The 144179-nt window shown below is 43.3% G+C and overlaps 10 protein-coding genes, 2 long non-coding RNA genes, 1 other non-coding gene and 1 pseudogene across 15 annotated transcripts; 5 read left to right on the top strand and 9 right to left on the bottom strand.

The window, feature by feature from the left end:
- Positions 1-6639: 6639 nt before the first annotated feature.
- TRNAW-CCA lies at positions 6640-6711 on the top strand. Its single transcript has one exon. It is a non-coding gene; the product is annotated as a tRNA-Trp (tRNA).
- Positions 6712-6809: 98 nt separating this feature from the next.
- LOC123408949 (phosphopantothenate--cysteine ligase 2-like) lies at positions 6810-10942 on the top strand. 2 transcript variants are annotated; one of them, XM_045101973.1, is made up of 9 exons: positions 6810-7002; positions 7112-7262; positions 7351-7395; positions 7557-7642; positions 7880-7932; positions 8054-8113; positions 8733-8834; positions 10131-10250; positions 10396-10942. In XM_045101973.1, exons 1-9 carry the CDS (start codon positions 6867-6869, stop codon positions 10639-10641), a joined length of 999 nt encoding a protein of 332 aa, XP_044957908.1. In that variant the 5' UTR covers positions 6810-6866; the 3' UTR covers positions 10642-10942. The 2 variants fall into 2 exon arrangements, with proteins under 2 accessions (XP_044957908.1, XP_044957909.1); XM_045101974.1 differs by lacking the exon at positions 8733-8834 and having other exon boundaries at positions 6822-7002.
- Positions 10943-26783: 15841 nt separating this feature from the next.
- On the bottom strand, positions 26784-31945 carry LOC123412540 (zealexin A1 synthase-like). The gene is made up of 2 exons (XM_045105487.1): positions 30949-31945; positions 26784-27778 (listed from the first exon to the last, which is right to left on the bottom strand). The coding sequence occupies exons 1-2, from the start codon at positions 31858-31860 to the stop codon at positions 27146-27148; spliced, it is 1545 nt and encodes a 514-aa protein (XP_044961422.1). The 5' UTR covers positions 31861-31945; the 3' UTR covers positions 26784-27145.
- Positions 31946-34370: 2425 nt separating this feature from the next.
- On the bottom strand, positions 34371-43136 carry LOC123410193 (endoplasmic reticulum metallopeptidase 1-like). Its single transcript, XM_045103091.1, has 14 exons — positions 43077-43136; positions 42502-42837; positions 41767-42005; positions 40983-41139; positions 40809-40886; positions 40469-40540; positions 39960-40079; positions 38695-38859; positions 37377-37902; positions 37144-37300; positions 36864-36973; positions 36260-36372; positions 34924-35287; positions 34371-34830 (listed from the first exon to the last, which is right to left on the bottom strand). Exons 2-14 carry the CDS (start codon positions 42808-42810, stop codon positions 34511-34513), a joined length of 2730 nt encoding a protein of 909 aa, XP_044959026.1. The 5' UTR covers positions 42811-42837; positions 43077-43136; the 3' UTR covers positions 34371-34510.
- A 15392-nt stretch (positions 43137-58528) lies between these two features.
- Positions 58529-59575, top strand: LOC123413383. Its single transcript, XM_045106317.1, has one exon. It carries the CDS (start codon positions 58529-58531, stop codon positions 59573-59575), a length of 1047 nt encoding a protein of 348 aa, XP_044962252.1.
- Positions 59576-60292: 717 nt separating this feature from the next.
- LOC123410657 lies at positions 60293-62086 on the bottom strand. Its single transcript, XR_006613066.1, has 2 exons — positions 61228-62086; positions 60293-60657 (listed from the first exon to the last, which is right to left on the bottom strand). It is a non-coding gene; the product is annotated as an uncharacterized LOC123410657 (long non-coding RNA).
- Positions 62087-62182: 96 nt separating this feature from the next.
- LOC123410961 lies at positions 62183-64859 on the bottom strand. 2 transcript variants are annotated; one of them, XR_006613146.1, is made up of 4 exons: positions 64775-64859; positions 63945-64068; positions 63278-63344; positions 62183-63002 (listed from the first exon to the last, which is right to left on the bottom strand). It is a non-coding gene; the product is annotated as an uncharacterized LOC123410961 (long non-coding RNA). The 2 variants fall into 2 exon arrangements; XR_006613145.1 differs by having other exon boundaries at positions 62183-63344.
- A 9703-nt stretch (positions 64860-74562) lies between these two features.
- Positions 74563-76017, bottom strand: LOC123409541 (annotated as a pseudogene).
- A 20966-nt stretch (positions 76018-96983) lies between these two features.
- On the bottom strand, positions 96984-97544 carry LOC123409540 (the record flags this gene model as incomplete). The annotated part of the gene is made up of 1 exon (XM_045102409.1): positions 96984-97544. A coding segment is annotated over one exon (504 nt), but the record flags the coding sequence as incomplete, so codon positions are not given.
- An 833-nt stretch (positions 97545-98377) lies between these two features.
- On the bottom strand, positions 98378-101538 carry LOC123411078 (proteasome subunit beta type-3-like). Its single transcript, XM_045103998.1, has 7 exons — positions 101396-101538; positions 101131-101312; positions 100917-101024; positions 99910-99999; positions 99199-99283; positions 98867-98961; positions 98378-98659 (listed from the first exon to the last, which is right to left on the bottom strand). The coding sequence occupies exons 1-7, from the start codon at positions 101399-101401 to the stop codon at positions 98611-98613; spliced, it is 615 nt and encodes a 204-aa protein (XP_044959933.1). The 5' UTR covers positions 101402-101538; the 3' UTR covers positions 98378-98610.
- A 6669-nt stretch (positions 101539-108207) lies between these two features.
- LOC123413235 (disease resistance protein RGA4-like) lies at positions 108208-112459 on the bottom strand. The gene is made up of 2 exons (XM_045106178.1): positions 111437-112459; positions 108208-110348 (listed from the first exon to the last, which is right to left on the bottom strand). The coding sequence occupies exons 1-2, from the start codon at positions 112198-112200 to the stop codon at positions 108425-108427; spliced, it is 2688 nt and encodes an 895-aa protein (XP_044962113.1). The 5' UTR covers positions 112201-112459; the 3' UTR covers positions 108208-108424.
- A 977-nt stretch (positions 112460-113436) lies between these two features.
- LOC123413234 (disease resistance protein RGA5-like) lies at positions 113437-117047 on the top strand. Its single transcript, XM_045106177.1, has 3 exons — positions 113437-114366; positions 114530-116561; positions 116636-117047. The coding sequence occupies exons 1-3, from the start codon at positions 113564-113566 to the stop codon at positions 116930-116932; spliced, it is 3132 nt and encodes a 1043-aa protein (XP_044962112.1). The 5' UTR covers positions 113437-113563; the 3' UTR covers positions 116933-117047.
- Positions 117048-129488: 12441 nt separating this feature from the next.
- LOC123409539 (disease resistance protein RGA4-like) lies at positions 129489-132669 on the bottom strand. The gene is made up of 2 exons (XM_045102407.1): positions 131906-132669; positions 129489-131433 (listed from the first exon to the last, which is right to left on the bottom strand). The coding sequence occupies exons 1-2, from the start codon at positions 132667-132669 to the stop codon at positions 129489-129491; spliced, it is 2709 nt and encodes a 902-aa protein (XP_044958342.1).
- Positions 132670-137675: 5006 nt separating this feature from the next.
- LOC123409538 (putative receptor-like protein kinase At4g00960) lies at positions 137676-140658 on the top strand. Its single transcript, XM_045102406.1, has 7 exons — positions 137676-137819; positions 137908-138172; positions 138365-138620; positions 138720-138870; positions 138977-139168; positions 140082-140115; positions 140507-140658. The coding sequence occupies exons 1-7, from the start codon at positions 137676-137678 to the stop codon at positions 140656-140658; spliced, it is 1194 nt and encodes a 397-aa protein (XP_044958341.1).
- Positions 140659-144179: the final 3521 nt, after the last annotated feature.

Here is a 144179-nt window from a genome sequence, read left to right as displayed (position 1 = left end):
GTGTAGAATTTTGTGTCAATTCAAACTTACATATTTTTTAAACGGTAGTAATTCTAAACTTCATACACCATCTAATATTTTTCAAGAGAAGAGTGTTTCTTAACATATGGTTATATATGATTTGAGATGGGATGTAAATACTGATTATCACGGTGGTTATTTTTCTTCTATAAGCTAGACAACATGTATTGTATGTAGTGTGTTTTTGAATAAAAAATAAACTAATTATCATGCATATATATTTCTTTTGTTACCTGGCATTACGCAACACTTCTTATATCCAACTAGTAGGCGGAGGCGCGGCGGCACACCACGCCCGTCATGAAGCCCGGGTGGGTATCCGTGTCGTTTTTCTTATAAAAGAAAACCAGACAAGGGAACCAAGCTGACAGTTGGTATTATACAAACCAATTTAATTTATACATTCGTGCAGGAAGGTTCTAAGCAAACGGTTTTTGACCCCTTTTAGTGACGTAGTTTTAAACCGTCAACTTGCTAATGTGGGCGATAGGGGGGGTGTCCATCGCACACGTTACCCAAACTGGTTGTGATTGGGGTTACATCCCACACAGTTTAAAACAAAAACTGTTTGCAATTTGCATTAGCATCACAACGATTATTGCACGAAAATTATATGTGATGTATTATTAATAGCACACGATTAAAATAGAAAAAAAATGTTTGTGATGTAAATGCCATCACATAGGATTGGATCCAAAAATGTGTGCAATGTGTGATATTAAGGACGTGTTAATTAGTCCTAAAATCATAGACATAATCAATTTACTATGATCATCTTTTGACAATTCAAACATAACGTAAAAATGCACATTCAAAATCCACTATATATTTTATTTTCGAGCTTTGTTATACAACATACAAAAGTACACATGAACTATCTCACGTCACATGACAACCAACACATACAACTAGCAATCACATCTAATTATGTCGTAAAGCTTCACCAATCTCTTGTTCATTGATAACATCAACTCTCAAACCTTTCCAGATTTCTTATTGTATCTCATCCTCAAAACCAAGAGAAAAGTGTGACAAGGTCAAAAAAATAAATCCTTACACACAAAAGCGATTCAGTGATCAGACGCATCTACACCTTTGATCATAAAAAAACAATACAAATACTAGAAAAAATAATATATATTTTTGCATGGTAGAAAAGTTGGTGCGTGAGGTTCACTCCAAATTTCAGATCATTTGGACATTTGAATATCCCTTGGCAAAAAAGACAAATTTGGAGTCTATAAAATGTTTAATGTTCATGTATTGTTCGAACCTAATTTGTCTTTTTTGCTGACAACGACTCAAATGTCTAAATGAGCTGAAACTTGGAGCATACCTCACGCATTAAATTATCTATCATGCAAAACAAATCGATTTTTTTGAATTTAATTTCTATCTTAATGTTTTTTTTACATTACATACTCAAGTAGCTTATTTGAAATTTGTTCTTATACTATTTATGCACAATTTTTTTTATCAAAAAGTATTGCAAGAGAAAGTTCAGGACTTCACAAGAGAGATTTTGTGATTAGTTTGATGTCTTGAAGAATCTTCATGGATGAGAAGAATCAAGAATCGATTAGATGGCTAGAGATATCATACTTAGACATACAAAAAATAAGATTAGATTAGTACTATCCGGCAAGCTAGCTAGTAACCAGCTGATAGATGGATTCTTGAAAAGAGATGCACGGAAAGCTAGCTTACATGGCCACGAACCGCACCATGACGTTGCCTCTCATGGTGCAGAATTTTTAAAGCAGTTATGCCACCGGATAGAGATCTCGGAGTTGTACGGACGCTTCGTGCTCGTGCTCGCATCTATGCACTAGTAGAAAACAAACCTTTCGTCCGGAGCTTTAGTCCGAGTCGAATTTGGTCCCGGGACAATTATGAGCATTAATCCCGGTTTCAACGGCTAGGAGCGAACGGGGGCACGCCCAGGATTAATCCCGGTTCAAATGGGACCACTAGTCCCGGTTGGTGATACCAACCGAGACTAAAGGGGTTGCGATGGGCTGGGGGCCCAGCGAGCCCCTTTAGTCCCGGTTGGTATCACCAATCGGGACTAAAGATTGACCTTTAGTACCGGTTGGTATATCCAACTAGGACTAAAGTCATCCCTATATAAAGCTGCTTCGTCCAGTCCGAGTCCAAGCTTTATCTTCTCTCTGTTTCCTTCCCCAAGCTTGAGTTGATCCTTCATTTTTGTCAAGATTGCGGCACCCCATCTATACAAGGGTTCTAAAACGTTAGCAACTTCATCCTTTTATCTCTCATTGCTAGTTTAGCTCGTTTCATGCTCTATAAGTATAGTGATTTGTACGTTTTAGTTTGGGAGTAATTATGTAGGAGTTTTATTTGATATGTATGCAATTTGAGAAACCGAGAACTGGAATCATCTGAGTATGCAAGGTACATCATGAAGAGGGAAGTATCTCGAAACTGGAATTCTGGACTGAGAAACCGAGAAAATTGCAGAAAAATCAAGTTGCTCCAAATGACCTGAAATTTCACAAAGATTTTTTTTGGAATATATAAGAATTATTAGGCCAAAAATACACCTGAGAGGGACAGACAACTGGGCACAAGCCAACAGGGCGCGACGCCCCCCCCCCCCCCAAGTCGCGCCGTGATGGCTTGTGGGGCCCCTGCTGGCCTTCCGACGCCCCTCTTCTCCTATATGACGTGTTTTACCCTAAAAAAATCAAGGATAAAATTCGGGACAAAGTGCCGCCGTCTCAAGGCGGAAACCTGGGCAGAGGCCCTTTTGCTCTCCGGCAGAGCAATTCTACCGAAGGAATTCCTCTCCGGGAGGGGGAAATCGAAGCCATTGTCATCACCAACACTTCCTTCTTCGCGGGAGGACCAATCTTCATCAACATATTCACCAGCACCATCTCATCTCCAACCCTAGTTCATCTCGTGTATTCATTCTTTGTCTCAAAACCTCATATTGGTACCCGTGGGTTGCTAGTTGTGTTAATTACATTGTATAGTTGATGCTAGTTGGATTACTTGGTGGAAGACATTATGTTCAGATCCTTAATCATTATTATCATACCTCTGCTATTGAACATGTTGATGAGGTGTGAGTAGTTACTATTGTTCCTGAAGACATGAGAGAAGTCTTGTTATAAGTAATCATATAAAGTTGGTATTCGTTCGATATTTTGATGATATGTATGTTGTTACTTCCTTTAGTGGTGTCATGTGAACATCGACTACATGACACTTCACCATGTTATGGGCCTAAGGGAAGTCATTGTGAAGTAACAAGTAGATGATGGGTTGCGAGAGTGATAGAAGCTTAAACCACAGTTTATGTGTTGCTTCATAAGAGGCTGATTTGGATCCTCATCACTACTGGAATCAGGGAATTTGGCATCAGCCAATTCTTTGCCATCTACTGGCTGATGGCAAAGAGCCTCTTTGCCATCAGTCGCGGGCAAACAGACGACAAAGAGGAGGCTGATGGCAAAGACAGGGTTTGCCACCAGCCAATTCTTTGTCGTCTGCCAGTAGACGGCAAAGAAGCTACACGCAGACGACAAAGAGCCCATGCGCCCCTCACTTTGCCGTCTTCTAGTAGACGGCAAAGTGGATGGACCCATAACGGCCGACGCCACCCCTCACACCCTCTTCGCCATCTGCCGCCACCTCTTTGGTGTCTCCTAGCACACGTCAAAGGGGATGGCCCCATAACGGCCGGTGCCACCCCACCCCGCCTCTCTATCTCTCTCTCTCTCGCCCCCAGCCCCCAAGCGTTGCCCCGCCCCACCGCCCCTACCCCCCGTCGCACCGCCGCCACCGCCGCAGGGGCCTCCCTGCGCCACTGCCCGCCCATCGCACCGACGTCTCCTGCGCCTGTGCCCCCCGTTGCCCTGTCGCCACCGCCGCCCCTGCCCCCTGCCGCCCGATGCCCCTGCGCCCCTGCCCACACCTCCCCCAGCGCCCCTACCCCCCGCCACCCGACCGCCACCTCAGCTGCAATGACCCCGGCCTCCCTGCGTCGTCCCTGTTGCCAGCCCCCCCGGTGAGTCCCCTCTTCCCTTTTTTCGTTTAGGTTAGTTAGTTAGTTAGGTATTGTTAATTAGGTTAGTTAGTTAATTGTTAATTAGTTTAGCTATTGTTAATTAGGTACTATTAGGTTAGTTATGTTAATTAGGTTAATTAGATTAATTAGTTTTGGCAGTGCACAACGAAGCTCTGCCGGATCAGTTCCATCACCATCTCCACCACACCGTTGTGCTGTCGAAGAACTCAGCTACCTCTCCGACCCGTCTTGCTGGATCAAGAAGGTGGATATTGTCATCAAGTTGTACGTGTGCTGAACGCGGAGGTGTCGTCCGTTCGACACTAGATCGGGATGGGATCGCGAGACGATTCGTGATGGGATCGCGGGATGGACTGCGATTTGGATCGCGAAGATGTTCGACTACATCAACCACGTTATATATGCTTCCGTTTAGCGATCTACAAGGGTATGTGTATCCAATCTCTCCCCTCGTAGATGCTCATCACCATGGATAGATCTTGTATGTGCGTAGGAAAATTTTGTTTTTCATGCAACGTTCCCCAACACATATATCAAGTGAATCACTTGAATACCCCAATGTCACTACGTGTATCCGCATGCAAGACATATATTATGTGCTCTCAAACCTGAATATTCAATCCAATCATAATGAGATCTTAAAGTGAAAGATTCAATTCGTCACAATAATAGCATGGGACAAACACCATATGATCCAACTCTATTAACAAGGGCCGTGATATATATATATATATCAAGATCATGACATCTCAATAACACGAGAGAGAGATTAAACACATAGCTACTGGTACAAACCCTCAACCCCGAGGGTGGACTACTCCCTCGTCGTCATGGCCTTTGTCGGGATGACGTAGATGGCCACCGGAGATGATTTCCCCTCTCCGACAGGGTACTGGAATGTCTCCAAATTGGTTTTTCGTTGCTACAGAGGCTTGCGATGGCGTAACTTCTCGTATAGGGTTATTTCTATAGGTTTCTATATTTATAGGATTTTTGGGCTTTGGAATCACGTCAAGATGGGCCACGAGGTGCCCACTAGACAGCAGCCCACACGAGGGGGGGGGGCTGGCGCGTCGTGGTGTCTAGTGGGCACCAACCCCCCTCTGGTGGTTCTTTGCTCCAGTATTTCTCCTTTCTTCCAAAAAAACGTCGAAAAGTTTCGTCCAATTTTCAAGAACTTCTATTTATGCACAAAAAACAACACCACGGTAGTTCTGTTGAAAACAACGTCTGTCCGGGTTAGTTCTAAATAAATCATATAAAGTGCAGTAAAACCGTATAAATGTATTGTAAACATAGGCAAACATGGCATGAATAGTTCATACATTATTGATACGTTCGAGACGTATCAGCGGCCAGGGCGCATGGTCGTATATCACCATCAAGGCTGCCCTAGTTGGCCGTCGATGACGTGTTGGTGGTGAGCCTCCTCGTTGCTAGCCTGCTTCGCTTCCAAGAAGTGGAGGCGGCGGCTGTACCTCCTACTGATTGCTGAGGAGCAGCGGCTGCCAAGGTCCAGCTACGAGACGATGAACGAAGACATGCATCGCACATCATCTAGAGCAAGAGGAAAGACACCTGACCAATGACGGCGTGCAAATCACGGAAATGACGACATCCAGATCGAGAGAACAAGCGACCGAACTAAGTGAGGACTGGGAAGAGGTGAGGACGGCATCGACAACAGTGTAGGAGGTCCTCGTGCTCACCGAGCTCGTCGATGCAATCAGACGGGTGGCAGCAGCATAGAGGAGCTAGGGTTAGAGGAGAGTGAAGTGAGGAGAGTGAAGTGAGGAGAGAAAGGGAGAGAGGCCGACACGATGTGACCCATGTCCACCCAGCCCCACCTCGTTGAAGCACGGGCCAACAAGGAACCAACACACCACAGGTCAACACGTGAAAAACCAACCTCGGCGGGACGGGAATTTCGGTGATGGCATGAGATCTTTTACCTCTCGAGAGCGCCGACGGGTTGCACGGGACGCGCCCCAGCCACAACCAATGACATAGGAGGCCACCAATAGAAGACCACACACACCAGCGACGAGCGAACGAAAATAGCGAAGTGTGTGTGTGTGAGAGAGAGAGAGAGAGAGAGAGAGTGGGCTAAGTCGGGTGTATTTCAACTGTTCATGGGATAGCGGTCCGACAGACCATATCTCCCAACATCTTCATCCAACGGTCGAGATTACATCAAGCAGCTCGATCCAACGACCGAAAAGCTCAAATCACCGAGAGTGTGCGGGTTTGCCCATGAATGTTGTTTTAGAATGGTGTTGTCGGTTGTAAACAAGTAACGCGAACCAACCTCTGATTGAATGGTTAAGATGACAGTGGTATTCCTAACCCACGAGGGTTTTAATTCGGATGTTTACATTTATTTCAAGATTTTCGAGTAAACGGAAGGAGATGTTCCCGACGAATATGGTAACTTTGTAACATCTCAAGATGATATATCGGTTTAGCCTTTCGGAGGTGCTCATATGCGGAGAGTTGGAACCAATAAAAGTTCGGCGCAGTACAACCTATTTTAACACGTATTGTTATGTGAGGGCATCACCGGATCCGTGGCGCAATGGTAGCGCGTCTGACTCCAGATCAGAAGGTTGCGTGTTCGATTCACGTCGGGTTCAATTCCCCGAACAAAAAATCCGGTTCCTTTTTTTTCCCCTCTCCATCGTTTTTCCTTTTTCTTTTTCCTTTTCTTTTCCATCCATCCTCTCTGAGATTCGCGCCGCGTCACTGGTGTCACTCTCCTCCATCCCCACCAGCGCGGCAGCCGCCAGCCATGGATCCACCGACCAGCGAGGCGCACCGGAGCTCCGACGACGAGGCGGCGGGCTTCTTCCGCGCGGCCCCGCCCCTCCGCGGCCGCGACGCCGTCGCCGCCAGCCTCGCCGCCTTCGTCGCCCGCCACCACGCCGGCAAGTCGCCCCCCGCCTCCCTCCCGGCCTCTTGGAACCAACCCCCCAGTTTTAGGTTCGCCTCGACGGGGCTGAAAGACAGTTCCTTTTGCGTGCGCGCGCGCTGCAGGCACCGGGGGAGGAGGAGGAGGTGGAAGCCCCCCGGCGGTGGCCGGGGTGGTCTGCGTCACCTCCGGCGGCACCACGGTGCCCCTGGAGCAGCGCTGCGTGCGCTACATCGACAACTTCAGCTCCGGCCAGCGCGGGGCCGCGTCCACCGAGTACGTACCACTGCCGGCGGCAGCCGCTTCCCCTCTCAGCCGCGTTTCTGCTTCTTCAGACTACGGACTGACTGACGATGCAACGCAGGTATTTCCTCAAGGCCGGTTACGCCGTCGTCTTCGTCCATCGCCGGTGAGTCTTTCTCGCTCAACGAGGCTACCTCAACCAGTCAACCAATTTTTTTCATTCAGACGCTTCTAGCCTAGTTAGCTTCAACGAGCACCAATTTTTTATTCAGTCGTGCGTGCCAACGGCGATTCGAGAGTTGAGACTCACTCTGCCCCTCTTTGCAGCGGGAGCAAGCAGCCTTACTGCAGGTTTCTTCCGGAGGACTCGTTTCTCGACCTTTTCGAGCTCGGCGAAGGATCAGAGATCCAAGGTCTGGTGATTGCGGTCCTGAGTTATCCATGTCATGCAAACTGTACCAGAATTGCAGTTCTCACTCTGGTCACAAAACCATGCTGTTTCATGTTCTTTGCTTCCTGTATTCTTCTTTCTCATTTATTTATCCGGTCTTCAAACCGTCTCACCTGAGCGCTTTGCAGTAGTTTAAGTAAATGACTCTCTATCCTGCTTTGGAACTTATGTGCTCATTTGAGCTACTTGTTTGTCTCAGTCCCAGAGTCTCACACAGCAGTGGTCAAGACAGCGATTAGCAGTTATCGCAAGGTATATTGATGATTTACAAACACCCCTATTTATTTATGCCGAATTCAATGGTGATGCATCGGCTGCCAGTCAGATTGATGACATGATACCATGATCACTGGCTTGTACTCTTTGATTACAGGCAATTGACGAAGGTCTACTTCTGAAACTTCCTTTCACTACGATTTTTGAGTACCTTCAGGTATTGCACGCCTATTTCCTACCATCACATCTTTAAATACCGTGCATAAAGCATTTTTGTAGTATGTTGGATCAGAGATAGTATATTGTCATTTGTGGTTTCTCACGAATTCATCATAGCTTTGGTTCAGTGGCTTACCGGGTTATACTGAGGATAATGTTGGAAGAGAACTACTCCCTCTGGTCACAAATATAAGATGTTCTAACATTTTTCTGAATCGGATGCATAATAGACACGTTTTAGTCTGTTTGTTCACTCATTTCAGTCCCTATGTAGCCCATATTGAAATATCCAAATCATCTTATATTTGTGAATGGAGGGAGTAGGATATAATATACTCCCTCCGTCCGAAAATTCTTGTCGTAGGTTTGTCTAAAAATGGATGTAACAAAATACTAAAATGTGACTAGATACATTCGTATCTAGAAAAATCTAAGACAAGAATTTTGGGACAGAGGGAGTATTTTTTAGCACTCAGTCTTTGAAATAGAATGTAATACTTGTGGCAATTAGTAATTTATTTATTTATCCAGTAAAAGCTTAGCTACAGCTTCATGATGCATTCACCCTGTGAATGAGATACTGATGCAATAACTGTTTCTGTTTGTATTGCAAACAGTTACTGCAGCTTGTATCCACTGCTATGAATTGCTTGGAGCGCCATGGAATGTTTTATTTTGCTGCTGCAGTGTCTGACTTCTATGTTCCATGGGAGAGTATGGTAGGATCTATCTTCATTTACTTTTTGTATGCTCACTATTTATATTTAAACAAACCAATCCGTTAGTGCATAGCGCCATAGCGGCAGTGTACTTGGTTTATATATTTGCTTTGTTGTTGTGTAGAGGGCATAGCAAGGTTTAACAAGTCACTTGGCCCGACGAAAATCAGTTTGTTGAAAGAAAAATTTATGCGAAAAAAATGTTCAAACTGCCTTGATGCTTAATGTTTATTGTCCTCTTATGCTGCGGTGTTGCCTGATACTTCAATATATTAGTGTGCATCATGTTAGGGTTACCTGAAAACACAAAATTCTTGAAATCCCCCCTCCCTCCCAAGATTCGCATTTGCAGGCGGAGGGGAGTGACAGAAGTGACATGCACAACTTGTTGCAGCCTTGCAAGCATTATGGCACACATACTTGTGATATTGCACTAGTGTCTGGAGGTTAATATTTGTCGATAGCACTCAGAGCACTGGTCTGTGAAACGCCTGCTAAGATACATAATGGTTTGGCACCATTTCTTATTCCTTCTGACACAATCGTTATCGCAGGCTAAACACAAAATTGAATCAGCAGGTGGCCCTTTGAGCATGGTTTATCAACAAAACGATTATATTTAAACAAACCAATCAGTTAGTGCCTAGCGGATGATCATGATGATAGGATTCTAGATTGCCATCATCAGTGTACGTGGTTTATAAATTTGCTTTGTTCGTTGTGTAGAGGGTGTAGCAAGGTTTAATAAGTCACTTGGTCCACGAAAATCAGTTTGTTGATAGAAAAACATACAACAACAACAACAACAACCAAGCCTTTCAGTCCCAAACAAGTTGGGGTAGGCTAGAGTTGAAACCCATAAGATCTTGAAGCCAAGTCATGGCTCTGGAACGTTGATAGAAAAACATATGTGAGGAAAATGTTCAAACTGCTTCGATACTTAGTGTTCATTTTCCTCTTATGTTGCCATGTTGCCTGATACTTCTTTAATAGATTACTGTCCATCGTCCAGCATCATGTTAGGCTTACAGGACGACAGATAAATCTTGAAATGCTCCTCCCTCCCGAGGTTTGCATTTGCAGGAGGGGAGTGACATAAGTGATACGCACAAGTAGCTGCAGCCTTGCAAGCATTATGGTACACATACTTGTGGCGTTGCACTAGTATCTGGAGGTTAATATTTGTTGATAGCTGTCAGAGAACTTGTCCGTGGAGCTTCCGCTAACATACATAATAGTTTGGCACCATTACAAAGTCTCAGTTGTTATTCATCCCTGACACAATCGTTATCGCAGGCTAAACATAAAATCCAGTCAGCAGGTGGCCCTTTAAACATGCAGCTCAATCAAGTTCCTAAGATGCTTTTCATCCTCAGAAACCATTGGGCTCCTTCTGCTTTTTGTGTATCCTTCAAGGTTAGGTTATTCGTTCTGTCTTTTTCCCACACTTGTAAATACTGATGTACACTTGTAAACTCAGTACTTACAGCAAGTATTTCCAGCCTATGGTCTAGATCCAGCGTACTGATTCTGATTGTCCGCAATGCCTGCAAAACTGCAGCTCGAGACGGATCCAGACATCCTTATACAGAAGGCAGAGGCGGCTTTGAGAAAGTATGGTATGAATGTGGTGGTGGCGAACGAGCTAGCGAACTACAAGGACGTAGTTGTCATGGTCACAAGCAGCGGGAAGACAACCGTGAGCAGGCGGAGCAAGGAAGACGACCTAGAAGAGCAGCTCATCGGTCTCCTGGTTAAGATGCATTCAGATCACGCTAAGCAGTCCAATCCAGACCAGGAAACTTGAGCTGTTGTCTTAATGATGACGAATAAGGAGCTGCTACAAGTTATTGAGCTCATTGGTCTCCTGGTTTAGTTAACGTACCGGCAAGCAGAGTAGCATTTCCTTTTGAGAATCGCACGTGCGATCACCTCCCTTATCACTTATGTTATGCTACGCCAGATGAGATGCCTGCCTTTATCGGCGTGGGCGGTGGTTTGGATTGGACAAGTCTCGCCAATTCAAACTCCAAATCTGAAATGTACTATTGTGAGTGAGTGAACCAAATTCGACCAACGAAATCCAAGGCTCCTTTGCCTGGACTGCATACAGCACCTTCAAATGCACACAGGGATCATCACCATTGATGGTCCAACCAATTCTATAGTGAATGTTACATTTTATAGTTTTGAATGGGATGAAGCTCCATTTTCTGTTGCATATGTATACTAGTACAGAACTGGACCCACAAACAAAACACAACCATGCATAGGTGTGTAAATGTGCACAAGAAGGGCAAAACAGCAGAGATGAAGAATGCTGAGGGTTAATTACGAAGCATGTTAAGCTCTATCCGAATGAATCTTGTGTTGCTTACTCACAGTAAATAAAAAGGGTACCAAGCAGAAAACTGAAGTATTCTGCTGAATCTTGCCAAGGATGAAAGCTTATTTGTGGTGGGGCGCAGGGGTGGGTTATTTGTGCTACAGTCAACAAAGGAAAACATCACCATGCCCCAGGCCACACGTTGGCCCTTTTTGTTGAACGTTGTTGTTTACAGTTTGGAACTCAGAGAAGCTAGTTTGTCAGGTGAGGTTGCCAACTCATTTGGGTCATCAATGGTTTTGTGCCGACATATGAAAAACCAGATCATGTGCTTATGGATACGGAATGGGAACTAAAGTCCCAACCTGAGAACACTGCACACTTTTTTTAGATGGAAATTCGGAACTGGGAGTGGCACCGAGGAATCACTCACTAGCTAATCGGAAAGCGAAGCAGGGGAGGATAGCTAGGGGACTGACCGGTGGAGTGAGGCTGCGGTGTGAATTTTGTGTTCTGTTTATATATAGGAGGAGGACGGGGCGTCCGGTGATGTGACCGCGTGTCAGTCGTTCGTGTTCGGAGGGCTTGGAATGTGTGATTCTGAAGCGGCGGGCGTGTCACGTCGACGTGTCCGGCGACCGATGCCGGCGACGAGGACCTGGTTTTCATCTCGGGTCCGCAGCCGTGGCGCGCGGTGTACTCGTTTTGCAGTTGGGGTGTTCGGATCCAGGCTACTAGCAAACTGAACGGGATTCTTTAACGTCAGAATGACTTTGAAATGATTTGGACCTTTGATGCATAGTGATGACTGACATTCGAATTCCTACACAAACAAACATGTCTTACAAATTGAGGACATACTTGAGGATGATCACCAAAAACATAGTCCCTCCGTCCACTTTTGTAAGGCACACTTCTTGGTAGAAGTGTGCCTTACAAAAGTGAACGGAGGGAGTAACTTAATTAGAGGCTAACAAACTTGCTCAAACCCTTTATTACAGCGTAATGATTGAGGTCAGAAACAACTTCAACCGTAAGGTTTCAAAAGCACAAGAGTAACAAATACTCGAAACCTTCACTTCCTTGAGCTACCCTAAAGAACTCAAATCGGTTCAACAAAAGCAACGACAAGAACATATTTTTTTTTCAAGTTCTTCACTCCTTAATCTCATCACAATAACAAATGTCATGGAGTATTATCAGAGGAAGAAAGAAGAAGGGGATCAACAGATTACTCCAAAATCTAGATCAAAATGGTTCCCTTCATACATAGAAGCACACATAGAAGAGATTGATGAGATAATAGATCTCTCTCTCTCTCTCCCTCTCTCTCTCCCTCCCTCCCTCCCTCCCTCCCTAAATCGAAGTAAAAAGCCATTGCAATGATTGAGAGATGGCAAGCTTCAAAAGGTAAACAATCTAGAAATAATTTGATCAAACGGTTAGAAACCATTGGGGGAAAAAGTCCCTTCAATAGTTACAAACGGTTAGGGACCTTCCCGGGATCTGATATAAGGAGGGACCTACTATTAATGTGTATTAGTATTCATCGTATTTTTATGAATTGAGTAGAAGATGTCTAAATATGAAAATGACTCAATTTTTAGGATCAAGCCAACATGGATTAATAGCTTGTACCACATATGGAGAAATAAATCAGTCTAATTAATGGCGGTAGGATTATAGGCTTCTGTTCTGCTCCAATAGAAGTCCTACAGATTTGTAATAAAAAAAATTAACCAGATTTCCATGGTTAATTCTGACGATGGAATTTTATTCCAGGAACTACTAGGAGAACTTGTTTGTGGAAGATTATGTTAGCGCACTGCATGGGAACATATCAAATAATCAAATCAGGTTTATGCAGAATTTGTCAAATGCATTACAAACTTCAATTAGTCGATGGTTACTATTAAAAATGATATGTTAATAGAAAGTATGTAGCATATACATCTGTGTACTTATATTGAACACACTATAATTGGAAAGACACATTTGATCTTGGAAGAACCAATGAAGAATCTTACCAGAAAGTCTACTTATACTCATGAATTTTGATCTATACTCTCGATATTTACAAAAATAGTTTCCTGCTAATATACTAAAACACTACTGAGATATTTTCAGACCATATGATTTAGATATTTCTCCCATAAATATTCTACTATAAATATGTATAATTTATAGTTTATCCAATTGCAAATAATTTATGAAGGAAATAATGTTACACAATATGTTTAAATTACACAATGTAAGTGTATTTTTCATCAAAAAATATTACAATTGCATAGAAAATGATTTCTAACTAATATTTAAAAAACAGTTCCATGTGATTAACTATATGTCAAATATCTAACAGAAAATAATACTCGCTAAGACCATAGCTTGCTAAAAATATAAGTTCAAAGTATAAAATTTTAATATAAAACTATATTTTTATAATTTCCATGTATCCAAATTATGATTGGATAGACCCTAGTTAATCTAACAGGCCACTATGCTACACGGTATGGTGAAGCGAAGAAAATAAATACAACATGGAAAGGGCATAGAAGAAAAATTATAAGTGATTCAATATTTTGTTTCAAAAGAATAAAGTCGATATGGTAATAAGAAAACTGCTCATCAGCATTGTAACTGTAATTAGGTAATAATAAATAGAAAAATGCATTACACACTCGATTGTTCTTAAAAGACCTTTTTCCTAAAATACTTTATGATAATAAATGATAACAACTAATAGTGAATAGTTTTTAAAATGATAATCAGTGACACCTCATGTCTAGTATGCAATGGTGTGAGAATTAACCGGGATTCACTCCGACCGCAACATGATCTTTACTACTAATTCAACGTGCGCATGTCATTGTAATAAGGTTTATTAAAGAGAAAATAATTATTTTCGATAAATAATATTTATTTTGAGTAAGATTTAGGCCTTATGGAGTAGACGCATATTTGGATTAATAATTCCAATTACACTGGAATATGTATATTATTTGTTTCGTATTTGGTTTTCTTTGTTTTTGGTGACTTTTTTTTAGCAAACAACAAAAGTTTTAAATTTTTGAGATTTTTAAATTTTTCCAAAAATCAGGATTGTTTTAGCAAGTAAGAATATTCAATCAAGAATATGCTAGAAGGGAATGCAAATTTTAGTTATCCATTCATGGAACTAAAATAATGCATTAATGAGTTGGGATCTTCACCTACATGAAATCATCAAAGTGTTTGACATCATCAAGGATGGTGAAGAGGCTTGAGAAAGTCAATGGGAGCGCTAAAGAATATTTTTTATACTCTGTGTGAACAACGTATTGTTAGTTGGAAATATTGTTGACATAGTGTAAGGTTTCATTGAAATTAAATTTCATTGAAAAGATTAAAGGAAATGCAATATAAGTATTGCCACTTTGGAAGTGGGTCAATGATAACGTTTGAGTGGAAAGTTCATGATAGAACTTGCCTACATGGACAGAGTATGGTTCATGTTTTCCATTACTTGTCTGTGTTTGATCAAATGTGCTAAAATCATGGAGCTAAATTGTTGGAAACAACAATTAGCATCCTTTTGCAAACGAAGGGAATGATTTCTTTTGAAATCTAATACTTATACAAAGTATGTATATTCATAGTGAAAGTATGTATACTCATAGTGCATAGCAAAAGAGACATATGGTAGGCGATACGAATGAATGATTAGATCAACCATGTACACCATAATATGCACACAAACCAGATATGAATTATGTTCTAAGTGTTATGAACATGAATATGATCATGTTAATGATCAAGGAGAAGATACTCTTATGAGGAATATAAGATACACTTCACAATTGTGATAAATGCATAAAAAACTTAGTGTACATTAATGCACTAATAAACTTTTTTTGCATAGGCACAAAGTCAATCAACTTAGTGTTAATAAGTGACATAGTGAGATGGAAGAAATTCCAAGATTAAACTTGGAAGAAAATTCCGAAGTTTAACACTATGATAGAATCTATAACAATAGCGGTAGGATGAGACACATTTTGGAAGTGTAAATATTAAATGTTTTGATCTAAATTCTTCATAGAATTGGATAGGGTACTTTACAAAAGAAACATCAATGTTGTGAACAACAAACTGTCTTCTTAGTCAAAGCACCGAACATTTAAAGTGCAAGGATCATTTGAGATCAAAGGGAGGAGTGATTCTCTATGATATGAAAATACATGGACCTGAAGTTTCATATCCAAGGACAGAGTCTACACCACAACGAACACCGCAATGCCATTGGGTGCTGAATTAAGAAACTAGATTATTGTTTCTTGTGCAAGTGCGAGGTTGTTGGATGGGTGCCCAAGAGACAATAATATACATCAATTTTCATGATTAATGTATTGTGTTTTTATTCTATAACTGCTATGGTCACTGAATATGAGATTTAGAGGGAAACCCATACGCACGTGTAGAAACATAAACACACTGTTATATCCCTTTGTCATGTCTCACAGACAAACTCATTAATATTAGATGACCATGTTTTCCTGGTCATGGACATTTGTTACGTCAATATTAATGGGAGCACATTGTTGTTTCAACATTGTGGCTGAGCAGGACCAAGTAGTTGAGATACCACGAGATTAGTTTTTCTAAATAGTATCGTCACAAGATGGTTATTTTGTTTGCCTCCTTACACCATGACAATATATGATTATGTTCATAGTAAAGATCATTTTGGTATAGTCAAGTATCACATCGTAAACCGGGTGATCGAAAAGTCTAACATTGAGTGGTCTTAAAATTATTCTTATCTAGTTCAAGATTGGGAATTACTCCTCTAGATAATAGAGAGATACATTAAGGATCCACTCGGTGAAATATTATTGATAAATATGTCTGCATAGACAAAGACATTACACTAGTCATGGGGATACTATTACTGTTGCTTACTCACACGAAATAAAAAGGGTACCAAGTAGGAAACTGAAGTATTCTGCTGAATCTTGCCAAGGATGAAAGCTTATTTGTGATGGGGCGCAGGGTTGGGTTACACTAGTAGAAAAAGGGTCTTTCGGCCGAGGGACGAAAGACCATTAGTCCCAGTTCAAATGAAAACCGGGACCAATGCCTGGCATTGGTCCCGGTTCGGTTCACCACATTAGTCCAGGTTTGGGGCAAAAACCGGGACTAAAGATCCAGTGACTGCCACGTGGCATGCCGCGGAGCATTAGTCCCGGTTTGTGACAAGAACCGGGAGTAAAGGGTAGGCTATTAGTCCCGGTTTTAGACAAAAACTGGGACTAAAGGGTTGCCTATATAAACCCTCACCCCTGTCCACCCTCTTCGCTATTTTTTGGGTGTTGAGGTGTCAACATGCCATGCTCTTGCCACTCTAGTTCATGCACATGAAGTGTTCGATGAAATGCCCGAGCCACACTACTTAAGCTTTGTCCTCTCCAAGCTCGACCCCCAAGCTCCATTTTCCTCAATATTTGTCTAGGTTTGGCCGTGCAGCAACTACACAAGTGTTTTAAAAGGTTAGCTACTTCATACTTTCATCTGTCACTGCTAGTTTAGCTCATTTCAAATGCTCTAGAAGTAGAGTGATTTGTGAGGGGAGTCTCCACCATATATGAGAGAAGAAGAATGCCGACTATTGTTGTGGGGGTCGCTTCTCCTTCTTCTCCTTGTGCTAGATATTCGTTATGCACAAGGGGAAGTAGGAGTAGCGACCATCATCGACGGTCGAAAAATCAGTGAGGGAGTGTCCACCATATATGAGAGAAGAAGAATGTCGACTGTTGTTGCGGGGGTTGTTTCTCCTTCTTCTCCTTGTGCTAGATATTTGTTATGCACTAGGGGAAGTAGGAGTAGCGACCATCATCGACGGTCAAAAAATCGGTGAGGGAGTGTCCACCATATATGAGAGAAGAAGAATGCCGACTATTGTTGTGGGGGTCGTTTCTCCTTCTTCTCCTTGTGCTAGATATTTGTTATGCACTAGGGGAAGTAGGAGTAGCGACCATCATCGACGGTCGAAAAATCAGGTGAGGGAGTTTCCACCATATATGAGAGAAGAAGAATGCCGACTGTTGTTGTGGGGGTCGTTTCTCCTTCTTCTCCTTGTGCTAGATATTTGTTATGCACTAGGAGAAGTAGGAGTAGCGACCATCACCGACGATCGAAAAATCAGGTGAGGGAGTGTCCACCATATATGAGAGAAGAAGAATGTCGACTGTTGTTGTGGGGGTCGTTTCTCCTTCTTCTCCTTGTGCTAGATATTTGTTATGCACTAGGGGAAGTACGAGTAGAGACCGTCACCGACGGTCGAAAAATAAGGTGATGGAGTGTCCACCATATATGAGAGAAGAAGAATGCCGACTGTTGTTGTGGGGGTCGTTTCTCCTTCTTCTCCTTGTGGTAGATATTTGTTATGCACTAGGGGAAGTAGGAGTAGCGACCATCATTGACGGTCGAAAAATCAGGTGAGGGAGTGTCCACCATATATGAGAGAAGAAGAATGCCGACTATTGTTGTGGGGGTCGCTTCTCCTTCTTCTCCTTGTGCTAGATATTTGTTATGCACTAGGAGAAGTAGGAGTAGCGACCATCACCGACGATCGAAAAATCAGGTGAGGGAGTGTCCACCATATATGAGAGAAGAAGAATGTCGACTGTTGTTGTGGGGGTCGTTTCTCCTTCTTCTCCTTGTGCTAGATATTTGTTATGCACTAGGGGAAGTACGAGTAGAGACCGTCACCGACGGTCGAAAAATAAGGTGATGGAGTGTCCACCATATATGAGAGAAGAAGAATGCCGACTGTTGTTGTGGGGGTCGTTTCTCCTTCTTCTCCTTGTGGTAGATATTTGTTATGCACTAGGGGAAGTAGGAGTAGCGACCATCATTGACGGTCGAAAAATCAGGTGAGGGAGTGTCCATCATATATGAGAGAAGAAGAATGCCGACTATTGTTGTGGGGGTCGCTTCTCCTTCTTCTCCTTGTGCTAGATATTTGTTATGCACTAGGGGAAGTAGGAGTAGCGACCATCATCGACGGTCGAAAAATCAGGTGAGGCAGTGTCCATCATATATGAGAGAAGAAGAATGCCGACTGTTGTTGTGGGGGTCGTTTCTCCTTCTTCTCCTTGTGCTAGATATTTGTTATGCACTAGGGGAAGTAGGAGTAGCGACTATCATCGACGATCGAAAAATCAGGTGAGGGAGTGTCCACCATATATGAGAGAAGAAGAATGCCGACTGTTGTTGTGGGGGTCGTTTCTCCTTCTTCTCCTTGTGCTATATATTTGTTATGCACTAGGGGAAGTACGAGTAGCGACCATCATCGACGGTCAAAAAATCAGGTGAGGGAGTGTCCACCATATATGAGAGAAGAAGAATGCCGACTCTTGTTGTGGGGGTCGCTTCTCCTTCTTCTCCTTGTGCTAGATATTTGTTATGTACTAGGGAAAGTAGGAGTAGCGACCATCATCGACGGTCGAAAAATCAGGTGAGGGAGTGTCCACCATATATGAGATAAGAAGAATGCCGACTGTTGTTGTGGGGTCGCTTCTCCTTCTTCTCCTTGTGCTATATATTTGTTATGCACTAGGGGAAGTAGGAGTAGCGACCATCATGGATGGTCGAAAAATCGATGAGGGAGTGTCCACCATATATGAGAGAAGAAGAATGTCGACTGTTGTTGTGGGGGTCGCTTCTCCTTCTTCTTGTTGTGCTAGATATTTGTTATGCACTAGGGGAAGTAGGAGTAGCGACCATCATCGATGGTCAAAAAATCGGTGAGGGGAGTGTCCACCATATATGAGAGAAGAAGAGTGCGGACTCTTGTTGTGGGGGTCGTTTCTCCTTCTTCTCCTTGTGCTAGATATTTTTTATGCACTAGGGGAAGTAGGAGCAGCGACCATCATCGACGGTCGAAAAATCAGGTGAGGCAGTGTCCACCATATATGAGAGAAAAAGAATGCCGACTGTTGTTGTGGAGGTCGCTTCTCCTTCTCCTTGTGCTAGATATATGAGAGAAGAATAATGCCGACTGTTGTTGAAAATTTGTGATGTGCCTTTGAATGGTGCATTTTGAACACACAAAAAGTATGGAGTTCAAATAAATATAAAAAATGAAATCCCTTTGTAACAAATGAGTTCTTGTTCGAAACCCTGATACTTCGAGAGAGATTGTCCATTTTGTACACGAAGTGCATCCAGTTTTTGTCGTAACCCTCTCAACTTTTTAGCACATGTTATGTGGCTGAAATGATGATACCATGCCAACTTTCAACATTTTCAGAGTTCATTTATAGTGTTTTTCAATTTCAGGGTCAACTAGCTCAAAAATAAATAAATAAGTAAATGTACAAAAAATACCAAATGAAGTCATAATTTATTGAAAATTTGTGATGTGCCTTTAAATGGTGCATTTTGAACACACAAAAAGTATGGAGTTCAAATAAGTTCAAAAAATGAAATCCCTTTTTAACATATGAGTTCTTTTTCGAAACCGTGATATTTTGAGAGAGAGTGTCCGTTTTGTACACGAAGTGCATCCAGTTTTTGTCGTAACCCTCTCAACTTTTTAGCACATGCTATGTGGGTGGAATTATGATACCATGCGAACTGTCAATATTTTCAGAGTTCATTTGTAGTGCTTTTCAATTTCAGGGTCAACTAGCTTAAAAAAATAAGTAAATGCACGAAAAATACCAAATAAAGTTAGAAATTGTTAAAAATTTGTTAAAATATTTAATAGAAAACAAAAAAAGAGTCAACTAAAAAGAATCAACTAAAATATTAACTAAAATGAACGAATTAAAAATAATCAACTAAAATTATCAAAGTGCTTATTTGTTAAAAAGAATCAAGTAAAACATTAACTAGAAAGAAACAAAAAAAAGATCAACTCAAAAGAATTTTCATAAAGTTTTTTGATTAAAATCTTTAGTAGAAAACTAAAATAGAAGAGAAAAAAAATTCAACCCAAAAAATTCAAATTTGAAAACTAAATATTTAGGTGTAAGTAGAAAAAAACAAAATAAATAAAGCAAAGAACAAAACAAAAATAATGGAAAATTTTTGAAACTATATGAGAATTTATAGAGAAAATTCAACCCAAATTCAAAGTGATTCATTTTGAATTTATGTTGAATTTTGTCTTTAATTTCACATATATTTTCAATTTTTAAATTTTGAGTGCGTTTAGGCCGTAAGCGTGCTTTAGAGAGGAGCTCGAAAGAGCACGCGAGCGGTGCTTATAAAGCACTGCCGGCGCTCCTCGCTAGGCGAGGTGGGACTAAAGGTTTGCACTGCGTCTCGGCAGAGCCAGACCAGGACTTTAGTCCCGGTTCAAGTCACGATCCGGGACCAAAGCTCCGCCTATATAAGTGGGAGTTGGAATTTTGTGATGTCCAAATCGCGGTTTCGATCTCTTCTTCCTCCTCGCGACGCGGATGAACCCTTGACGCCGCGAGGCTGCACAACTCTTCCCCGACGCCGTCGTCGTATCCGCGCTCCTCCCACCGCCGCCTCCCTCGCCGTCGTCGCCGCCTCCCTCGCCGCCGTCGTCGCCGCCGTCGCCCTCCTGCCCTCCTGGTAAGCCCCCTTACCCTCTCCAGCCCGCCCCGGTAAGCCCCCTCCCCATCCCGCTCCGGTAAGCCCACCGCCCTCCAGACGCCGCTGCCCCCCTCCCCTCCCGCTCTAGGCACCCGGCTGATGTCATTTTGATTTTAGGGCCATCGATCGGTTCAAGATGTCATCTTGAGATGGCGTTAATAAGAAAATCAAGATATGTTTGTTGAAGATCTTTTGATGGGCTAACTAGAAAAAATAAATCATGTTTGTAAATTTCATGTAAGTAGGCACATTAGGTTTGAAATAGACAACCAATGGTTTCAAACAACTTATTTAAACTTTGGAGAGGAAAAAAAGGCGCATACGTATTTCACCAACCTAAAAATATCATCCTTTTGTTGGTGTTAATGCATAAAACAGTAGTGAGTTACTCACTTTTGCTTGCTAATTAGTTGTGCTAAGTTTTGCCGGAATGTCTGAGTAGCCTAGCTATGTTTATATATAGAGATGTTCAATTCTTTCGATATAGTGTCACGATTGTTGTTTATACATTTACCACATTAAAACAGAAAATGTTTGACAATGAATATTGGGAGTGTGAAAATTGCGGCGACTGTCGGGGTATGTGCACACGCCTCACCTGCGAGACGATAGGTTCTTCGGCATGAAGCGTGACGAGAATGGAGATATGTTCCTCCCTTGCCATGCAAGAAGATATGTGTTGGAGAGGCTCGGTTTCGAAAACCATGAGAGAATTGAGACGAGGAGTGCTAACCTGGGGACTATACATGGTCACACATTTGTTATCAAAGTATTTAATTCAGTTTTTAAACAGAATTTGGGTGCCCAAAGTGGGAAGATCTTTGCAAGGCATATGGATTTCAGGAGGGTATGGAAATAACCTTGGATCTTCGTCCCGAAGATAATATGCCAGGCAAAATCGACATTTGGGTGGTTGTCGATGATATGCTTCCTGTTTTACCTCCATGTGAGTTTCTCAACCATATTTGTCAAGTAATTTGCATTTATATTCATTCATATACTAAATTTGTTAAATTATAATTTACAACTTATTTCGTTTCTTCGAGTGAATTACGGAAATTAATTGACACGACACACACTACACGTATGTATCACATCTAACTTGGGAGGAGAAGGATGTTCTTCTCCACTTTCTTGTTGCTGGTATTCTGGTTTCTAGGGATACCTTCCCGTATAATTTTGGAATTAGCCAAAATTATACATTTTACATGCCACTAGTGCATAGGTTGAGGCCGGATGACATTCGCCGAAATATCTTGGTAAGATTTCATAATTAAGTACGCTCTACTATTGCATAAATGGTGTTGATTACATTGCTAACTAGGTTATTATTATGTTCTTCAACAGAAACTGCCACATGATGTAGTGCCTCTGTTGATGCACCCAGAAGGTCAAATGAAAATTAGAAGCCCGCTGAGGGCTGAGTTGATGCTCCATACTCGAGTAACCTCAAATCAAGATAAAAAAGGCTCCAAATTGAAGCATCGAGAGAAATAAAGAAGGTTCGGAAACCACAAGTTGGAGACGGTTGGATCTCTGTGCTTCATCATGGATACATATGTGTTATTCTGTTTTATGACATTATACCTAAGAGCGAGGACTAGTTCTTATGAGAGACAAATTAGTCTAGTTTATATTATTACTTGACATTATGGATTAGGATGTATGCATATGATGACTATTATGATGTTTCTCTGTTTTACTTTATGTGTATCATATGATAACTTGGTTTATGATTAAGATGATGATGAGTTGTTAGATGATCGATTAGAATACTATTGCCATTCGACGAAAATGATATGAAATGATATAGTGTAAAAAAATGCATATATGTGCATGTAACTCGTGTCTACATTTTGTAAATATGTTCGACAAAGCACGACAGATGAGATGGTGTAATATATTCGCGACGATGTGCAATATATATGTAATAAATAATTAGGAAAATAGGGGGCAACAAAATAGCCCATCCAATTTAGTGCAAAACCCTAAACCCAAAAGTTGCTTAAAAAACAGCGAAAAAATAGTCCCCGTTCGTAATACGAAGCGGGACTAATACCCCTCCCCCCTCACTCCCAGCCTCGTCACGTGGAAGGCCATTAGCCTCGGTTTGGGACCGAACCGGGGCCAGCATTAGTCCCGGTTCGTGAACCGGGACTAATGGTCCAAACGAACCGGGACTATATGCCCTTTTTCTACTATTGTTATTTAAGCTACAGTAAACAAAGGAAAACATCACCATGCTCCATGCCACACTTTGGCTCTCTTTGTTGAACGTTGTTATTTACAGTTTGTAACTCAGAGAAGCTAGTTTGTCAGGTGATGTTGCCAACTCATTTGGGTCATCAATGGTTTTGTGCCGACATATGAAAAGCCAGATCATATGTGCATATGGATACGGAATGGGAACTAAAGTCCCCACCTGATAACAGTGCACCCTGTTTTTTAAATGAAAGACTTTATTAAATTATTAATAAAGCCACCAATCGCCACAAATAGATAACGCAACACGACCCAACAAACCGCTCAATGAACGAAGCATTTCCTTCGTCTTAAGATAAATGTCTTAAGTTTAATATAACTTTATACTAGAACTAATATAAAGTTAAGATAGTTATTTTGAAACGAAGGGGTACGATAAAAGAGTACAACCAGCCACACACGGCAACAAAACAAGACTAAGGAGGAAGACACCACCGTTGCCTGAACGTGAGAGTTCAGAAGCTCCACAACCGCCTTGTCACCCTTTTTAGTCAGAGATTTTCACTGCTGAAAAAGAATGAATATATGAAAAATGCAGTCAACAACCTTGTTGATGAAGAGGTGTTCAATGGAAAATTTGCTCCTGGTCGTCCAGAGAGTCCAGCACATACGAGAAAAAAAAACCAAAATACTCTCTTAAGCCGACCAACAAGGGGTGCATGTCGAGGGGTCTAAGCTCGCCAAAGCTAGACGAGGCCCAAGCGACACCCGGCCATTCCCGAAGGCAACTCCAGAAGAGCCTAGTCAGAGGACATCTAAAAATAATGTGATCCGAGTTTTTCAACAGGCCACAGACACAACTCAGAGCCTGATTGTTTCCTTTTCTTGATCTGGTCGGTAGCGGGCAAATGACCCCGCAAGGCCTGCCACACATAGACGATCTCGATTCCTATAGCGACGGTATCCTTTTTAGACCGACGATAGCATTTTTATATTACTGATTGAGCGGTTTACTTTTTTTTATTTAAGAAATATCGATCAAGCACCTGTGCTTGATGGCCTCGACTCAGGCCCAACTCCAGCTGAATCAATCCCAATTTCAACGAGTATGATTTTTTTTTGAAAAATACTACTAGTTCTATATACAAAATTTGAGGTCCCCAAAATTGTGGGCCTTGTGCAGGTGGCACATTTTGCATCATTATTGGCCTCACCCTGATTCTTCTCTTCCCTCTATCGTCGTACATTTTTTTCTTCGATCGATGCCTCCTCGCTCTCGTGACCCGAACCACCTTGTGCTGAGCACACGCGCGCCAGTCAGTCATGAAGTAGGCGCGAACATACACGTCGGCGACAGCCTTCTGGCGGCCCGTCCGTGGTTGCGGTGCAGCAGAGCACACGCGCGCCAGTCAGCCATGAAGTAGGCGCGAACATACACGTCGGCGACAGCCTTCTGGCAGCCCGTCCGTGGTTGCGGTGTAGCAGAGCACACGCGCGACAGTCAGCCATGAAGTAGGTGCGAACATACACGTCGTCGACAGCCTTCTGGCGGCCCGTCCGTGGTTGCGGTGCAGCAGAGCACACGCGCGCCAGTCAGCCATGAAGTAGGCGCGAACATACACGTCGGCGACAGCCTTCTGGCAGCCCGTCCGTGGTTGCGGTGCAGCAGAGCACACGCGCGACAGTCAGCCATGAAGTAGGCGCGAACATACACGTCGTCGACAGCCTTCTGGCGGCCCGTCCGTGGTTGCGGTGCAGCAGAGCACACGCGCGCCAGTCAGCCATGAAGTAGGCGCGAACATACACGTCGTCGACAGCCTTCTGGCGGCCCGTCCGTGGTTGCGGTGCAGCAGAGCACACGCGCGCCAGTCAGCCATGAAGTAGGCGCGAACATACACGTCGGCGACAGCCTTCTGGCGGCCCGTCCGTGGTTGCGGTGCAGCAGAGCACACGCGCGCCAGTCAGGCATGAAGTAGGCGCGAACATACACGTCGGCGACAGCCTTCTGGCGGCCCGTCCGTGGTTGCGGTGCAGCAGAGCACACGCGCGCCAGTCAGGCATGAAGAAGGCGCGAACATACACGTCGGCGACAGCCTTCTGGCGGCCCGTCCGTGGTTGCGGTGCAGCAGAGCATACGCGCGCCAGTCAGCCATGAAGTAGGCGCGAACATACACGTCGGCGACAGCCTTCTGGCGGCCCGTCCGTGGTTGCGGTGCAGCAGAGCACACGCGCGCCAGTCAGCCATGAAGTAGGCGCGAACATACACGTCGGCGACAGCCTTCTGGCGGCCCGTCCGTGGTTGCGGTGCAGCAGAGCACACGCGCGCCAGTCAGGCATGAAGAAGGCGCGAACATACACGTCGGCGACAGCCTTCTGGCGGCCCGTCCGTGGTTGCGGTGCAGCAGAGCACACGCGCGCCAGTCAGCCATGAAGTAGGCGCGAACATACACGTCGGCGACAGCCTTCTGGCGGCCCGTCCGTGGTTGCGGTGCAGCAGAGCACACGCGCGCCAGTCAGCCATGAAGTAGGCGCGAACATACACGTCGGCGACAGCCTTCTGGCGGCCCGTCCGTGGTTGCGGTGCAGCAGAGCACACGCGCGCCAGTCAGCCATGAAGTAGGCGCGAACATACACGTCGGCGACAGCCTTCTGGCGGCCCGTCCGTGGTTGCGGTGCAGCAGAGCACATATGCGTCAGTCAGCCATGAAGTAGGCGCGAACATACACGTCGGCGACAGCCTTCTGGCGGCCCGTCCGTGGTTGCGGTGCAGCAGAGCACATGCGCGTCAGTCAGCCATGAAGTAGGCGCGAACATACACGTCGGCGACAGCCTTCTGGCGGCCCGTCCGTGGTTGCGGTGCAGGAGAGCACACGCGCGCCAGTCAGCCATGAAGAAGGCGCGAACAAACACGTCGGCGACAGCCTTCTGGCGGCCCGTCCGTGGTTGCGGTGCAGCAGAGCACACGCGCGCCAGTCAGCCATGAAGTAGGCGCGAACATACACGTCGGCGACAGCCTTCTGGCGGCCCGTCCGTGGTTGCGGTGCAGCAGAGCACATGCGCGCCAGTCAGCCATGAAGTAGGCGCGAACATACACGTCGGCGACAGCCTTCTGGCGGCCCGTCCGTGGTTGCGGTGCAGCAGAGCACAGGCGCGTCAGTCAGCCATGAAGTAGGCGCGAACATACACGTCGGCGACAGCCTTCTGGCGGCCCGTCCGTGGTTGCGGTGCAGCAGAGCACACGCGCGCCAGTCAGGCATGAAGTAGGCGCGAACATACACGTCGGCGACAGCCTTCTGGCGGCCCGTCCGTGGTTGCGGTGCAGCAGAGCACACGCGCGCCAGTCAGGCATGAAGTAGGCGCGAACATACACGTCGGCGACAGCCTTCTGGCGGCCCGTCCGTGGTTGCGGTGCAGCAGAGCACACGCGCGCCAGTCAGCCATGAAGTAGGCGCGAACATACACGTCGGCGACAGCCTTCAGGCGGCCCGTCCGTGGTTGCGGTGCAGCAGAGCACATGCACGCCAGTCAGCCATGAAGTAGGCGCGAACATACACGTCGGCGACAGCCTTCTGGCGGCCCGTCCGTGTGGTATGGTATCGGGTGGGACAGCGTGAGCGGTAGCATCGGTGCATGAGCATGACCAGGCAGTGCGTGAGGTTGGGTATGGCCCAGAATTGATCGATTAGTTTGTGGCCATATGCGACGATGATAATGCAAACACACCGGAGTGGACGCCATAAAAGTATAAGAATTTTTGCTTGTAAATTGCGATAAACACATATGTTTATGACCACCTACTGAAATCAAGCAAGTTTTAAAGGCAAATCGCATATACTTAACTAATATTCCCTTCGTTCCAAAATAAATATCATAAATTTAGTTTGATATTAGATCATCGATACTTATTTTAGAACGAAGGAGGGAGTAGTATAATAATACAATTATGTCCTATACGATCATGTAGTACAATGCAATATCTTCTAACCTGCACTATTTATACAAACAGTGGTATATAGTACCATAATAGTTTGTAGATGCAATACCATAATGTTTGCTTGCATAAAGTTACAACGATGCACCCCGATCCCGATAGTGACATCATTGACATGTGCTGAAAGCCTGAAAGTGCGTGTATGTAAACATGCATTGCAACCTCAACATGCAGGCTCCTCTATCACTTCGACGCCGTAACATTGGACCACACGTGTGGAATAGCTCTCAGTTTCAGGTCATACTTTTTGCTTACTGCAAACCCAAATTTCTCTGACATGTCAAACGAAGCATGGTTAGCACCATTAGGGAGCATCCAATCGAAGTGATACAAAAGGTTTGCCAGTGCCATCTCAGTGATTGCCAAGCTAAACTGAATCCCCGGGCATTGCCGTCTCCCAGCCCCAAATGGAATGAACTCAAAGTATGTTCCTTTGTAATTCACATTGTTCTTCTCGAATCTCTCTGGCATGAACTCTTCAGGATTGATCCAATATCTAGGATCCCGAGAAATTGCGAAAATATTGATATAAACATTAGTACCTTTAGGGATATCATAACCCATAACTGAACAATCCTCTCTGGCCATGCGTGGAATCAGAGGACCAGGCGGATGCAACCTAAGGGCCTCCTTGATGATCATCCGCATATATTGGAGTTCGCCAAGGTCACCATTAGTAATGACAGATCGGCCTTCACCCAACACCTCTCGTACTTCATGTTGTGCTTTAGCCATAATATTAGGGTTGTGCATAAGCTCTGACATGACCCATGCCAAATTGGTCCCCGTGGTCTCTGTAGCCCCTGCAAACATATTCTGCAAACGGAAATAATGAAAAATGCAATGTTAAACCGTTGATGCATGCACATATTATGTCTTCTCTTTGTGTATATATAGAGGACAAATGTATTCTATAACCGGCCGTAAAATATTACTATCTTCGTCCAGAATTACCTATCGCTTAAATTAAAGTATCTAACACTACAGAAGAGTATAAAATATTATTCTACAACCAGATCGGCCTACATAGAAGCCGATATTTAATTTGTGAATCTAAAAAAAATAAAGGGCAGCATGAAAAAAAGGCCATAGAAAAAGAAAAGAAAAACTCCACCGCTTCTTCCTCAATCCTTTAGGCTTTCAATCCTCCATCGTCTCCCCGGACCCCTGGCCGACCAGGGCACCACCTCCTCCCCCCCGCCTCAGTGGCGTGCCCTCATGTCCCGTCTCCTTCCCTTGGAGTGACAACATCGCCTAGGGCGTGTGCGGGGGAGTTCATTGAACGTTGTTACTGAGGAGTTCCACACACGGACGTCCACGAGGTTGAAGCTGTTGTCTCTATCGATTGGCAACCCTCATCGCCCCACCCCTGGCACCCTTGCACCCAGCGACCTTCAACGCTAGGTCGAGTGCCTCCCTCCCTCCTGGTGGTACAGTTTCGAGCGAGGGTGCGTTGCCCAACTCCCGCCTCGTGTGTGCAGATTTATGAAATTGCTAGCAATCTAGCCGATATATGGCGAGTCTGCTAATATTGCTCTTAGTTTCTGGATGGAGTGGCTGCCCGCCTTGTCTGCACACTAGTATGTACTTCGAATGTTCTTAAATAAAAGTCTTTTTAAAGATTTTAATAGAGACCACATACAGAATAAAATGATTGAATCTATAATCTAACATATGAAATACATACATCTGTATGTAGTCAGTAATATAGAATATCTAAAAAGACTTATGTTTACAAACGGAGTGAGTAGTATTTATTTCTTTTGCTGTGTTATTTTTCGTGATTCCTCCATTTTTATGTATCCGTATTAGTATTGTGGTTTTCATGCTATTTTTTTTGATAAATTTTGTTATTACCCTTTCTTTTCACGTTCCTTTTTTATTTGTCCTCACTTGCTGGTTGACTCATTATTTATATGTTTTTATTATCTTCATGCAGCCAATACAGTTTTTTCCCCTGAGATACACAATCACTTATTGTAAAAACTGAGATCCATCGACACTAGCGTTCAGGACATATTTTTATATAAGAAGCCCACCCGTAACGAGGCATCAAAAATTCGCTCCGGACGGGATTTAGAGGGCGTTTGTTTGCAGGGACTTATTGGTTTAGTGACTTAAAAAAGTCCCTATAAGTCCCACCTAAACCAAACACAAGGGACTTATTGGGACTTATTGTGGTGATTTGGGACTTATCTAATAAGACTCTCACGGAGGAGCTTATTAGGACTTATCACGGGCCGGACCTACCCCGTCTCGCTCCAGGCTCGTTCCCCGCACGCCGCCCCGCCTCTCGGTCCAATCGCCGCCGCCGCCCCGCCTCTCGCCCCGTCGCCGCCCCGCCTCTCGCCACGTCGCCGCCACGCCTCTCGCCCCGTCGCCGCCACGCCTCTCGCCCCGTCGCCGCCCCGCCTCTCACTCCAATCGCCGCCCCGTCGCCGCCCCGCCTCGGTTCGTTCTGCCTCGGTTCGCCGCCCCGACGCCGCCCCGCCTCGGTTCGTTCTGCCTCGGTTCGTTGCAGCGGTGCCTCCAATCGCCGGAAAGGCCCTCTCCTGAGCCTCGTTGCAGCGGTGCTTATCCTTTGTGCCGTACGCGTTGGCTGATGACGATCCATGTGAACAAGTGTATTATTAGGTGTAACATGGACTTATAAGCCCCTGTAAACAAACATGTAGGGACTCGGAACTTATAAGTCCGTGTAAACAAACAGGTAGGGACTTATGACTTATAAGTTGGGACTTAAAAAAGTCCTAGGATTTATGAAATAAACAGGGCCTTAAACCCTGGACGCAGGGTACACCATTGTGTCCCCTTGGCAATTGGCACTAGGCTGCTGCCTAGTTCTCACAAGCACTTTTTGTGAAAGCTATGCCTGAATATTTATTGTGAGATACATGAACATCTCTTTTTGAAGTGCGTGAACATTCTAAAGCCGTGGTGTGTTAACCAAGCATATCTGATGAGGTACATAATACATTTTTGACAAACAACTTTGTGCCGGGTCAACTCAACTAGCTTCATGCTGGTAATTTACACCACCAACTCAAGCTTGCCCGCCAAGTCAAATAATTCATGAAACCGATAGTGGGTATCCCGTCGTACCTTGGCGACAGTGGCGGAGCCAGACCCAAAAGCCGAAATCATGGACTGTTTGCTGCTGATGGGTCAACTACATGTCAAATCCAAAGAGAAAGCTTGTAAGGAAGGATCGGCCATGACCAGTATATTTGCATGACCATTCAACTGCCTGATTCCTTTCTGTATCACGGCCGATTATTTGGTTTACGCGACCCTCCGCCACAACTTGGCAACAACATAGCGCCTGTTTGGGCTACTTCACTTTTTAAAATTCAGCTTTTTTATAAAAAAACATAACTCAAACGAGATAGCTTCATGACACACCGCTTTGTAAAAAAATTAATAGAATCAGGGACAGAACTTCATGTTTTTTGTGAAGCTTTCTAAAATGTGCTTCAAGAAAACAAAAAAGCTAAAGTTAGAAAGAAATTATCCACAACTGCCATCAGTAAATGAATACCCCTTGTTTCTCCAACTCATCCAATCAGATGTATCATTTGCATCATTTTTTTTATTCTTAGAGTTGGAGTTAGATAAAAGCCAAACTCTGTCTAAAAAAGTTACAACTTATGTATAAAACTGTTTCAAAGTAAATTTGATAGAACGAAACTGAATTTTATAAAGTAGATCAGTCCCAAACAAGACCATAGTTTCCCTTTCTAGAGGCTCTTCATTTTAGGATAACCTTGTCGTTGTCTAGGAATTATGAGTTGATTGATGTTGATTATTGTTGTTGCATACTTCTGGTTGTTGAGAACTTTGGAGGAAGGTAAGGCGCTCTTAAATTTTCATAATAGTTTGGTCATGTATCATCTTCAATATCTTGACTAGATCCTGACAGCGTATTTGTGCTTGCATGTATCATCTTCATATTCAAACAAATACTTGAGGCTGAGGGAAATACTCACAAACAAGACGGCCCCCATTGTCTCCGTGGTGAGAGGAAATTCCAAAGAGTCCTCCTGCTGGAGCCTGAGCAGCACGTCCAACAGGTCCTCATTCCCTGGAATGGAACCGCCCGTGGCAGAAGCATGCGCGGCCTTGCGATTTTCGACGACCTCAGCAATGATGCGATGGATGAGGCCATGGCATCTCCTCATGTGGCGCTCGCCATTGCTCAGCCACCGTACCAACCTCGACGACGGGAACATGTCGACCAGGCAGAAGCCGCTCATTAGCTTGAACACCTTGTCCATCTCCCGGAGGAACTCGCGCTGACGTGCGAACTTGCCGCCGAAAACCGCCCTGGTCACGATGTCGTTGCTGAGCGCCATCACCTTCTCGCTGACGTTGATGGTGGCGCCGGCGGAGGCGGCGGCCACGATGTCGCGGAGGAGGCCGCCCACCTCCTCAGCCCTGATGCCCTCCATGCGACTCACCTGCGCGGAGCCGAGGAGGTGTACAATGCAGATCTTGCGCATCTGCCGCCAGTGGTCGCCATATGGGGCGAACACCATGTCCTTGCCGCCGGAGCTGGCGATGTGCAGCGTCACGCCGCGCGGCCGGTCCGCGAACACAGGGTCGTTGGTCTTCATGACCAGCGCCGCGGCCTCGGCGCTGGACACCACCACGGTGGAGACTTGGCCTAGCCTAAGGAGCATCAGCGGCCCGTGCCGGCGAGACAGCTGCATGAGCGTGCGATGCGGGAGGACGCTGGCGACGTGGTGAAGGCTGCCGATGATCGGGAGAGTCCATGGCCCGGGAGGCAGCCGCTTCTTCCTGAGGCCGGCCTCGTCAACGGAGAGCTTGATGAACCAAAAGGCCAGCACCGTGGTCGTTGAGATGGCTATGAAACACAAGCTTATGAACCACTCATCCATGGACACTGCTGAAGGTAGCTTACCTTACCGGGAATTGGCCACTGGCTTGCTTCTTTCAAGCTTTTAGGTGGCACGTGAAGTGAAGGGTACTAGCAGCCCACGTGATGGCGACCAAGATAGATAGACAAGGACGACGGTGGCAAACCTTATCTCCTCGTTGAGCTGTCCCCGCCACGCTTTCATACTCCGCCAGGACTCACGTTTGCTCAGCGACAACAGCGTCATCCTCCGTGTTGGGACTCACGTTTCACCCACGTGTTTGCATACGAAAGTTGTTGAGAGACGATTGTTAAACCAAGTTTATGTAAGCTGATATAATTAAGTTTATGTAAGCTGATATAATTAAGTTTATGTAAGCTGATTAGGACTTACGGCCGTCTATAATACGGGTTTCAGAAAACTTAACGAGAATAAAAGATGAGTCATATGTTAATAAAATATTACTTCTTCCGTTTCAGTTTATAAGTCCTTTTACAAAAGTCAAATAATCTTAAAACACTTAGACGCGGTGTATTAACTTTTACCTTCTTTCTTTTTTCTTTTTTTGACACGAATAAAAAAATCAACCCATAAAAGACCCGTGATGTGTATGTTTTTAATGAATTGAGACTAACTAGTATGACATGCAGTGGTCAATTCATTACATGCAATGGTTCTAGTTAGCAAATTTACATTAGTTTCTCTCGTTTTCCTCTCCGTCTTAGCCACGGCCTACGGAAATGCTCATCATTGGTACCTAAATAGAGAAGCGAGTTCCATTAGAAGATTTACCATGGGCACATCACAACTGATATTTAGAAGCAGTGACGGGCATAAACATCCTGAACCAAGTGGATCTTGTATTAATCTGGCCTAATGGTGAAATGCCAAAAAAAAGCGAGGGAATCTTTGGTGGAAGAGGAGACGGTAGTAGTGTGTGTTTGCCGTATGGTAAGACCGGTCAACTGACAATACCAACTAAGTAGTAAAATTCGAGCAGCCTATTTATTTTTCAACAGAGAATGGTTTCATTAACATAAAATAAGGCATGAAGGAGATACAAACACAACGAGTCCACATTAGGATTCTGCATAGCTACAATGCATACGACCAACACCACACACACACAGAAATAAACATGTCGGCAAATAACAAAGTCATACAAAAGCAAAGCTATTGCCAAGCAAGGAAAAAAACGAAGCGATCAAAAGAGAGATCCACACACTACATCAACGATTTCTTCACACCATAAAGACAATGAGGTTGTTCAACAACAATAATGCCTTTAGAAAGGAGAAGACACTCAAGCGCAGTCCTCACTGGATCCATCACCAAAGGCCCGATTCTAGGTTTTAACCCTGAAGAAAAACTCCGAGCATATCTGAGCAATGCTTAAACAAGGTAACAATGCAAAACCATTGCCATAACCAAGTATAATCATCACGGGTCAGACCTAAGATTTTTACCTCGGAACTCGATACCAGGTAGTTGAGAAGCACCACCAAATCAAAGTTAATTTATTTTTGCCACCATTTTTCCCAGATCACCATAGCTACATGTGTTGGGCCAGACATCCCTCCGCCGCTGATGCACAATCATACCATCTGCGTTAAGTCAAGGTCCATAGGTTGCATCTCATGGCACTTTCGTTGATTGAATCCTATGCATCGCCACAACCCTTCGTACCGCCAGCCTTTAGCGACCACTGTCGGCGTGGCGTTGTCATGGGAAGGACCCATGCTCCGTTGTTCACTACAAATGAAGGTGTTGATCTTTGCCGATTTGTTTACGGAGGCAGGTGGTCATGACCTCTTGCTCTGCACGGATCTAGATGATCCAACCTGATTCACTTTCGGGACGAGCCTACGTCACATGGCTGATGGCTGCACCATGCATGGAGGTGGAGTCGGGTAGGTTCGACACCATTGCGAGATACGGTCAACTGTCGGGGCCCTCCTAGGCGCTCAACGCTGTAGGCCCGATGCCAGACACCAAGTCAACACCACAATAGAGGCGGATCCAACGTGTGCGGTCTAGATTGGCGAGGTGGAAGCCAACCATAGGAGATGGGGAGGCGAGGGAAGAGGATGGGAAGGGGAGCCGTCGCCGCCGTTAGCACTGATGGCCTCCCCCAATGACGGCGGTAGGGTTGGAGCGGCGATGGAGAGCTTTCTAGGTGGTAGTGGGGTGGCTTCCAGCGTCACCCCAGATACAAACTGATGTCTCCCATTAAACGAAAACCGTGTAGAGTGTTGGCGTGGTTCTGAGTTGTGGTGATAACGAATACTGTACTTCAAAACATCATCATCATCAATGTACTAAAGTGTAGTAGTGCTCTACCTAGTCTTCCACCCTAGGAAGTGTTGGTTACTCGACTCAACTTTGTGTCAAGCGCATCTGAACTCACATGTGTGTGTGTATGTGTTTGCATGACCTGGAAAACCCCTAGTATGGAATAATCACTTTAGTATCTCTACACGTACCATGAACAAATTGACATTTTTCTGAAGTTTGGATTGGAATAGTCAATAGCAAATGGACAATGCAGAATGTCTCAAATATATCCCTGCATTCAATTTTCCATAGTCTTTATTACAACCAGTACTCGACCTGAAGTTTTATTTGTGACATCAAACAACTAAAACTTGGGGGATCGAACAATGTATTTTGCCTAAATATCAATAGGAAGAGCAGTCAAGAAAGCCAGTGTGTAGGGAGACGTGGACTTGCCAAAAGGTGTACACCAACCAGGAAGCTTCTCAAGAACCATCGCAACCATTGGTGTAACTCTATTCACATCCGTTCTTAGTTTCACCAAGGGAGAAAGGTCTTCTGATTTAGCTTCTTCTGCAGATGCATGTGTTGCATTACTTGACCAGAAAAGGGTTAACTTGAATTTTGTTGGTGAGCTCTTGCCACCTGCAAAGCGGACTGTATGCCATCCATCGACCTTGCTCTTACCACCCAGCTCAACCAAGTTATTTGAATCCACTGAGTAAAATAAGATATGGAAAGGTTAATAAGATGGCAAATAATAACTACCTAGTCCACCTAAATTTATCAATCTGTTTAATTGTAGCTCACCATGAACAGTGAAGTCGCTAATTTCCTGTTTATTGATTGCCAACGACCAACGAGTAGATGACTTAGTATCAACTGACACTACTGTTCTACGTGCATCATCAGTAGCAGAATCACTTTCAACATGGAGCACAGGAACTTCTGGTTGGCTCCACCCAATATTGCTCTGTTTGTAACTCCTACAGCCATACATCATGGTAAATGTCGCAAAATCAATTGTCATATTCCTTCCGCAAGAAAATTCTTCCCCTGTAAGGTCCGTCAATTCCTGTGTCAACTTTCCAGGTGTGTGCGAAAACAAGGATACATAGGATAATGGTTCCGTGCTTCCATCATTCATTCTCGTAGTATCAACAACATGCACAACCTGAGGAAGAAGTGAAACAATTATCGTCTAATACGTATCATTTCTAGTAGGAGCTTCTTAATGCAAATAATAGGAAACATTCTCACAATTCGAGGCAAACAAGTTAGGCACAAGATACATCAGAAGGCCAGTGAATCATGTTACTTGCACTATTCTAGAAATGACTTGCAAATATAAGTTGTTATGTTGAATATGAAAATTTAAATACCTACAATTTTGAGATAATTTAGTTTGTTTCATGATTTCTTCCTATTATGCCCTTAATCAATAATTGGCATTTCTAAGTACATAATTGATACTAGAAGGTAATGGCAATGTAATATAATCAATTTGTTTGTGGGAATGTTTGAGTGACATGAAAGACATTTCTTACACCCCCTTAATTCTAAACTACAACAACTTATATTTCGATCGGAAGGGGTAAGCATTTACTTCCAATTCTTTCTTTTAAGAAACTAGCTACCTACTAGAAATAACTTATATTTCGATATTTGTTGAGTGCATTCTTTGTTTATATCTGCAAAAGAGTGTTGAATTGTCCAAAAAATATCAGGTTACAGACATAAAAAATGACGAAAAATTATGGAAAGCATATGAAAACATAAGAAGAGTCAAAATAGTTAACCACTGACCCAAAATATTAGGATAGCACATGTCTAGATAAATTCATACTCCCTCTGTTCCAGGAAAAAGTGGTGTTTCATGTATTAACACGATCATCAAATTATAACTTTGACCACTAGTTTCTATTGCAATATATTTATAACGACCAATAAAATTATAAGTATTTTGATTTTAAAGTACTTCTTGAGACACATTTATGCATACGATTTTGAAGCTCTCAATCTGGATATTAAAAACAATATAAGTGGTGCAAGTTTTCATCGTTTGACTTTAGACATCCAAAACATCACTTTATTGTGTAACGGAGGGAGTACTAACACAACTGAACAGTGTTACAGCAGTGCTTACATTTACAGTACGGGAAATATCCTCTGTGAATGCTGGAACAATGCCACCTGATACCAGTACAATGGAAAGACCAAAGACTGCACATAATACAGTAAGAAGTGCTCTTTTCGCATCTACAGAAAACATATATCAGATATCAACTTATTTGGGATGTGTAATGTGTCAAAAAGAAGGCAGATGTATGTACATATTGGAGAAATATAAAAATTGGATGTAACGATAGATGTACAACAATGTTACACGGCAAGATTCAGAGCGTTCTTTTGACCATAAAAAACATAGTCGTAACAAACCTATGATCATTCCTGTGATTAGCTTGGCTATATGAAGCTACTTGGCATTTTTTGGTTTTTTAGTTGTTTCTTAGTCTGGGTTCGTGGTCACCTTTGGTGGCGTGTAGATTTAATTAGCACCATTTTGGAAGTATTTTGATCCAGAATAACAAAGTATCTCGATACATGTCTGAATGGCAAAATGGTCATGACAACACACGTTGGTATTGCATAATGCAAAATCAAATTTTATGTATGAATAAGATAACAGAAACTGATAAATCATTTACAGAAGCAAAATGTGATGCTATATAAAGCATGATATGATTTACCTGAAATATGGACATATGAAAGAAGATACACCAACATAAAGGACACGACTATTGCGATGACAACAGCAACGCCTACATTTCCAAGCCAGCCTGGTAGTCCACCGGGGTTCCTGCTCATATAAGTGCAAATAAGGTTGAAATTAGTTCGATTAACTTAGGTTAATTGGCAAAATACTCTTTAGTAATAGCATTTAAGTTATACGCTTAATCATGTCCTAACGGACATAGCAAAGGAGGAAAATGAGAACAAGTTTCAACGTTGCAGACTCTAGATATTTACCTATCTGCACGTACAATAGTGCCAATCATCACATCAACCATGCGAATAACCAAACCAGCAGATGACACAACTGGCAAAGCTAAAGCCAGGACCAATGTAACAACCTTAAGATGTTTAGATGACCTTAGAGGAGATAGTTTTGCTTCCATAAGGCCATCTGCAACGAGACAACAACCATCAATACTCAAGATGAATATCAACATATTAAATCTCAGATAGTGACCCCAACTTACATGCAAAGGCAGGCGAAACAAGCCAGATGAGTGCTATATAGGATGCTCCGACCTCCAAATAGGTTCCGAGTATCAAAACTATGAGCCATTGGAGAAAACCAGATTTGAAAATCCACCTCTCAGCTTCTAGACCAACAATATAATCCATCTTATTACCAGTTAGACCAGGCTTTGTTCTTGAATACACGTGTTTAATTTGCTTCTTGAGGAGAATAAATCCAATGTGTTGGCCAATGAATGCCCCAAGTAATGCAGGTGAACCAAATAAGCCAATAACTAACCATGGATTTGCAACAAATGAGATAGGAAAGGGACAAATATGTGGCAGGGCAAATGCAACCACAACTGGTAAGAAGATCGAAAATATCAACGTCAAAATAATGCTCAAACATGATATTCCGAAGGACACAAGCGTAGAGCATCTGCCCATAAGCAGTAATGTTCCCAATATTAGAAGTGATTGGAATATTATTGAGTTGTGAAACATGGTTGCTAGTCGTTGTGGATAGACCACCATGTACTTTCCCTGCAAAAGTAATAACATACAAGTGAGAAGGTGAAACAAAGTAATATTCAGTTGAATATTAAAAATCATGCTAACTAAATCATCAGGCGAACAAATATGTTGTCTATTTTGCCAGATCCCACCAACACATCTGAACACCTACTTCAAACCTAATTCTGATATTTAGTTTGAGTCATGGTATGACATAGTCACACATAACCATGGTGCTTCGATAATCATGAAGTCAAAAGGAGGTTAGGAATGGGGGGATGCCAGGCAAAAATAATAGATGACTCTATTCCATTGCTCTAAACAGACAAAATCAAAGAACCATGTCATTCCTCCAAGTAATATATGATGTAAATATAGTGTTATTTCTGTTAAGACCAAATATGAAGCATTTATTTTCTATTCTTTGCTCTAGTTATACCCATGCTCCTATTTTATCTTGCCATCCAGTGAAATTATCTTTGCAGGAATATCACAATTCACAAAGACTTTGCTCCAAAGAATGCATATTAGTTTCACAACAAATTTATGATAATCAATAATTTACAAATCATTTGTTGGTCTTACTGTTTCCTAGATTATTACATGACTTCACAATTCTAAATTATAAAGTTTTGTGGAATTTTATGGTCCTTCATTATGTGAAAAATTAGCATATGAAGACATATAGTAGTGATAAAAAATATCCCACGGGGACTTATTAAAATTGAAATATATACGTGTGCTTGCTTAACTTAAGGAAAAGCCGGATATTGCATGGTATAATCGTAATATTTGATAACAAAAATGTTCTAGTCGTTATACCAGAATGTCAAAGAAGATAGCTTTCTTCTGCTCTATGCTCTCTTGCTTTGCCTGGTGTGCATCTTCCATAAATTTTTGTGATGAAGCAGCATGTACTAGGAAGGCAAGCATATTTTCTCCATTATGCTGAAGGGATCCAGGTTTCAAATGCTCCATTTTGTCATTCTACATAAAAGACAACAATAAAATCTCATGAGTAAGGAACAAAAAATGCTTGGCACCAAAATAAATAGATTGAAGCTGCCACCACATATTCTTTTGACCTTCAATTAAACTCCCAATATCAACGGAAGTTGTATTTACGTCTACAACTATCACCTCATTGTAATTTCTATTGGAAAGACATAATAAATTTGCAATCACATGGCAGTGAAATTATTTTAATCAATTCACAGTAGGGAACAAATGCATGTATATATAGTACATTTTGGAATTAGAGATCACACATTCATGCTCCACGAGGAGCCGTGAACAATCAGGTGGATCCTCAAGTAGTGAAGTTCAGATGTGTTGTGTTCACCTTGTAACCTATTTATATCAAATAGATACTTTTGGTTCGGAGTACATGTATACTCGCTATATTCCTTTTTGTTTGGAAAGGTTGATATGAATGCCAACACCATAGATTAATCTCAAGGTCCATAATCTCTAGATCGAACATGAAAGTAACCAGTAGATTCTTCCACTGAGTGGCTGATACAAATATATTTGTTATTTATATTAATAACAAATACGGTTCCTGAATTTGAATGGGCTGAGGGTCTGGAACATTTTTTTTTCAGAAATTTTGCTTTATATATGTACGTAGCAATCAAATCTGTTTATAGAAAAAATAGAATATATAAGGTAAATCTTTGTCATTACTATCTAATAAAGTACTAACCTGACATGACCTAGCTTAGTTATTTTTCTTTTTCATTTTGTTTATTTTGCTCTGTTTCTGTGCATCAGTTTCCTTTTGTTGGCCGTTGGCCAAGCTGTACTTTGTGCCTTCTTGGCATCCTCTTCTTAATACACAGACACATATTTTTATGTGTGCTTAAGGAAAGAAATATGTACTAAGTTGCTTAAACTGTAACGAATCTAGAAAAGTGTTCCACATGAAAAGGTTGTGCATAATCGATATGTTTCCGACAGAGCATCATTACGAGAAAACAACTAAAAAAAATCAAAATAGTACCCAAAACAGAGCAAAGTAACTTCTACAACCTAATGCACAATAGATGGAATTGTGTATACATAAATATAAAGTCATGAAAGCAAACCTTTGTGTGATACACGGATGTCATATCTGTATATGCAAAATCAAGGCCAGGAAGACCAGCAACCTCAAGATATATTTGGAAATCTGTAGCAGAATTTATTGCTCCAGAATTGAAAATATCCTGTAATTACAAATTTGGGTTATATAGTATGTTCAAGCTATAAAGACACACTAAAATTGAACGACAGTGGATAAAAATCATTCCATTTTTCTCTGAGCTGATTGCAGAGTTCTTCGAAACATGACAAAATTGCCATTGTTATTTGCTATAATCCAATGTTCGATGCTACAAACCACAATATAGTTTTACTTTTTACCCAATATTTTAGAACAGGAAGATCACTCAAACTTCTACGGCTAGATCTGCATTTGACAGGGTAAATGAACCTCTATGGAAAGTGCAAGCTGTTCTTTCTAAGACAACAAACTTGAGAATCAATTAGAAATGTTCAAACTATTCTTTCTAAGGTTTAGAATTCAAATCCTACGCCAATATGTTCTTCCTTTTACCTGTATAGCTATCTGAGCAGAAGGGTATTTCGCAACAGCGGCAAAGCTCTCCAAAGCCCATTGGTGAGTACCCTGTTGTGTGAACAAAAATAGTAAGCTATGCTGAAAAGGTTCAGAACTAATGCTTTGATAAATGATAACAACTTGAACAGTCCACATCAATTGAAGATACGAAGAAAAAAATCTGATGCATTAGCACCAAGTAACTCATGGTTTGTGTAAAATGTTTAGAAACCTTATTTACTAGCATTAGACATAATCTAAAATAAGAAAAAGCTACATGATTGTTACAATTATAAATGCAAGCATAATTTGTGTGAAAACAAGATGTGAGCCCAACCTGAAAAAGTGTGGATTTCCCACCGATACCCATAGCTTCCAAATCAATAGCAAAACGTACCGAGTTTCTCCAGTGGTGCTGCACAAATATTAGTAAATTACATTATGGAGCATAATGACAATGACCTATGTAACAGCTCGACATGATATATGTGTGACCTATGAAAATAGCGACCTGAGTTATAAAACTATGGGCCCCGACAAGACCCTCTTCTTCCCCTGAGTTGAATAGAAATAGGACACCACTCTTAAACCCATGAGCCCACTGACTCACTCCCCGTGCAAGCTCTAGCATGACTCCTACACATGAACTGCAATCTCCAGCACCTCCCCTGAAAAAGAATAGAAATTAGATTCATTTTTCTCTAAAAAAATTACAATGCGGTAGCGAAAAAATATTAAAATTGTTACAATAGTTGGTCTGCCACAATACATGTATTTGCAATAAATAAGCATTAGTTTGTCGCTAAATTACATCCTAATAACATTAGATATACACTTGAACAGTCTGAATACCTGTCTGAATTACTTGTAAAAATCATCAACAATAGAATTGTTCCTCCGAAACACGCCTTCAAAGCTATATTCTTGTTCAACATTCATGTGTTGTCAAGTTATCTTTAGAAAATTTGAGATCTCGATATATCCAGCTTATACTTAAAGAACAATGCACGACTGAGCCCATATATTTGTCTAATGTCATTTGTTTCGCATACATTTCCTTTACTTCACTCTCAACACTCACCCTTCCTCAGTTGAAGGCTCATAATGTCGTACCCAAGTCGGATTGTTGCATATTAGTACATTGTACAAAATTAATATATGATTAACCAAGTTTGTGTCAAAAAGCATGCGGAAACTCTTCATAATTGACGTTTTGATGATTAAGCATATAGTTTACATTACATAATGCAAAGCAGAAGCAAGCCTGCCTAGTAAGGGAGAAAACAGAGCCTTACGTTGTGAAAACTGTGTCAATATGAGAAGAGACAAGAATCAAATTTTCCTCAGCTTCCGGTAAATACTTTGGAACAAATCTGAGAATCACGTGCTTAAGGTCTGCATACAAGATTGTTTTTCCCTTGAAAAGGCCCCCGGTTAAACGATTTGCACCAATGTCTGTGTGGAATAGCTCCAATTGAACATCAACGTCCGGGTGAGCTGTCTTCTTTATTTTCTCTGCTTCTGCATATACATACTATTGCATGGAAATGTCAAGATGGATAGTGCAACTAAAAATAGATACAGTAGAGAAATTATAAGTCCCAACAAAAAATATCCCACGTCCTGATGGGAAAAAGGTAAAAGTTAAAGTTAAAGATAAGAGCAAGAAATAATTAGTTGGCTCCTCACTTTAACTTATATTTTTTCTCCACTTACTCCCTTTTCTAGTTCTTATGCCTAAACACTACAATTAGCATCAACAATTCAACAGATAACAGCTAGTTCCACCTTATTAATAGGAAAGTATATATCACGAGTTAATTGCAAAAAACAACCACATTTGAGGCTTCGTTTGCGAAAAAAATACCTAGTCCCTAATTATTTGCAAAATCACAGCGTATCAAGTAAACTTTTTGCGGAATATACCAATGCATAACAAAATTAATATAAATTTTATAATTGGTCCAAAGACTAAAATTGTAAGTAAAAACTTTTGAAAATGTGAAAGCAAGGTAGCTTGAAAGGACAACCTTCACAGCAAGATCAAGGGAATCTGAACCAACTGGATGAGGACCCAGGCCTGTCAAGTACTTCACATGCTCAAGGGCAGAAGCCTCTGAGAACCCCCGCTTACCAGCCTGCTCAGCATTAAGGGGCAAAGGAAGATTTGCAAACTGCATACGGTAAACTGACCAGGACCCGTGAAAGAAAACTATAAACAACCCCAGCAACAAATATGCGCTCCTCCTCTGGCTGACATTATCTTTATCAGAAACGACTGCCGCATCAACTTTAGGCTTCTTGTGGGTTGAGACAGAAGAAGCTCGCTCTCGAGGCATTCTGCGTGTTTAAATGTAGTGAAACGCCTGAAAAACGTGGACTGTTAAAAAAGAATTATGTTGGCAGTATCATAGCAAACGGTACATGGTAATACAAGTTCCATATAAAGAAATTATATTCGTTGCACACTGGAAAACAAGAGATATATACTCTACGAGGACGACGAGGAAGATTGTACATTGTCGAACGAATGAATTGAGTGGACCGGACTGATGGAAGAACAGAATTGTACTAGAACAACAAGCTAGTACTAGTGCTTCCTTACCGGCCGAAGTGTCCAGCAGAGCGGAGTTGCTGCGTCGGAGTCGGAGGATTTCCGTGAGGTGAAGTAGCCGCCGGCTGATGGAGATTATATATACGACGAGGAGACAAGGAGGTGATCGCACCCACAGAAAAAACGTGCCTGCCCGTGCTAGCCTAGTACACTACTGTAACTGTACTAGACAGACGATGCTGGTTGTTGGTTGCGTGAGGCATCTTTCTATTTGCAAGTCGACAGTAGACTGCTTCCATGTGATCCTCGGGGAAACAATGCTCGTACGTGCGTATCTCTCTCCGCGTTCCAAACAAACATCACGGGTACATCTCTCATGCATGCATGGGAGTCAAAAGGAGTTTCTATAGACATACCATTCCCTCTATGTCTAAACAATTGTAGTTAAAGATAACTAGATTAGTTTTCATCAACTATAGTTATTTAGGTACGGAGAAAATATTATTGTTTTGCACGAGCGAGGGGCTTAAGAGAAATTCTAGCAGACCCCGTATCCCGTCCCGATCCGAAAAATAACTGTCAAAATGCGGGCCGGGGCGGAAAAACCTGCCCGATCAGACCCCGCATTCCGCCCCGGCCCGCAAATATTTTTGCGGGGCGCGGCAAAATCACGGCCCCAACGCGGGTTTCCCCCTCGCCGTTGCGGTGCCCTGCATATAAACGGAAGCGGTTGGTGGGAGGGACATTTCAGCCCACACGGGGTCTGAAAAAGCATATTTCACGAATATGCTTTTTTACGGGGCCGTTATGTAGGATCTGCATCCGCGGCCGTGCGCGCCGGCCCGCAAAGACGTTTTTCCGCGAACTGCAAACACGCTTTGCGGGCCGGACGGATGCGGGGTCTGCTAGAGTTGCTCTAAGAAAGATGTAATCTTCGTCGGGACTGTGGTCTGCGCCCGGTCGACGCGACAGTACTTCTGGGTTGTGCTGCGTATGTGCGTATGTATCTCAACGTACGTGTTCGAATCGCTGTGAGAAATAAAGTCGGGATACATGCGTTCGTGCGCCGCGGCGTTCGTCGTTGAAAAAATCATGGTGTCACTTTTGTCTACCTTCGTCCGACGTTTGTGTCGCCGGGAGGCTGCTCGACGTGTGTCGCCGAGGAGGATTGCTCCGGGTTTGTCCCAACAATAGATATGCTCCCTCCATTTCACAATATAAGGTGCATCAGTTTTTAACAGTTTCATATTTGTTTGAAAACTAGTTGGGCAGTATACATCACAAGTTGAAGGGTCAAAACCACATGAGAGTTTGTGTCATTCTCTGAGCAATATGGAATTACGGGAATGACTGCATTTTAACAGTTCATATATTCCAAACTACTTGCATGTTATCCACATGTCTACGGCTTTGATCAATGTCCGGTCATCAATGTAGCATGTGGACATCTAATATTTATGGCCTCTGGCTACACGCGGCTTGAATCAATTGTGCAGGGTTTATTCAATCAGTTTGGCTGGTGAACCACTTGTAACTTATGTGGATGAACTATGTAACCGCGGGTTCGTCCAGTAGTGGTCGTGTATTTCTTTTTATTTGTTTCAACATCTGTAACTCGGTAACTTAACTTCATTCACGTTTAACAATAAGTATGTGTACATTCTATGATGCAGAGGGTAGGGTAATCCTCTTTTTGAAAGAACAAAACTGAAAGCACAATTACTATCTAAGGTGGTTTTGATAATTAATCTTAACATATGCATCATTGGACTAATGACTTTATTCAAGTACATTTTAAAAAAGTTCAAAGATGCTTCTGCTATAGGATTGTATGGAGATGCGTCTTTGATGAAAAGAAGTAATAGGATTGGCTAAAGCTTCAACCAAGAAGACTCTTCATTTTATACTTTGTGAGAAATCACATTTGAGTCTATAGGAAAGCCAATACTATTAGAATGTGATGAGGTATTATGATGAATTGGTTGCTCAAGTTCTTAGAGATGGCCACCAAAAATACTCAGCCACTTTCCCACAATATATATATGTCCCAAGTAAAATATGGAAAATCGATGCCGCCAACATTTCTCACTCGGTTATACCGATTTTACACTTAGACAGACCCTATGCCAATCCCACCATCTCGGTACAACCAACATTCCTATCGATGTCACCGAGATTGGGTGACCAACTTTCGGTTAAGCTAATTTCAAGTTTCGGAAATTCTGAGTTTGAAGTCGATCTCACTGAGTTTGGAAATCAGTCTAGGTCATCGTATCGGTACCACCGAGATTCATATATCGGTCTCACCGAGAATTCAAAGTTGCCACATTTAGTGCACTCGGTACCACCGAGATTAACATTTCGGTTTCACTGAGTTTGCCATCAATGGTGTAACGGTTGGATTTTGGGAGATGCCGATATAAATCCCTCCACCTACCTCTCATTCGTATAGGAAGCACTAATAACACACTTACACTTGTCAGATCCATTTTTTTGAGAGAGAGCCATCCACTCACGTGTTGAGATCAAGAGATTATAATCCTACCATTTGAACCTTGATTTCTAGCCTCCCCAAGTTGCTTTCCACAAGATTAATCTCTCCTACCCCTGCCAAATCTGAGAGATAGTGATTGAGTGTTGATGAGACTATCTTTAGAAGCACAAGAGCAAGGAGTTCATCCTTCTACCACACCTATTATATTTTGGAGTGTGGTGCCTCCTAGATTGGTTAGGTGTCGCTTGGGAGCCTCCTACTTCATGTTGTGGAGTTGAACCAAGAAGTTTGTACGGGCAAGGAGATCGCCTACTTTGTGAAGATATACGGTGAGTGGGGCTACTCCTGTGTGGACGGAAGCCGTGGTGGAATAGACAGGCCGTTTCTTCGTGGACCCCTTGTGGGTGGAGCCCTCCGTGGACTCTCGCAGCCGTTACCCTCCGTGGGTGAAGTCTCCATTAATATGGACGTACGGTAGCGCCACCTATCGGAACGATGCCAAAAATCACCATGTCAAGCTTTGTGTTTGATCTCCCTACCTTACCCTCTATTTACACTTGCATGTTTACTTTCCGCTGCAATACTCTTAGATATGCATGTGCAGGGTGTACTTGACTAGCCATAGTTGCTAAAACTGGCCCACACTACAAATTAGGAAAAATCTAAGTTTTTATCTTGTCAAGTAGTGTAATCACCCCTCTCTAGACATACTTTCGATCCTATAAGTGGTATCAGAGCTTTGGTCTCCATTACATTGATCAGCATGCCGCCAACAACCGACCCTCGTGTCTGGAGTTTCCCCCGGAGTTGTCCCTCGCAGAGGAAGAGAGAGCATCCCGTTGATGCCTTCATGAAGGTTACAGTGTCCACGGACGCCGTCGTCACACGCTCCATCCATGGCCACCCCACCCTTGAAATCCTCTGGTCGACAGTCACTCTGTCAACCCACCTTCCCTCATTGCACCTCCAAGCATCAAGCACCATGGCGGTCAAATCTTGCATCCCCAACCCCGCACCAGGATGGCATGCCTCGTCTGTCGCTGCCTAGAGCCACCATCGTGCCAGACCTTGATGCAGAGTGGTCGAGGGAGCCCTCCACAAGCTGCCGGACCAAGAAGCGTGTCTAGCTGGGCCCTCGCTCAATGCCAGAACCACGGCTCCTGAGCCCCTTGTGCAGCCGTGCGCCCAACACATCAAAATTGTGTTGTGTGGGCCCTTTTGCACCGTTGCTCCTTGTTGCCACCAACCGGAAAAAGACCAACGGCCACACCGGCCCCTCGACACAACCGTGCGCCCGAGCCGTTCCTTGCCGTCGGCAAGCACAGGCCGAGCGCCAGATCCGTCATGAGCACCTTCACCACGCTCACCGCGCGAATCCACATGTAAATAGTGTCATATTTGCTTTTGTCTTTTGTGACACTATTCATGCAGAATTTGTCTTTTTTTATTTCTCAATGTGTTTCGATCGGTTTTGGATCTGAATTTTTAGGGTTAGTGGACATGTCGTGTGAACACTCGTTTTTCAAACAAAAATTAAAACGCAGAAATTTGAGTTCTGAAACATGTATGAAAATATCACGTGATGCTTGGTATGGTAACTCATGTTATTTTCTTTCCGCAAAAAAAAAAACATGTTATTTTCCCCGGGGTCCGCCCCTACGTAGTAGTAGTACTCTGTAGATCCAAACGTGGCCGTTCGGCGAGCGACTCCACGCACTCCATGCGCTCGTGAGAAACACCAAAATCGTTCAGGATCCAACAAAATTCTGGCTAACGTGTAAACACATGCATGCACATGGACCAAACAAACTACGAAAGGGAGTACCTGTAGTGGTGCATGCATCTCATTGGATTTTTGCACGTGCATATGCATCATGCTTTGACAGCCGATAGGTTCGTCGAACCTATGTGGTGGCAGGGCGTGAACCATGCACAAGAAAAACTACACAATTCACGTGAACCATGCACAAGAAAAACTACACAATTCACGTGAACCAGCTGGAGGGAGTACGTTTCAGCTCTTAGCAGTTGGCTACCTGTGGTTTGTGATGTTTGTTTCATTATTCTTTGTGCACAGACATTTTTTGACTGGACCAGGCTGTTTAGTTTGACCATTAGCAGTAGTACGTAGTACTATCTAGTGTGTGAGAATTCAGTAAAACTATTATTCCTTTCAATCCGAATTACTTGTCGCTTCAGTATTAGATACCTCCACTTGAGCGACAATTAATTTGGATCACAAGAAATAAGTTGTATTTATTCAGGGTGAGAAATACATATGCTGCAGCTAGGACACTGTTGGAATATTAGCAGCAGCAGTAGTATTGTCATGAAGTTTGTAGTGATGATGGCAGTCCTGTTGGATTTGATGACTGCTATTGCAATTTATTTAACGTGCTATATATGTATGTTGATGAACTGGATATATATGTCAGTGCTCTTTAGGTGTATTATTATTGTTATTGTGATGTCTACCATGTTTCCTTTTTTCTGCTTTTTTGGCTTTTTGTTTGCACAATGACGGATGTGGCATTCATTCTTTTATGCTAAACCTTTTTTCTGGTTCCGGGTTCTTTGCTTGCACAATGATTGCATGATTTTATTTTTATTTCACCCGACAGTTTCTTATCTGCTTTGTGCTTTCTGATCTTTTTCATGTCCAGCTTTCTGCGGCGTGCTGTAAAAGATGAGAAATGGACATTCTAGTCCTTGTTTCTGCTACTGTGAATCAACTTAGGGGCTTATATACGTTTTAACATTTTTCAAGATACCTTGGTGTAAAATACCCTGCTTTAGTCAACTTGATGAGCTGTTGAGTGTATTTCTCGCTGATGGTGTCATTTTTTTCGGCACACTGATGGTATCTGTTAGAGTAAAACGAGATTGAATGAAAGTGAATGGACGATCAGTCCTGTTTCTATTGATTCTCAAGTATATATACATCTGAAACATGTGCGAAGAAGAGGTGTCTGTTCGGAGGCATCCCTCCAGAAGAGGTGCCTGTTGGCAATAGAGAGAGAGAGGAGACATGACTGTTCGGAGTTGGACACATCCCTTGGCTAATTAATCTACTAATTAATTTCTAACACTCCCCCTTGTACAACAACGCTCCTTGAATGTTTCATCGTTGAAATCTTCTTGCATATAGATCTTCCATCTTGAGAAATCTTCCAGATAATCTTGAGAGTCTCCCCCAAAAACCCTGTGGGAAAAATATGAGGAGAATAGAGTAGATATGTTGCTAAAACTCCTTCAAACCCAATGGGTAAAATAAGGAGAAAATAATGCAACATATGATGATCATTGTCTCTTGATAACTCATATGAGAAAACCTTTGAAGAAGGAGAAAACTCATTGATAAGTTTAGAGAACAATTAATATGTCTTGAGTACTTCCTTTAAAAACCCCGATAGGGAAAATAGAAAGTATGACATATGATCTTTGAGAAGATATTGCCTCACTAAAAACCATTATGAGAAACTTGAGAGAAAACTCATAAGGGAAAAGAGTGCAATCGTACATGCCATTGGAAACTCCTTTAAAACCCAGTGGAAAAAATACAAGGAAAAAATGATATGGCATATAAAGACACTTGTGTTTATATTATCTCGTTAAAAACCTTTTATGAGAAACCATTATGGAAAAACTCATCAAGGAAAAAAGAGTACAATATATGCAATCTGATGATTGTTAATAGGTTATAGTCTCGGAGATTACTCCCCCTGAACTTTGCAAATATGAAGGATGTCTCATACCAATGCCATTGACATGAACATGAGATTGTGTATAATCTGTTGGATTATCACAATATTTTGTTTGCAAATTATTTTCTCAACTTTCTATAATCCATGAGGATAAGTAATTTCTGAGCAATGTGATTTATGATATTGCTCTTCATATAACCTATAGGTATTGAGTAACACAAGTGGAAGTATCTTGATAAATCAAGTTATGTGATTCTGATGAATCCCAACCACACGATTTTGAGTGTGGTTAATCATTCTGCCAAGCCATACATATTTTTGTAATGCTTTAGGATAAAGCAATTATGTCAGAATGATAAGTGGAAATAACCATTAAAATCCATTTATATGACTTCCATGTGAAGGCTATTCCAGCAAATTCAGTCATTGATATGGCGTCGTTGGGATCAAATAAAGAGCCAATATCATTACATCATATCATGGTCATATATTCTATTTCCTGATGGAAATATTCAAGATTTACTGTAATCTTCAGATATAAGATGATAGTACTTATATCAACCATATACCTTTTGTTTGAGGTTGCACTCCGAATAAAGATAGCAAATATAGTGTCAGGCCTGACGTAGTTTGCAAGTATATGAGTGCTTTGGCATTAGTGAGATATAGAACTTCAGGTCCTAGTATCACTTCATTATCACCCCTAGGTAAGAATGGTTTGTACCTTATCAAAGGTAGTATGACCATACATGTCTTTTGTTGATACGATATATCCAAATTGAACTTCTCGTATATGTTTGGATATATGTAGACTGATATGCATTCTTGAGAGAATGCTCAAGTTGTAAACTTAAGCTAAATTTGGTTGAATCCAAATTTTCCTTCTTGAGATGATTTTATGTATGTTTAGGTCTTGTAGAGACATTGATGATGAAATCATCATATACACTGAGGTGATCTAAGGAAATAAAATTTTGGTATTCCTTTATTAACACATAAACAATCATCATCCTTTGTGTAATCCTCTGAAGAAGGAACTCGTCTAGTCGGTAGTACCATATGATTCACGACTATTTATAGTCATAGAGCGACTTATGAAGTCTTACACAATACATGTTGCGTTTTGTTTTTGGATTTGGAAATGAAGCCCTTTAGGAACTTTAATATAGATTTCCGAAATGAGTGACTCATATGAGTATGTAGTCACGGCATCCATTAACTGCATGGATAATATTATTTGTACTACCAATGGTATTTATTATCAAAACATAATTCCACTCATACCAAGAAGGTATGTTACATCGTAATCGATGTCGGGTCTCTGCGTGAACCCTTTTGCTACAAGCCTCGCTTTCTCACCACCTCATTGACTTTGTCTATGAATGAGAAGTTTTTAGTATTTCATATGGAAGATACTTATGAGGAGTAGGTATTATTGTGGTAAATACCACTCTTTGATGAGCGAGTGCTATTCTTCATTACTTGCTTCCTTTTATGTGAACCAATATGAGTACAAGAGGCACTCTACCATGGATTTTGGTTCAGGGCCCAAAAGGTTTTAGCAATTTGGAGAAGAAATATATGTCGACAAATGTAGACTTATGTTATATGATTATGGAGAAATCAATGAAATTTGTGGAAATGTATTTATTCCTTTTAACTCCTTGTGATTTCCTACAACAATGGAGTCAAGGTGTTTTGATGTCCCGACACCAAAACATGTGTGCACATCTATGTCGGGCTTTGGATGATGAGCATCCAGTGAGGTGTCTTTCAACTTGATGTTGAATTAAATTTACTGGTTAAGGATTTGATTTCCTCTATTTCCGCGGAAGCATATGCGAGATTATATCTCGTGTGGTCAAATTTCTCCCCCTATTGCTCTCATTTGGGGGGGGGGGAGAGTGGTTTATCAGGTACCTCCACTCTTTCTCACACTTTACTGCAGCAATATAAATCTGGGTGACACTTTTTTATCAGTAAACGTATGTGGCAGATTTGCAATGAGTTGCAAATATGTGATTCTAAACTTCTAGTTTAGATTCTTTGAGTACGTGGATATAAGGACTGAATGTGAATAACATTTCTAATTTATTTCTTGGCATTCTTTGTGGTACTTATCTCCCCCTAATGCCAGAAATGTCCTTATTGTTGATGCAATCAGCATACGGGCTACGAATAATTTTGATTAACGAATAAATTGTTATTCCTCACATAGATTCCTAATTTTCTTTGAGAGCCCATTGATGTATGCTGGAGTGGTGATATCGGTATGTAATCAAATTATCGCAGATAGGAAATACTTTGTTGATTTCCATGTAATTACTACAAGGGGAAAGTAGTATGCTATGTAGTTGGTATGATTTATATCATACTTACGGCGTGTAATGCCGTATTTTTCTAGCATGAGGCTAGTAAATTACGATTCTATAAGTTTGGTCATATTATTAATTTCATTATCTTTGATAAGATATTGAACTAAACCATTCTGGGTATGTACATCAAGTATTATATATAATCAGACATTGCTTGTGAAATGAGTTCAACAAAGTTGTCCATTCGAATGGATTTATCCCTTGTTTAGAATAATTTGCTCTTACTTTGAGAATGTGAGCAATTAATTTAGTTATATCATTCATGGTTTGTGTGACAAGAGACACACTTGAAATCATTTTATAAATGTTTCCATGAGTACCATGAAGTATCTATATAATACCACATAACGGTTGAGTAATCCACATATCTTCTGAATGTGTTCAAGAAAGAATGAGTTGGCTCATTTAGAATTGTAAGGCGATAGTTTCTTAAATTAATTTCTCCTATGGCACATGTGGTGCACATAAAATCTGATGATTTGGGAAATTTTGCAACTTGTTAAGTTGTGACCAATAGAATTGTCAATAATTTTCTAATCAACCCCAAACCAGGATTGTAAGGCTTAAAGCCAGATATTTTGTAAGATTTAGAAAATTATATTGTACGCAACAAAACTAGGTATGAATTGAGTCATACATTCAAAAATTATCAAATATAATGTCCAAGAAATAGGATATTGGACATTGCACTACATGTGGTAGTACAAGTATAGGCAGACAATGTTTTGGGAATAATCAGAATATTAAATGAGGCATCCCATATTACTGAAAAATGAATTACGCAAACATATCATAGGCGTAAACGAATTGATCATTCATTTCTTGCACTATGTTTTTGGTTCTCCTTCTGATGAAGATTCGAGAACATCATTTACCAGAATAGTTTGTGGTCGTATGTTTGCAAATTTTTAAATATCCCAATGAACTTATTTGCCTTTTAATAAATTGGTAGTGTGGTTTGACCATCTGTTTGAGGGTTTGGTAATCATATGTACGATATTTATGTAACCACACATTTGACAAACTTGAGAGTTGTCTTTGTGATCATTTGGAAATGATCAATTCCCAATTAAAAGGTAATTCTGTCATTGGTAGTATTTAGCCTCCACTTTACTTTGAATTCCTCATGGTTCTATTTTGTGACCATTGACTTGTTTCTCAATACTAGGAAATATTTTGAAATAATGGTATAGCACCCGTTGGCTGAATATGATGATTTGAAGAAATAATATGTTTCTTTACCATGAAAATGGTAATGCCATCATAAGAGGATGTAAAGTGTATTATGAGATATTTAATCGGATTCAAATATGAAAAATATCAGATCACAAAATCTCAACTTCAAGTTGATTGTATAATTACCAAAACTGTAAGGTGCGGTAGACTTGAGGCCTTGAAAAATTATTGGGTGATCATTCCAAATGTGCTCATGGCAGCATGTTTCTCTTAAGAGAAATATTCAAGGTGAATAAATATTCCTCCATTATATACTTAGTTTGAGAACTAAGTGAAGTTGGTGACAGACGAAATACATACAGACATAATTAGCTATTAAGAGAATAGCCATGACACATATTCCGAAGGAGGAGTTATAGTGGCCACAAATGCCGCATGTGGATACAATGACTGATGTCGTGAATCATCTTACAATAAATACTCCCACCAAATCATGTGTTTACTGTATTCATAAATGTCAGCCATGCATTACTTGAAAATGCTAATGCATTTATTTAATTTACTGCTAGGAGTAAGTGGCATCTATGAATAAATGATTTGTTTGAGAACAATCATGGCCAAGGTGATCCTTGGTGAACCTGGGTGTATCCTTCAATATAACACATGTGATAAAATCATTGCTAATGTTTTGGATGTCATTCTCGAGGAAGTGTGTTACTTTAGAGTCATTGCCAAAACGCATAGACTTGCATGCTTAACATTGGTTAGTTACTATGATATTATAACCACGATGTGGTGTCGACCTTGTGAAAATGTTGAGACACTCAATCATTGCCATAAATTATGGGATCGATGTTGATGGATGGACGACACTTTAATTAGAAATAGTGGCGTAGGCTCCATTGCCATGTATTTTACCAATGTAATAAAAGGTAATCATTGGAGTATGCAAATATTTGCATAATTCTCTGTGACGTATTCAAACAAAATGAGGTTTGGATAAATGATATTGGTATATAATACCATTCAACGTGCAATAATCATGCATGAATTTACTATGGTAGTAAATCATTTTAGTGAACAACAAAAAATGCTTCAGAGGAGCAAATTTTAGAATAGCTGATGCTTTTATAACCATATGTGCATACCTCAATTTTTATAGGATAACACTTTGAAGATAATCACCAATATGGTGTAGATCTCGCAGTAATAGAAAACATAGTCTAACTTTTGTTAATAGATGTTCATATCTATTACCATATGTTATGTTATATTTTCGAAAATCACTCTGAAGGTAGTCATAAGTCAGAGTGACATGATGTACACCTTGCAGTAATAATGCATAGTCTACAAAAATTTGCAGTAGATGTCAGTATTACCTTACGATATCTTGAGGTAATCACATTAATATCTGTATTTGGAAGAGCACGTTGAAGGTAGTCCTTTTGTCAAAATGACAAGATATAAACCTCACAGTAGTGATGGATAATCTGCAAATGATACAGTAGATGCCACCAATACCTTGTGATTCACAATAAAATTTGGACTGGTCATATTAAGCATGATACTTCATAATTCATGTTTGAATTACAATTGGATTTGCAAGAGAGAGAAAATCAATTGCAAAAATTATAGTTGTTCTCCTATAATGGATGTCTTAGGAAATGTTTGCGGCAAAAGCATATATAATGTCCGAAAGACTAATTATACATGTAAAATGATGTAAAATTATTCTTTTATGCAATGTGGGATGAACTGGCGGTTAAACCGTAAATTTTCCTATTAACCTGATGGCTGAAAGAAAACTTAACGATTTATATGATATTATCACATAACCTGAGGGTTCGATTACAAATTCATCAAAGGGATAACAAAAATCCCCAATTTCTGTCGTGTGACTAGGGATTAGACACCGTCGCCGGCCGGAGGGCTTGCCGCGCCGGCCACTGCCATGCGTCGGAGGGCGCCGTTGGAACATGTCGTCTGCCGCACGCTGCGTGCAGGGAGGCGCCACGGCCGTGCCTGAGGGTCCGCTACCATGGTTGGAAGTCATCGCATGTCGCCGCCTCCGCGTCGTGCACCGCCGGTCGTGCAAATTCGTCGATGGGAGGTAAAAGGAAACCTGCCTGCGACGGTGATGTGAAAACGAACATGGGAGTTTTGCACTCGTCCTCATCGTCTTTCAAACGTGTGAAGAATCGATTGTCAAGAAACGAAAGAATCGAACAAATGAATCAACTCTTTTGATTACGATAAACAGAGTAGTACTAGTTAATCAATTCAGTAAATTAGCAAACTGGGCGGGCAGGGGCGAATAATCAAATAAATCAATCCGCTCCTAGCATCCTTAATTCCAGCCGCATGGCGCATCATGTCGTCAGCCACGTAAGGGCATGTACATTGGGGTACAGTCAGCCGTCTGTAACACCTGACACGTAGGAAAATAAATGATATGGAAGAAAGAAAAAAAAAGAAAGAAATCGAGTCTGTCTGCAGAATTAACGACGATCTATTCCCATGCAAGTCGCTCGTTACAGACGAGCTTTTCCCTGTTGTACGAGGGCGTCGTCGACGGTGGGTTGCATCTGGATCGAGCGCGCCTTCTTCCGCGGGAAACCAGATATTCCCCTTTCCCGCGAACCAGGTTTCCTTCTCCCGCGAACTCTTGTTCTCGCGTGCCAACGAAATCAGATCGAGCGCGCCTTCTTCTTCACGATTTGCTCATCCTCCACTTCCCCTCCTCCAGATTGAACTCCTTGTGTAGCCTTTTCTCTGCTCTGGAGAGGATGGGGCGCCAATCCATGCGGATCCCTGCGCCACCGCCGCCGCCGCCGTGGGAGCCTGAGCAGGTCACCACCGCCGAGCAAGGAGCCGCTGTTCCCCACTTCAGAGCGGCCTCTTCCTCGCCTCAGGCTCCGCCAATGGACAAGCAGGCATGAAACGCTGCAGCCGCTGCCTCCGAGTTCTTGTACCCAATATTAAATCTGTATGATCCATCTCAGTTTTCAGTTTAGAAATCAAGAAGATCTTGTGGGATAATTTGTAGGTGTTAGGCCAGTTTCTAAAGATCTTGTGGGATAACCTATACATACATGTTCTGTAATTATGAGTAGTTTGTAAGTAACCTGTACATGTTTAGACATCAACAAGATCTTGTGAGATAACTAGTTTGTAAGTAACCTGTACATGTTCTGCAAATATGAAAACTCAATAGAAAATGGAAAAAAGCAAGCCTTGAGTTAAATAGTTCATGAATGTAGAAAATCAAAGCTTGGCCTACAGCATGACCATGTTATTTTTCAGGGGTGTGGATCCCCGTCCGCCGGGTGATTTCGTAAGCTATTTGGGAAATCCTTCAAGTTACCCTCTTCCACAACAGCCGCTTAATCAGCAGGCCATGTTGCAGCATCTCCATTACTCTGGTGGTCCTTCACACTATGTTCCATGTCCAGCACCACAACCATCACCATCAATTCGCAAGCCAAGAACTCCAGTTAAACCTTCTGGTTCACAACAAACAATCAGTGTTGACAATGCAGAGGATGGAGATAAGAGGACTGAGAAGCGACTTGCATGGACATCACAGGAGGATGTAAGATTGGTAAGTTTTCTGTGTACACATATTTGATAATCTAAATTATCATGTCAGCAGGAACACTCATGAACTTTGTTGAAATTGTAGATGAGTGCCTGGTTAAGTTGCTCTACTGACCCAATTAATGGCAACAACAAGAAGAGTGATCAGTATTGGGGAGATGTCACTAATGTCTACAACAACACCACTCCAAAAAATCGAAGAAGACAGGTGAAGTAAGCAAAAGACCACTGGCATACTCTTAATAAGCTAGTCTTCCAGTTCCATTGTTGTTGGACCAAGGCTTCTGCCATATATGCGAGTGGACAGTCGGACGCCTAGTTGTTGGAGAAAGCACACGCATTCTACGAATCTCACTACACAGCACAGTTCCATCACATGGATTGTTGGCGGGCTGTTAATGAGCACATGAAATGGACTACATACAATGAGTGGCTCGGGCAATCAAAGAAAAGAAAGATGCCAGAAACAGGGGAGATGGGAAAGCATACTTCCTCTCCAGAAGACGCTGAAGATATTCCACGCCCACCTGGAATAAAAAAAATCCAAGAAAGAATGTAATGGCAAAGGTAAGTCAAAGGAGGTTGCAGCTGATATGGAGTTGCTCGAGAAATTGGTAGCCACTCACGAGGAAGCTAAGAAAACTCGTAGGGATATGATAGAAATGCAGCAACGTTCCTCTAGTGAGATACTTGAGGTAGCAAGGCTCTCGGCGGAGACAGCACGGGTGTCAGCCCTTGCAGCAAAGGACAACATTGAGGCTAAGAAGCAAGAAAAGGAGGCTGAAATGATGAGAGCTTATAGAGCGCTCCTTGTGCAGGATACAATAGGAATGGCAGATGAAATGAAGAATGAGCTTGTGAAGACACTGAAGGTTATGAGAGAGAGATTATTTGGTACATGGGCTTGTGCTTACTGATTACAGACTGACACGTGAAGAAAGAGTTAGATGGTTTGCTTTATTTCCAGTCTTTAATTTGTGTATTTGAAGACCTAGTAGAAGTTTTCTATGTTTACATACTTTAGATTGCATGTCGTTTTATGTATTTCGTTGAACCTGTCAAGTTTGCTTTTGAAAGAACATGTGTCTGCCTGAAATTACACTGAAGTTTGATTTGGTACTCCTTTGGATGTGCTAGCATCCAGTGCAGTTATGTCTACTTTCACTTGGTCTATAGTACCCTGCATGTGTGGAACTAATTCATCTCTTCTGCCGGTGATAGTCAAAGATTGCATGGTGGAAAGTAGTGTGTATCTTTACTCCGTCTATATAGTGACTGCATGTGTGGAACTAATTCACCTCTTCCGTAGGTGCAAGTCAAGTCTTCCATAGAGAAAATTTCGGATCAGGTAGCTGACCACCTGGACTACTTCACTCACGTACCTACCTTCTATTGCACATAAATTCAGTGCCCACACGGGAATCTTACCTCTTCCTCTCTTCCATCAACATCTTCCCTGTTTGTTCTCTGGCTACACCTCCAAAGTGTGTTCGCTGCTGTGTTGTGTAGATCGCTACAACACCTTTTGGGCTTCTGATAATAATTTGTAAGTCATTGCATTATATTATCATGATGAATAGAGGAAATTTGAGATTTTCCGTGTTATTGTTTGTGATTGGCACATCCAGGCTTGTTTTTCTATGTGATTTACTAATACTGGGTCAATTTGAATATAGTATAAATTGCATATTCATGTAGCGTGTGATATTATCATAGGGAAGATAGAACAAAGTTTGTTTCAGAAATTTTGTCTCAGTACTTTGTAAAGTAACCCTAGTAACAAAATTTGACATACTAAATTTCTAAACTCATGTAGGACCTCAACGACACGACATGTCGCATAAATCCGACTCTTCATCTTCCAGTAATGAGGATGATAAATTGAATAATTTTGGCCGAGTCGAAGACATCGACACATGGGAAGTCTTCACAGTGGAGCAATAAATATTTGAACGAGTCATTGATAGGATAGATGAGCGTCTCACTGATAGGTTGATCACCAGGTTCGAGGAACGAAATTTTGAGCAATCTGTCCGTCGAAGCGGCACGAGAATGTACATATATAGGATTCGTGAAATAGCCCATTAGAACCTCATGCAGTATTACTTCGCTGAAAATCCAATGTACACCGATGAGATGTTCCGTAGAAGGTTTCGCATGAGAAGGCCTTTGTTCTTACGAATTGTGAATGCTCTCGGTGCATGGGATCCTTATTTTACTCATAGAACAGATGCCACCAACCGACCTGGGCTCACACCTCTGCAAAAGTGTACAGCCGCAATCCACATGTTAGCGTATGGAACCTCCGCGGACCAACTTGATGAGGTACTGATGTTAGCTGCAAGCACTACTTTAGAATGCTTGGGGATGTTCGCACAAGGGGTGATTGACATGTTTGGTCAAGAGTATCTGAGGCCCCCAAGATGTGATGAAGTGGAACATTTGCTTCAAATTGGTGAATCTCGTGGATTCCCTGGCATGTTAGGGAGCATCAATTGTATGCACTGGCAATGGGAGAAATGCCCTAATGCTTGGAGAGGACAATTTACCCGTGGTGATCACGGTGTTCCTACTATGATCCTTGAAGCAGTTGCTTCTTACGACCTCCGCATATGGCATGCTTATTTCGGTGTTGCCGTCTCAAACAATGATATAAATGTGCTCAACAAGTCACCTTTGTTTGTCCAAGAGTTGAAAGGGGAAGCTCCACGGGTACAGTTCATTGTCAATGGAAGGCAATATAATCAGGGTTATTACCTTGCAGATGGTATTTATCCAGAATGGGCTGTATTCGTGAAGACTATAGCACTACCTCAGATAGAGATTGCCAAATTGTTTGCACGACATCAAGAAGGGGCAAGGAAAGATGTTGAACGGGCATTTGGAGTGTTGCAATCCCGTTTTAACATCGTGCGACGTCCTGCAAAGTTATGGAAGCGTTCTTCGGTCGGTAAAATCATGGAAGCTTGCATCATTCTCCATAATATGATTATCGAAGATGAGGGGGACATGGTTCACGTCCCTTTAGATTTGAATAAGAATCCTGGAACATGTTTTGCTTTACCGCCGGAGGTCAATCGTGGTCTCAACATCTGCTTTACAAATGTGCTACAAAGGAATTCCTCTATTCGTGCACGACCAACACATCTAAAACTGAAGCAGGATTTGGTCGAGCATATTTGGCAGAAATTTGGGGATGAGTGAATAATTGTAACTAGTTTAAATAATTTTTTATGTATTATTTTTTCATTAATGATCGCCATATATCATAATTTTGTACCAATTTAAGTGAATAATTACAAATAGTTTGAATAATTTTGTATGTGTTAATTTGTTTCATTATTGATTTCGATATTTAATAATTCTGTGCCAATTTGAGTTTATATTATTTTTATTACTTTCTATATAGTTCATGTATACACATGTTACCATCATGTAATTTATGTGTGATCTCATTTGCATACAGAAGCAACAGAATAACGTATATTGATATTATCCGTGCTTGATCATGGATGCATGTGTGCATTGTGCAGTAGTAGACAGTCAAATAGACAGCTCATTGTACAAGATGTCTGTTTAGCCGTCTGTAAGTGAAGTGTCAAGTAGTTACAGATAGCTGCCGTCTAAACCATTGTACATGCCATGCCCTAAGGTATGCTAGTGCCTTGATTCCCAAACGCACGCACATGCCCTTGTATGGCAGTTAGCCTGGTCCACCATCGAACGGATAAGGAAAAATGACTCAGGAAAAATTCCCCATCGCTTCGTTCGGCAGAACGCACACGGCAGTTCGTCGCCACCACGAAGCACTCCACCGTGACAGCGTTGAGGATCTTCGATGGAGCATGGCGCCCGGCGCGGTGCTGTTTGAGATGCCTTTCACGAACCTGGGGCGCCCGGCGCGGTGCTGTTTGAGATGCCTTTCAAACAATTTATCGGAAACAGAAAGAAAGAAAATATGTTTTAAGTAGGTAGCAGTATGTTTTTGAAGATGATGGCTTCCTAATATTTAAGCATACAATTGAAATTTACTGAACCGTGGGAGATGAATTGGAGGTACAGTACAAGAATGAATAAATAGATTCTATTTATATTTTCCACACCCTACATGTACAACACCGAGAAGCTCCTCGTAAATCAAGCTTACAAGGGTGAGCATTGAACAATCATACTCTCTTCTTGCTAGCCGGCGATGAGAACACTTGTGCAACAATTAGTATTGCAATGTTCTCCTTGATAGGTTCATGAAGATTGCCAGCGATACGGATCTCATTAAATACTTAGGACTGAATATTTCACCATTGGTATTCATAGGAATTAATCAGTACTACATATAATGGTACAACTCGCAAGAAATTTCATAGCATGTGAATAAGTGGGAAAAGCAATATGACAATTTAATGTCTCATCGACCCTGCAAGCTGGCAGCATCCGAAGTGATGATCATTTTAAACATAATCTTTGACTACAAGAATGACTACACTACAATTCATTGTTTATTTTTTCCTGGACCTTTTTACCCTAAATAAGAAATAATACAAGGACAAACTTAAAGAACGCTAATGCGGTGTAGTGCCATCAGGCATGGATAAGTATGCAAGGAAAAACTCATGTTCTGGGCTTTTTTACCCTGAACGATGCATGGAACGACAGTAATAAACATATTAGGAAAATTATGCATCTTTATTTGTCCATAATAAGTTTTGTCTATTCTGCCAAATCAGTTTTTTTTACTATATCATTCGGCCGCCACTCTGTCCACATGGGGAGTGTGCTAGCATTAGTAGCATGTATCTAAACTCTGATTACCAGCACATACATTGATTAACAATAATGCTGGTGCAAAGAGGACTCACATGTGGTGAGAAACTGAAGAAGTGTTGGCTAATGGTTGAGGGCGCTCGAAGGGTTGATATCACTGAACAAGCTGTGCACCAGTGCAACCCCTAGAAAACTTTAGAAATGATGTTTCTATCCACCAGCATAAATCAAAAGATAAACCTATGATTACGTGGTAGGCCTGATAAGCCACTCCAAACCAATCGAAAAAGAGATCAATCTGTGACTTGCTGAATAATTAACAAACTTGGTGTTGTTGTCCACTACCAAATGATTGGTGCCCGCAGCTCGTTTGGCTCTGTCTGCTTGGTGCCAGCAAATTAGCACATAGATGCATCCGCCCACAGTATCAACAGCTCATCAAAGAACGGATTAGTACCTTAGCAGGGATAGAAAAATACGAAGCAGACAAACGGAATTTGCAGTTATCAACAAACACTAATTTGAATAACTTCTAAATCTCACATAGTGCAGGGGTGCTGTGAGTATCATTGTGTTACAGAAATAATGTTCCTTCCTTAGTCTACTACAGGGTGCAGAATCCATCGACCACCATGATCCTCTATCACATTAAAGCTGGTGTACATCATCTGATAACTGTCTCTGTTCCCGTTGATAAATTGTGTAACACTATGACTAAAGATTATTACCCCGTTGTCAATGAAGTGAAGAAAGAACAAATTATCTGCACACCCCCATATTTATGAAAGATTATTATCATCGGTAAGTTTAAAATATACACACATGTTACTACCAATAATTATTAATGGCTTGTACCTTACAAATACACCATACTAAAACATTATATTCTACTCCCTTTGTAAACTAATATAAGAGCATTTAGATTACTAAAATAGTGTTCTAAATGCTCTTATATTAGTTTACAGAGGGAGTAGCTATCAAGGTCTATATCGATTTTCCTAAAAAAAAGGAACACATCAATTACTTTCTCGACAACAACTTTCCCGAGAAGGAGATGCTCTAGAAAAGAAATGTTGATCCTAGCATTTGGCAATTTTTTTCAGACCAAGTTTCCTTTTTTGTGTGCCACCATGGTCCTAAATGTGCAATCTCAGATAGTGGTGTCCTACTTGCCACCATTCATCCTTCTATAAGCTAGTGTTGCAGAAAAGGGAAAATCAGAGCTTACTAAGGGCATACTCATAGTGCAGTACTGTTACTTTGTATAACCCCTCAAAAGGCTTACAACAATAGATCTTGGCTCCGCATTTACTTTAGCTTGTCAGTGTCGAGTAAAACAAGGATTGAGCTGCCGGTGGTTGTCACCTACTTTGGCAATTCTGTACAACAAAAGGCCTAAAGCTATCATGGGACATTCAACAAACAGAAGTTGCAACTATTAATGTACACTTAATTAGGAGATGTTTCTCAACACACAAACTACAACCAACTGTGCAAGTAGGATCTAGAATTAATGCACGTAGTCAGAATAACTCCAAAGCAAATCGTACATGCAGCAGGAAGAAACAAATGAAATGTAAACAAAGAATTGCTTACCTTCAATACATGGTTTCTCCTAAGAAGGCAGGTGAGATGAACAGACTATGTAGCCGCAATAAGGGGCCTCATGAATTAACAACCCAGTAACAATGGGCAACGTTACCTTGACAGAGAAAGGGAACAGTGAGTCGTCAAAATCGGTGAACTTATCAACCGTGGCCTGCTCCGCAAGTTGGTCGCGCATCCTTAGGATGGCGATCGGGGAGGTCGATGCAGGTGATGCCGTAGGTGACGTCCTGCCGCAGAAGCTCTTCCCGGAGTTGTGAAATTGCTGCACCCAACAATAACACAGCAGGATGCAATAATCGATATATCTTCCTCATTCATAGTCAATTAATTTTTGAAATAGAAACAAAATATAATTTTCGGTCATTCAGTGTCAAATGAATATTTTTCTACGTTTAAACATCATGTACAGGGACATGCATAAGCAAATAAGAGTAATCTGAAAATGTAAGGATTATACTATTTTGTCTTGCTGAGCTCGCTTCCCAATGAAATATCGGTCATTTCTTTTTATCTCAACATCAGAGCCTCTCCATTTACCATTTTTTAGTGAAAGTTCCAAGTCCCTCCTTCAGCATATGATTGTTTCTGTATGACTGATGTGCTCCTGCATCCGCATATAATTATTATTTTTTGGTAAGCTGTCAACAATTTAAGCCATTAACTAACGATAACATTGAGAGGCAAAGAGAAACTGAGCAAAGTTCTTTTTATCAAAGAACAACTCGTAAAATAATTTGGCAAGAGTTCTACATCCTCTGTGCCAGATACTATAAGTGCTTCAAAATATGGTTCAATGAGCATAAAAATAATTAAACCAACAATGCCATGATTAAATTATTTGTTTTGTTGGTATAAAATAGTAAAGCACTAAATTTACAGTTTACCATTCACATGTAAAGATCACAAGCTCTTTGGTTAAACTCTCTTTTGATTGTCTGTCAACTTCACTTATGGCCATTAATTTTCTTGAATTGAAGCAATGCCCTACAAACCTACTTCACTAAGAGGCTAAAATTGTCGCTGGTAGTCTAGACATGCTACATAGAAATCATGGAAGGGCCTAACACTGATAACATTACCATTGTATATCTAGTCATAGTATTCCAACTATCCCAAGGAAAGAGAGTTATCTGAAAGCTGCACTCTAACTTGCAACAGTAAGGGGAGAAAATTATACTACATATAAAGATGAAAAAATGATTACCATTATCTTAAATAAGGAAGCAATAGAGCAGTGTCATTCCCACAATGGTAAATGACAGAGTACAACAAAACTGGAAGTACCAACCACCATATCTTTAAATGTGTTGTTTTCTTCATCGACGGATCTAACAAAAATGAATTAAGTTAGTAACATGATCAGGTGCAAGCTTGCAGTATGGAACAGTAGATCGACCATGGGTACAAGAAAGAAATTAAATTCAATATTGAATAATCTCCTCACTCATCTCTGGTGCTTTTTCAAGAAAGGAATTAAATTCAATATCAGACAGTAAATCTCTTGTTTTCAGCTTGACTTGATTCAATAGTTAACTGTATTCCCAAAACATAATGCTCACATTCTAAAATTTGAGTCATCTAGGAAAATGTAGTTCAATCTATAAAGTTGTTGGTGCAGGCATCCACTCTGCCTTTTTTGCAGAATTTAGTTGGAGCCATCAAGTGAGCTTGAGTTAACTCATAAGCTTATATGCATCTAGAACTTCAAGTGATACTCAAATCTCTACAGAAAGGTGAAAAAACATGCTGGAACTAAGAACAAATCATGAACTTCTAACAAAATCTCAAAACTGGCACATGAGAGATCATATCCTAATATTAATCGTAAGTCGGCATGAAGATGTCCCCAAGATACAAACTACCAGTAATTTATCATGAAAATTCTCCCTGATACGGTCTAAAGTCCAAATTTTCATCAACTTTATTATATAAAAATAATCTTCAGTTAAATATGCATACCAGACCTCTAGAATAAAATGCACCCCTCTAAAATGCTTTATGAAGCTGACACATATAGAAAGCATGTAGCCACACCTATTCTTGAATCTTCATGTCTTCAGAGCTTCAAAAACAAGCTATCAGCATCTTTCCAATAGTTTGCTGGGTGGTAATCACCTTGCAGGCTGAACAAACACGATGGTCAATGTACTAATTAATTCAGACACAAACAACATAAAAAACAAATTGAGATAGAAGCTACTGTACACGTACTATTCTGAATCTGATGATTAATTGAATTGATGCCTTTCTATGTGTACACATCTCAAATATCGCAACTTATAGTTCAACTTTTGCTCACACATGATTGTGTTCACATACTCAGCAATTACTGGTAGAAAAATGGTGTATAAATATAACCTGGTGTGATCTTCAAAAGGAATAATAATAGAACATGGTGTGTTTGTGTTGTCGCTTCAGCATCGCGTTACTAAAACGGGAAGCCATCGGCCTCCTTACGGCTAGCTCCGAGAAAATGCATACAAATCGGCCAGTGACGAGGCGGAGGATGTGCTGCAGATCGACACGCCATGCAGGCCCAACCCGCACGGCAATGTGGCATACACCACATGGTGCGTCGAGAGTGCACACATGATGGTCGCCGGGCTTGCGAGCGATCCTTGTCGGGCACCGGGTTGCGCCGGGGCAGGGTGATGACGGCGTCCGTGACGCTCCAGACCTCGAGCAACGAGCGAGGAGTGATGGGGGAGGGGGCCGATGAGGAGCGCCTCTTCTTAGTAGGAGTAGGAACGGCAGCACCGATCCCCATCGCCGTGCCCTAAGTTTCCACGACAACAGCGACGGCGGTGGCCCACGACCACACCCTCCGCCGTGCCCGAACAAGAGGTCGGGCCGGTGGAGCAGTAGGGACGGCGACGAAGCAGGAGATGAGGGCGGGGCCGGCGGCGGAGCACGAGATGGGGGCGGCGGCGGCGGATGGAACCCTAGCCCAGGGTCAGAACTTGGAGGAAGAGATGGAGTGGAGGGGGCACAGGCGGGTGGGATGCGAGGGGGTCGCTGGGATGATGAAGGAAAATCAGGTGACGAAAAAAAAAAGGTGACGAAAAAAAACCAAAAAGCGATGGACGAAAAAAGATCGGTGAGATCCGGCTACCAACTGCCCTTTTAGGAGTAGAGATAACCACTGGAATACCTGTACCGATATGTGTAAACATCAATACAATTTTGAGTTGGCTTGGATACATCGAGAAGGTTTCTATGATATGGTTCAAATGGTGTCGGAAAGAATGATGGCTGGTGCGAGTCGATACAAAGGTGGAATAATAAAATACGCGCTTTGCGCAAATACCTGGATGGTTGGGAAAGGCATATGGTAGGCCAATTAAAAAAGGAAAACCTTCGCTTGTCATCTATGATTGATGAATTAGAGGCTTTTGCGGAGGTGAGACCGCTGTCCACACAGGAGATTAAGTTAAAAAAACAATCAAACGCGGCAAATAACGTATCTCCTCCGTGAGGAGGAGCTAAAATGGCATCAACGGTCAAAGGCTCAATTCATTTTAGAGGGTGATTCGAATACAAGATACTTCCATAGTTTGGCTAATGGCAGACATCAGAAGAAGCGTTTTCATTCCCTTTTACAAGATGAGGGCACAATCAAAGGCCAGGAGCTCAAATCTTTTATCACAAATTACTATAAAAATCTGTTCGGTCAGCCTGAGGAAGGAAACTTCTCTATGGACGAATCACATACAAACGACATTCCGCAAGTTTCTGATGAGGAGAACGCCCACCTTACTGCACCTTATTCCGAGGATGAGGTTAAACAGGCGGTCTTCCAAATGAAGCACAACAAAGCACCAGGTCCGAATGGTCTTCCTGCTGAGTTTTATCAAACCTTCTGGGAGATGATCAACACGGACTTGCTGTAGTTGTTTTCTGCATTGCACGCGGGACAACTCAAAATGTTTCGCCTAAATTTCGGTGAGATGATTTTGTTACCAAAGGTTAATGAAGCAGAAAGGATCCAACAATATAGGCCTATCTGTCCTCTAAACGTCAGCTTCAAAATATTCACAAAACTGTTAGGCTTAATACGGTGGATGACCATGTTGTGTATCCAACTCAGACAACGTTTATGCAAGGCTGCAATATTATCGAACACTACAACTCGGTTACTGCAATCTAGCCCAATCCAGACGAGGCTTCCTACTTAATGTTGTAACTTCACAGAAAGGTATACAAGAAGCAGACAGTTGCAAACATGTATTTCAGTGTTGAGTATGGAAAGAAAGTAAGCGCCTCTACCCAAGTTGTTGCCGCAGATGTTGCTCCAGTGAGTCGCTGTAGGAACCTTTGAGCCAGACGGTATTGAGCGCGTGTACATTATCCTCACCATAAAGCTCCAGAGACGCCTCGGTAGAAGAGCAGTGAACCACCAGCTCAGTAAGGCTGGTCATAGTGGAAGTATCATAGCTAGTAACATAGTCTTGGGACTAGCAAACATGGTGATATGGCAAGTAATTAAAGAAGAGAGAGAGGATTAGAATAACATAGGTAGATACCGTAACATGTTAAATGCTATGCTACCATGTGTCATGCATGTCAATAAATTGTTAGGTTGATCTCTTCCGCGTGGGCCCAACGGCCCACCGGGCCCTTGATCTATGCGCCCTGATCGGGTGCGTCCAACACGTTATGGTTGGTGCCCCCTGTGACCTGCGCTATAAATAAAGTGGTGGGGGCCGGGGCGCACGGTACGAGGTTCACCGCGCCGCCGGACTCCCCACCTAAATCCCCTTCCGATCTAGGGTTTAGCGCAGTGCTCATGGGAAGCACCACCTTCGGCTACACTCTTCCCTCACGCCACCGACGACCCCACCGCACCGATGGCCAGCGCTGGGAGTTCATCAGGCTCGGGATTAGGTGAGTACAATGGTAACACCAGATCTATCTATGCCAGTTGATCTACGGCTTCAACATTGGTATCATGAGCCACTAGGCAGAGATTCATTCGGTACAAAGAAAAGAAAGCATTTTTCCCTACCCCTACAAACCCTAGATGGGCAAGGCACCGAGGATGGCTACAGCCTCGTCGGAAAAGAAGCGCCGCCGCAAGGCCGCGCCAGTTCCTCTCGATCCCCACACGCATCGGCAAGCCGAGGTGCGGGGAAGAAGAACCTACCCCCTCGGGGGCTAAGTACGGATCAAGATCCGAAAGGAAAACAAAGAGAAGATCGGATTGAAACCGAAAAAAGACAACAAAAAAAGAGGGGGAACGATGCAAAACAAGGGCAAAGGGCGCCACTACCGAACCGTTTGACGGCGGCGCGTTCACCCTAGAGGTGCTCGCGCAGCCGGCAAAGGGGACGGAGATGGCGCCATCGAGTCACACATCCGGGCCTTTTTCGGTCGTGGTGGTGAAAGTTCACAGAAACAAGAAAAGTAAAGATGGCCGCATCTTCTTCCCTCGAGCTGCTCGAGAAAGGAGAGCACAACCAGCAGTCGTATCTTCCCCTACCTCGAACTGCTCGAGGAAGGAAGGCAGAGAACCCGAGCAGCAAGGGGAAGGCCGAGGCGCTCCTCGGCGGGGCCAGAGCGCCACCGCGCAAGGGCAAGAAAAAGGCCGAGGGGCCGCTGCCGTGCTCGGGAATGAGATGGGGGCGAGAGAGAGAGAGAGAGATGCTGCGGCGCTTGGGGGGAAATGATTAGTGTTTTCCCCTCACCCGACCGGCTCCTCCCCTTTTGTCCCTCCGAGGGGTGCGGTGCGCCGTTGGATGCATCTAGGCGGCTGGGATCACCCCAGAGGAAACCCTAGGCCAGGGCGGGCCACCAGGCCGCAAGAGAGCGCCGGCCCAGACCGACGAGAGGAGGCGCCAGGCCACGGGCCACTGGACGCCAGGCCGAGGGTCGCCCAAAGGGAAAAGGCCACAGGCCGGCGGGAGCTAGGCCGGGCCAAGTCGGCCATTTTTCCTTATTTTAAAGAATTTTCGTTTTCTGTCTATTTAGACAGATTTAAAAGTGTTTTCTAGACATTTTTCTATGAAAATATGTTTAGAAAAATAGAAATTAAAAATGTTCAAAGTTTCTGTGAATATTTACAAAATTGTCATATTATTTTTCTGTAAAGAAAAGTAGAAGGATTTTTGAGAATAAAATAGCTTTCTCAGAAAAGGAAAAGTTCATGAATTTTATAGAAGCATTAATAAAGTTCATGAATTTTATTTTAAATGTCAGAATTATTTTCTGTAAAGTTTAGAGGCACATGAAATTTTATTCACGTTTTCCGCTGCTAAAAGCAATATGGAATATGATCATGTTGTTATTCTGACCGACGTTGTTTAATCACACGGTCATATTGCATATTGCAAAATGATGCATTTATTTCTATCATTTGCCCAACGGTAATGTAGATTAATATGCATAGGCAATTATATGATTATTTTAACCAACGTTATTTAATGCATATGATTGTCGTACTGACTTCGCTTATTTGGTGATTTCAGGAGGTTTCCATGTGATGAGCTGCCTCAAGGAAATTCCGACACTCAGGGGGGACAACTACTCTGAGTGGAGGAAGAAGGTGGACATGGCTCTCTGCATTGCAGAGGTGCACTGGGTTCTGGAGGAACCACAGCCAGCTGCACCTGCAGACCCAGTCAGAGAGGCTGATGAGGATGACGAGAGCTGGGACAAAAAGCAAGCAAATTATGAAAAAGAGGTGATGTCCCACTCCATCAGCAACAGGCTATGGTTAAATGCCAACAAGAAATGTTTGGCGTTTATAAAGAACACCATTGAGACCACCATCGTGGGATCAATTGCTGACTGCCCTACGGCACAAGAAATGTTGAACAAGATAAAGAGTCAGTTTAGTGGCTCTTCTAAGACGTATGCCACCCAGTTGATCAAACAACTGGTGACAGAGAGCTACCATTGTGGTGGCCATGGCATAAGGGAGCACATCCTTAGGATGAGCCACACGGCGGCTAAGCTCAAACCTATGGATGCGGATCTGGAGATAAAACCAGCTCTCCTTGTCCACCTGGTTATGGCTTCGTTGTCTAAGGAGTTCGAGACCTTTGTAGTCAACTACAACATGCAGCCCGAGACTTGGGACATTGAAAAGGTCATCGCAATGTGCACACAAGAGGAGGAGAGGATTAAGGCTTCACATGGTGGCTCTCTTAACTATGTGAAGGAAAAGAAGAAGGGCTTTCCGCCTAACAAAGGTTCTCCCTCCAAGCCACAGGGCAATGGCAATGGCAATGGCAAAGCTCCAGTCCATTATCAGCATAGGCACATTCCAGTGGACAGGGAAAGTTGCGTCCACTGTAAGGAGAAAGGGCACTACAAGAATAATTGCCCTGTTTTTCTAAAGACCTACATGGCTAAGAGAGGTAAAGATATAGTTTCTTTTGTTAATGAATCCTTGTATACAAAGTTTACGAAATCTACTTGGTGGATTGACTCAGGAGCAACTGTTCATGTGGCAAATTCTTTACAGGGATTCAGTTCGACGATAACTATGCCAAGAAATTCAAGAAGAATTGAAGTTGCGAACGGTGTCCAAGCCGAAGTTGAAGCTGTGGGTGACGTCTCCTTGGAGCTAGCCGATGGTTTCAAACTTCTGCTTAGGGATGTGCTTTTCGTACCTTCATGTAATAGGAACTTAATAAGTGTTTCGTGTTTAGACAAAGAGGATTATCAATGTTTCTTTGGACATGGCAAATGTGCCATTTGGTCTCATAATGATTATGTTGGGAATGCATTTCTACATGATGAGCTTTATTTATTATCGCTATGTCAAAAAGCGCCCTATGTGTTGAATGTGAATGAACAAAGTACTTCGTCGAACAACGATCAAAAGAAAAGAAAAAGAACTCACGACTCCTCGAAACTATGACACTGTCGATTAGGCCATATTTCCAGGGGGAGAATAGAAAGATTAATCAAAATGAAATTCTTCCAAAGTTGGAGTTCTCTGACTTAGAACAATGCGTGGATTGCATTAAAGGAAAATATGTAAAACAGATAAAGAAAGGAGCAAACCGAAGCACAGGAACACTGGAAATTGTCCACACTGATATTTGTGGACCGTTTCCGGTGAAAAGTGTGGATGGTTATGATTCATTCATAACGTTCACAGACGATTACTCCCGCTTCGGTTACATTTATCCAATCAAAGACCGACATGAAGCATTGGATAAATTCAAAGTATTCAAAGCTGAAGTTGAAAATCAACTTGATAAAAAGATTAAGATAGTGAGGTCTGACCGTGGGGGGTACTACGGTCGACACACTCCATATGGCCAAGTCCCTGGACCTTTTGCAAAATTCTTGCAAGAGACTGGCATTGTTGCCCAGTATTCCATGTCGAGCGAGCCTCAGCAAAATGGAGTAGCTGAAAGGCGTAACAGTACTCTCATGGATATGATATGCAGCATGATGAGCTACTCAGACCTTCCGTTGGGATTGTGCAATGAGGCGCTTAAAACCGCCATTCACATTCTCAACAGAGTTCCAAGCAAGTCGGTGCCCAAAACACCGCACGAGCTCTGGGCAGGAAGAGTGTCATCCCTACAACACTTAAGAGTGTGGGGATGCCCTGCTGAGGCCAAAATGTTTAATCCAAATCTTGGGAAGTTAGACACGAAGACAGTGAGTTGCCATTTCATTGGCTACCCTGATAGGTCAAAAAGTTTTCATTTCTACTGTCCAGACAGATACACAAAGTTTGTGGAAACGAGACATGCTGTCTTCTTAGAGGACGAGATGATGAGGGGGAGCCGGGTAGCTCGGAAAATTGATCTTGAGGAGAAAAGGGTGCATGCACCCATTCCGATGATTCAAGAGCCATTTTTCTCACTACCCGCTGTAACTCCAACCATGACAACAGCGGGAGAAGACCCGGAACCTGCCTTCAGGAGTCGACTGAACCCGTTGTTGATCATGAATTGGAAGTACAACAAGAAATAGTAGAAAGTGTGCCCGACAATGAGGCACTTAGAAGGTCTAATAGAACAAGAAGACCTGCTATTTCTACTAATTATAAAGTATACAACACGGAAATGGCCCATATGGAAGGTGATCCCACCACATATGAGGAGGCCATTAAAAGCCCTCACTCATCAAAATGGATAGAGGCAATGGAAGATGAGATGAAATCGATGAGTTCCAATCATGTTTGGGACTTAGAGATTATTCCTAAAGGAGCAAAGACAGTAGGCTGCAAATGGGTCTACAAAACAAAGTATGACTCTAATGGGAATGTAGACAAGTATAAAGCCCGACTTGTGGCAAAAGGATTTACACAAAGAGAAGGGATAGATTACAATGAGACCTTTTCTCCGGTCCCTTGTAAGGATTCCTTCAGAATCATAATGGCACTAGTTGCTCATTTTGATTTAGAGTTGCATCAAATGGATGTAAAGACGGCGTTTCTAAACGGTGATTTAGGAGAAGATGTCTACATGAAACAACCCAAGGGTTTTATCATGGAGGGCAAGGAAGATCTAGGTTGCCGTCTGAAGAAATCCATTTATGGGCTAAGGCAAGCCTCTAGAGAGTGGTACATCAAGTTCAATGATACCATTAAAAGATTTGGATTCCAAGAAAATGTTAAGGGTAATTGCATTTATGCTAAGTTTAAACATGGGAAATATATTTTCCTAATCTTGTATGTGGATGATATCTTGCTTGCAAGCAATGGTATTGGTCTACTACAAGAGACAAAGAAGTTTTTATCCTCACACTTCGACATGAAAGACCTTGGTGAAGCTTCATATGTTTTGGGCATTGAAATTCATCGAGACAGGAAAAATGGAGTCTTAGGACTCTCACAGAAAGCATATTTAGAGAAAGTTCTCCAAAAGTATAATATGCATAAGAGCAAAGCCACACATGCTCCCATAGTCAAGGGCGATAGTTTTGAGAAATATCAATGTCCCAAGAATCAGTACGAGCTCAATGAAATGAAAACAATACCGTATACTTCGGCTGTTGGAAGTTTACAGTATGCACAAGTGTGCACACGCCCCAACTTAGCTTTTATCACCGGAGTACTCGGTAGATATCAAGCAAATCCAGGCCAAGAGCACTGGAAGATGGCAAAGAAAGCTTTGCGTTATGTGCAAGGCACAAAGGAAATCATGCTGACATATAGGCGATCTGATTCCCTAGAGATAAAAGGGTACTCAGACGCCGATTTTGCGGGAGATAGAGATGATAGAAAATCCACGTCTGGGTACGTGTTCACTCTCGCAGGGGGAGCTATTTCATGGAAAAGCTCTAAACAGACCATAGTTGCATCGTCTACGATGCAAGCAGAGTTCATAGCATGTTTTGAAGCCACCGGGCAGGTGATATGGCTAAAGAAATTTATACCCGACTTGAAAGTGGTAGATTGTATCCACAAGCCACTAAAGATATACTGCGACAACCAGCCCGCAGTATTCTATGCCCACAATAACAAGTCCAGCAATGCCGCCAAGACAATAGATATAAAGTATTATGTTGTGAAAGATAAAATCCAGGATCAAACTATAAGTCTCGAGCATATAAGTACGAAGTATATGCTTGCGGATCCGCTAACGAAAGGCTTACCACCCAGTGTGTTCAAGGAACACTTAGCCGGCATGGGTTTGATGGAAAGCCTATGATTCTTGGATAATAAGAGGCCCAGAAGTAAATGAATTTGTTTCAAAACAAAAGGTGTGTAGTGGTTGTATGATTCTATCGGCAATTAAGCTGTGACGATGAGACATGCTCTACACGCCTATATGTGATGTAACAAATAAAAGTATAAAGTCAAAGTGAAAGTTGAGATCAAGGGGGAGAATGTTAGGTTGATCTCTTCCGCGTGGGTCCAACGGCCCACCGGGCCCTTGATCTATGTGCCCTGATCGGGGGCGCCCAACCCGTTATGGTTGGTGGGCCTGTGTGACCTGCGCTATAAATAAAGTGGTGGGGGCCGGGGCGCACGGTACGAGGTTCACCGCGCCGCCAGACTCCCCACCTAAATCCCCTTCCGATCTAGGGTTTAGCGCAGTGCTCACGGGAAGCACCACCTTCGGCTACACTCTTCCCTCACGCCACCGACGACCCCACCGCACCGATGGCCAGCGCTGGGAGTTCATCAGGCTCGGGATTAGGTGAGTACAATGGTAACACCGGATCTATCTATGCCTAGTTGATCTACGGCTTCAACATAAATGAGATCACATATGATACTATGCGTTATGAAGGTAGTATCATACAATAGTAACATATGCATGATACTACTATATGTTACTCTTCACTATGAGCAGCCTAACACCTAGCTGCCTGGTTGGTATCTTTATAACTCCCACCTGTCCCAAGTTGTGTTCTGCCTCCCGATCCTGAAAGAGCAACCTTAACTTGTAGTTGCTGCAATAGATCTCGAGGGTGTTTGTGACTATGTAAATATCATGGCCCCGATCCCCCCAATAAAACTTGAGCTCGTCGTCTTCAGTTGGCTTGACAGAAACACGCGGCAAGGTACTGTGACGTGCCAACTCTGTGAGCGCGTCTATGACCCTGTTTGGTTCCAAATAAGTCATCAACTTATAAGTTGAAAAGTGCAAAAAGTGATTTATTTTATCAAACATATTCAACTTATAAGTCACCCCAACTTATAAGTCATAAGTTGCTCCACCCCAACTTAAAACTTATAAGTCATCCACTTTTGCATGAAAATGTGACTTATAAGTTAGATGACAACCAAACAGGCGTGACTTATAAATCACTAGTTTTAAATCACCTGACTTATAAGTCACCTGACTTATTGGAACCAAACAGGACCTATGTCTGCTTGGGATGATACGGTCAACTCGAGATCCATCTTATTCAGACTGTGAAGCTGCTTCATCCAGACCGGCGATATGTGTGCACTCTTCCTCCCATACATACACCTTGAGGCTTTTCAGGGTCCTGGGTGGCTCCGGTATTTCACTGAAACGGCCAAAGACTATATCAGCACCCGTCGGTTTTTCCTCCTCCTCATCGAGTCGAACTGACAAAGACTCGAGATATCCGTGGCCGGATATGGCATCACAAAAATCCTTCCAGTTTTCCCGGTCAATGCCGCACAACTTTAGCTTGCGTAACTGTGCAAGCTTCTTGAGCTCTCCCAGGACGACATTTCCACTTGCACCTTGAACATTGACAACACCAAGAGTATGTAAAGCCTTCAACTTTCCTATCCCTCTTGTTGCACAAACCGAAAACTGTACACCATCATCTGCGCTGCTAACATGACCTTTTCGGCAAAACTTGGACAAGCGGCTGAATACCAAGCCACCATGTGGCCTGTTTCTCGATGTTGTTGACGCCTGGGACTCACCATCATCTGCTGCTGCAGCTAATGCTGGTCGTGCTTGGCTTATTCTCCCGCCATCACCGTCCGCCCGCGGTGGTATTTCTACCGCTAGTTCTTGGCTTGTGCTTGAACTATCACTCTTACATGGTGTTCGCCATTGTTTTCTTCTGACGATGCTGGTACACAATGACTTGTGCCAGCACGAATGTACTGCAGCTTCTCCAGCTTGATGATAGTCGGTGGTAGCATGACAATGGAGGTGCTTTTTATATCCAGAGTCTGCAACTGCCTCATGCCACCGAGTGAACTTGGCAGACGAGTTACGCCATTGCACCCTCGAAGGGAGAGGTACTTGAGGCGTGGCAGTAGCTCTCCAATCCTCTCAAGGTCACCATCTGTTACACCCAATGTATCCTCTAGATCCAGCACACGGAGCAATTTCATCTTGACATCGGCCGAGATGAAAAATGACCTCCACTCCCCAAACACCGTAAATGACCGCAGCCGTGATAACTCCATGCTCTCCAATAGAATCCGTGCTCTGTCCCAGCTTGCACCGATGGCCAGATGTTGTCCACCACGTTGTGAGTTCACGTCGCAATGTTCCTCCAATGCAAACACAAGGTTATCCTGCATTGGCCGTGAAATGATGTATTCACGGAAGAAACTATATATTGACTTGAAACACATCCACCTTGCTTGGTGACTGCTCCTGCTGGATTATGCTCAACTTTGCAAGCTCACCGAAGAAAATTTCTGCATTCTCTTCTGCACTACTACCCGATGTGTCCCTGGAATAACCCTCGGCGATCCACCGCCTCAGCAAACGCCTTTTCCTAATAACATGGCCAAAATGGAAGATTGACAGGTAGAAGATACATGGCTTGAGTGAATCCGGACAATCATCAAAGTAGGACCCCATCCAAGAAAATAGACCCCGCAAACCATGGAATTTTGGGTCAGTCTCCAAAATACCCATAAAGTTATCATTTATAATCCTTAAACCATGAAAGGGGTCATGGGGCCAGTTGTATGCGCTCAATCTGCAGTAATCGCCGATAGCGGTTATAATTTTGGGTAGCCCACCACACTTAGTTATCGTGCGTCTTGAAAGATTCACCCCTTCGGAAGACAATTTTCTTTTGTTCCAAGCTACCTACCATCAAGAAATAAATTAAATTTAGAAATATGTACAAGATCAATGTTTAAATAGTATAACCGAAGCGCGGTAATTATGTTGTAATATGAGTTGAACACATTAACAAATTTAAACATAAGAAAGTTAATTACTCTAATTTAAGTTGAATCCATCACCAAAGTCGTGTATAAAATGTTATATTTATAAGAGTTAGTTAGGTTATGAGCTTAATTTCAGAAGGTAAAATAAAATATGAAATATATGTTAATCCAAAGACTTAGTTGAAAACAAATAAAGGAAACATAAACTATACGACATATAGTATGCAAAAACGTGCCCAAAGGGGCAATAGTCGCTCCCTTGATTCTACGTTGTTAGGTAGATGTGAATCCCGATTTATTCGAGCGCACGCAGCCGTAGCTGCGACTTGAACCAGGGTGGCTTGGCACGCACTCGCAGTTCTTCAATTGATGTAAATTTGATGATTCTGTGGAACTACCATATTGGTGTGTAGCATGCTTCTCTTTTTTCCCATTAAATTTATAGCTTACTTTATGTATTTCTATTTAATTTCTTCCTATTGTTCCCACAGACACACAAACATTTAGTATACAGGAAATTATGTAGAGTAAATTTACTAAACAAGATACCACGTTAATGCTTGAGAACAAACACACAGTACCTTTGTGAAGAGATTAAGGGCCACATCAGCTTCTAGACCTTTAACGTTGATCACTCTATCTTCGTTATCTGCACAATGCGTGGCAATTTTTTCTTCGTTTGTAATGACAATTATACATCCTTCAATAGGCTTGGATAAGTATATATGCATCTCTAATGTAGTCCCAGTCATCTGTGGAGCGAAGACCATCAATAACAACAAAAACATATTCCTGACGCATAAACTTACAACACCGTTGTATTGGGTCCTGCCCTTCAATCATACCAACTGCTTCCGTTTCTTGTGCATCAACATCATCCGAATGAAAATCCAACGTTGCATCCGTCCTTATTTTGGCAAGCGAGGACCGGGAAAATCGGATCAGTTTGAACGGGGGAAGACCAGCGCGTCCAAAGAAGCCGGCGATCTAACTCGGGGACGTCGTCTCGCGCCGCCACCGGCCCCCATCTCTGCCCCCTCCCCGCGTCGTCACAGGCCAACCCTCCCGCGCCGCCACCGCCCCCCCTCTCCACCCCCTCCCCGCTTCGCCGCTGCCGGAGGGGACGCCGGCGAAGCCGCGCACGCCCCGGGGATGGCGGCGGCGGGGCCCCTCGCGTCGGCCCTCGGGCTCTGGCGGCGGCGCCCCGCGTCGGCGGCTGCGGGATCCGGCGAGATCTCGCCCACCGGCGGCGCCTGAGGCGGATCCGGGGCTGCCATGGCCGGATTTGTGCGGGGCGCGCGACCATGGTGGTAGGGAGCGGCGGCCGGGCGCGACTGCGGTGGCCAGGGCGCGCGGTGCGGTGACCCGTGACCCTGCCTGGGGGTCGTGGTGGTGTGTGGCGGCCATGCTCAGCGGTCGGTGGCGGTGGATGTTCAGCGCAGCTCCGGAAGAAATCCTTGCTCTGGTCCTCATCGTAGCCGCGACGGCGACGCCCGCGGGTGCCGCTATCTTTCTTGGAAGCGTCGTTGTGGTGTGCTGCTCCCCTTCGTCGGCCGCTGCCTGGTCAGCCGTCACGTGGCTACTATGGCGGCCGGCGGCGCCAGATCTGGCCGTTGTTCTCCAGCCCTGATGTGGGCCTCTCTCCTGCGGATTCTTGGCGGTGCCGGCGTGGTTGTCGGGGCCCTACCTGCGGGTGAAGCCGGTGGAGAAGATTCGGATTGGGGGAAACCCCTTGGTTGGCCCAGGCCGGCCGCGCCGACGACGACGCTCAAGGGCGCCGTTATTCTTTTTGGAGACGTCGGTATACGTCTGCTCCTCTGCTCCCCTTCCTTGCCTCTCGGGTGAAAACCCTAACTCCGGTGGGCGGCGGCAGCGTCCTTGACGTCGTGACCTTCCTGAAGGCGTCGCCTAGAGGGCTGAATAGTGGTGGGCACTGTGTGGGTCATGAACGATTGCTGGTGGTGGGCACTGCTTCGGGGGAAAACCCTAGGATCTGGTCTTCCAGATCCGACGATGGCGGTACTGCGGTGCCATTTCTTTTTTGGGAGCATCGTTTGTGGAGCAGCGCTGGCAGACTGAGGCAGGAGGTGGAGCGGCTTCGTCTTGCACGGAATTTCGGTGGAGCTGTCAAGTCATGCCTGGCCGACAGGTGCTACGCTGAGTCATGCCTTCGCATCTGGACGGATGAGCGCAGGGCGGTGGCGTCGTTGGGCGCCGTGGTGGCGTCGACGGATGTTTGGACTGGCATGGATGATGCGGATCTCTTTTCTGAAGATGGGTTAGTGGTTCGATGATGATGGCGGCTTGTAAACGTGTGCGTGAGGTGTGCGTTTTAGGTGTGCTGCACCGGCTGTTGCTCCCGATACGTTATGTGGATGGATTGGCGACAACACTGGTCTTAGATATGTGAAGTGAGAGCACTCCACATTATCGAGTTTGTATGTGTGAGTGGTGGCTTTGGGTGGATAGATGTATAATCTTGTTAGACCTTTGTGGAATAATTAATAAAGATGGATGCATGCATCGATTGATGTAGAGGCCGGAGGTTTAACCTCCTTTTTCCAAAAAAAAAATCCGTATGAAAATCCAAAAGCAGACGTCTAGAAAATTCTATCAAACTAAGGCCCTATTTGGAACCACAATAGATTATAATAATCTGGATTATGAAGATAAATTATATAATCTGGTTTATAAAAATAATCTAGATGGGCATGTTTGGAGGCCAGATTATATAAACTGTAATCCAGGTTTTATATTGTACAATGACATGTCTGCCCTCTATTTTTTAGCTGCAAAGGTAATAATCTAGGTGGGCATGTTTGAAGGATGATGACGGTGGTAATAGGTAATTATCTCCAAGTTTCCAAGCATGATGGGTCATTAGTAATCCATAATCTGATTTTAGCTGGGGTAGAGTAGATTATGAGTTTTTAATAATCTAACCATCTAGTTTTTATAAACTGTAATATAATCTATCTTGTTTGAAAACATAATAGATTATAAAAATCGGATTATATAATCTGAGTGGTGTCAAACAGGACCTAAAAGGGTGGGGCACATCCACCCAACTGTGCTTTGTGACTTGTGACAGGATGCCACAAGCATAACGTCTCATGCCTGGATGATTTTGGTTTATTCATATTGCTGTAGTATACGCTTTTCACTAGAGCTGATTTCCCGACCCCTGCAATCCCCCATACAGAGATCACACCCTTCCCTAAGTTACGGCAAAGGTCCGTCCACTCATGATAATGCCCAATAAGTCTAGATTTGGTGATCCATTTGCATGCCTCTACCATCCTACTAGAGAATTTGCGACACAAAAGATGATTCCTCTGTTTCTTCTGCAAGATACATATAACTGTAATTAGAACAATTAATAATCTTGCTTTCATGAAGCTACACTGTGATAATTAATTATTAATTATGTATGGGATATAGTTTCATAGTTCCATGTTTATTACTATGTACAACATGCAGTACCATTAGTGTAATGTTTTGTGTTATCACGTCTGTTAGAATAATTCGAGGCTTTCCGTCGATCTACCAAGGACCAAGCAATCACACAAGCACGACACCGAGATTTGTTAACGAGGTTCAACGATATGGCTACATCCACGAGACATGACTACGGGCGCTCCTCCCCGTGACACCGTCACAATACCGCACCCCGGCCGCCCGGACGCTGGCACACGCCGCCGGCTCACCAGTGTGTATGTGCTATTATGTTGACATAGGTTACATCGTGTGTCTACCTCCGCTATATATGAGAGGCCTAGGGTACAAGTGTCCTATCAGGACACGACTCCATATCCTGTCTAAACACAATACTACTTAGAGTCCAACTGTAACCTACCTTATACAATAATATACGACACAACTCTAACAAACTCCACCTTGGTGAATATTCTCCACCACCTTGAGTTCATCCATGCGTCAAACTTCCATGTACATTGGACTTGAGATACGTCATGAGCACCACTGCTACTCCCAGACTTCATGTGACTCCACCTGCAACTGTAGTCCCTTCTCGTCTTCTTCACAGTCAACCCTCGAGCAAAGTTAAGTTCCTTATTACTCTACTTTGTGCTTTCAACTTCTGGAGTATCCATTCAACGCCATCACACACTGATCACTGACCTGCATGAAAGTGAACAACCCACATATTGAATGCCACATATAAGAGTTACCTGAACTCAACATCCTTGCTCTTTCTTGACCGTCCGTATGAAATTTGAAGGAATTTCACCGTCACCTTGTGTCACCCCGAGTCTAATTCACAGCTATCTCACCCTTTTCCCGTATAGTCTCTGACATGTCCCACAGCTATAGCACTCCGCCTCCTTATGTACTTGTCATACACACTTTGCCATGTGCATTGAACCCCACAGAATATACGGTCATTTACTCTCTCCGCTTATGACAATTCAAACTTTTCGTCACTTTCTCAGATTCTCCATGGTAAACTCCCGTCCATCAAACTGTCACCGATAGACCCAATCATCAACTTGAATCCGATACTCGCCAACACTGCTTCAGCACCCTTTTAACAATTTGTCTGACCACATGTCTGACCACCAGTGCATTGGTCTGTCGACGTGTCCTGTGCTTATCGCACGCCTCGCCGCTATCACCCATCGAGCCTCTGCTGTCCTGGTCGAGTCTCTAGGGCTGCCTACCCACACCACTCAAACCCCCTATTGCAGAGAACCATCGATCATTACCGACCAATGCCGAGTATCACGTCTACATCAGACCACTGGTACCCAATCTGATCCACGCGTCTCTCGCTATCCCACTGAAATAGGCTACGATTCTCCGAATTCTTACGCCGTAGCCCCTCCATCAGCACAGAGTGAAGTCTTCCGCTAGACTCCAGCTCCACCTTCAACATGACTCCATGTAGCTAGCTGTGCTACCCCGCGCCCTGTCGACTTCAAGCTCTTATGTGTGCACTGCCTTGAATCAACCCTGCGTCATAGTCTGTCGAAGCCGCACAAGCCATCATGCCCGCACCACGTGTTTCCACGCCCCAGAAGTTGGCCACCATCAGCATCACGCTCCTATGTCGTCGTTGCTGAAATCATCGCCGTCTTCTGCTTCAACCGACATCCCCATCGATATGTCAGACTGTTCAGTCCAAACTAGCCGAAATTAACCGACTGCAACCATGCTCCACCCTGCGTCGTGCCCTCCACACATCTCCATGCATTGCCTGACGCCCTGTGTTTACATGATCCCTATCACGACGCGCTCCAGACTTCAGCCGAGCCTTGTACGCACGTCGTCAACCTCCCATCTCCTGGTAAAACCACGTGCACAATTTGCAACACACCCAAAGGAAAATCGGACTTATTACTAGCTCCATGATACACCAAGCGTATCTCCAAGACTTCCAACACTCTTTTTTCTTTAATAGTGTTGCATCCCAATGCCACGTACATACCTTTATGCAGGTTGTCTTTTTTTTTAACCAACAAACCTCGTGCTTGTTTTCTTCTCTTGGGCTATGCATAACACGTCGTGTAGCAGCTCTTGCACTTATTGCACGCCAGCCTCCACGCCCCAAACACGAGCCACACTTCGGGCTACACGCCTCCAGCGCGTAGGCCTTGTACACCCTGCGGCATCAGATGGAGCATGGCCTACTGCCCAGCCGAGGGTCCACGCCCCGGCCCGCCCTGCCTGGGCCAGCCTGCTAGCGCCTGTTTTTCTTTTTTTTCTTTTTTGAAATTTTACCCCACATATATTAGGTCAGCAAGCCGTCTCATTAAAAATCTTGCCAGTCCCCAAAGGTACCCTGACAAGGAAACGAGTGCGTAAGAAACTTGCTGCCTCTCAATCAAATCATAGTTACATCATTCAAGAGTTTGTCTAAAATAAACCTAGGGGGCTCATCGTCCCAAATACAAGAAATTTTGTTAAAAAAACAATTCCTTGCAAGACCATGAGCCACCTCATTAGCCTCCCTCCTGCAATGACTAAAGGAAACAGTCCCAATTGATCCTGTCGTGGATATAATATCAGCATACACCGTTGTAGCTTCATTCCAGATCCTCTTCTCACCCGTGCACAGCTCGGTCACTTCCAAATTATCTGATTCGGCTTGGATTCTGTTATACCCCAAGTACTTAGCAAACTGGAGTCCGTGAAGCATACCCAAAGCTTCAGCCATTGAAGCCGACGCCACATGAGGTATGAAAACAGAAGATGCAGCCACAAAGACACCCTGGCTATCTCTCAAAACAACTCCAGTTGCGCCAGACCGATCTTCAATTGCAAACGCTGCATCTACATTAATTTTTAGAAAACCAGCACGTGGTTTTTCCCAGGAGATTTTCAGCGGCGAATTATCAACTCGATGTCCAGCGGCCGAGTTTGCCACAATTGCCAGGATTGAAGATACACATTTTTTAACCGGAGGAACTGATTCCCCATGAGTACGACGACGTCTAAGCCACCATATATACCATGCAGCGACAGCAACAGTATCTTGTAGTTTGATTTTGTCGTATCCAGGCACTGTAGCTGGTGGCAGCTTAAAGATTTCTTGCAGAACAATAGAGCCCGATCGGCCATCACGAATCTCATTATTTATATCATTTTGAAGACCAAGCTGGCGCCATATGATGACAGCTTCAGGGCATTTAAAAACCATGTGCATGATATCTTCTGGTTCTTGGTTGCAAACAGGGCAAATTCCACTTGTACCAATGTGACGATTGAACAAAATATTTTTCAAGGGAAGGATGCCATGCAAAACTCTCCAACAAAAAAAATTTACCTTTGCTGGAGCCTTCAAATTCCACAGAGTTTTCCATGTCGGGTTATTAACGGATGTACCTTGTATCAGTGATCGGCATGTCACTCCGTTGAACTGGTGGCGCCATTCAATGTGATATGCGGAGCGAACAGAGAAGAGGCCAGACCTAGAACCTTTCCATCCCAGGAAGTCTTCAAAAGCATTCAAATTAACCGGAATTTCTAATATTCTGTCCACGTCAAGAGGGTGAAAAATAGAAATAATCAGCTCCTGATCCCAACCCCCGGTAGTTGGGTCGATCAATTCAGACACATAATTCAGGATACAATTTCCTTTAGGGGTTAAGATTTTCCTATCCGGGCTGTTTGGAATCCAAGGGTCTCTCCAAATGTTAACCGAATCACCATTACCAATTCTCCAAATGCAACCTCTTTTGAAAGTTTGGATACCAGCCATAATACTTTGCCATGTGAAAGATCAACCCGACTTTGATCCTGCTTGGAGAATATCGTTGTTTGGGTAGTATTTTGCTTTTAAAACTCTAGCACAGAGGGAGTTTGGTTCATCAATTAGCCTCCAAACCTGCTTTGCTAGAAGCGCAAGATTAAAAGAGTGTAAATCTCTAAACCCCAATCTTCCATCTTTCTTTGGAAACATAATTTCCACCATGCATACCAATGCATCTTCTTCCCCTGATCATCATCTCCCCACCAAAATTGTGAAATAACATCAGTGATCTTTTTACAAACATTTTTTGGCAGAAGAAAAACTGACATTGCATAAACTGGGATTGATTGAGCAATAGCCTTCAAGAGAATCTCTTTCCCACCAATGGACAGTTGTTTTTCTTTCCAACCTTTAATTCTTTGCATGACCCTCTCCACAAAATGCAGAAAACAATCGCTTCTATCAGCCCCAACAATTGCAGGAAGACCCAAATACTTATCAGAAAGAGCTTCCGTATTGATTCGTAGTGTATTGCAAATATTTACCTTCTCTTCAACAGGCGTGTTTGGGCTGAAAAATATACTGGACTTGGCCACACTTATCATTTGTCCCGAGTTATCACAGTAGGAATCAAGAACTTGTTGCAACGAGATTGCATTACTTAAGTCTGCTTTCAGGAGGATTAAGGAATCGTCAGCGAATAACAGGTGTGAAACCGACGGTGCATTTCTGCACACCTTAACTCCTTATATGGCACCAATCTCCTCTGCATGCAATAACGCACTTGATATCCCCTCTGCACAAAACAAGAACAAATAAGGGGATAAAGGATCCCCTTGGCGAATACCTCTGGTTGGAGTAAAACTTTCCGTCTGTTGAGAGTTGAATCTGACAGAATAGGAAAGCGAGGTAACACAAGCCATAATTAAATTCACCCAATTCTCATCAAAACCCATTCGAACCATTACTTTCCTTAAAAACTCCACTCAACCCGGTCATACGCTTTATGCATATCAAGTTTAACTGCGCAAAGACCAGTTTTACCTTTCCTTTTATTCTTGATCTTGTGAACACATTCATAAGCCACTAGGACGTTATCAGTAATAAGCCTTCCTGGAACAAACGCACTTTGAGTAGGAGAAATAATATCTGTCAGTATAACCTTCAACCTCGCCGTAAGCATCTTCGAAATTATTTTATACACAACATTGCAAAGTGAAATGGGTCTAAACTGTGATACCTCTTCAGGATTTTCAATTTTTGGAATCAGGACCACCACGGTCTCATTCCAACTAGCAGGTAGAGATTTATCATTGATCGCATGCAAAACAGCATGGGTAATATCGTTACCAACAAGATGCCAGAATTTTTTGTAGAATAACGCATGGAGACCATATGGACCGGGTGCTTTTAGGTCTCCAATGCTGAACACTGCCTTCCTTACATCAATATCAGTAAATGGTTCCAGCAAAGCATCATTCATCTCCTGTGTTACTTTCGGACCTATTTTATCAAGAAAATTCTGCTCAGTTATGTTAGTCTCCGAAGAAAATAATTGAGAGAAATAATCAAGAATAATAGGTTTGAGAGCATCAGTGCCCTCCACAGAATCTCCCTCTGCATTCTTTAGCCTCTTAATGAAATTCTGTTTTTTCCTGGCCGAAGCAAAACTGTGAAAGAAGGAGGTATTCTTGTCACCGTTCTGTAACCAGTTAGCACGAGAACGTTGGCTCCATTTTATCTATTCTTGCTCTAATAAATTCTCAATAAGCTGAGCAAGTTCATACTTCTTTGTTTCATTATCTGCTGTTAAAGGACCACGCATGATCGCCTCCAGCTCTCTTTGGGCCTTCCGGAGGCGTTGTTTAGGCTTTTTTAAGACACGGTTATCCCATGCATGTAGGCCCGCATGCATGGCTTTTAACCTGTCCAACACGTCGATCACACCACTCCCTGAAGCAGCAGCCAACCACTGTCCTTCCACAATATCGTTGAAACCTTCTTCTTTAAACCATTTCGCTTCAAAACTTTGAATTCTTCTTGGACCACTAGTGTTTGCTGCATAATATTCAGTATCCAACATAAGCGGTCGGTGATCCGAGTGATTATATTCCAAGTGCACGATGGCCGCACGTGACTGCATTTGCCTCCAACTAACGTTGGCAAGCCCTCTGTCTAAGCGTTCTCTCATTGCCCCTCTATGCCATGTGAAGGGGTCTCCAATGAAACCAACATCATCAAGGCCGCAGCTATCAATAGCATCATGAAAAGCTTTGGTAAATCTCTCCGGCCTAACCCTGCCTCCCTCTTTTTCATGGGAGTAGAGGATTTCATTAAGATCGCCCAAAACTAGCCAGGGAAGATTGTTTTGCTGATATATCGATCTCATTATGTCCCAAGTTTTGTATTTCTCAGTTCATTTAAACTCTCCACACATACCAGTAAACCTCCAGATTTTATTCTGCTCTTCCTCAATTCTCACATCAATATAATTGGGGCAAGCATAAATCTGATGAATTTTGATTTCTGCCTTCCACCACAGAAAGATTCCCCTACGTCTCCTATCACTAGGCTGTATAATACTAAAATCCATATTAACTTGTCTACGGATGCAATCCGCTGGATAACGATCAAGATGGGTCTCCGATAAGAATATCACGTCAGGATTATAACGCCTCAGGACATCCAGAAGCGCTCGAACTGCCGCCGCATTACCCAGGCCACGGCAGTTCCATGGTAAGAGTTTCATTGCGTCCGGACGGACTCCTCTCGGGAGCCCGCCGATCCTAGTGAAGAGGAGTTAGCTCCACCTTCGATATTTTGTTTTGTTGATTCTTCATCCATCCCCTGAGCAGAATTTGCTGCAGATTCATAAGTATCGCCATCAGTTCCTTTCGTACGAATATCAATAGAATCGATAGCTACACCATTCTGAGCCTTAAGTTTCTTCTTGTTCTGATTTTTCTGCGGCGTTACCTTCGGATCATTTTTTGTATCCTGCCCCTTTTCCAACTGATCCACTCTCTGCACTACAAAAGAAGTTTTATCAGTAGCTACCATCGACAAATTGCCTGTATCGTCAGGCCCTGATCCCATAGCAAGACGTTTTTTCGCAGACGGGGCAATATCCATTAGATTAGCATTTGTTTGGTTTTCATCTGGGGTGATATGAGTATTACTGTTCCACCGCCAGCTCTGCTGTGCAGGATCAAAGTCTTCATTAGCGGCACCATTAAATCATGCCATGGTCCCTCGATCACCATCTCCTCTACCAAAACCACCTCTACCACGGCCAAACTCAGGATGGTTGGGGAGATCACCACGGCCCCGGCCCCCATCACGCTGCTGTCCAGCACCACGGTCATTTCCTTACCTCTTCTAGGGGCCAAAATAAAGGGACCCCGTTCCAGCTTCTCTTCTTCAAATTCTCCAAAACCACACTCTTGGTGCCAATGGCCCATCTTACCGCATGCATGACAAAATTGGGGCAAATTCTCCAGAACCTGCTAGCGCCTGTTGGTTTGCAGCACGCACGTCAAACAAAACCGCCTCACCTTGATTGTTTCGAGTTCGATCCGATCTCGTCGAGACTCCTCATGCAATCCGATGTAGTTGCCTCGTCCGACCCAACCAGCTGCCTCACCCCTGCGCTGCTTGCACGCGTCTCCATAGGATCCAACCGAACACGTCGTCGCTTCTGATTGCTTTTCGACGAATAGAACTCCTGTCGTTGCATCGATCTTTTCCACTGGCAGGACTCGACCATCGACCAATTCGACAAATTCTACTCCACCTCTAGATCTGAACAACCTAGCTCATGATACCACTTGTTAAAATAATCTGAGGCTTTTCGTCGATCTACCGAGGACCAAGCAATCACACAAGCACGACACCGAGATTTGTTAACTAGGTTCACCGATGTGGCTACATCCCCGGAGCATGACTACGGGCGCTCCTCCCCGTGAGACCGTCACAATACCGCACCCCGGCCGCCCGGACGCTGGCACACGCCGTCGGCTCCCCTGCGTGCCTGTGCTATTATGTTGGCATAGGTTACATCGTGTGTCTATCCTCGCTATATATGAGAAGCTTAGGATACAACTGTCCTATCAGGACATGACTCCATATCCTGTCTAAACACAATCCTACTCAGAGTCCAACTGTAAGCTACCTTGTACAATAATATACGACACAACTCTAACAACGTCTATATAAAACTATCTAGTTACTTGGCATGCATTGTATGCATGATATCTTGCTCCATTATTTGTTGTCGTTTAATACAATATCAGTATGTTAGTAAATATTAAATGAAAACACCATATAGTAGGAGGTTAGAGCATCTCTAGCAAAACCCCTAAAACGCAGAATGTTTTCAGTTCGCGTTCTAGGGTTATTTTTGGTTTCGACCGATCACGCGGTAGCAGCGCCCGTAAATAGAACCCGCATATATAAATTTGTTGATTTTGCCGCGAATTTACAGACAAAAGAGGCGGCTGCGATCACTAATTACACCAATTCTCGCCGGTGGTGATCACCGGACTAGCCCTAGCCCTATCCCTATCCCTGATCTACCTGGGGGCGGCGCCTCGACCTATATGTCGCGGCGGCGCGGCTACATAACGGTGGGGCCCCTCACTCCTCGTCGGAAGAGCCGATGTAGAGTGGCTCCTCGAGCGAGGCAGCGATGGCCTTCTCGAGGAGCACGTCATTGACATCGGCTTGGTGGCGGCGCTACGTCCGGAACTCCTCCTCCTTCACGGCAGAGCGCTTGTAGAGCGTCACTACGACGGCATCGACCATGTTGTCGGGGACGAGGTTCAGCTCCGACGTCGTACTACGGAAGAGGCTCCTCCTCGCTCGGCGCCGTCCTCACTAGGGCGCGGGAAGAGCTACCCGTACAACTCGAGCATCCCTCGCCGCGCCTAGCGGCCACGCGGAGGCCGTCGAACTTCGGGAGGGCGCGGTACGCAAGGTTCACCATCACTGGGAGGTTGTTATTGGTGAAGGCGTGCACCGCCCTCTTCCTCGCACCGTCTGACCGCACCACCCTCTTCCGCGCCTCGTCAGACAGATCTGACGGGTCCAACATGGGGGGGGGGGGGGGGGCTCACGCTTCGGGGTCCTTATCTTCAGTGGCATGGCGGCGCGGCGGAGCCGGATCTGGGTGGCGGTGCGAGTAATTGCTCGTCAGAGGTGAGTCGCAGCGCGACCAATTGCTCGTCGGTGGCGGCGGAGGGATGCGGGCGTGACGTGGAAATGAACGCACGGCCACTACTTGAAGGGATCCGCGCCTCGGATTCTCAGGCGACCGAAAACGCTTTACGGGCCAGTTGCATTATACGGGCTCTGCTACGGCAAAAAAAGCCCCCAGCCCGTAAACCCGCCGGCCTTTTTCAGGTTCCGGCGGTTTAGGCTCTGCTAGAGATGCTCTTAGGAGCTGGTACATTTGATAACTAAGGAGCAGAAAAGTGCATATACCCGTGATTCTGGGTCTGGGCCCGGTACAAGATATGGCTTTGAAGACAAAAACTTGGCCAGTTGCAGTTTCACCTTGTAGATACTGTCCACAATCTGAACACCAAGAAGGCCATAGATAAAGTTAGAAACAAATATATCTTAGTCGAAAGTACAATTAGATAGTCAAGTAAGAAATGAAAATAGATGTTGAGCAGAAAAACTTACATAGAACTAAAGTTGTAATATATCTACGTCTTGTTTCAAATTAAGAGCTAAGTTTCATATATACTGACAGTAAAGAGATGATCTCCCACCAAAATGACAGTGCCATGTGAAGCGGTATTAAGGATATTTCACTAGTAGAAAAAGGGGCTTACGTGCCAGCTCAATTTACACATTAGTCCCGGTTCCATTACGAACCGAGACTAATGTTAGCATTAGTCCCGATACGAACGGCAAGGGCGCCGGTCGGTCATTAGTCCCGCTTCAAAAGGGACCTTTAGTCCAGGTTCGTGTCTCGAACCGGGACTAAACGGTTTGGAGGCTTTAGTCCTGGTTCGTGTCTTGAACTGGGACTAAAGGATAGACCTTTAGTCTCGGTTCGAGACACGAACCGGGACTAAAGGGGTTTTGTATTTTTTATTTTTTTCCTGTTTTTATATTTTATTTCTGTTTGTAGTTTCTGTTTTAAATTGCTTATATCTTTTAGGATATTTTTTTTGAGTGATTCTTTTTGCATTAGATTTAAAATTTTGTCTAGTTTCTGTTTGTGCAATTAGTTTTTAAATTTGAATGGTTTAAATTTGAATTTGTTCAAATTTGCTTCAAACCCAAATTGTGAATAACTTGAGTTTACAAATAGTTTTTAATTTAATTCTTTTTTCTCCTAGTCATCTGTTAGATTGTTATCACAGTAAGATTTATTTGGTTATTTTTAGAATAATTTGAATTTGGATTTTAATTAAAACAATATTGTTTTGCTTATATAGTTGTTTTAGTCATTTAATTGTTGTTTTTTATTATTTTTAGTTAGTACTTTCTGTATATTTTAACATGTTATAGTATGGTGCATATTGAATGCATAAAAAGTCTGGAATTAAAATCATTTTAATAAAATGCCTTTGTAGCAGATGGGTTTTCGTCTGAAACCTTGATACTTCGAAGGATGATCCAGTTTGTAAACGAAGTGCATCCAGTTTTTATCGTAAGTCTTCCAACTTTTCAGCACATGCCATGTAGGTGAAATTATGATATCATGCCAACTTTCAACCTTTTCAGAGTTCATTTGTAGTGCTTTTCAATTTCAGAGTCAATTAGCTCAAAAAAGTAAGTAAATGCATGAAAAATACCAAATGAAGTCAGAAAATATTAAAAATTTATGATGTGGCTATAAATGGTGTATTTTAAACACACAAAAAGTATGGAGTTCAAATAAGTTCAAAAAAATGAAATCCCTTTGCTATAGATGAGCTTTCGTTCGAAACCCTGATACTTCGAAAGAGATTGTTCATTTTGTACACGAAGTGCATCCAGTTTTTGACGTAACCCTCTCAACTTTTTAGCACATGCTATGTGGGAGAAATGATGATACGATGCCCAGTTTCAACCTTTTCAGAGTTCATTTTATCGGGCTTTTCAATTTCAAGGTCATTTAGGTCAAAAAATCATTAAATGCATGAAAAATAGCAAATGAAGTTATAAAGGGTCGAATTTTAGGATGTGGTTTTGAATAGTTTATATTGAATGCTCAAAATGCATAAAATGTCTGAAGTTGAAATAAGTAAAAAAATAAAATATCTTTCTAGCAGATGGGTTTTCGTCCGAAACCGTGATACTTCGGAGGAGATGGTCCAGTTTATACACGAAGTGCATCCAGTTTTTGTCGTAACCCTCTTAACTTTTTAGCACAAGCTATGTGGATGAAATGATGATACCATGCCAAGTTTCAACATTTTCAGAGTTCATTATAGTTCTTTTCAATTTCAGGGTCATTTAGCTCAACATAGCAAATAAAGTTAGAAAGGGTTAACTCTGGCTTGGTTAACCTTAGTTGTGATTCTGGCGGGGACGGTGCTAGCAAATGTAGTCGACGGATATGATTGGACTCTTGGCTAAAGGGGGATTCTGAAATTTTCAAACTCTACCCATCCTGGACCGTCTTTTTTAATTTTGTAGAAAATAAACAAAAATGCAAAAATCTTCAAAAAATAAAATCCTTTGAGATGTAGTTAGGTTTTAGTGCCTAGTTGGTATACAAATTTTGAGATATGAATTTTGACCCTTTTTTAAAAAAGGGAAAAATGTAAAACGACCATAACTTTTGCATACGACGTAAAAAAAAGTTTAATATATCAAAAAAAACTAGAGAAAATTGGGAATCGATTTCACCGGGGCTTGCCCAGTGAATTTTTCTCAGATGCTCAAAATTCCAAATGTAAAAAAAGTTATGGCAAAAAAACATACTCCTATTCGAGGTTATCAATGTTTCCGTTTCAAAAATATTTATGTTGATTGAATGCTTTTGAAACTAAGCATATCTAACCTCGAATAGGAGTATGTTTTTCCGCAGCAAACTTTTAGAGGATTACTCAATGGTGATCGTGATCTACAAACAAACTTCACATATATGAGGCGTATAGCGTGTTTTGAAAAATAAAATTACGGTCAAACCAATGTGTTTTAGTGTTTATAGGAAATGTGGTCCGACCAGCTCCCGTGCCCTGCTTAGGAGTAGCAGCTACAAAACAAACACCAGCTGAACGTACCTGAGAGGACGAAGGGGTCTCCTCATCTAACTCATCGTCGCTGGTTTCCTCTGGACTCACCAGCTGAACGTACCTGAGGGGAGGCGACGGGGCAGCTGGCCGGCGTAACTCCCCCGGAGTGAATGCGCGTCGCCTCAGGAGCCGTCGAACCAGCGGGCCAGCGGCGACGGCGTCAGAAACCGACGTGATTGGGCTCTGACGACGGGGCCGCGATTAATGGCGTCGCCTCGGGAGCCGGCGAACCAACGGGCTAACGGAGGCATCGGACGACGGGGCGCTGAAGCGGCGATTAATGGCGTATTTGGGAACCGACGAGACGAGCTGGCGACGGGAGCGCTGACGCGGTGGTTAATGGCGGCGGCTTCGGGAACCGGCGCGAACTGGCGGCGCAGCGCGGGATTAATGGCGGCGACGTCGGGAACCGACGCGAACTGACGACGCAGCGCGGGATTAATGGCGCGGTCTCGGGAACCGACGGATTGACTGCGGTCAGACCGACGTGAAGACGCCACGTCGCAACGGGTGGACGCGGGTACGACGCGTATTTCGGGGCTCCTGTACGTCGCCGGTTCGTTAGCTGGCGCCCGTCGGGATGATGCGCGTACGTCGGGACGGGGAAAAGACCATCCTGTCGTTTGTTACGAAGGGGTATCGTTTAATCTCAGCCGTCTTTGTGATTAGGGGGTTGTACCGAAGAAGAGGTGTGCCAGAGATGAAATCCAGTGACGCAAATCTGTCCGAGTTACCCATAGGCGCTGTCTCCTCGATAAGCCGCTGCCAAGAGCAATATGTGTAATATTTATTAGTTATAAGTAAACCTGGACTGGGGAATTCACCGGCACCATTATGCAGCTATAGCTTAATATTTCTAGGAAAAGGACTTTGATCTTTTTCTGGTGAGAGAGAAATTTTTGAACCATATTATAAGTTCATCGGTATCATCACAAAGTGGTTTTGCTAAAATGACTGACCGGCGCGAGGGGGGCATTAATTCTTACTCCCTCCGTTCCTAAATATAAGTCTTTTAAGCGATTTCACTAGTGGACTACATACAAAGAAAAATGAGTGAATCTACACTCTAAAGTATGTCTATATACATTCGTATGTAGTTCTCTAGTGGAATCTTTAAAAAGATTTATATTATGGAACGGAGGGAGTAGTAAGTAGTGTGAGCAAGAAATACAATATGCAATTAATTAGTTATGACTACATATGGGCTTGTTCGTTAATTTCCTCCCCAAATGGATTGGATGGGATGGGTCTGTTGACTTGCATGTCCACCTCAGCCCATGGTAATCACCTTCAAAACACAGCAAACTTAACAAGCCCTAAGGAAGTACTCCATCCGTCTACTTTTATATGGCACGCTACGTACCATTTCAAATTTGACCAGATACATAGTACAGTGAGTGAATCTATATGTAAAATGAGTCTAGATTCACTCATTTTAAAATGTATGTGGCTAAAATTGGAATCACTTATAAAAGTGAACGGAGGGAGTAGTTGTGATTTGATCTAACCACAAAGAGATCGACCATCCGAAAATTGTCCGAGTTCCGCTACTTGGTACGGCTCCCCGGTGCACGACAGTGCAAGCCCCAACTGCTCCACCTCCACGACAACCCGGCTTCCTTTTTCACTATCCGGCAGGTACATTCTGATGGCCTCCCACTCTGACATGGTGATGGTGGATAGTCCTTCCACAATGACGAGATACCCGTGCTCATCGCTCATATGCTGAATGACCTGGGCTTTCATAAGATCATCTCCCCTGCTACCCGCTGCTGCTCTCATGTTTCCAAGGAACTCTGCACCTAGCACCTTTGCTTGGTGAGAGCTCGCGTAGAATTGAGTGAGCAAGCTCTTGAGGAACTAGCTTGTCAAGGTTAAAAGGATGCATCATCTTTACCCAGGCCCGGATTTTGAATTCTTGACAGATTTCAGGGCCATTGTACGCCTTCCTGATAATGGAGGTGGCAAGACCAATAGTTGATCCTGGGCTTCCCCATAGCGATATCACCTCTAGGCCACTTCCTTGTTTTGTGATCAACTTTTTGAGGTCACCCCCCATGTCGTGTCGCAGCCTCCCACACCTCACGTATGGTGTGGAATGCTGACGACGATGGTTGGTTGGCGGCATTGTGCATAAGGTCTGGTACTGCCGCTGATTTGGACACAATAGTTGCTAGCGTAGTAGAAGTCTTGGAGTTGGTGCCGGAGTCGCCGATGAGATTGTAGCGGGCGTTCCTGTGGCTGACATCCTCCACCCTTGCCTTGAGCCGCTCGATCTCGGCTACCGCATCGTCGAGGGGTCGTCGTGACGGTGCCATGCAGCAGGCGCCACAACCAGGACCAGCCCGACTTGATGCCGAGGCTGACGACGAGCTCGACGCAGTCTTCCACGTCCAAGGCTAGCTCGCGGATCTAGCTGCAACAAAACACCCAATAATTAACCTCGGTACCCTCCTCGGAATTTTTTCTACTGAAAGCTAGTATTGTGTCCAAATCAGCGGTACCAGACCTTATTACACCCGGTACACTCCAAGAGTACTACATTGACACTGTACAAAATATAATTAATTAACCTCGGCCGACAGATTAGTTGGCGATCTAGAAAAAGATTTGCCACCAACTGAAAGCAGCGGATACTGGTGCATATTTATTTGACGACTGATCTGCGTCGGCGCGTCGGCCCAAACTTTCGGCCTCCTGGAGGCCGACCGCCCCTCTTCGGCCACCCACGGGCCGACGGGGTGCTACTTTTAACATTTTTAAAAACGCATACATGATTTTCGAATTTATTATAAATTTCGTACTAGTTTTGAAAAAAAAAAACCATCTTGCCTGTACGACACATCACACATTTTTTTGCTTGTGTAGATGTAGTGATTCAGAGTGTAGTGTACATGTCTGCAATAGCTATACGCCTCTGGGACTGCAAAATATACTAAAATGGTCAATTCAGCCATGTAATTCTACAAAAATGTAATATTCAATAAGATGACAGAACAGATTGCCAAATTAACAACTCCCAGTTGCACGAATATATAGGATGATATATTTTTTTTAATCGGGGAAAGAAGTATGTCATGATTTCTACAACATGGATATATGTTAAATCTCCGGTACTTACAATTAGAATCAGTACAGAACAATCTACTGCCCCATGATTTTCTACACCATTTTAAGGACACCACTATCCCAGCAAGAGTCATACCATGAATTTCTGCAATAACTGCAGAATGTATCATAGCATTTTGTCCGGAAACATTGACAGACCTGCACTGCACATATATTATGCAAACTTGTAATTACTTCCCCCCTTTCTCCTCAAAATTAACAAACACAGATGGACTACCAGAGGATTAAGGATCTGTGACTATTAAAGATTGGAGGCTTGTGTCTTCAAAATCAACCAAAAATCGATGGGCTACCAGAGGAGTAAGGATAGTGTAGTGGGGGGTGAGGGATTTGGGATATTGTGGCATAACTTGGGAGGAATAAACAACAGAGAAGGGCGAAGGGAGGAGGAGTGTGGGGACGCAGGGAGTAGGTCGCTCGCCAGCCAGAGGCACTTCCAATGAGGTTTCCATGATACTGGGCTTGGTCCTCAAAGAAGTTGTGTGAGCAGCTTCAAAATCCTTATAACTGCACCTAGAGAAGTGTGCAAACAGAATGTTAACTTCCACACAAAAAACAAGTGCATTGCTATGGAATAAAAATTGAAGTCATCGAGCAAGGCATTATTTTGCCATTGGGCATAAGCTTGTGCAGTTTTTACCTAGTCCCTTCTGAAACTATCATCGTGCATCTATTTTTGACAGTTGATTTTTTTTTCTTCATCTGTTTCTGCTAATATCACCTTCTCAATCACAACATTTTTCCCAATCTTGCACCACTCTCCAATATCTAATACTTTGCAGTTGCCTCTAATGCTAGTGGCACTGCCGACAACAGAATTTTCGCCAATTTGTGATTAATGTGACATTGTTACATCTGCTAAAAAGCAGTGTTTTAAATAGTGGGCTATGCCAAATAGCGGTGGTCCTCCAAATCAGCTATAACAAGGCTATAGCAGGCCCGTTATTTCGCAAGTTTAGCGGGCTATGCCACATAGCGGCACCTGCTCAAACAACTATAGCTTAAAACTTTGCTAAAAAAGACATGCACATTTAAAATGTACAAAGAATAATGAAATTAATTACCAAAAGAATAGAAGAAAGATTCACAAGCCCAAAATGTAGGTAAAGATGAGGGCTCAAGAAATCAAAAAAATACAATTTAAGATCATAATACAAAATCCTTTTTAAAGTTACCTATATCTTAATTAACAACTTCCAAGGCTAAGTGCATATAAAGTGGACATTTGGATAACAAATATATGTACCAGAATCAAATTTTGTATAGTTTCCAAGGAGGAACGTAACCAATTGACTATTCTATGCATTCCTTAGTAAAAATCAAACATTACCAAATATAAAACTAAACATTTGGATTACTAAATATTTTGAAATAAGCAAATAGTTACTGTTCACCAGCAAAAACATCAAAAAACGCTATTCATAAGGGTTACTGATCACGACATGTAGTGTTTACTTGGGGACTCGTAGCGGCATGGGGGAGAGCCCCGGCCACAACGGCAAATGCACGGGAGGAGCCGCTGCTTAGCAGCTACTCCTTATCAATAATAACATGCGAGTTATGTACCCTGTCCTCATAATAAAGTAAGTTTTTCGGATGGCACAGCTGACTTAGGAGGTCCGCCAGTTTGACATAACAAATAGCCGAAAACACACATGAGAAACAACCTTTGTGATAGGATGGAAATGAATACATTTTCATCTCAAATTTACCATATTACATTAGCAACATTTTTATTCTAAAATTCTCCGGCAACAAACAGAAGTGACGTTCAGATCCACATGTGTGCTTCATCTCCAGGAACGGCGCTACTTACAGACTCTGAATTTTCTCTCAGTTCTGTGGCAATGCACCGGCAAACCTATATAAAACAAGTAAAACGTAACGAATATATATGGAATATTTGCAAATGAGTAAAAATTACGAGGAGATTTTACGCTAGTGATGACAATGCAGAGTATGCGCTGCTACCAATAAGATTGTGAAACATCCACACCGAATTCAGATTTAAGGTGTTTCCAAGATCAAGAGGCTATTTAGGATAGGACACACCCAGGTCCCTCCACTGGGTATGTCCTGTCCTAAATAGCCTCTGAGGCAATTTAGCATCATGTAGAAAAAAGACAATTTTCCATCTGAGGCGAATGGTATCTATACAATCAACCACATGGTATCGGTGGCGGCAGCCTAGCAGCTGACGCTCAGCTTTCCCTCCATCTCCGGGTTGTTCTGAACCCCTCCGCTCCCGTCGCAGCATTCACGGACCCCCTCGTTGGTGAGGCCGTATGCGGGTTCCCCGGCGGCGGCGTTGAGCTTGACGACGATGCGGCGATTGCCCTTGAACAACTTGTACCGGCACTCCTCCTCGCCGACGTCTTTGTAGGCCTTCCCGTACTTGGCCTTCCACCCCACGAACATTCGGCGGGTCTCCTCCTCATACAGTTCCTCCCACATCCAGACCCCGTACCCCCGAAAAATATCCTCTTTGGTGAGACTGTTGCGATGGTTGAGGCAGTAAGAGGTTACCCCGGCGTCGCGGGCGTTGGCCCGGTCGACACGGCGGTGGCTCCCTTTGAACACCGTGTACCTGCACTCCTCCTCGCCGACATCTTTATAGGTCATTCTGTACTTGGCCTTCCACTCCACGAACATCCGCCGGGTCTTTGCTCGTATCGTATGGTATGGTCGATGTGCGTGTGGCCGCCAGTGACACCAGCAACATCAGCAGCACCACCGCAGCTGTGAGAGCAGCCGCGGACAGTGGCGTGCCCAGAAATGTTTTGAAGCCTGGGCAACAAAAGTTTTCATGTATAAATACGGACATGGTACACAAGAAAACTTAATAGCAAATACAAATGTTTGTCGGCCCTAACTATGAGATTTTTAACATTTAACAAGAACAAAGCCAACGGTGGATGACAAAAGCTCAAATGTTCATCGGTATTAGACACTACTGAAGCTCCAACGGTGGATCACAAAAGCTCAAAATGTTTATCAATATTAGATACTCACTCTGTAAACTAATATAAGAATGCTTTGACACGATACGACACGATTTAAATGGGCCGCGGCACGGCACGAGCCCATTAGTGTCTGGGCCGCTTCTCGATTTGAAGCACATGAGCCGGCACGGCACGATTAGCTATTTTTATTTTAGATTTTATAGCTATTTTTACCTATTTTTAAATTTTATAACTATTTTTACCCATTTTCAGGCCAAACGGGCCGTGTCATGGGCCATATTAGTGCCTAACGGGACATTCCCACTCTGAAAACTCAGCCCATGGGCCGGGCCGGCACAGCATGATTAAGCCAGGCCGTATACGGGCCATGCTTTTTTAGGCACGAATCAGGCCGTGCCGAGCGGCCCGTTTGGCCAGCTATAGTGGAGACCCCTGAAAGGAGTAGATACATTTTTACAGTGCAATCCCTTGTTGCGATACATTTTTTGAACCTTACCCAGTGTAAGGTTTACCGTTACCATCCCTAAACTTAGAGAAAATGATGAGTTACCATCCCTAAACTTAGAGAAAATGATGATTTGATATGTTCCACCACGATGGAGATGTCTCACCATTCACTTCATCATATAAAAAGGATATAAAGTAAAAGAAAACAAATGTCTCTTCTACGGATAAATATCATCGATTTTTGACAGTACAAGGTTGCTTCGGAACTGGGGCACAACAGGGATGTCGAAACAGCAAGCGTAGAAGCATATCCGGAAGCGGCTCAAGAACTCTAGGCCATACATAATCTAGTCCATCCTGCCCTTGAGCACTCGCTCTTGAACTTCGGTCGCTGTCCTGCAAACCCAAAGGACAAGATGTCAAGGAACTAGATCAATAGTCAGTTAACAGGAGCGGCATGCAGTACAGCTTTGAGCTTTTTATCCAGGTACTCCTGTCCACTGTTTACTACTGACGATTTGTTTCCGCGCAAGGTGTGTAACACTTCAACACTAAAAACGGTTCAATTCAGAGAGCAGGTAAAAAAGCGAGTAGTGAACTTACACAATCAGAACATAGCCTCCCCACCCACTGAGGCAGTCGCGATCAACTGATGACAACAGAGCTTGTGATATGGTCTCAAAGAGTTCCTCAGGTTCCTTTTGTCATGGAAAATAAGATGCTGTCAGGCAGCTTGTATCGCAAAAAATAAGTAGAAATGCTTGCGCCTTAAAGTGCAAGGCAATGGTAACCCAAGGAACAGCTTAAAACTTGGCAGGCCCACGAGAGAAATGTGATGTTGATGTATCCCAGGACCTCTCACAAGAACAACTAACTAAAGAAGGTTGTAATTAAAGAAGGTTGCAATGCCTAAAATTGGCGATACAGGCGCATACCATGTTCGGTTTGTACATGGATTCACAGGCACCATATAGAGACTCTGATGCTGTCCCTGAGACAACAAAATCCTTAGCAAGTTCCCTGCATATAAATAAATATCTACAATTAGCTCACAAGAATGATAGACAAGAGCTGATGGCACAAGATCTACAAACCATAGAGATACCCAGCGAAAAGCATAATTAAGTGATTGCCAAGAAACTTACGGCCAAGGTCTGGTTTCAATATGGCCAAGAAACTTATGAAATGAGAAAGGGAAATGATTGCCAGCTTTAGTAAAGAAACAGTAGAAGGGAGTTAACCAATGTCCAGCATACCAATTATATGGGACAGAGAGATTGTGTGCTAGTGTATTGGTTGGTGAGTCAAATGAGCAACATTCTGAGTACTCATATGCTCACACAAAAAACAAAATTCCAAAAATACTTTTAGCCATATTGCTACTCATGAGTATAATTTAAAAAATTGTAAAGGGAACTTCCCTTACCCCATGAACCAAACAAGCATAGTACTCGACAGAGTAAATGGTTACAATGAGAAGCGGATAAATTGTAAAGGGAACTTTCCCTTACCCCATGAACCAAACAAGCATAGTACTCGACAGAGTAAATGGTTACAATGAGAAGCAGATAATCAAGCATGTGCATGAAATACATGAAAAATACAAGTGCAGAAGGCAAGAACACACTCAAAAAACTGATACCTACTTTGCACCAATGCAGTCCATGGTACAAATAAATGGCTCGTCATCCTGTCCAAGTCCAGCAATAATAGGCTGGCAGAAGTACGGCCCAAATCTGGAGCGTTTCATTAGCACAAAATAGTTAGATTAACCTCTCTCCGTTATCAAATCATATATAATGAGACACGCGGTTTAGCATAGATAAGACATAGGCCAATATTAGTATGAAAGGCTAACGACTGAGCTCATTACTATACGCAAAGGCTAACTATCACAATGCCAGAAGTCATAAGTACTGCATAGGTAGAAACATTAAAGTATCATGCTTATCAATCAGAAATTGTGGTTCATATCTAACACAATTGGCCAGTTAATCACCAGGATTTTCACTGTTGGAAAAAGGAAGCTCTGGACCTATGGTTCTGGTTCCAGAAGTGTCCAGATTTACTGTATAAGTTATCTAAAAAATTATTGATGCTCAGCTAACTTCCTACTCCTGGACTGTAATTAACTTGCTAAGAGTATCCTCATTAATTCTTAAGAGGAAAAAGTACAAAGGGGGAATCTAAAATGCATGTACATCACTGCATATCCACATGTAGCTCTATATAGATCATACAAGTAGTACACCCTTCAAAAGGTGACTACACTGTAAAATACTGGATGGTACTTTTGAGCAAATTAGCAAGCTATGAACCCTGTGAAAATTAATATATTTCTGGCGCCAAATGAATCGCTCCATTATGAAGATTACGGCACCTGCTTTGCAGTTGTGTTCTTACTTGTTAGTATACACTACCTATATGGCTATATATATATGTTCATACAGGACAAGCCATAAGCTTCATGGCAATAGTAATGTTATTGCAAATGTCTATGCTGGATCTTAAAACCAGCTGCCTGTATCCCTAGCTAAGAACAAGTGAAGCCCAGTACATACAAATTGTTATATGCGGTATCCAGCTGATTACTCCACTAGTAGTTTCGCAATTCAATTCAGTTTGTGGCCGCACCAGTGTTTAGAACCCTCACCTCTTCTCGTAGAGCATGGAGGAGACGAGGCTGGCGAAGGTCTCGGGCTTCATGTCGCGCTCCTCCCGCAGCTGGTACAGCTTGTGCTTGAACACGAGCCGCTGGTACCTGCGCCCCGACGCCAACAAACAAACAAACAAACAAACCCTAAGCTAGGCACGACCGCCGCCGCGGGAAACCGACATCAACCAGAGGCGAAAGGGATCTGGCTCACAGCGTCTGGGCGTCGGAGGCGAGGCCGGAGAGGCCGATGTAGAGCTTGCCGTGGATCTTGAAGACCCGCTGGAAGTCGGTGGCGACGGTCTGCAGCTGCACGCCGAGGCGGCGGTCGCTGGCGATGGCGAAGCAGTTCTTCCCCACCATCGCCACCACGGCGGAGCCGTTGTACTCGAAGATCTGCGCAGGGGGCGGGCCGTCAGGCGGGCAGGGAAATCGGGATCTGCGGCGAGGGGGGCGCGGGGGTGGGCAGGGGCACTCACCGACATGGCCGGCCGGAGTCGCGGGGTCGCCGGGTTAGATTGGAGTGGGGGAAGGAGGAGGAGGGGTCGCCGGCGCTGCTGGTGGTCGGGGGAAGTGGGCTTATGCGGCCTGGGTGGGCTTCTTGCGGAGCAAGAAGAAGAAGAGCCTGTTTCGGTTGGGTGCCGCCGGACCGGAGGTCGACTCGACCGCTCGGGTGCGGGTTGCGATCGATGAACCGGCCGAGTATAAGGTCAACTCTAAAAGACCCTTAAAATGGTCAAATCGTTAAAAAAAACACGATGTATGTATAGTTTCGGTTGAAAAAAGAGCGTCTAGTTGACACGTAAAATTTGTATGGCCCTTAAACTTTTTAAGGGACGCTGTAAATCCATCCGTGAAAAAATATATGTGTACGGTTTTCAAGGTAGATTTCAACTCATAAATCGGTCAAACTTTGTTGGAACAGACACGCAGCCATGGAACTGCCTCGAATCTATCTGAAACTCACCGAAATTCGTCTCCGCACGTTGAAAGAAGCCGCTACACGTCAGAATTTACCGTCGCTGGTCCGAATTGCGGTCGGTTCAACCTCCACTATTGAGGCAAGGCCGTCCGCAGGCAGGACGGAGCAGGCCATCGGTGGCCCGAATATGGACGGGCGACGCCAGAGAAGGGGCGGGGAGGGGGGAGGGGAGGGGGAGCTCGCCCGGCGATGGCCAGTGCCGGACTCAATCGGGACGGGTGAGCACGCCACGCACCGTGCGGTTGGGACGAGTGGCGCAGGGCTCCTACACTGCATGCATGGCAGGGAAGGGCGGCTACGGGATGAGGCGGGCGGCGCTGGGGCGAGGCACGTCGTCACCGGAGACAGGCTCTACCGGGATAGGAGGAAAAAATAAAAAATAAACTGTGTTTAGACTAGGAAAAATAAATAAAAATGTGTTTTATGGTTTTTTTCTAGAAAGATCTTTAAACAAGAACAGTATCAAATATATTTTTTGAAATTAATTTTTTGGCAACTATGCTTTTAACTTATTTTATCGAAACCCATTAATTCTAGAAAAACGTTTGTCTACGACAGTCCGGCGGAACTTCCGCCGGCTGCGCAAGCCACCTGATATTTTTCTACCATGCGTCCAGTAGCACCCTCTACAACCTTCATTGTTTGCCACATGTATGTTATGGCCCACCACCCACCGCTTCCTCTTCTACCTTATCTTCTTCATCGCGGATTGGATCTGTTTTCGTCGCATTCATCATCCTCTCTCTTCTTGTTAGCTATAGCCAGCTAGCGCAGCCGCATCAATCGCCGCTGCTTGCTCGTGCTCCCAACGCCCCTGGTAGTTGTTGCACGACTGTGCTCCAAGACACCTCTTCCTCATCGCACACGTCTGTGCTGTGAGCATTGTCGCGGAGCTAGACCTAGCACAAAAAATGCCCCAACCGGCGTCGTCGATGCTGGAACGGATGTGGTGGCCGGCAGCTCGTTGGTCGTGTGTGCTACAACGATGCGTCCCTTTTGTTGTGCGTGCTACAACCGACGGTGTAAAAAAGTTGCATCCGGTCGATGGAAAAGCTGCTGTGGGCACTCGCAGAAGTTGCAACGACAACGACGCTCAACATGGTGACATGCTGGAACCGTGTCAACAGGATGCTGGAACCACCAGAGTTTTTTGCTGCAACCGTAGTTGGCTTTTGCTACGACCGATAGGGAGTTTTGCTACATCCATTCATGGTGGAGCTGCAACCTGTGACAGCGGCGATGCCAATTTTGCTGCAACCGTAGTTGACTTTTGCTACGTCCGAAGGAGGAATTTGCTACGTCCATTCTTGGCATTGACTGGTGGTTGTCGTTACACGAAACATTCTTGGCATCCGTGATCTCATCCGGGACTCCGAACAACATTCGGTAGCCACACATATAACTCAACTATACTAAAACATCGTGGAACCTTCAATGTGCAGACCCCGCAGGTTCGAGAACTATGTAGACATGCCCCGAGGTACTCCTCGGTCAATATCCAATAGCGGGACCTGGATTCCCATATTGGATCCTACATATTATTCGAAGATCTTATCGGTTGAACCTCAGTGCCAAGGATTCATATAATCCCGTATGTCATTCCCTTTGTCCTTCGGTATGTTACTTGCCCGAGATTTGATCGTCGGTATCCGCATACCTATTTCAATCTCGTTACCGGCAAGTCTCTTTACTCGTTCCGTAATACAAGATCACGTGACTTACACTTAGTCACATTGCTTGCAAGGCTTGTGTGTGATGTTGCATTACCGAGTGGGCCCCGAGATACCTCTCCGTCACACGGAGTGACAAATCCCAGTCTTGATCCATACTAACTCAACGGACACCTTCGAAGATACCTGTAGAGTACCTTTATAGTCACCCAGTTACGTTGTGACGTTTGATACACACAAGGTATTCCTCCGGTGTCAGTGAGTTATATGATCTCATGGTCATAGGAATAAATACTTGACACGCAGAAAACAATATCAATAAAATGACACGATCAATATGCTACGTATATAATTTGGGTCTTGTCCATCACATGATTCTCCTAATGATGTGATCCCATTATCAAGTGACAACACTTGCCTATGACCGGGAAACCTTGACCATCTTTGATCAACGAACTAGTCAACTAGAGGCTCACTAGGGACAGTGTGTTGTATATGTATCCACACATGTATTTGAGTTTCTAATCAATACAATTATAGCATGGATAATAAACGATTATTATGAACAAAGAAATATAATAATAACTAATTTATTATTGCCTCTAGGGCATATTTTCAACAGTGACTTCGGTCCATATCACCACCATTGTTTACACCTCCATCATTTACCGTTTTCATTTACTTTTCCGTTACAATCACTATTACTATTCATGCTTGTGTTTTGATCCTTTGCAAACTATAAGGCCGGAGAGATTGACAACCTCTGTGTACTCGTTGGGAGCAAAGTTATTTGTGTGTAGGTCCACGTCTACTGCTAGCCACGACAGCGGACACCTACTTGTTGAGCCTAGGAGTCCTCCTGGTTCGATAAACCTTACAGTCTCCATGTAAGGGAAAACTTGTCGCTGACTACATCTCAAACTTCCACTTGGGGTAACCAACGAGAAACGGGAAGTATATACATCATCTCGTCATCAGCCACCAGCGTGCATCCTCGCTAGTGCCATCGGATACAGGCCTGCTCGGCACCATGCTTCCAAGGCCAAGGGCGGCACAACCACAATCGAGCCCCTCAAGTGACATGCGGGGAGCAGGATCCCAAATCAAGCAAGCGCTCCCGAGGACACATTGAAATTATGTCCCCATCATCTACTTGTTACTCCACAATGAATTCTTTTAGGCCCAGAAAATGGGGAAGTGTCATGCAGTCGACGTACACATGACACCACTAAGAGAAGTAACAACATACATATCATCAAAATACCGAACGAATACCAACTTTGTATGATTACTTATAACAAGACTTCTTCCATGTCCTCAGAAACAATAGTTACTACTCACATATCATCAGCATGTTCAGTATCAGAGGTGTAATAATAATAATTAAGGATCTGAACATAATATCTTCCACAAAGTAATCCAACAAGCATCAACTACAAGATGTAATCAACACAACTAGTAAACCATAGGTACTAATCTGAGATTTTGAGACAACGATTGAATATAAGAGATGAACTAGGGTTGGATATGAGATGGTGCTGGTGAATATGTTGATGAAGATTGGTCGTTCCATGACGGAGGAAGCGTTGGTGATGACGATGGCTTTGATTTCCCCCTCCCGGAGGGAAGTTTCCCCAGCAGAATCTTTCTGCCGGAGAGCAAAAGGGCCTCTGCCCAGATTTCTGCCTTGAGACGGTGGCGCTTCATCCCAAAAGATTGCTTACGATTTTTTCTAGGTCAAAATACACCGTATAGGAGAAGAGGGACATCAGAGGGCCAATAGGGGCCCCACAAGGCATCAAGGTGTGACCAGAGGGTGGCCATGCCCTGTTGCCTTGTAGCCAGTAGGTGGCGCCCCTCTGGTATATTTTTGGTCCAATAATTCTTGAATATTTCAGAAAAAATTTCTGGGAAATTTCACGTCATTTGGAGTCTGCTGATTTTTTTGCCTTTTTCTCGGTTTCCTGGTCCAGAATTCCATTTTCCAGATATTTGCCTCTTTGTGATGTACCTTGTGTATTCAGAGAGAAAAGGATATAAGAATTGTATGATAATAGAGAATAATGGACAACAATAATACAAATATTAATAATAATTTATGATGCAAAAATGGATGTATCGAGGGACACGAGGACCGCCGAGGAGGACCGTTTTGTGATGATGAATCCGGAGGGCATGTGCAATGACAAAAGTATTATGGGAATTAAGAAGAATGGAGATCATGTATCACAGAATGATGGAGCTTCAAAATCTTATGGTTGATGGGTCAGACAATGTAGGTGGTTGCGTGGGGTTGGGAGGGGTTTTTGCATTCGGCAATGCTGATTTTTTTGGTGGTGAAACTTTTGCCAATGGTGGTGGAAGTGGCAGTGGTGCTTCGGCAACCAGTGTTCATGATGATGGTGGTGCTCATTCTCCGGTCCAAGTTGTTGAAGATAGTGGTGCTCATTCTCCGGTCAATGTGAATGATGGTGATGAAGGTACTAGGGCCGGTGGTGGTGGTGTCAGTCTTCACAACAATGATGATGTTTGTTCATGACAGCCAGTCATTTGATCATGTTTTGTTTTGTTTGACTGTGCATTTTGTATGGCTAAGCTTGCTACCTCATATATTACGCATGATTTTGAATTTGATGAACTAGTGTGATTATGTATATATAAATTTCGTGCATCTATATGAATGCATGCACCTGTCAATATTTGCCCTATGAAATTTTTACGGTATCGCGAGGCCTCCGGCGCAAAATAGATTCTCTAAAATTGTCCCCCAAAAAATTGCGGGAAGACTCGAGTGGACCTATTTCACGGGAGACCTCGTGGCACCGTGATTTTTTTTACATGCAGTCCGTAAATTTACGGCACGGGTCTTTATCGGATATGCTAGAGATGCTCTTATGTCGGACGCGCAACCCTACGGAAAGGATTTCGATATAAATCCGATGTCAGATTTTAAAGGCTATAAAATCGCAACCCAATGGAAAGGGTTTCAATATAAACCCAATGCCATATTTTAAAGGCTAAAAATCAAACGTTTTAGCTACGTCGGATCTCGATCGAATGCATGACAAATAATCGCTGCAGCATGGCAATATTTCTGTTGATTTTTTTGCCCTACATGTCGTTTTTTGTTGTAAGAGCGTGACGGATCCTACACAGAAGCATGACAATTTTATATATTTTCTCATGGCAAATCTGGTCATTATTAGACTTTTAACGCTAAGAATCTGGCGTCACATATTTAACATGTCGCGCTGGGCCGGCTCAGTTGCCTCTTTTTGCTGAAAAAAAAAACCCAAGTGCGTCTCTCTCTCTCTCTCTCTCATCGGCTTCCTTCCTCCTCCTCTCTCTTTGTAAAAAAACAACAACAACAAAAAAAAAGTCCCATCTGCTCGTCGCGCCGCCGCGGCGACACCGTCCCCATTCCCAATGGCACTCGTCAGAGTAGGGGAGAAATCCGGGGGACCTCCGGTGGTTCCCGCAGCAACCACTTCAATCCAGGGGACCAGCAGGTTAGCCATCCCAAACATGGCTAGGGGCAAAGTTGCAGTTCCGCGCTGATGCTTTCTCCCCTGTCGATCTGCTGCTTCCATGCTTATCTTCCGAGAGCCAAATCCCCACGCCCAAGTTGGTGATTGTAAACCGACACAAGACTTGGTGACCGTAGGATTCTGTTTTGGAATCTACTTAGCTTTCTAGCTCCTGTCGCTGGCCGCCCCTTTGATGAAATAGGATTAGCTTTCTTTTTAATCTTATATAATAACAAGCGAGATTTCAGAGAATAATGCCCCGTTTAACTTATCCAAGTGCCTTGCGACATACTTGACCACCACTTTGATGAAATGCCCTACTTCAGTATTTTTGTTGTTATCTGACTTTGAGCAATTTTGGAGCAGAGTCACCATTTTTTAAGCTTAACAAAATGAGTGGATCTACACTTTAAAGTATGTCTATATACATCTGTATGTAGTTCATAGTGAAATCTTTAAAAAGACTTATATTTAGGAACGGAGGGAGTAACTCTTTTGTAAATTTGCTTCTACGTCACTTCAGCCAGATTATAATTTGACGATACTTGTCACTTGCTGTTAACTGCATTTGTGTGTACATGATATACTTTAACGAATTATTTCTTCATCACTTTGTTCCCACCAATCTTCATTTGGTTTGCTTTGTAAGGTACAGATTATGTCTTAAGGGCCATTTCGGTGATGCCTATTCAAGGTATTGCAATCTTTTGGGCTTTAATCAAGCAAAAGATGATGTATGCAAAGTTTCTTATTCTCTAGGGTCATGTTGTGGTATTTCCGTTGGCCACCTGTCCTATCCTTGTAGCTCTATTAATTCCTCTTCCAATTGGTGCCATCTTTTCGCCCAGCGTCGTTCTACTTCAGCCACTGCTATCCGACCTCTCTCCGGATGCTCGCAATATGATTTTATAAATTGCGCTTCCCCAAAAACATTGACCATCGGCAGTGCGTTCAATATCTAGAACTGCTTCATGGTAACCGGTAACCATAATACTTACTGCCTCATTGCAGTATGTTATTCAGAGCTCGTGATTTGACAAAGTAAACTTTTTTTTTTTGGAAAAGGAGCAACAGAGCCCCCGACCTCTGCATCAATTGATGCATCAGCCATATTATTAAACAAACTACAATAACAAAGTCTTAGATCCACAATATGCTCACTAGTTGACAAAGTAAACTAGTGAAATAACAAGTGTGAAAGAAAAGAGAACGGAAAGTACACACAAACCCTTAAAGATAAGAATACAACTGTTGCAGTGATATTACCGAATCATGATGTTTCCTTCTATAGATTCTTGACCCTAGAGAATATTTTGGAAGACGGTGGTTTTAATTCATAATTGTTGGCCTGTTTTTATGCTGCTTCACTGCTGCTTCCCATGATCTCCTTGTGTCTGCATCAACCGATGGAGCAAGGGTTATTTCCTTGAGACTCACGAGACGTTTGATCGCATCTTCATGAACACCGCTGATGTCTGCACAAATAAACTGAAGAGAGTAGAGATGCTGCATAGCTCCTTCAGCGATACTCATTTGTGGAAGCTTGTGGGCCTGAATGCAGAGTCGTTGAAGGCTTCGGAATCCCTCCTTTTCAACGTTGAAGCTGCCATTGCCAAATTCAAGGCGATCCTCAACTAACTTCAGATAAATCAGTAGGTGTAAATTTTGCAGTGTTGATAGAACCTTGCTATCTAAGCCAGTTGATACCAGATGCAACTTTGACAGTCCGAGCAGCGATGTGATAAAGGTAGGCAAGCTCCTTAGTGTACCGTGCAGTTTGATCGAAGTAAGAGCACAACAGGCATTAAGGGAGTCCAGGAAGTCTATGGAATGGTCGCCGAAATCAACTGATAGAGAATCAAGAGGATTTGTGCCGATAAATCTCTTTTTGAGGGAGGAGACTAGAAGCCCAGTGATACCACTACTTGGAGTACTCTCGGCCAGTATCTTAACCTTCCTCAGTTTCTTCATATTGAGTATAATCTGTTCAAAAGTCTGGCTCTTACCCATCAAAAATCCTGACAAAGTTTGCAATTTACTATCCCCTGAAAATAATGTCTGACTATTACTTCCAGCAGCTCTGCCATGTACACAAGGCAGCTCGAATTTTCCAAACAAGTGAATTAATTCTGGTAGACTGAGAACCTCCTTAGGCAATATGTTAACTCTTGTAGCCCGTATGTCCAGTGTTTCCAAATGGAGCAGCTTTGATATTTCCTTGGGAAGCCTACTGACATCAGTGCCCCTAAGGCTCAGATACTTCAGCTGCAACAATTTGCATATGTTGTCAAGATCGCTATCAGTAAGCTCCTTGCAGTTTTCAAGGTCTAACACTCGCAGCAACTTGCACTTACGAAAATCCACAAGAGCTTGGCCAACATGCTCAAAGATTGTTAGTGACCTGATCCGGGATATATCTATTCCCATTACTGCTTTGCCACCTTCTTCAGTAGGTTTATTGAGAGAGAGTCGGCGGACAGCACAGTCAGAATTTGTATTGGTTATGATTTCATCATTGTTAATCAAAGTAATGAAGTTCTCACAGGCTGACTTGTGTACAATGAAATCAAACATTATACCATGAAGGCGACACGTCTTCACACCAACACTGTTGCAAATGTCTACTGGTTGAATGATACTCCTGTTGATCAGGCCCTCAAAATGTTCAAAAGCAACATCGTCATCTTTACAACTGACGACTTTGACCACAAATCCTTCGGCTAACCATCTTCTAACCAAGCTTTTTCTTTTGATTGGCTGATCCTTTGGGTATATGCTTACGGAAAGCAAGCAGGTTTTTAGATCATGGCTAGGAAGATTGTCATAGCTATGGATGAGCACTTGCTTCATTCTTGCAAGAGCATCATTACTATGCATATGAAAACCTAGGTTACTGCACATATTTTTGCAACTAGCGACTGTGATCTTCTCTGGCCCTTGTTCTTTCAAATAATTAGCAATGTTTACTATACCAAGTGGTAAGCCTTCACATTTCTTCAAGATGCTTTCTGAACCTTCCTCAAAGTGAGGTGAAGGAGATTTTGTCACATCGCCAAGAACAATTTTTAAAAGCAAAGCTTTGGAATCTTCCTTGCTAAGAGCTTCCATTCTGTATATATAACCCCCATTGGTGCTGCAGCTATTGGCTATAGAGTGCATAGTTGTGGTCACAATGATTCTGCCGTTACTAGAAAAGTAAGGTCGGATTGCATCCAGTAGAGAAGTCTGAATGTCATCAATTACAATTAAGTACCTGATCAACAAAATTACAGAGGTCAGTGGGCATACAAACAAGTTATGTTTCAAACTTTCAGCTACAGTGATTAATGCTTTTATATATAGGAAAAAACATCAAGGTAATCGCCTAATTTTTTCGAAAAGGAGGCATCGCCCCGGCCTCTGCATCAAGTGATGCATGCAGCCATTTATTAAGTACTGGAACAGTTCAAAAGAAGTACAAAATAGATCGAAAAACTGCGAAAAGAAATTACAAGGCAACCAACGCCAACACCGATGATATAAAGAAATTACAAGGTAATCGCCTAATGATAATACTTTTATAGAGGCAAATGGTAAGGTTTACATTAGAGATTGTTTTGATAATTGTAAAATCCACATTATCCATGTTGTAACGGTTATTGAAGATGCGTGTGCAGAAGTTGTAAAAACAGTATAAGGCGCTGTTGCATCCAACTGTATAGTAAGTTTATGAATAAGCATGTCAACAGTTTATAAAAGCCCTTTTCATGCCAGTCAGGCTGCAAGGTGGATGTGGGCTGCCCACACGATGCCCACATCACAGCCCACATAAAGGGAGTACGTGTCCACCCACCTATTTCGTCGAATATTATGTGGGTATCACCGGCTTTCCCACTTAATCCATCTATGCCCATTTAATCAACCCATAATGCCAGTACTATTAGATGCAGTTTTGTTTTGTATGTAATATTTGATGGAGTTTACTAGCCAATTTGAGGATTATTAGGCACCATCCTATTTTTCTTGACAGCTACAAGAACACATATTTGTATTTTATTCTTGTTAAATAATTATTTGATTTCATCTTCTTATTGATACAGTTGATGTGTGCCAAAAGTAGCAATTGCACAGAACGGGAAGTACATGTGAATGATCTAGTAGCAATATGTAGAATGACCTTGAACTGGTGGTTTCAGACATTTCTAGATCTAGTTGCAAGATGTAGAATGACGTTGAGATGAGATCTATATATTTGGTTTCAGACATTCCTAGTTGGTTTCAGCACTACGAAATGATAAAAAAAAAAGATTTTGAATTGGGGGCACAGGAAAGCTAGCAATGCATATCTGAAACTGAGTTCACCTTGTGTTAGCCTGCAGGTGCATATTGAGATTTTCACCCAGATCCGCATCAGAAGAGGAGGGGGCCTTGACTTGTCGGAGTATCTCCTTGAGAAGCTCTTTGTCTCCTCTGTGCTCTGAGGCCACAATCCAAGCACGGCAAGGAAATTGGCTCTTCACACAAGTGTCATCATAGACCACTCTGGCAAGGGTTGTCTTCCCGATGCCGCGAGGTCCCAGGATGGAGACCACCCTCCTTGGCTTCTCTTCCTCCCCGAGCAACTCAAGAAGCTCTGCCTTTGGCTTGGTGATGCCTACAAGCTCAGACTCCGGGGTGTAGGAGGTGAATTTGAAGGAGGCGCCCGGCTCCACCGGTGCAGATAGGGTGTTGCTGCCGATGTACCTGTCTCTTCGCCCGAATGCTTCCAGAACACGTTGCTTGAGAACCTTGAGCTCTCTGGCAAACTGAGTGCGGATGTTCACTGTTCTTAACTGGTGAAGCTTCCGGTGGTACCATGGCACGCTGGCCTCGCATGCCGCCTTCTCCTCAAAGATATCTAGGCAGTCCTCCGTGTCGTACGCCAGCTCTTGCAGCTCGAGGATCCACGGCCAGTGGTCCTTGGACTCACCGTACATGATGATGGCCTTGGTCATCATCTGCATCTCCTTCTTGATGTCGTGGAGGGATTTCTTAAGATCGACCCGCAGCATGCTGTCGTCTTCAATCATCTTGTGGAGCTTCGTTACCACAGTGCCTACGACGCTACTTATCACAGCCGCCTCCATTCCAGCCACTGATCGGTTGCTACGCCGTGTACTGAGTCTGAAGTCTGAACAAAAGCAAATGTTGGCCAAGCATAGGCGATGGTTGCATAGATTTCTACTGCCACGAAAGCCAATCTTATGTTGTTTTATACTCCCTCCGTCCTAAAATTCCTGTCTTAGATTTGTCTAGATATAAATGTATCTAGTCACATTTTAGTATTTAGATATATCCGTTTCTAAATAAACCTAAGACAACAATTTTGAGACTGAGGGAGTATAAAGGAACACTCTTTCTTTCTTCTTCAATCTTTATAAAGAGTTTAGTTGTATTATTATTCTCTTCCAGACGGTGTGGACCATTGTTTTAACACTCGATCATCCTATGCCACTGGATTTTATATCCAGGATAAGATATGGGTGGAATGGAGCACTCTCTCTCTTTTGTCAATTTTAGAAGGAGTTTAGTTGTATTATTATTCAACTTGATCATCCATGTCACTGGATTTTATTTCCTAGATAAAGTATGGATGGAAAGGAACACTCTCTTTTTCTTCATCAATCTTTTGAAGGTGTTAGTTGTATTATTATTCTCTTCCGGATGGTGTGGGCCATTGTTTTAACACTCGATCATCCTATGCCACTGGATTTTATTTTCTGGATAAGGTATGGGTGGAAAGGAGCTTTCTCTCTTTCTTCGTCGACCTTTAGGAGTTTAGCTGTATTATTATTCTCTTCCAGATGGCAATTCTCTTCCAGATGGTGTGGGCCATTGCTTAAAACTCGATCATCCTCTGCCACTGGATTTTATTTCCTGGATAAGGTATGGGTGGAAAGGAGCTCTCTCTCTCTCTCTTTCTTCGTCAATCTTTAGGAGTTTAGCTGTATTATTATTCTCTTTGATTGTTTAAAACTCGGTCATCCTATGCTGATAAAAAGAAACTTGGCCAGCCTATGCCAATGGATTTTATTTTCTGGATAAGGTATTGGTGGAAAGGAACACTCTTTCTTTCTTCTTCAATCCTTAGACAGATTTTAGTTCTGTTATTATTCTCTCAACATGGTGTGGGCCATTGCCTAGAACTCGGTTATCCTAGGCCTCTGAATTTTATTTCCTGGATAAGGCATGGACGGTTGTGTCGAAGTCACAAGGCACCTTCCCAGTTTTCATGTGCTCATATTTGGTTGCAAGGTAGATTGCGCACTCATTCACAAAAATATCAGGAGAAATAATTGAAGAATAACAGAGGGACTTGTAGGGGGCATCACCTTGAGCTTCCTCTCCTTTCTGTCTGTTCTGTTATCTGTGTAGCCAACTAGCAAACAGGTTCAATGGAGTAAACCTCCCATTGTATCCATCCATTCTGAAAATCTGATTTGTTTCTCCATGGCGGTACAGGCGATGGTTAGCGCGTCCACAGGGGCGATGAACTCTGTCCTCTCAAAGCTCGCTACCATGCTGGAGGATGAACGCAACCCTCGCATCAGGAACAACATCATTGCCCTAAGGTGCGCACTGACCAGCATGGGAAGCTTCCTTGAGAGGAGGGCGGCTAGTACAGAGGATATGGGCCCATTGGTCGAGGGGTGGATGAATCAGGTCCGGGACATGACCTATGATTTGGAAGACTGCATCGACGATTTCGTGTGCTCAGCTACCCCAGGTAACTCCAACAACATAGCTCAGCTGCTCAAGATGGTAACATGGAGGCGTCAGTACACGAGCCTGCTGCAAGAACTCAAGGAACAAGTCAGTGAGGCATCCGAGAGGCGCTGGAGGTATGGGATCATTTATGATGCTGGGGATCCATTGCACGTACCATCTGATGTCGTGCCCATCGACAGTCTTCTGCGTGTATTCAGTGCTCATCAGGGTGACGGACTTGTCTGTGTAGATGGCCCGAGGGACCGACTGACCAAGTTGTTGGATCCAGATGACCATCAGCAGCTGAAGATGGTGTCAATTGTTGGCTGCAGAGGTATAGGCAAGACTACGCTTGCCGTGGAGGTGTACCAAAGCCTCAAAGAGAGATATTGTTGCCACACCATCGTCTCAGTGTCCCGAGGCCATGATCTGAGGATGATTCTTATAAGCATACTAACTCATGTCGGCATGCAGATAAATGGCTTCAGAGAATGCGATGAGGAACAGCTCATCCATAAACTAAGTGAATTCCTCAAAACTAGGAGGTATGCATGATTTTGAGTTCAGAATCCCTTTGTTTGATGAATTTGATATAGCACATTATTTCTTCCCTAGCCTATGCACATAAGTGGATTGCTTACTGTCCTTGTTTGTGATCTAGTTTTGTTGTTCCTAACTCATCTTTTCGTATGTGAATGCACATAACAGATACTTCATTGTTATTGAAGATATATGGGATTTATCCACATGGAAAATACTCAGATGGGCTTTCCCTGACAATGGCTGTGGCAGTAGAATATTGGTGACAACGTGCATCATTTCCATAGCTAGCCCAAGCTGCTATTTCGCTGAAGACCATATATTTAGAATGGCACCTCTTAGTGATGCGGAGGCCAGAAAGTTATTTTTCTCGAGAATATTTCACCCTGAACATTGCTGTCCTCTTCGTTTGGAAGAGATTTGTATTGATATCTTGAAGAAATGTGGTGGTATACCACTGGCAATCATTACTATAGCTAGCTTGTTAGCTACGAAATCAGATGAAAATGAATGGAGGAGAGTTCGAGATGCTATTGGCACCATACTTGATAAAAGTGCTACTCTCAATGGGATGAAGCAGATACTAAATTTTGCATATTTTGATCTTCCCTTCCATTTAAGAACATGCTTGTTATATCTTGCAGTCTTTCGGGAAGGTTATGTTATTGATAAGGAACGGTTGATAAGGAGATGGATGGCTGAAGGGTTTATTATTGAAGAGCATGGGAAGAGTTTAGAGGAAGTAGGAGAGTATTATTTCAATGAGCTTATTAACAGGGGTCTTATCCAATCGGTTTGTATCCGATACGATGGTCGAATCGAAGCTTGCCAAGTTCAGAACATGATTTGGGATCTCATATTGTCTAAATCCGCGGAAGAGAACTTTGTAACCAGATATGATGACCCTGGTAGCATTTTTGGACTGCAAGACAGAATTCGCCGCCTATCTCTTTACTGTGATCATGATAGAAAGGATATCTTTGTACCATCTGCTATAACTGCGTCTCATATTCGATCACTCACCGTTTGTGTGACTGATAAAGAGATGCCTACTCTTGCAAACTTTCGAGCACTTAGAGTTCTTGATCTGGAAAGTAGTGGGGAGCTAGAAGGTGCCAATTATCTTCAACATATAGGAAAACTATGCATGTTAAAGTATCTGCGTCTTCAAGCAACAAGGATCATTGAGCTGCCAGAACAAGTAGTGGAATTGCAGTTACTCCAGACATTGGATCTGACTCGTGCACTGATAAACATATTGCCCTGCAATATTGTTCGACTGAAGCAACTCACTTATTTACTTGTTAAAAATGTAAAATTGCCAGATGGAATTGGAGAGTTGCAACTTCTGCAGGAGCTCTCCCATGTTGAAGTAGAGAGCAGTAACTCACCAAATTCTTTGGAGGAGCTGGGCCGTTTGTGTATGCTGAGGGTTCTTGGGCTAGATTGGTGCATAAGTGACACAGATATTTGTAGGGAAACCTGTGTCCGTAGCCTGATCTCTTCACTTGACAAACTTGGCACTTCCAACCTCCAGTCTCTTCATATTGGCGGTGGTTCCGGGTGTTCCCTGGATTTTTTGTTGGATTCCCTGTCTGCTCCTTTTGACCACCTACACAAGTTTCGGATGACTTCAGATTACTATTTCCCAAGAATACCAGGATGGATGACCTCACTTGTTAGCCTCAGACTGTTGGAGATCAACATTGATACAGTGGGAGAGGATGCACTTATGATCCTTGGGAAATTGCCTTCTCTGCTAGTTCTCTTGCTGTCGGTGAAATCTTCAGCTCACAATCAAGGGCTCATCATCGCAAGCTGTGGATTCCGATGCCTAAAGCAATTTGACTTCATTTGTTGCAAAGGTTTGGACATGGTGATGTTTGAACAAGGGGGTATGCCTGCACTGGAACAGCTCCACCTGAAGCTCCGAGCAAAAGGAGTGTTTGTGAATTATGGTTTTCAGTTTGGCATTGAGCACATTGCTTCCCTCAGATATCTCCATGTAGATATCGCATGTGAGGACGCAGAGGCTAGGGAGGTGGAAGCTGCAGAGGATGCCATTAGGAGCGCAATCAGCGCTCATCCTGGTCATCTTAGACTTGAACTCCGGAGGTTGGGGGAAGAGGATGTGATGCATGGTGAAGGGGCAGATGTGGAGTCTGAAGAAATGATGGAAGAGGATCAAACCTCTCCGGCTGTAAGTTGGTGTCCTTGCAACTTTTATCTTGAAGATTTTCACGCGCACATGACTGATGGGTGCCTTAATTGCAGGGAGCTGCCTATAATTATAACACTTTCGAGTCATTTATGTTACATTTATGGCACTTTCTTCAGTTGATAGTTGGGCGGATGAAACCAAGAGTGACGAGGTTGCCATCGACGCCGTGGCTACCACACCGACAGGCGGCGGGGCAGCGGTTTCCTCCGACACAGGAAGCCACCTATTCCGTGTCCGAGATGGACTCTGGGGCCATCCAGGCATTCGAGGAGCAACTGCGGCAGGAGGGCCTGGAATCCCTCTTCAACTACACCCAGAAGCTCAAGCCCCGCGCCGGCGGCGGCCGGTAGCCCCTCTGCATACCAATAGTTGGTCTGATCGCTTCGCTTCGTGATTGGCTCACGTGGTCGTTCAAAGTGCATGCAGACCAAATACTCCCTCCGTTCCTAAATATAAGTCTTTCTAGAGATTCCACAAGGAGACTACATACAAAGCAAAATGAGTGAATCTATACTATAAGTGTGTCTATATACATCCGTATGTAGTCTCTTAGTGAAACCTCTAAAAAGACTTATATTTAGGAACAAATGGAGTATATCCCAGAAATCCAGCTGAGACCAACTTAGAGCTTGTCGGCGACGGTGCTGCAACTTTGGCGCTGCTCGTCGGCGACGGTGCTGCAACGCAACGGTCGCCAGTCCTGCTTAGTAGTAGCGTTGGGCCATCGACACACGCTGCTCCTATAGTGCTTAGCAGTAGCGCAGTTTTGCATTCCGCGCTACTTGTATGCGTAGCAGTTACCTTTTCTCCCCCCCCCCCCCTCCCCCTCCCCCCCCCCCCCCCCGAGTCCTCTACCTCCCTTACTTAGTTCTTCCTTCTCCTACCTCTCTTCTCTCCCCGTTAATGCCTCTATTCGCCATTTGAGAACAATTTTAAATACGAGAACATTTTTTGAATCTTCTGAAACTCCTGAAGAAATTCGAGAATAATTGTTTCCAAACCAAATTTCAGAACGCAAACATTTTTTAAAAACTAGAATTTTTTTCAAAACTCCGGAACAAAAGTTGAGAACACGAAAGTTTATTTCAAATTTCAAAAACTATTGGAACTGGAACATTTTCCGAAACTCCTCAACAAAATTTTATAACAAGAACATTTTTTAAATATGAGAGCATTTTTTGAATCTTCCGAATTAAATTTGGAAACATGAATATTCTTTGAAATGCTTCGAACAATGTTTTGAATTAGTGAACAAATTTCTAAAACATTTGCCGAATTTATGAATGATTTAGAAAATGAGAACATTTTTTGAAATTCCTAAACATTTGCTTTGCCAAAGGGAACAATATTTGGAAAATCGAACATTTTTGAATTTCCAATTATTTTGAAAATACAAACATTTTCTCAAATGTTGAACAATTATTGAAATCACCAAACATTTTTGGAAATGAGGCAAACACTTTTTGAGATTCTACAAAAAAATGAATATTTAATCACTTTCCAAATTTCCAACCAAAATATGAAAACAGGAACATTTTCTAAATACTCTGTATAAATTTGGATATAATAGAATATTTTGAAAAGTTTGAACTATTATGAAGAGAAATATTGAAAAAGAGAAAAAGGAAAGGAAAGAAAAGAATAGAAAAGAAGAAGAAGAAACAAAAAAAGATAAAGGACACCAAAAGTACAGAATATTCGATTGTTCACACAACCGGTTGGGCGATCTGAGTATAATTGGAACTGGCCGGCCCATCTCTCGTTGCTAGCATCGCTGCCCTGTGCGAATCTCTGACAGTTTGCCGCGGCAGGCGGCAAATAGGGTTTTCCCTAGTTAGGGAGCAATTCTTCGGAAGCCTCTCAACGATCGCTTTTCCGCATCGCCATTTGACGTGCTCTAAGTCGCTGTCACGTGTTGCTTTTTGAAGTTTCCTTCGGATTTTATAGTTTTCTTTTCCGCACGTATTTTCAGAATTTTAGGTTTTTTTAATGTTTTGTTTTTCATCGGTCTTTCTTAACTTTTTGATTAATTTTTTTCAAAATGATTTTTTTTTGCATGAAAAAGACATATTTTTCTGCAAGAGGCACGGTTTTGTGAAGCACCGAAACTTTTTTGCTAGTGAAACTAGACGCATATATACGTGTCCATATGCACATTGGTATGCATAACCTTAAACCGACTGCTATGAATCAACCGGGTCGCCAGCCGTATGATCTATTTATCTCAACCCTTAAAAAGCTCACGCATGAGCACACCGTCATCCTCCTGCATCTCACCAGCCACCCCCTGCTTCGATCACCACCTCGTCGTAGTAAGGCAGCAAGATGCCGCCGCTGCAAAGCATCATGGTTGTGGGTCCCCGTGGGGAAGCAATGTGTTTACAACGCAGGGGGTCGCCGTCGACGACTGCATTGCAAGTCCGAGGGCCGCCGAGCCATGGACTGCTGCATTGCAGCAATGTCGCCGACGAGCAGCGTCATAAATTTGTGTGATGCAGGACTGGCCATAGAAGATTCAAAAAATGTTCTCGTATTTAAAATTGTTCTCAAATGGCGAATAGAGGCATTAACGGGGAGAGAAGAGAGGTAGGAGAAGGAAGAACTAAGTAAGGGAGGTAGAGGACTCGGGGGGGAGGGGGAGGGGCTGGGAGAAAAGGTAACTGCTACGCATACAAGTAGCGCGGGATGCAAAACTGCGATGCTGCTAAGCACTATAGGAGTAGCGTGTGTCGATGGCCCAGCGCTACTGCTAAGTGGGGTCCACCTGCAGGCACCATGCAACCGCAGCGATAGCGATGGGCCACCGACACGCGCTGTTGCTAAGTGAATAGTAGTAGCGCTAGTCTAAGTCGAGCGCTACTACTATGGGCAGCCCTGGTGGGTGACGATGGGAGCACTTAGCGGTAGCGCCGGCCTGCCTCCCCACGCTGCTACTATTTACTTAGCAGTAGCACTGGGACGCCACCCGCGCTACTACTAAGTAGCAGTAGCGATGCGCCCCTGCCCCGGTTACTTCTAAGGATCTATCTATAAGCTTGTCGGAGGGGACTCATCACCATCAACATCTTCATCAGCACCATCTCATCTCCAAACCCTAGTTCATCACTTGTAATCAATCTCCATCTCGCGACTCCGATTGGTACTTGTAAGGTTGCTAGTAGTGTGAATTACTCTTTGTAGTTGATGCTAGTTGGATTACTTGGTGGAAGAGTTTATGTTCAGATCCTTGATGCTACTCATTACCTCTCTGGTCATGAATATGATTATGCTTTGTGAGTAGTTACTTTTGTTCCTGAGGACATGGGATAAGTCATGCTAATAATAATCATGAGAATTTGGTATTCTTTCGATATTTTGATGTGTTGTATGTTGTTTTTCCTCTAGTGGTGTTATGTGAACGTCGACTGCATAACACATCACCATTATTTGGCCTAGAGGAAGGCATTGGAAAGTAGTAAGTAGATGATGGGTTGCTAGAGTGACAGAAGCTTAAACCCTAGTTTATGCGTTGCTTCGTAAGGGGCTGATTTGGATCCACTAGTTTAATGCTATGGTTAGACTTTGTCTTAATTCTTCTTTCGTAGTTGCGGATGCTTGCGAGAGGGGTTAATCATAAGTGGGATGCTTGTCCAAGTAAGGGCAGTACTGAAAAGACCTCGATGACGCCTAGAGGGGGGGGGTGAATAGGCTATTTAAAAACTTCTTCAGATTTGGCTTGAACCTAATGCGGAAATAAACTAAGAGGGTACTTGTCAAGCACAAATCCTAAATGCACTAGGCACTGCAACGTGTATCAACGACACGATCTACCAAGATGGACACAATGCAGTTACTAACAAGCACAAGTAAGTTACACAAACTTACTTGAGCTATATCACACGACAAGTAGGTGAACAACACAAGATACTAGATCACACTATATCACACGATATATCAAGGGATGTAAGTATGTACGTGTGGATATAGAGGGTATGCTTGAATGATTAATCTTGTACAAGAAATAGCCAACACAATATAATGAGCACAAACAATATGCAATGTATGTATGCTCAAATAACACAAGTAAACCACAAGTAAGGAGTTAGGGTCAAGGATAACCAAGGTCACTGAGACGAAGATGTATCCCGATGTTCACTTCCTTGGAGGGAAGCTAGTCACCGTTAGAGAGGTGGATGTTACCATAAAGGCACACCAACGCCATGAAGGCTCACCCTATTCTCCCTTTGAGATAACACCACGAAGGCGTTTCTCAACAACTAGTGGTAAGCCTTTGAGGTGGCTTCCAAACCCTCACAAACTTTTCCGGGGGAAATCACACGGATTGATTCCTCTCCGAAGAACTCCTACCGCCTAGGAGTCTCCAACCTCCAAGAGTAACAAGATCACGGGGAATGCTCAAAACTTGCTCAAATCACAAATAGCTTGGGTTGAGAGAAGGAGAGGGAGACGATCTATCTTTTGATTGGAACAACTCTCAAAGGGGCTCACAAATGCTCTTGGGATCTAAGATTTGGAGTGAGCAAATGTGTGTGAGGTGGACATGTGTTCTTATGAGGATAAGGCTGTGTTGGACAACCCTCTCACGAAGTGGGAGGGGGGTATTTATAGTGCGGAGAGAAAAAGAGCCGTTGGGGACACTTTAAGTCACACAGGGTCCGGACGTCCGTCAGTTGTCGGAAGTCCGGGCGTCCGCGACTGGTCGGACGTCCGACAGGGGTCGGTCGTCCGAGGCCTGTAGATACGACTGAAACTATTTTGAATTATACAGCGACCGGACGTCCGATAGGGGTCGGTCATCCGAGGCCTGTAGATACAACTGAACCTATGTTGAATTTATCAGCCACCGGACGTCCGGAGAGGACTGGAAATCCAAGTTATACAGCTCAACTTCTACTGGTGGTAGGTTCCGGATTTCCGACGGGTGTCGGACGTCCGGCGCTCGGACGTCCGGAGGGAGCCGGATTTCCGAGATATAGAATTCAACTTCTACTGGTGCAGGCTTCCGGATTTCCGGGACTTGGCCGGACATCCGGGCCTCGGACGTCCGGAGGGAGCCGGAAGTCCGAGTTATATGGCTCTGATTTCTCTGGTATAGGATTCCGGATTTCCGAACTAGTCGGTCGTCCGGTCCTCGGACGTCCGGAGAAAGCCGGATGTCCGAGGCACTGGTTCTGTTTTCATATAACAACAAAACAGTGGAGATGTGGTCTGAGCAGAAAGTGATGATGTAGTTTGAGCAAGTTCATCGCAAAACCTGTGATCCCCTCTTAATAGTGCGGGATCCCTAAGGACTCAAGAATCATAAAAGAGTACTCATGATCCATACTTGAGTGTATACTTTTATTCACTGATCATCACTCCGCACCACTAACGTCAAAGGAACTGATACCTTTGAGTTAGCCCTTTCACTTGAGCTTGATGTTGTTGTTCCTTCTTGGCTCAAGTTGAAATCAAGACATGATGAAGTCTTCAAGTAGCTTTCCCATACACAATGCGGAAAGCCTAGCTTATGTATTCATCTTCATTTGTCCACCATGTGAACATCCACAAGAATCAAGCATGTAGTGCTCAGGAATGCTTATCTTGATCTTGTCCTTGTTAGCACATGAGGTTGTCCTTATCAACACAAGATCATTGACAATAGTTTCAATGATATATTCGTGCTGATCCGCTTGAACTTGCACACCACAATATTGATGACGATCACCACTTGACGTCATCCTTCATGGGTTGTATGAGATCTTCCTTTTGACGCAAGCCCAATGGAAGCACACCTAACCCCCACATAGGAGTCTCACAAAGACCATGGGTTAGTACACAAACACGTAATGGACAATACTTACCATACCATGGGATCACTTGATCCCTCTCGGTACATCTTATACGCTTTGTGTGTTGATCATCTTGATTTACTCTTTGTCTGAGATCTTGATCAACCTAGTGTTTCTATGACCATTCTTTGGATAATACCTTGAATAACATCTTGGTAATACCTTGAATAACATCTTGGTCATCATATAAACTCCTTGAACCCAATAGATGGACTTCAAGAAGTGCCTATGGACAAATCCTATAAATATAACTTAAGGCAACCATTAGTCCATAGGAATTGTCATCAATTACCAAAACCACATATGGAGATATATGCTCTAACAAGTACCCAAGCGCCGGTCCACCCACATATCAAACTATCAAAGTAACGAACGCGAATCATATGAAGATGATGAAAACTAGCATGACAGAAATTCCCGTGTGTCCTCGGGAGCGTTTTCCTCCTATAAGACTTTGTTACCGATAATTTCAGTGCTTGCAGATATTACCTTGCTGAAAACCACTTGTCAGATCCTTCTGCTCCTCGTTGGGTTCGACACTCTTACTTATCAAAAGGACTACGATAGATCCCCTATACTTGTGGGTCATCAGGGGTGCCCACCCTTAGGGTTCCCACCCTAAGGGGTGCGGCAGCCCCATCTAGGGCAGGGAAGTGGCGGCGAGGATGGAGAGAGGAGGGGCGGCGCCCTAGGTGGGCCTTGGGCCCCCTCCATGCCTAGGGTTGCCCCCTCCACCTCCTTGCTGCGCCTTGGGCTGAGGTGGGAGGCGCACCAGCCCACTCTGGTCCGGTTCCCTTCCACGTTTTGGCCCATGTAAGCCTTTGGGGCTGGTGGGCCCTTCCGGTGGACCCCGGAACCCTTCCGGTGCTCCCGATACATTACCGGTGACGCCCGAAACACTTCCGGCATCCAAATTCCCACTTCCTATATATGAATATTTACCCCCAGACCATTCCGTAGCTCCTCGTGATGTCCGGGATCTCATCTGGGACTCCGAACAACCTTCGACAACCACGTACACTATTCCCATATAACCCTAGCGTTATCGAACCTTAAGTGTGTAGACCCTACAGGTTCGGGGAGCATGCAAACATGACCGAGACACCTCTCCGGTCAATAACCAACAGCGGGGTCTGAATATCCATGTTGGTTCCCACATGTTCCATGATGATCTCATCGGATGAACCACGATGTCAAGGATTCACTTAATCCCGTATACAATTCCCTTTGTCTCCCGGTATACAACTTGCCCGAGATTCAATCGTCAGTATCCCCATACCTTGTTCAATCTCGTTAGCGGCAAGTCTCTTTACTTGTTCCGTAGCACATCATCCCGTGGCTAACTCCTTAGTAACATTGAGCTCATTATGATGATGTTCTACTGAGTGGGCCCAGAGATACCTCTCTGACACACGGAGTGACAAATCCCGGTATCGATTTGTACCAACCCAATACACACTTTAGGAGATACCCGTGGTGCACCTTTATAATCACCCAGTTACATTATGACGTTTGATGCACCCAAAGCACTCCTACGGTGTCCGGGAGTTGCACAATCTCACGATCTAAGGAAATGATACTTGACATTATAAAAGCTTTAGCAGACGAACAACACGATCTAGTGCTATTGTTAGGATTGGGTCTTGTCCATCACATCATTCTCCTAATGATGCGATCCCATTATCAATGACATCCAATGTCCATGATTAGAAAACCATGGTCATCTATTGATCAATGAGCTAGCCAACTAGAGGCTTACTAGGGACACATTGTGATCTATGTTCACACATGTACTACGGTTTCCGGTTAATACACTTATAGCATGAATAATAGACAATTATCATGAACTGGAAAAATAATAGTAACCACTTTATTATTGCCTCCAGGGCATATTTACAATAGTGCCGACGACGGGACGGTGCGGGCGATCGATGGTGGTTAGGACAGGGACGAGAAGGCACTAAGTAAACCACACCTACACATAGCAAATAAGAAGTTAATTTGAGCTCAGATTGCATATAAATCAAATAAACTCCCGCAAAATTACTACCCGAACTAAAACCCACAAATCACTATACTTATAGAGCATTTGCACGAGATAATCTACCAATGAGAGATGAAAGGACAAAATTGCCAACCTTTGTGAAAACTTGGAGAGATGGGGTGCCCCAAATCTTGACAAATCTTGGCAAAAATGAAGGATGAACTCGAGATAAGGGGAAGAATAGAGAGGGGAATGGAGAAAACAGAGCAATGGGCTCGGTTTGGATGAAGGGGTTATATAGGGAGATCTTTAGTCCCGGTTTGTATTACCAATCGGGACTAAATGTCCCCCTCTAGTCCCGCTTGATGTTACAAACCGGTACTATGGGGTTCTCAGGGGCATCAGCCCTACACCAGCCTGCCACCACCCCTTTAGTCCCGGGTGGTAGCACCAATCGGGACTATAGTCCCGGTCCAAAAGCCAATTGGGACTAAAGCTTCGATCCAAAGGCATGTTTTCTACTATAGTGTATCCTGACTGATGATACACTTTCTCGGTTAGCGTACGGTCATTTAGCTGCTGAGATTAAGGCCCTTATGGAAAGGAGGGAGTTGTGAATCTGAGTAGCGCGAGCGAGTTGAGCTAATGGGTCAGCCCTCTATCTCATTATAAGTAAGATACAACTGTCTCATGGCCTGTGCAGGAAAATAGGGATTGCGAGAGCAACTAGTTAGCAAAAGCTTTTTTGGGAGCTTCCTATCAAGCACTCTCACGCTCTGTCATTTGGCGTGTTCTCAGACGCCGCCACGTGTCGCGTTCTGAGTGTTTTTTCTAGATTTTATTTTTTTCGTACGCATTTTTGGCTTTTTAGATTGGGTTTTTCTGTTTTTTTTTGTGTTTCGGTTTTTCACCGCTCTTTTTTAGTTTTTTGACGAAAAACAAATTCATAAAAAATGCGCAAGAAGATGCCTTTTCTGTTGTTTTTTGTGAGAGCCATGATTTTTTTTCCACGAGAGGCACGACCGTGCCTGTCGAAAACTGAAAAAACACGTTTTTTTACAAGAGACATGGTTTACTGTGCCTTCACGGGTTGTGCCTCTCGGGAAGGAAAAAAATGCGTTTTCTGTTTATTTTTCACGAGAGGCACGACTTTGCCTTCGTTCGAGAAGGAAAAGACGCATTTTTTATTTTTCATGAGAGGCATGGTTTTGATTTCGTGAGAGGCACAACCATGAATCTCGGAAAGAAAAAAAAGCGAAATAACACGTTTTTTCTATCACGAGAGGCACGATTTTTTTCGTCCGTCTTTTTCATGGAGAAAAAGTTTGTCCAAACCAACATGAGATCTAGTTTTTAAAGAGCTCGACGCGAGAAATCCAACGATAAAATTGGTTCGAGATTTGAACAAACGGTTTAGAAGATAAAATATTTTGAAAATACAGATCTACGAAAAAAAGAAAACTCCAAGATTATGAAAAAAGGCACGCATGCAGTGCATCACTTGTCGCAACATTGGAAGATGAAAGTAATTTTTGAAAGATGTATTCTTTAATTGGTGATTTCGAAAGATGGCTTAAAAAACAAGCAAAAAAAGAAATGCAAAAGCAAAAACGAAAAGCATCTTGGGCCGATTGGGAAGCAACTTGTGTAGCGCTCGGCCGGACCGTCTCTCTCTAAAAAAAAAAAAAAAAAAAAAAAACTCTCGTCTCCTCTGCGCGCCGCCGGGGCGACACATCGTCCTCCCAAAGTTTCCAATTCCCATGGCGCTCGTCGGAGCAGGGAAGCAATCCCGGGGACCTCCGGCGATTCCCCTCCGCGGCCTCGTCCGTTTGCAGCTCCGATTACCTACCTACCTGTCTAACAGCAGGTTAGCGATCCCAAACATGGTTAGTGATTCCGCCCTCATGCTTCCTCGCCCGTATACGTAAGATCGATCCCGGGTCTGACTGCGCGCCAATCTTCTGCCGCCTCTCGACATCCGAGAGCGAAATCCGCATCCACCCACGCGCAAGTGGCGCGCGCGCGGGGTTCGTAACCTGGTAACCCTAGTATTCTATTGACAGATCTACATTTCCAGCCTCTGTCACTGGCGATGGCAACATTGCCGACACCTACCGAGATTTTCGAGGTGCCGTGCCAAGTGCCTCAAAGGACAAGTATTCATGGGAAGACTGGGTCCCTCCGATATTATGCCGCGTTTCAATACTCTATTGCCATCTGACCTTATGCCTCTCTACTCTAATCATAGATCTGCAATGGATATTTATTTTGGTCCTAACGAAACACAACTATCAGCAGAGCTGATGTTATACCAATGTTTGTATGCTTGTTTGGTTACTACTCCCTCCGTTCCTAAAGGTTTTACTATAGACTACATCGAAGCAACATGAGTGAATCTACACTTTAAAATATGTCTATATACATCCGTATGTAGTCCATAGTGCAATCTCTACAAGGTCTTATATTTAGGAACGGAGGGAGTACTATATACTTGGGTACTTGACTCCTTCTTTGGAAGTATGCATTGAAAGATTAAACATTACTTTTTTCAATAAAGGAAGGTTTTATTAGAAAAAAAAAGAGTAAAAATCTCTAGTATTGCTTAGCAGCAGAAAGTCGTTTTTATCAATCAGACAACACAAGCAAGGGCAGACATGTTGGATTCACAACATGTATATTTTCCAAGCGTCGTGGTACTATATAATTAGGCAAGTGCATTTAGGTTTGCTTGTTCTGATGGGCAATTCGGTTGTTATTCTAATTCAGTTATTGCATAACTAAATATGAGCACGCTGGTCACCGTTATGTTGGATCACTCTAAATCAACCCATGGAATAGTATAGTTGTGACAGGGTGTTATGTTAAGCGTCTGCACCAATCGATGTATATGTATTGTTGTTTGGCTGGCATTTGCTTGGTTACCAGGCTATCAGCTGGTATGACTGGAAGCATTGGATCCTAAGATTGTAGAGCTGCTATTCTTTGCTTTGTTCATGTAACCAACCGAGGAAAACGAATCTTCCACCTGCCCAATGGCCATTTGTATCATTGACACTCAAGATCAAGACCTACACGACTGTATTGGTACATTCCCACCAAATTGACTCCTATTCTGCTAATGGTGTTATAAGGTTCTTTGAGGCCTGGCTATGATGCATTTTGACATCATGCTTCAGTTTATGAACAATGTCAGCATACATCTTACCAATACAGTAAAATGTAATTGATAAATTAAGAAACATGGTTGTAAATCCTAATTTCTTCCAGATACACATGCCAATTTTCTTGAAAGGATGTCCTTTTTTTCTCACTGAAATATGTGTACAAGTTTGAGTAACTTCAACAAGTTGATGTTGATTGCATAGAAGAGATGCACCCTTCTATAAAGTTTGTGTACTTTGTGGAACCTTCCCCTGAATCAAGATATCCTATACCTTCAGTATCTAAGGTGCTAATGTAAATTCCAAAAAGCTAAAGTGCAAAATGCAAATGATGCAAAATGTTAATTGCAAGTACTTAGAAAGCTAAATTGCAAATATACCAGTTTAAATCTGAATATTGAGTCAGTGTTGGTAGTCTCTGTAAAAGGACATAGAAAGTCCAAATGTTCGAGGTAGTTTAGAACCAATCCTTGTCTCTGCATTAATCCAAGGCGGAACCACTGTATTATTTAAATCAATGATTCGGAAAGGAGAAGAACCTAACGTGTCTGCATTGTCTATTGACCATATTTTATCCACCATGCTACGTGCTTTCTTGATTATCTTATTTATAAACTAGTACAGAGTTGGCTTCTTGGGTGTAGATCGTATGGCTAGCATGTCTACTCACCAGCTATTATTGAGCCGGTCTCTGAGTCGTACCAAACCCATGGTTATTTGGTCGAGAAAGATGCAGTCGTTTCTTGTGTATGGTACCCTAGAAGATGCTTAGTTGTTACTAGTAGCTATGCGCTTTGATTTATGCAACTTACTTATTTTTGTATGCAACCTTAATCCGTATAAATTATAATGAGTGCCACTTAATGAAAGGTATTCTTACCATACAAATTATGCGAAGTAATGCAAAATAATATAGTACTTTGGGAAAAATAACTGTAGAAGAACTATTAACAATGAAAAAATCAGGTGAAATCACCATTTATCTGCATTTATTCATCGTTTTGGGTTGTAGAAAGGGGAAATATGTATTCACATGTAATTTGATAAATACAGTCAGAAAGTGTCAGTCAAACCTGTATCTTCATTTGTTCATCTTTGTCTCCCATTCTAGACAAGCTATAGTGACTTCAAGCTTAGTTTTGTTCAAACAAAAACATAACCCCAACATTCTTCTGTAGATTTGCTTTTATGTTACTTAATTAAAATTCTAGTGTGAAGATACTTATCACCTGGTGCCATCTTTTCCTGTTAGTTGTGTGTGGAAGATACATTTTATGGATGCAAATTTCTTTGATGGCCTTTGCTTTATTCACGTATGTTGTCGGTTTTCCCAACAATGCAGACTGTCATCGTCGTATGCTTCTAATTTAGAGATTACAATCGTAGGGATAGATGTAAGTTTAGTCATGCCCGTGAAAGTATTACAATGGTTTCGTCTTTAATCAAGCAAAATATGAAGCAAAGTCACTTGGTCTGTAGTTTCATGTTGTGGTCGTATCCTTGACCGGCTATTTTAGTCTTCTAGATCTATTCCTCTTCCTATTGGCACCATCTTTCACCTACCACCGTTATCCTTGAGTTCATTCCTATCCGACTTCTGGCCGATGTTAGTAACATGGTCTGACAATTAGTGCTTCCCCCAAAACATTGACCACCAACAATGCACATTTAATTTCTAGAAATGCATGGCAGTAGCCTGTAGCCATAATACATTATGTGCTGCCTCATCACAGTATGTTATTCAGAGCTTATGATTTATCAAAGTGAACTAGTGAAAATATAAGAGTGGAAGACAAGGGAGAGGAAAATTCACATATAGCGCAGATAAGAATACTGTTCAAAAACACAAATAAGAATACAACTGCTCCACTCATATTGCCAAATCATGATATTTCCCACCTGCAGATTCTCGATGTTGTCTGGTACTTTGTCAGGCATCAGTTTTAATCCATAACAATGGCCTGTTTTTATGCTGCTTCAGTTCTGCTTCCCATGATTTCCTTGTGTCATCACCAACCGAATGATCAAGTGTTACTTCCTTGAGACCCTTCAGATGTTTAACCGTATCTTCATGAACACCACTGATGTCTTCAGAAATCAACTGAAGAGAGTAGAGATGCTGCATAGCCCCTTTGGCAATATTAAATTTTGGAAGCTTTTTGGCCTGAATGTAGAGTCGTTGTAGGCTTTGGAATCCCTTCTTTTCAACAGTAAAGCTGCCATTGCCAAATTCAAGGCGATTCTCAACTAACTTCAGACAAATCAGTAGATGTAATTCTTGCAGTGTTGATAGAATGCTGCTGTCTAAGCCAGTTGATACAAGATGCAACTTCGATAGTCCAAGCAGTGATGTGATGAAGATAGGCAAACTCGTTAGGCAGCCATGTAGTTTGATCGAAGTAAGAGAACAACCGGAGGCATCAAGAGTGTCAAGGAAATCTATGGAGTGATCACCGAAATCAACTGATAGAGAATCAAGAGGATTGGAGCTGATAAGACGCTTTTTGAAGGAAGAAACTAGATGCCCAATTATATCACTACTTGGAGTACTCTCGGCCAGTACCTTAACCTTCCTCAATTTCTTCATATTGAGTATAATCTGTTGAAAATGGGTCTCACCCAGCACAAAGCCTGCCAGAGTTTCCAATTTGCTATCCCCCGAAAATATGGTCCGAGTCTGACTGCTAGCCCTTGTAGCAGTTATGCCAAGTTCACAAGGCAGCTTAAATTTGCCAAACAGGTGAGTTAACTCTGGTAGACTGAGAACCTCCTTAGGCAACATGTTCACTCTTGTGTCCCGTATGTCCAGTGTTTCCAAATGGAGCAGCTTTGATATTTCCTTTGGGAGCTTGCTGACACCAGTGCCCCTAAGGTTCAGATACTTCAGTTGCAACAATGTGCATATGCTGTCAAGGTCACAATCCCTAAGCTCCTTGCAATTTTCAAGATCTAACACTCGCAGCAACTTGCTCTTGTGAAAATCAACAAGAGCTTGACTAGTATGCCCAAAGATTGTTAGTGACCTTATCCGGGATATATCTATTCCCATTACTGCTCTGCCACCTTCTTCAGTAAGTTTGTGGAGAGAGAGTCGACGGATAGCACAATCATAATTTGCATTTGTTATGATCTCATCATTGTGAATCAGAGTAATGAAGTTCTCAGAGGCTGACTTGTGGACTATGAAATCAAGCATTATACCATGAAGACGACACGTGCTCACCCCAACACTGTTGCTTATCTCTACTGGCTGAATGATACTCCTGTTGATCAAGCTGTCAAAATGTTCGCAAGCAACATCCTCGTCTTTGCGATTGACGACTTTGACCACGAATCCTTCGGCTAACCATCTTCTAACTAGCCTTTTTCTTTTGATTGGCTGATCCTTTGGGTAAATGCTTACAGAAAGCAAGCAGTTTTTTAGATCATGGCCAGGTAGATTGTCATAGCTATGGATGAGCACTTGCTTCATTCTTCCAAGAGCACCATTACTATGCATATGAGAACCTAGGTTTCTGCACATCTTGTCGCAACTAGTGTTTGTGATCTTCTCTGATCCTTGTTCTTTCAAATAATTAGCAATGTTAACTATACCAAGTGGTAAACCTTCACATTTCCTTAATATGCTTTTGGAACCTTCCTCAAGATGAAGTGAAGGAGATTTTGTCACATCACCAAGAACAATTTTGAAAAGCAAAGCTTTGGAATCATCATCACTAAGAGCTTCCATTCTGTATATATAACTTGTATTGGTGCTGCAGGTATTTGCTATGGACTGCATGCTTGTGGTCACAATGATTCTGCCATTATCAGGGAGGTAAGGTCTGATTGTGTCCAGTAGAGAAGTTTGCACGTCATCAATTACAATCAAGTACCTGATGGACAAATTGAAAATTTAGGGGCCAAAGGGCAATACAAACATGCTCGATTTGTACCTTTAAGCTACAATGGTTGATGTTTTCATGCAAAAACATGTCGATGCTCTTATATAGATTAGAGGTTGTTTTGTGATAATTCTCAAATCCACACTGTAAAAGTTATACAAGATGTGTGTGCAAAAGTGTCAAAGACAATATACGAAATTCTTGCGTAAAAACTGCATATCAATTATAAGAATAAGCATCTAAATTGTTTGTATGAATACTTGCCATGCCAGTACTATGGGGATGTAGACATGTAGTTCACTCAGCAATTTAAGGGTTTAGGCACCATCACAATTTACTTGAAAACAAATAATGACGGATGTTACAGATCCGAAATAATACACAGAACTGTACTTTATTCTCAAAAAAATAATATTTTGATTCATTGCCATATGTTTCTTATTGGTTCCCTTGATATGCTTACCTTGATTTAACCTGCAGATGCTTGTTGAGATTTTCACCATGATCCACATCAGAAGAGGAAGACGGGGCCTCCACTTGTCGGACTATCTCCTTCAGGAGCTCTTTGTCTCCTCTGTGCTCTGAGGCCACAACCCAAGCACGCCATGGAAACCGGTTCTTGATATCAGCATCATCATAGATTGCCCTAGCAAGGGTTGTTTTCCCAATTCCACGAGGTCCCAGGATGGAGATCACCCTCCTTGGTCTCTCTTTCTCCCAGAGCAACTTTAGAAGCACTTCCTTTGGCTTGGTGATGCCCACAAGCTCAGCCTCCGGGGTGTAGGAGGTGGAATTTGAGGAGGTGTCTGGCTCTGGTGCAGATAGGGTGTTGGTGCTGATGTATCTATCCCTCCGCCCAGATGCCTCCAGCGCGCGTTGCTTGAGATCTGTGAGCTCTCTGGCAAACTGAGTACGGATGTCCACTGTTTTAAACTGGTGAAGTCTGCGGCGGTACCAAGGCATGCCAGCCTCGCAGGCTGCCTTCTCCTCGAAGATATCTAGGCAGTCCTCCATGTCGTACGCCAGCTCCTGCAGCTCAAGTATCCACAGCCAATGGTCCTTGGACTTCCCATACGTGATGATGGCATCGTTCATCATCTGCATCTCCTTCTTCATATAGCGAAGCAATTTCTTAAGGTCGTACCTCAGCATGCTGTCTTCTTCGATCATTTTGTGGAGCTTCATTACCACAACTCCGATGACGCTACGTATCACAGCTGCCTCCATTCCAGCCGGCTATCGTCCGGCACCTCCAGTCCTCCTCCTTCTACCTCTTGTACCTAGTTGGAAACGGTACCCGAGCCTGGGCTACAATCGGCCAAGAAAACACAGGTATTTCGAGTTGGAAATGGTACTGGCTATGCTCTTGGATCTGAACACAAAGCAATGGTTAGCCAAAGATAGTCAATGGTACTATCTGTTTGTATCTTAGGGAATAATATACATACATTTTTTTTGGACTAATTGATGAAGGGACCACGACCTCCCAACCCCACCCACCGATTTCTAATAAAGGAATCACCAAGGAAAAAAAACTGATAGGAACGCTTCTTCAATATTTATAAAGAGTTTAGCTGTACTATTATTTAATTCTTCAACATGGTTTGGCCGTTGTGTAAAACTCAATCATCCTATACATCTGGATTGTAATTCCTGGACATTGTATGGGCAGTTGTGTCAAAGTCACATGGAATCTTTCTAGGTCTTGATGCACTCATATTTGGTTATAAGATAGATCGTGTGCTCATTCGCAAAAGTGTCAAGAGAAACATCAAAGAGTAATTGAAGGACTCTAGGGAGGCATCAGACCTTCCTCCTCTCTGCTTTATCATCCTTTTATTTTTGAGATATCTGTTCTATCATCTCTATGTAGCCAACTAGCAACCAACTTCAATAGCCTACTCCATTTGTATCTATCCACCCTGAAACTCTCATCTGTTTCTCCATGGCGGCACAGCCGATGGTGAGCGCATCCACAGGGGCAATGAACTCCGTCCTCTCAAAGCTTGCTACCCTGCTGGAGGATGAACTCAACCCACGCACGAGGAACAGCATCGTTGCTCTAAGGTGCGCGCTGACCAGCATGAGAAGCTTCCTTGAGAGGAGAGCGGCTAGTACTGAGGATATGGGCCCATTAGTTGAGGGATGGATGAATCAGGTACGAGATATGACTTATGATTTGGAGGACAGCATCGACGATTTTGTGCTCTCAGCTGTTCCATGTAACACCAACCGGGTAGCTCAGCTGCTCAAGATGGTAACATTGAGGCGTCAGTATACGATCCTGTTGAAAGAACTCAAGGAACAAGTCTGCGAGGCATCTGAGAGGCGCTGGAGGTACGGGATTGTCTGCGATCCCAGGGATCCGTTGTCCATACCATCTAATGCCATACCCATCGATGGTCTTCTGCCCTTCTCCAGTGCTCATTGGGGGAACAGCCTTGTCGGTGTGGAAGGCCCGAGGGACCGACTGGTAAAGTTGCTGGATCCAGATGGCAAGAAGCAGCTGAAGCTGGTATCGATTGTTGGATCCAGAGGTATCGGCAAGACTACGCTTGCCATGGAGGTGTATCAAAGCCTCAAAGAGAGGTTTCATTGCTATACCGTCATCTCAGTGTCCCGAGGTGATGATTTGCGGATGATTCTTATAAGCATACTATCTCAAGTCGGTGTGCAGGAATATGACTTCAGACAATATGACGAGGAACAACTCATCCATACACTAAGTGAATTCCTCAAAACCAGGAGGTATGCATGACTTCGAGTTCAGAATCCCTTTGTTTGATGCATTTCTTACGGCGCATGATTTCTTTCCTAGCCTATACATATAGGTGAACTGCTTACTATCCTTGCGTGATCTAGTTTTGTTGTTTCTTAATCGCCTTTCATATGTGAATGCACATAACAGGTATTTTATTGTTATTGAAGATATATGGGATGTATCTGCATGGAAATTAATCAGATGGGCTTTCCCAGATAATGGTTGTGGCAGTAGAATACTGGTGACAACGTGCATCGTTTCCATAGCTAGCCCAAGCTGCTATTTTGACGAAGACCATATATTTGAAATGCCACCCCTTAGTGATGCTGAGGCCAGAAAGTTATTTTTCAGAAGAATATTTCACCCTGAATATTGCTGTCCACTTCGTTTGACACGAATATCTATTGATATCTTGAAAAAATGTGGTGGTATACCACTGGCAATCATTATTATAGCTAGCTTGTTAGCTACAAAATCAGATGGAAATGAATGGAAGAGAGTTCGAGATGCTATTGGCTCCGTAATTGATAAAAGTGCTAATCTCGACGGGATGAAGAAGATGCTAAATTTTTCGTATTTTGATCTTCCCTCTGATTTAAGAACATGCTTGTTATATCTCACAGTCTTTCCAGAAGGTTATGTTATTGACAAGGCACGGTTGATAAGGAGATGGATTGGTGAAGGGTTTATTATTGAAGAGCATGGGAAGAGTTCTGAGGAAGTAGGAGAATGTTATTTCAATGAGCTTATTAACAGGGGTCTTATCCAACCAGTTTGTATCCGATATGATGGTCGAATCGAAGCTTGCCAAGTTCAGAACATGATTTTGGATTTCATTCTGTCTATATCTGCTGAAGAGAATTTTGTAACCAGATATGATAATCCTGGCTGTATTTCTGGACTACAACACAGGATTCGCCGCCTATCCCATGGTAAAGAAGATAGATTTATACCATCTGCAATAAATGCTTCTCATATCCGATCACTCACCATTTTTATGAATGATAAAGAGATGCCTATTCTTGCAAACTTCCGAGCACTTCGAGTTCTTGATATTGAATATAGTGGGGAGTTACAAGATGCCAGTTTTCTTCAAAATATAGGGAAAGCGTCCATGTTAAAGTATCTACGGCTCCAAACAACGCCTGGGAACAGCACCAATATAGGGAAACAATCCCTGTTAAAGGATCTACAGCTTCAAACAACGCCTGAGTGCCAAAAAGGAGCCCAGAGCAGCACAACATATTGCAAGGCGGCCCATGCCGGTGGACAGCTGTGTGAGCAGCTTGGTTGCACCAAGAGGGCCAAGGGAATGACAGATTATTGTACTGCTCATGGTGGAGGCCGCCGCTGTGAACATCCTGATTGTCCTAAAGCTGCACGGGGTATGTCTGGACAGTGCATAAAGCACGGTGGTATGAAGAGGTGTCCAGTGGAAGGTTGCATTCGGAGTGCTGAGGCGAAGTCTGGACTCTGCATTTCTCATGGTGGTGTACGCGTGTACCAGTATCCATATTGTATCAAGGATGCTCAGGGAAGCACATTGTACTGCAAGGCACATGGTGGTGGCAAGGGCTGCATCTTCGATAGGTGCAGCAAAAGTGCAGAGGGGAGCACACTTTTCTGCAAGTCCCATGGTCGTGGGAAGAGATGCATGTTCGAAGGAGGTGGTGTCTGTGGAAAGAACGTACAAGGAGAGACTGAATTTTGCGTGGCACATGGAGGACAGAAGCGTTGTGCAGTGCCTGGCTGCACCAAGAGTGCCCGCGGCCTCACGGACTGTTGCGTGAAGCATGGTGGTGGTAAGCGTTGCACAATTGACAACTGTGGTAAGAGTGCTCAGGGGAGCACGCAGTTCTGCAAAGCCCATGGTGGAGGCAAGCGTTGCACCTGGGGATTAGGTTGTGAGAAGTTTGCCCGTAGCCAGAGCGGGTTGTGTGCCGCACATGGAACCTTGCTGTCCAGGCAGGAAGAACATGGAACGGTGGAGAACAGAGGGAGGCTCATTGAGCTGCGAGAACAAGTAGTGGTGCCAAGGCAGCAAGAACATGGAATGGTGGAGAAAGTAGAGAGGTTCATTGAGCTGCCAGGACAAGTAACGGTGGCCAGGCAGCAAAAACATGGAATGGTCAAGAACGTAGAGTGGTTTAATCAGCTGCCAGAACAAGTAGCGGTGGCCAGACAACAAAAACATGGAATGGTGAAGAACGTAGAGAGGTTCAATCAGCTGCCAGAACAAGTAGCGGTGGCCAGACAACAAAAACATGGAATGGTGAAGAACGTAGAGAGGTTCAATCAGCTGCCAGAACAAGTAGCGGTGGCCAGACAACAAAAACATGGAATGGTGAAGAACGTAGAGAGGTTCAATCAGCTGCCAGAACAAGTAGCGGTGGCCAGACAACAAAAACATGGAATGGTGAAGAACGTAGAGAAGTTCATTGAGCTTCCAGAACAAGTAGTGGAATTGCAGTTCCTCCAGACATTGGATCTGACTGGTGCGCCAATAAGCAGACTGCCCTGCAATATTGTTCGATTGAGGCAGCTGACTTATTTACTTGTTAAAAATGTAAAATTGCCAGATGGAATCGGAGAGTTGGAAGCTCTGCAGAAGCTATCGTATGTTGAAGTTGAGAGCAGTAATTCGCGAAATTCTTTGGAGGAGCTGGGCCGTTTGACAATGTTGAGGGTCCTCGGGCTAAACTGGTGCATTAGTGACACAGATATTTGTATGAAAATTTGTGCCGGTAGCTTGATCTCCTCACTTGACAAACTTGGCACTTCCAACCTCCAATCTCTTCATATCGGCAGTGGTTCTGGATGTTCGTTGGATTTTTTGTTGGATTCCTTATCTGCTCCTTTTAACCGGCTCTATGAGTTTCGTATGACCTCAGATTACTACTTTCCAAGAATTCCGCAATGGATGACCTCACTTGTTAGCCTCAAATTGTTAGAGATCAACATTGATACAGTGGGAGAGAAAGTGTTGGAGATCCTTGGGAATTTGCCTTCTCTGCTAGTTCTCTTGCTGTCGGTGAAATCCGCAGGGCCCAATCAAGGACTCATCATCACAAGTCATGGATTCAAACATCTGAAACAGTTTGACTTTACTTGTTGGAACATTTGGGACATGGTAATTTTTGAACAAGGGAGTATGCTTGTGCTGGAAAAGCTCCATCTCAAGTTCCGGGCAAAAGGAGTGTTTCCGCATTATGGTTTTCAGTTTGGCATTGAGAAAATTGCTTCCCTTAGACATATCCTTGTAGATATTGACTGTAAGGATGCGGAGGCTAGCGAGGTGGAAGCTGTAGAGAGTGCAATTTGGGGTGTGATCTGCGCTCATCCTGGTCATCCTGGACTTGAACTCCGAAGATTGGGGGAAGAGGATTTGATGATGGATGAGGTTGAGATCACTCCACTTGATGAAGGGGCAGAGGGTTGCAGAGATGAGGAGTCTGAAGAAATGGTGAATGAAATGGCCACTGGAAGTAAAACCCAAGAGCGCAAGCCAAGCCCTGAACTACCGATGGAACTATCATATGAATTTTTGGAGAACATTACAAATTACTTCTCCGATGAGCATGAAATTAGTGTTAGTCCATTTGGAACACTCGATAAGGTTTGATTTTCTCTTAACGATTTCCAGTCCTTTCCATTAAGGTTGATACAAATATGCTAATATCTATTTTATCTATGAGATTAAACAGGGAACTGTACCATATGGTGGCACAGTGATTGCTGTGAAGAAACTTCAAGAAAACACACCAATGCCAGCTGACAAAACATTTGAAAAAGAGGTTCAGAATGTTATGGCGCTCAAACATGAAAACATAGTAGAATTGGTTGGATTCTGCAGTGAAACAACAAAGAAATTAGTGTGGTTTCATGAAGAATATATAGTGACAGACGCTACTGAACGTTTACTCTGCTACGAATATCTACCTAATGGGAGCCTTCAGAAGATTCTTTTTGGTATGACATACACAATATCTCCTGCATATTTTGCATTTCTCTTCTAGATCTCTTAATGTTTTGTTTTCAAGTTTGGAGCATGGACATCACTTCTCTACATTTAGAGTTTCCCATCCTGTTTAGTTTCTCTTAATATGTATGATTACATTATTAATCTTCTAGATTCTTGATCTTTTTTACACTGGTATACAGGGACCAAGGCAGCCAAGGATGTCTCTTCATCTAAACCCAATATCAGATGGGGGACACGCTTCAAAATTATCAAGGGGATCTGCCAGGGTTTACGTTTTCTACATGAGTTGGACAATCCCATAATCCATATGGATCTAAATCCTGAAAATATACTGTTGGATGGAAATATGGTGCCAAAGATTGCGGACTTTGCACTCTCTCGACTCTTTGGCCAAGATCAAACCCGATTGTACACACAAAGAGTTGCGGGATCACAGTAAGCTCATCATGAAACTTGATAACTACAGTATATTGTAAATTCAATTTTCGTCATTCAAGTATTGCCTATTTAACTTTCAATGTCAATGCCATCCAGTCAGTACATGGCTCCAGAATATGTATACAGTGGTGAAATCTCGACCCAGTCAGACATATACAGTCTGGGCCTGTTGATAATTGAGATCACCACTGGAGAGCAGAGTTGCCCTGAAAGCTACCATCCATCCGCAAGAAAATTTATTGATAAAGTAAGAGGATGTACAGTATTATATGATTATCCAAAGGTTGAAATTGATGCGTATGTTACATTTATTTTTTATGTTATCACTAAGCATCTTGATTTCATTTTTGTAGGTACGTGAAGATGGGACACTGGAGCACATAGCATCCAAGTATGCACTGTTGGATTTAGAATGCCTTATGCAAGTAAAAGCATGCATCAATATTGGGCTGAAATGTCTTGAGATTGATTGGAGATGCAGACCTTCCATAGTCGAAATTGTTGATATGCTTAACAGAATAGGTTCAAGCCAAATGGTAAATGAGGTATGATAACAAGGCAGAAAGAGGCTCTCCACTCAGATGGTCTAGTTTTCATGAAAATCTACATAAGTACTTTAATTTTAGTTTTCGAAAATCTGGTCACGATGGTGCCTATGCACACAGGTTTTAATTTTCTAGAGTTACTCACTATGCGTCTGTTAATCTACTTCTGAAACTGTCAATTAGCGCTGAAGAGGACCTTTTTTTTCCAAAATAAAATAAGAGGTGATTTTCCTTTGCTATCCGGCATCCGTGCGTCACAAGATCGAGCAACTCGCTAATACTGTACACCTGAGGAGGTGTACTTTGAGACGGCTAAGCCCTTTTCTTTGCCACCGTGGTCTCCTGTGTTGCCGGAATCGGAGGTGACACAACATCAGTCAGTTGGGGGCAACATGTCTATTTCAGTTTCTGGGATGATCTACCATATTATCCCAACTTGTCCGCCATTGACGAAGCTCTGAGGAAGAGTACACCCACAAGCGGTCTCTATCCCACGGCCCTACTCCCACCCATGGTTTTCATTTTCAGTGAGATTTCAATGAAATTCACTGAATTTCATTAATTTCAATAAACACTGAAATATTACGTTTCAGTCAAAATATTTCAGCAATTTCAGTAGTACACTGGAAATCAAATATATTTTAAAATATTTTTCGTAAATTTCAAATATTTAATTAAATTCAAGTGAATATTTCACCCCTTTGACCGAAATGCAAACTGAAATTACTGAATTTCAGTAATTTCGGTTGGTGCTGAAATTTTTCCTCAACTGAAATTGAAAACCATGCTCCCACCAGCCACCTCGGTGAGGGTTTCTGTCCCAACACCCCCTCCCACTCCGTTCCTAGATTTGGCCAAGGATTTTATGTTAGACCTGACATTTGGTACTCGTTACTAGAGAAAAATGTTTTAGGGTTTAGTGGAGGCTATATCTGGCAATGTCAATGGTAGACAAATTTCCCCAATGGCATTGCAAGTGGCGCTAGTATGCCAAACCTGTTTCCCACAAGTATCTCATGCGCTTTTGTACTGCTAGAGATACAGATGCCTTCAGGTTTTGTGAAGTAGATGAAAGCATCCATCACCTGTATTCTTTGCTGGCTCTGCTGCTTCTTACAAGGAGTGTTATTAGTAATATTGTTGGAGCTTGTACCAGGACCAACTGTTTTGCTCAATATTTTTGGTGGGTTGCTGATGTGATTCCTGCTGGCGTAAATTTCATGTGGGGATTGCTGCCTTACGTTGCTTAATCTGGCAACAGAGCATCTTTTGAGAATAAGCTTATATCAACTATTGAGTTGATCTGCTACATGTGCGCTTTCCTTCATTTGTGAGCAGGTATGCAGAAGGAGATGGACAAGAATAACTTGCTGGAAGGCGCGACTTTACTTGATGGTACGCCGGTGCGTGCTAATGAAGCGGTGCGGGCGTCGACTGCTCCTGACATTCCGCAGATTAGAGATGCCAATGAAGTTGAAGATGAGACCTAGGAAGAAACTGAGGAAGGATGATAAAGCTCGATATCCCCGGAGAAGAACCACTGCATTGCGCTTTTTATGTGGTGATAGGCTCCTTAATTTGTTGGCTTTGTAAAGTAGCTACTGGGTTGGACACTTTTTTAGATACACTAGCAAAAGGCCCGTACGTTGCAACGGGAAAAAAGAATACTACAGACTCTTAATTTACAAAAAGTAGTCTATAATTTAAGTATTTGTAGCTATGATCCAAACAAACATGATATTTGCCTATAAAAACGCAGTTCAAGATTCCACGGGTCTTCTATCTAAATATATAGATTTAATATATGTACAAAGAAACGGTCAAGTGATCTTTAATTTCGTCTCTAATCCTGATTTTGCTGAGATGTTCATCCACAATTCAAATCTATACCGTGCGTTGCAAAGGGAGAAAAGAATGCCACACTCTTAATTTACAAAAAAAAAACTATAATTTAAGTATTTGTAGCTACCACCCAAACAAAGATGATCTTAATCTACAAAAACGCAGTTCAAGATTCCACATATTTTTTATTTAAATATATCTTGCATGTAGATTTAATACATACAGAGAAACGGTCAAGTGATCTTCAATTTTGTCTCTAATCCTGATTTTGCTGAGATATTCATCCACAATTCAAATCGTTATCGGTATGAAAGAAAGACGTGTAATGCATATTGATTAAGATTGTATCCTAGATAATATTTTTAAAATGGTTAACAGGTAAAATAACATCATATTCAGATTCTATATATATATTTTTAAACAAAATCCATATATAGCATATTAAATTTGGAGTTACGGTTTAGAAGATATGAGCATTTAAAAAAAATATTTGATATGTACTGTGGGTTTAATGTCAAAAACATCAGGAGGTTTTTTCTATAAAATAACATAACGGACTAAGAATACATATTTCTTTTATTAGTAGGTATAGATTGTTGATGATGGTGGCGTAGACTCTGTTAGGGTGCTTTTGCGCGGTATTAGACCCCCTGGGTTGGGTGGCCCCCGATCTGGCACCGTCGCAGGCTACGCCAAGGCGACTCCACATCACCGCAGCTATTCGTCCTGACAGTCGACACGCTTGCCCGCCTCATGCACCGGGCGCTCCAGACCGGCATCCTTCGGCGCCTGCACCCCCGCCGCAACGTCCCGGCCATTTCTCTATATGCCGACGATGTGATGTTGTTTTGCCATGCTGAGATGGATGAGGTGGTCGCCATGAAGAGCATCCTGGGTATCTTTACGGCAAGAGCTCGGCCACGACCCTGCATGGAGACGAGGATGGCGCCGCCTTGCTAGAGGCGCTGGGCTGCCAGTCGGCGGACCTGCCCATCACCTACCTGGGCATCCCGCTCACCACCCGTCGACCCTCTGCGGCACAGATGCAGCCGCTAGTCGACGCAGTGGCTGGTCGCCTCCCGTCATGGAAAGCATGGCTCATGAACAAGGCCGAGCGGCTGGCACTTGTTAAATCAGTCCTCAGCGCAATTCCAACTCACCAGATGCTTGCCTTAGCGCCCCCGAAGAAGGCTCTGAAGCAACTAGAGAAGATCCAGCGTGACTTTCTCTGGACTGGCCGCGAGGCTGTGCTTGGAGGACACTGCCACGTGAACTGGCGCACGGTCTGTCGGCCGCTCGCATATGGCGGGCTGGGCATCCGAGACCTCGAGCGCACGGGGCTCGCACTCAGACTCTGATGGCTCTGGCTCTCGAGGACGGACGTCGGACGCCGATCGAGCTTGGCAAGGCCTCGACCTGCAGTTCTCCCATGAGGAGCTCGGCCTCTTCTATGCCTCCACCTTCATGGTGGTAGGAGATGGCCTCACTGCCCTGTTCTGGGAAGACCGCTGGCTGCACGGGCAGTCTATACGCGAGCTCGCGCCCCTGCTATACCTATGCATTCCCAAGAATAGAAGAAGAGCGCGAACGGTGGCGGAAGGCATCGCCGGCAATGCCTGGGCACGAGACATTCATGGCGTAGTGGGTCTGCAAGAGATCGGCCAATACATGAGGACATGGCAGCTTGTGGCGCACACGATACTGTCCATCGAGCCGGACAAGCTCGTTTCATTACATGAATTAGCTTCTTTGTCGTCTGCCATCACAGACGGCAAAGAGTAAACCACCGACGGCAAAGAGTAATACACAGACGGCAAAGAATCCCACTGTCGGCAAAATTTCTGCGTCAGCCTACGCCGGCATTGTAGCTTCTTTGCCGTCTGCCTCACCGAAGCGGACGGCAAAGAGCTTTGCCGTCAGCTTTTTCATAAGAGCAGTCGACAAATATGTCGAGACGGCAGCCGGCAGGCGTTGCCTCCGTTAGGGGCTACGGAGGCTTTGTCGTCTGCCTCCCCCTCTTCTTTGTCGTCTGCCTCCACCTCCTTGTCACGCCCAAGATGCGACACTATCCTCAATTTGGCACGAAGGCCTCGTCAGGGATAGAAGCGCATCTCGTTGTGTCGCAAGAATGGATATCGTTACAAGTACATGTGCTGAAAAGAAGAGCTATATATATAGAATTGGCTTACACTCGCCACAAGCTACATCAAAGTCACATCAGTACATTACATATTCATCAAGAGTAAGAGCAGGGTCCGACTACGGACGAAAACAAACGACAAAAGAAGAACGACGTCCATCCTTGCTATCCCAGGCTGCCGGCCTGGAACCCATCCTAGATCGATGAAGAAGAAGAAGAAGAAGCAACTCCAAATGAACAATCAACGCGCTCGCGTCAAGTAACCTTTACCTGTACCTGCAACTGGTGTTGTAGTAATCTGTGAGCCACAGGGGACTCAGCAATCTCATTTCCAAAGGTATCAAGACTAGCAAAGCTTAAGGGTGAGGTATGGTTAAGTGGTGAGGTTGCAGCAGCGGCTAGCATATATTTGATGGCTAAACTTACGAGTACAAGAAATAAGAGGGGGAAGATCTACGCATAGCGGACGGAAGCTACGATGACCAAATGAATGATCCTGAACACCTACCTACGTCAGACATAACCCCACCGTGTCCTCGATCGGAGAAGGAACTCACGGAAGAGACAGTCACGGTTACGCACACAGTTGGCATATTTTAATTAAGTTAACTTCAAGTTATCTAGAACCAGTGTTAAACAAAGTTTCCACGTTGCCACATAACCACGGGCACGGCTTTCCGAAAAGATTTAACCCTGCAGGGGTGCTCCAAATAGTCCATCACAAATTACCACAAGCCGCATAGAAATCCTCAATCACGAAGCTCGCGATCTCGTCGGATTCCCTAGTGGAAAACCTCAACTCTGAGATTACCCAAAGCATCACCAGAATCCCGATGCACAAGATATTTCGTCAAAGGTAAAACTAATCCAGCAAGGCCGCCCGACGTGTCGACGATCTCGATAGGAGTCGCGTACCTCGTTCTCAGGACACGACGGATGGGTCACACTAGGAGATACCAAACCTCGGGTTGCCTCGCGGTGTCCCCGTAGTCTGCCAATTTGGACCAACACTCATGAGGAGCACTGGCC

Source organism: Hordeum vulgare, chromosome 7H (assembly GCF_904849725.1).
Source record: "Hordeum vulgare subsp. vulgare chromosome 7H, MorexV3_pseudomolecules_assembly, whole genome shotgun sequence".
In the NCBI taxonomy this organism is placed as follows: Eukaryota; Viridiplantae; Streptophyta; class Magnoliopsida; order Poales; family Poaceae; genus Hordeum; species Hordeum vulgare.
Note: the sequence above shows the minus strand (reverse complement) of the source record. Positions and strands in the feature narration are given on the sequence as shown.

Coding starts and splice junctions, on each gene's coding strand:
- LOC123408949 (XM_045101973.1), top strand. CDS start 6,867: ATGGATCCACCGACCAGCGAGGCGCACCGGAGCTCCGACGACGAGGCG. Junction 7,263..7,350: donor CGCGGGGCCGCGTCCACCGA/GTACGTACCACT, acceptor GATGCAACGCAG/GTATTTCCTCAAGGCCGGTT. Junction 8,835..10,130: donor ATGTTCCATGGGAGAGTATG/GTAGGATCTATC, acceptor TCGTTATCGCAG/GCTAAACATAAAATCCAGTC.
- LOC123412540 (XM_045105487.1), bottom strand. CDS start 31,860: ATGGATGAGTGGTTCATAAGCTTGTGTTTCATAGCCATCTCAACGACC. Junction 27,779..30,948: donor CAATGGGGGCCGTCTTGTTT/GTGAGTATTTCC, acceptor TTCCGTTTGCAG/AATATGTTTGCAGGGGCTAC.
- LOC123410193 (XM_045103091.1), bottom strand. CDS start 42,810: ATGCCTCGAGAGCGAGCTTCTTCTGTCTCAACCCACAAGAAGCCTAAA. Junction 40,541..40,808: donor GGAAATCCACACTTTTTCAG/GTTGGGCTCACA, acceptor TTCACACAACAG/GGTACTCACCAATGGGCTTT. Junction 37,301..37,376: donor TGTTTCGCCTGCCTTTGCAT/GTAAGTTGGGGT, acceptor GTCTCGTTGCAG/ATGGCCTTATGGAAGCAAAA.
- LOC123413383 (XM_045106317.1), top strand. CDS start 58,529: ATGAGAAGGCCTTTGTTCTTACGAATTGTGAATGCTCTCGGTGCATGG.
- LOC123411078 (XM_045103998.1), bottom strand. Junction 99,284..99,909: donor ATGGACTGCATTGGTGCAAA/GTAGGTATCAGT, acceptor ATTTATATGCAG/GGAACTTGCTAAGGATTTTG. Junction 98,962..99,198: donor CCATGTACAAACCGAACATG/GTATGCGCCTGT, acceptor CCATGACAAAAG/GAACCTGAGGAACTCTTTGA.
- LOC123413235 (XM_045106178.1), bottom strand. CDS start 112,200: ATGGAGGCGGCTGTGATAAGTAGCGTCGTAGGCACTGTGGTAACGAAG. Junction 110,349..111,436: donor CACCTGCAGGCTAACACAAG/GTGAACTCAGTT, acceptor TTTGTTGATCAG/GTACTTAATTGTAATTGATG.
- LOC123413234 (XM_045106177.1), top strand. CDS start 113,564: ATGGCGGTACAGGCGATGGTTAGCGCGTCCACAGGGGCGATGAACTCT. Junction 114,367..114,529: donor GAATTCCTCAAAACTAGGAG/GTATGCATGATT, acceptor TGCACATAACAG/ATACTTCATTGTTATTGAAG. Junction 116,562..116,635: donor AGGATCAAACCTCTCCGGCT/GTAAGTTGGTGT, acceptor CCTTAATTGCAG/GGAGCTGCCTATAATTATAA.
- LOC123409539 (XM_045102407.1), bottom strand. CDS start 132,669: ATGGAGGCAGCTGTGATACGTAGCGTCATCGGAGTTGTGGTAATGAAG. Junction 131,434..131,905: donor CATCTGCAGGTTAAATCAAG/GTAAGCATATCA, acceptor TTTGTCCATCAG/GTACTTGATTGTAATTGATG.
- LOC123409538 (XM_045102406.1), top strand. CDS start 137,676: ATGGCCACTGGAAGTAAAACCCAAGAGCGCAAGCCAAGCCCTGAACTA. Junction 137,820..137,907: donor CATTTGGAACACTCGATAAG/GTTTGATTTTCT, acceptor GAGATTAAACAG/GGAACTGTACCATATGGTGG. Junction 138,173..138,364: donor CCTTCAGAAGATTCTTTTTG/GTATGACATACA, acceptor ACTGGTATACAG/GGACCAAGGCAGCCAAGGAT.